We start from the raw sequence: 121,896 nt of genomic DNA on the forward strand, positions 1-121,896 counted from the left end.
GAAACCTTTCTCAGACCACAGCCAAATCACCATCTATATAAAGAAATCTGAAACATTACCTAAACCAATTAGGACACCACATCAAATAAACAAAATTATGTCTTTCAAATGGACAGAAAACAGTACCACTAATTACATAAATGCTATTGAGTTTTCAGAAATACAGTCCCTCTTACATTCTTTCCAAATACAGGAATACCCTAAAAATAAATTCGGCATCAATCAAGCAGTGAAAGATAAATGACATATTCTACAAGACAGCACAAAGAAGTGATATAACAATTCTAAAACCAAAGAAAAATAAATTGGTCACTGACAGATGGTTTGATTCAGACTGTAAGGCTCTGAGAAAAAACCTCCGAAATCTATCAAACCAAAAACACCGTCAACCAGAAAACCAGGACCTCCGTCTTCATTACTGCAAGGCACTAAGGCAATGCAAAGCCACACCCCGGAGGAAAAAAGCCCAATTTCTGCAGGACCAGTTTGAAGAAATCGAAAAATCAATAAATTCAAACAAATTTTGGGATAAATGCAAAGTGCTATACAAATCAAATCAAGAAGATCTGGCTATACAAGATGGAGAGTTATGGAAAAATAATTTCCAAAAATGATATAGCTCAACTGAAATTCAAAACTCTGATCAAAACAAAATAATTAAAAAACTAGACATCTTGGAAAAATCAATCAAAACTGACCAAAACCCTTTAGATTTCCCCATAACAATGAAATAATTGGAAGTCAAATTACAGGTCCTTGAGCCCAAGAAAGCCTTCGGTGTTGACGGCATCCTGAACGAAATGCTGAAACACACGGAGCAAAGCTTCAAACTGGCCGTCCTGAAACTCTTCAATGATGTTCTGTGTGTAGGTTCTTCCCTGAGATCTGGAACCAGGGCCTCATCAGCCCCATTTACAAGAACAGAAACAAACTAGACTCCAACAACTAGCGAGGCATCTGTGTGAACAGTAACCTGGGGAAGGTTTTCTGTAGCATCTTAAACACAAGACTTCCTTATGAAACACAATGCCTTGAGTAAATGTCAAATTGGATTCCTTCCAAAACGTCGAACTTCTGATCACATTTTTACACTACAAACACTAATTGATAAATATGTACATAAAAACAAAAGAAAACTTTTTGCTTGTTTCATATATTTCAAGAAACCATTTGGCATGATGGATTATATCTGAAACTAATTGACAGTGGAATAGGGGGGAAGATTTGATCAAAACAATGTACACAACCAGCCAATGTGCGGTCAAAATTGGAAACAAAAGAACAGAATATTTTCTTCAGAGACGTGGAGTGAGAGATGCAGTTTAAGCCCCACCCTCTTCAACATTTACATTAATCAATTGGCTAATACACTAGAACAGTCTCCTACTCAAGGTCTCACTCTATATGACACAGAAATCAAGTGTCTTCTTTACGCAGACGACCTGGTTCTCCTGTCGCCCACTAAAGAGGGGCTTCAGGACAGCCTGAATCTGCTGGAGGATTACTGTCAGACCTGGACCCTGACAGTCAACCCTCAAAAAACTAAAGTCATGATCTTCCAGAATCGCTCCAGACCTCAGGGACTAACACACACGTTCACACTATCCCCACAGAACCGTTGAAACCACAAAAACATACACTTACCTCAGCCTAAAAATCAGCTCAACAGATAACTTTATTTTGGCTGTGAAGGAACTCAAAGAGAAAGCTCAAAGGGTTTTCTAAGCGATAAAAAGATAAATTAAAATTGACATCCCAATCCAAATCTGAAACAGAAATGGCTCTCCCGTGAGGAGAGAATCTGCTCCCACTGCAGTCTGGGAGAGATCGAAACAGAGCTGCACTTCCTCACAGAGTGCCCAAAGTACCTAAACATCAGAAACCACTACTATCCCAAAATAAACAAAGTATTTCCCCAATTTAATAATTGCACCCCAACTGAAAAACTCACCTTCATTCTTGGTGAAAAATCTGAATGTGCAAATATAGCAGCAAGGTTTATAGCAGCCTGCCAACTCCTGAGGGACAGCCACAGCCAAGAAACCAATATCCAGTAAATATATATAACTCACTCCAAACCAACCACATGACTGTAGATAATGTTGATTTCAGTTATTCGGTTTATTAGTTAAATACATAATCTTGTTGCACAACCTTTACTATATCATATACGTATCCATATGTTTTAATGTCATTCTTTTAATATTACTTGTTCAAATGTTATTTAAATTGCTATATTGTTCCAAATTATACTGTTATATGTTCTCTTCTCCTATGCATGCTTTGGCAATGCAAAATGTGCTTTTGTCATGCCAATAAAGCTAATTGAATTGAATTGAGAGAGAGAGAGAGAGAGAGAGAGAGACTCATTCATTTAGCCAGATCAATTTCTAAAGGTTTTCCTTTATTTGTGTTTCATCTCTATTTTAATCATCAACTGTCTTGGATTATTTCCAATACACAGGTGTTTTTTTAAAAATCACCAATTGTGATCTATAAAATATTAAGACGAAACATTTACTTCATTCTAGCATACTGTTTTGCATATATTTGGTGAACAGGAAAGAAAGTACAATAGGCATAAAAAACCCAAAACATAAAATTATACACAGCACATAAAAAATAGCTTTGCATAACATTTGGGTGAAGATACAATGTTCCAAAACCTTTGCTTTGATCTTTATTTGGTGGACTAACACCCATTAAATTCCTCGGATTTCAGTACACTTAATATCATACTGTTGAAGGGCCCTTAAGTGCTACTGGACATCAACGGTTTCCAAAAAGAACATGCCATATAGAGCCTACATAAAGGTTTCTATTTGCATAAGAAGACTCTCTTAGTATTGACCTTGAGCACACACAATATCACCGATCCACCCACCTGCACAAATACAGCAAACCGGAAGTTCCTAAGACCTTTGACAGTATTTCATCACCACCCTGGCTAATGTATGCATTCATCTCTAAATACTATTATGAGTGTTTATTTGGTGTTTCAGAGACCCAGGGGCTTTATTGTGCAAAACACACAAAAAAATGTGATTGTACTAATCAGTTTTATAAAGCTGTGCTCAAAATCACAAAACAGAAAAAGTGAAACAGCACATTAAGTTTGTATAAAGTATTATTTCTAAATTACCAAGTGATTCATACGGTTGCACAGACAGGCTGCTTGTATTTAGGATGAAGGAAATACATGATGTATTTAAAACTTATGTAATTAAAAGATACAACTTCAGAACGAGTTAAACAGCTCAGAATATTAATATACAGGAACACAAAAAAGGCAGAACAAAACAAATAAAATAGTAACAATGGTTACAAAGATGTTGTAAAAAGCACTGATAATATTATGTATAAACGTTTTAGTTTTCCGAAAGGCTCACGCGGCTTGAGAATTCCTCTTCAAACCTCTGTCATGTTTGTGCGGCCACTGAATACTGCATACCATTTCAAAAGAAACAAAGTGGAACCCATTCATATTTACACACCTCCTACATGTCTTAATCATTGGCAAGGCAGAGGATAAACCGTAACAGACAACAAGGAATACCATAAAAATGCAACTATTTACACCACAGTTTAGCTCTGAACCACACATGAATGAATGAGATGTATGTGTAGCACATTCATGTTACAAATGGCAAAAAAGTACCACTGATTCATTTAAGAAACATTTCATTACTACAAACAAAATAATATGCAGGTTGACCTAAAAAAAAATGAGAACACATGCAAGCTGACCCATTATATAAAAAGATTAATTTATCAGTTAAAAGCATAGCTCACCAATAAACTCTGATTTACGTTCAAACCTGTACGACTTTCTTCTGTGGAGCACAAAATAAGACATTTTAAAGAATGTTTTTCTTCATACAATGAAAGTCAGTGGGGTCCAAAACAACCTTACACCATTTGACTTTATTGTATGGACAAAAAAAAACAAAAAACACTGAGACATTTCTAAATGTGTGTTCAACAGAAGAAAGTAAGTCGTACAGGTTTGGAACAACAGAAGAGCGAGTAAATGATGACATAATTTACTTTTTCGTGTGAACTATCCCTTTAAGGTTGGTACCAACTACACATATCTGACTTTTAACATCAACAAAAATTAACAAACAGATGTCAGATTAAATGAGAAAATTTCCTTCAAATTGTAAAATGTTTGACTAAATCTTGAAATAAATTTCCCCAAATTGGGGACAGTAACCACAATCGAGACTGTGAGACACTGTGATTGTCCATTGGTAACAGTGCCCTAGATCGTAGATGGCCGTTAACAGGATTCCCGAGTTGTTAAAGCTGTTTCTCTCTTTTCTGTTTAGTCCAGGGAATTTACAATACGCAAACTTCAAAGTCAACATGCGGAGCGTAATAAAGACTGGAGAAGAATGGAGACAGGATAAATGGCCACTCCTCTGGCAGCTGAAGAGAGAGACAATCAAAACAGCCGTGCAATTAAACTCTCGAAGGTCCAAGTTCCTACGCATACACACTGCTGCGCTGTGACTGCTGCGACTGCGTCGGCTGCGCAGCCTGTGACTGGGGCTGCAGCTGGGCTTGTTCGGGAATGTGTGTGTGGCGGGAAGAAGGTAGTGTGTGGGGGTTTCCTAGAGGGGTGGGACTTGTTGTGACATCGGACCAGTCTGAATTGGAGTGGGGCGACGAAGAAGACCAGGGGTCGGGTGATTCAGGAGAAGGAGTGAGGTAGGGGTGTTCGCTGGGATTGTGCGCTGGATGACCGGGGGTGGTTCCCTCGGAGGCGGCGGTGGGGTAGCTGTGCTGGGAAGGTGGTGTTGGATATTTATCCACGGGGCTCTGCCGTGGCTGATAGGAAGCTATTTGTCGTGCTTGGCTCTCAGGCAGCCCGTGAGGGAGTGCGTGGTTGTGACCGTGGAGGTGCGGAAGGGTTTGTGACAGGCCATGCTGCATCCCCCCATCAGGCATGGGGTACATCATACTTTGGTTACAGTGCAGATGCTGACTTTGTGCCTGATTTTGCCCCTGTGCCTGCATCTGCCCTTGTTGCGCCTGCTTGAGGAGGCTGTGCCCGTTGCCTGCTGCCATCATTTGAAAGGTGACAATGGGCGGCAGCTGTTCACGGCTCATGGTGACGTTCATCGGGGTGAGCATGCCCGGGCTGTGGTGCTGCTGCATGCTGGTGTGGCCTGCGTTCATCTGGTGGGTCGGCATGAGGCCAAACATGTGGCTATTGTAGCTGTGTTTGGCCAAACCCACCCAGCTTTGCTGCTGGCTCAACATGTGACTCACAGGAGGCAGCATGGGCCTCACGGATGGGGTGCTGAGCAGATGGGGAGAATTCGCCGTGCTGGTGGTGGCCACTGCCTCTCCGGCGTATGAGTGTGGAGACTCCAGGGAATCTACAGGTGACATGGTGACTGAGCTCTCTGAGAGGCCGCCAGCTGCTTTGGTGACATTTCCGCTGGCTCCTGCCACCGCCACAACATTCGGCCCCTCTCCTCCGGCCGGCTTCTTTCGCCTCTTCGACTTAATTTCTTTTAGATCTTTGGCTGTCCCAGCTGAAACAGTGTTTGCTTTTCCTCCTGCTCGGCGACTCTTTTTGCCCTGTGGTCCAGGACGCATGCCGATCATGAATCCTGTGCCGTTTGTCCCACAGACCATGGAGGAGTGTCCACCGCCGTTGCCCACGTGGTTAGGCCCAGAATGTGGGCTGTGCACCAGGTTGTACTGGTCCAGCAGACGCACAATGTCATGATGCATTCGTTCTTGCGCAGTATCACGAGGCAGGCGGTCTAGGTGGTCGGTGATATCACGATTTGAGTAATGATCTAGGAGAACTTGGGCTGCTTCAAAGCTGCCCTCCCTGGCAGCCAGGAACAAGGGGGTCTCCTCCTACATCACAGAACAAACAAAACTGAAGTGTTTGGCTGACACACAAAACATCTGTGTACTTGAAAAGTGATTAAACATGCACATAAACAAATAGACATGAACGAGTACCTTATTGTCCTGCATGTCTCGATTGGCTCCATTCTTGATTAGCACTAGAGTGGCATCTACATTATTAACAGCAGCGGCCCAATGCAAAGCTGACTTGCCTGAGGGTAAAATGAGAGCGATGAGATTAACAAATTTTATGTCTAGAATTTATTTCTTTCCATTTATCAAAAAAGTTCTTTACTATGATGTATGTTCATACGGGTTTTCATCTTACCATGGTCATCCACAGCATTGACATCTGCATGGCAGTGCACCAGTTCCTCCACCATGCCCTCCACTGCCAGTCTGGCTGCCAGGATGAGTGGTGTGGTGCCATCATTCATACGGGCATCAAGATCCGTGGCACGGTTACGGATGAGAATCTGGAGTTCAAAAACACAATAATGATTGGTATGTGCACACAAAAACTCAGAAAACATTTTTCACAAACCAAATCAAAAGAAATGAAAAATATTCTTTCTATTCTATCAAACTACAGTTGTCTGTGTGTGTGTGTGTATACATACACACACATATACATACATGAATATATATATACATGAATATATATACATGAATATATATATATATATATATATATATATATATATATATATATATATATATATATATATATATATATATATATATTCAGGAAATACCCAGAAGCTCCAATCAAAAACAAACAAAACAGGACCCAGATCAGCTAAAAACTATTTATGAAACAAAAACAATTACATGAAAAATATAATTGAAAGTAGACTGATCACAAAATAATTTTTTCCAAATATATAAATGAATACATATATAATTACTGATATAAATAATGTTAAAATAAATACTGTCTTATTAATTGTTTTTTCTATTACATCTAAAAATTTACTATTAAACTATTAACTATATTTACTATTAAAGAGCATAAAGATTACTATTAAAGAGCACTTTCTAGGTAATTATTATTTATATATATTTTTTTATTTTAGAGATGTTGTATAGCCGAATTATATGTTAGTCACTATAGATATTTGCATGACTTATTTAATAATTTCCTCAAGTTTTCAAGGCATGGATGTCACAAGATTAAAATTCATTTATAATTTCGATGATTCTGGGAAACCTGTAATTCATGATGAAGTTTAGCAGTCTTAGCAGACATATGAGTAGAAGCACATGCCCTCACCTGAAAGACTCCTTGGGCATCTGCTGCCACGGCCGCATGTAGAGGGGTGCGGCCCATGTTATCATGAGCATTGGCATCAGCACCAGCATCCAGCAGTCTCTTGGCAGCATCAGCTCGGGCGTATCGTGCAGCGAGGTGAAGGGCAGTCTCTCCGGTGCGATCTGTCTGGGCATTGAGTGAAGCACCCTGGCCAATTAAGTCAGTTATGACGTTTGTGCCAGGCTCGTCAGCACCACTTTCCTCCTCCTCATCTCCCAGCATGCTGCCACAATCGGGGCTGCTGCCACTCCGTAGAGATGCCAGCATGAGAGGAGTGAAACCATCTATGAGCATGAAAGAGAATACGCAGTAAGTCAAACTTTTTAAAAGGAAAACAAAAGAGTGAAAACCTTCTTTCCTCATCTACTCAGATTGTGAATAAGAAAGAATCTCAGTCTGTTAACCTGGTCCTTTAACATTGACATCCAGGCTGTCCATGTCAATGTCTGCCTGAGGAGGAGTGAGTGTGATGTCTGCGGCTTTGTGATGTTGCAGGGTCCACTCTCTCCTGTCCACTCCTCCATCCACTCCGACAGGAAGCAATGGCTTATCCTCCATCTGTGAGGTGGGACCGGTCCATTCAGATTGATCATAAACAAAGGGATCTGTTACTGTCATCTTCAGGGCTGTGGAGGTACTGTCTCTTACCCTAGGTTTTTTAGACAGATGATCCTCCTCTGACCAATGATGGGTAGAACTGCCATCCATCAACCCTCCATCCTGTGGTTTCTGCATGCTCCTGAAAGAAAGTGGAGGATAGAGAAAGAAGGGTTGACTTAAGATGTCACCTGAAATCAACAGGTTAACAGAAGCATGTAAAAAGATTCAGGTTGTTGTTGCTTTTAAAGCATCATTATATTCATTTTAACACATAAGTGCTAAAAACAAGACAGATGAAATTGCCCACTCGCACATTTTAAATAATAACAGATGTGTATAATGTGTTAAACGTATAATATATATAATTTATACAATATCAGATGAAAGCACACTGTCACATTATTCCTACTTATTAATCGGAAATTTCCCATGGCAACATGAAGGCAGCAAATATCTTGAGATCATTGTGGAGTTCAGGTGCACACTTACTCCAAGCCAAAATCATCCTGTCCCACTGGCTCTCTCCGTTTACTGTCTTTCTTTGCCAGAAAACCATCAGGAAGCCATAAAGTCCCATGCTTGCGTTTACGCTTGGCAGCCAACACACCCAGAATCAAAATCAGCATGATGATAGCTGCAGCCACAGCAACCAGGTACAGGAGAGGAGGCATGGGGGGTACTGAATCTTTATCGCCTGAGGTGGAAGAGGATGGTTAACAAAGTTTATAAAAAGAGAACAACACAGTGAAAACCACAATTCCTTTTTGCTATCACCCTGTTTTACTAGTTCACTTACTGCCCACAGAGTAGACAGGGTACGGCAGCTCTGATTTCAGGTACTCGGCAGCTATGAAGGCTGCAGCCTGGTCTGCACTGGAGATGCATTCTTCTGAGTGCTGAGAACACTGTCGATTGTCAATCTCTAGGTAAACCTTTGATCTAAACCAAGGAGACATCCAAAACCATGTTAATTTATACAAACACAACAACATGAAGGTAAACTACAAAACGTTCATTTCTGGGTGAGGAACATACCCAATAACCTCCCTCTCCAGCTCTCGTTTTCCACGTTGCTTCATAGAGGCAATATTGTTTTGTATTTCATCTTCCTCATTTCCATAGTATGGGTACACCATAGGCTTCTTATGCTCATCCAGCTTAAGTTTCAGGTTGGTGTGCAGCAGTGTCCCCAAAGAGCGCAGGAAACCCTTAAGGTCACCCAAAAGCTCCTCGGGCTGCAGCAGCACCACGATCACCAGTGTACCATCAGCCAGCTTGGGAGGAGTATCTGTGGCACAGTCCAGACCATCCCAGCCACATGCTTCTGTGTTGCAGCCCTGGTTACAATGACCATTGGCGAAATGATCTGCACAGTATCGGTCATATCTATGTAGAAATTAGAGTAATTAATATATTATTATTATATATAATATTTAAATATAATGTAAATATATATTTGAGGCCTGTAAGATTTTATGTTTTTGACAAAAGTCTATGTTCACCAAGACCGAAATTATTTGATCAAAAATACAGTAAAAACTGTAATATCTACATCTAAATGTTTTCAAGCAATATCTTTGCAAGTTTTTCAAAGAAGAGCAGTAATCCGGAACACATACTTGCAAGTGCTCGGGCCAGTCGATGAACCTTTCTGGCATTCGAAACTGTCAAAGAGGCAGCCAGCATTGTCGCATTCTGGGTCACAGCGGCCATTATGGAATAACTCCCAGCAGGGGACGGAGGCTGTGCAGTTTTTCCAAGGCTTGTCCCAGTGCAGCGTACAGTCGCCTCCATCCCACTCACATTCTGGGGTCCTACATTGTGGGTCACACACTTTGTCTCCTGCCCGCTGTTTGCACTCCAAATATGGGCAGGAAGGTTTATACGTTTGACAGGTTGGCCCACTTAAGCCGGGTGGACACTGGCAGCTGAACTTGTTAGAATCATCTGGCATACATTTGCCACCATTCTGACACATGCAGCGGTTTGTGATGCTCTCGCAGTGGGGTCCAGTAAAACCCATTGGGCAGCGGCACTGTGGGCGGCCCTTTATCTCCACGCACTCTCCGCCATTTTGACAGCGCAAACTGGCACAGGAGAAGATCTCAAAATCACCACAGTTGAAGCCAGTGTAACCCTGAAAGAGCAACACAGAGGCTGTTAGACCCCAAAAATAAAGCAAATCATTGTGCTACCTTACAACGAAATGACTGGGGGCTAGTAAGACAGCAGCAGTGAGTGAAAGAAGAGTAAAAGACGAGTTAAGAGGGAATCAGACTTTCACTTCATACCTGATTTATGCAGCTTCAGTCTTTAGTGCAAGCATGAGAATGAGAGAGAAACAAGCAGCCTTGAGAAAAGGAAACATTTTCACTCAAAGCAAAACAGAATAAAGAAATGCTAACGCAGCCATTAAAGGCTGTAAGAGAAATGTCGGAAAGCACAGCAAGAGACATATTAGTTATTAAAATACCCTCCTCCTCTCAAAGAGCAGTTAGTGAATATTTGATAAAGGCTTTATGTATTTACCAAAATAGGGAATGCTTCACAGTACAGCAAAAATTTAATTGTTTAATTGCTTGCGCATGCACACATACACACTAGCATTCAAAAGTTTGGGGACAGTAAGATTTCTATTTCAAAGATGCAGTTTTTTTGTTTTCTATTCATCAAAGAATCCTTAAACTTAAGCAGCATAACTGTTTTCAACAGTGATAATAAGAAATGTTTCTTGAACATCAAATCAACATATTAGAATGATTTCTGAAGGTTATTGCGACACTGAAAATTTATGAAAATTCTGCTTTGCATTCACAAGAATAAATTACATTTAAAAAATGTTAAATACCAACATGATAATTTTACTGGTTTTACTGTATGTTTGACCGAATAAGAGACTTAAAAACCTTAAAAAAAAACAACAACTTTTGAACGGTTGTATGCACACATAAATACTAACTCTGCACTTACAGGCTGGCAGGTACAGGTGTATCCATGTATTGAACTCGTGTTCATGGCACATCTGCCATTGTTGTGGCATGGCTTGGACTGGCACAGGTCCACCATTAACTCACAATGCTGCCCTACAGGGGGGATGAAGAGCACAAATGTGTGTAAGAAAGAAAAACGTTAATTTGAACCACTTTAAAATAGCTAGTATGATAATCCATGATTCTAAAATAAGACCTCACCAGTATAACCCAGACGACAGCGGCACTGATAGTTATTGGTGAGCGGCACACAGTCAATAGTGCCGGATGGATGGCAAGGTCCAGAAAGACATTCGTTCACATCGCCCTCACAATGTTCTCCAGTGAAACCAGGAGGGCAGGAGCAAGTGTACCGTCCCACACCATCCACACACTGGCCGCCATTCTTACATCGAGCGCCGAACTCTGGGGCACATTCATTCACATCCACCTCACACTGCAAACCTGCAAAACAGAAGACGTGGTAAGGGGACATTTACATATCAGTGTAACATCTGAGCATTAGACATACTGCATTAAGAATCAGTCATACCTTTGGTGCCGGGAGGACATGCACAGGAGAAGCGGTTGATCAAATCAATACAGGTACCTCCATTGCGACAGGGATTCGACTGGCACTCGTCAACATCATATTCACAGTTTACACCCTGATAACCTGCTTTACACTAATAGAGGAAGTGGGAGGTTTAGATAATAGAAGATAAATAAATTTCTCTATTGTATATTATTTCTATATACACTACTGCTTAAAAGTTTAATGTAATTTATTCATGTGATGGCAAAGCTCAATTTTCATCATTTTCATTACACTAGTCTTCAGTGTCACACGATCCTTCAGAAATCATTCTAATATGGTGACTTGGTGCTCAAGAAATATTTCTTATTAATAAACTTAAGGTTGAAAACAGTTGTGCTGCTTAATATTTTTGTGGAAACTGTGACCCCCCCACCCCCCCAAGATTCTTTGAATAGACATTTAAAAGAACTTGTAACATAAAAGATAAATGTCTTTATAATGTCACTGCCTTAACCCCAAACTTTTAAACAGTAGTGTATATCAATATTAGTAAGTGAGACTAGTTGTACCTTGCAGTCATATCCACCCTGGTAGTCCACACAGGTCCCTCCATTTCTACAGGGGTTGGAAAGACATTCATTCACCTTGAGTTCACAGTAACTGCCCTCATAACCTCTCTGACACATACACTGATGTGTGTTGTCTTTGTCGATACACCGCCCTGCGTTATCACACACCAAGTCCACTGCCACACCTGGAGCATATCAGAAGTTGCATTAAGAATTCAACCAAACCTACAGATTAATCTCCATTACATTTTGCTGCATTTCAAAACAGTTGCAGTGAAATTAGTCACTCTGTCTAAACTCTCACCCTTGTTTTTGGCAACAGTCTGGCAGGACATATTAGGGATGTCACAGTATAGGCCTGTCCAGCCATGCTGACAGCTGCATCTCCAATCCATCTCCTTCTGGATGCATGTGCCTCCATTGAGACACTTAAGCTGACTGCACAGGTTTACCATTGACTGCAGAATGAAACAGTCAGAGAAATTAACTAAACTTTAATCTCTGAACATTCACCTACTGACAACTAAATTTCAACACAGGTCAAGAATCATTTTATTATTCCAGTGTCTAGTATGTATTTGCTAAGTTGAAAGAATATTTCATGTTTTAATGGTAGTTAATTAGCAGACAGTCCAAAATGTAGGCTTAAATCAACATCTAGTCATTGAGCAACATCAGACCTTGTGGGTTTGCAATCTAAAGCTGAATGGACAGTTTTTACCTCGCAGGTTTTTCCATTATACATCAGTGGGCAGGTGCAGTGGAAAGTCCCGAGGCCATCTATGCAGGTGCCACCATTTTTACAGGGATGAGAGTCACACTCATTCAGTTCATACTGGCAGAATTGACCCGAAAAGCCATGCCGACAGCGGCAGGTGAAATGGTTAATTCCATCCACACACGTTCCATTGTTGAGACAAGATCTATGGAGAAAAGAGAGGGAAAATGAATAAGCATATATATTATACAATAAAATAAAAGAATACCTTTATAATTTGAAAAATGGAAAACTAACGTCTCAGTGCAATCTGGGATATCACGTTCACAGTTGATTCCATCATAGCCAGGCAGGCACTGGCATGTGTAGCTGTTCACGTAGTCAGTGCAGCGACCTCCATTCCAGCAGGGATTGCTAGTGCACTCGTCTACTTCCTCCTGACAGCGCTCACCATAGAAACCAGCTCTGCACTCGCACAAGAACCGGCCCACTTTATCAACACATGTACCACCATTACGACATGGATCTGGAGAAGAGAGCAAATATTCAAATGATTGGGTTTTTCAAGCTGGGTTCCAATGAACCCTAGTGGGCCATGAAAATGAGTTGACATGAAAATGATTTGACAAAATGAATTTTAGGGCTGTCAAAGGTAAATATGTTGAGAATGTTTTCTGTAAATTTGTTTTATATGTTTGATATAAATTTATATATAAAATAAATATATTCCTTGCAACATAAAACTTTATTTGATCTCTGACCACTAGGCTACACTACTCTCCTTCAAACAGAAGATGTTAACACAAGGATGCGTTTACTGTCTGTCACTCATCCACAACTTGAGAATGAATCTGTGTAGTAATGACACATACTGGAGCTGCAGTCATCGATGTTGGTTTGACAGTTGACCCCACTGTATCCAGGCTGACACTCGCATCGGTAGCTGCCCACTGTGTTCCAACAATGACCTCCATTCTGACACGGGTTTTTCTTGCACTCATCTACATCCTCTGTGCACTGGGCTCCTACACACACACATATCAGACAGAGACTCTTGAAATGTTTTAGACAGATTTTCATGAATTAAATCTACATCTGGGAATGTCATGTGATCAGTGATCAAGGAAAAGGCGTTATATGTGGTTGTCTCAACATCAAATATACTCTTGAGGAATGAAAACACACCCACACACAAACTCAAAGCACTTACCTTCCCATCCGCTGTGGCACAGGCAGGTGTAGCTGGTGTAATCCAGGGATGGCTGACAAACCCCTCGTCTCTGACAGGGCTGAGAATCACAGGGGACTAACTTATCCTCACAGTGTCTCCCTGAGAACCGAGCAGTACAGTCAGTTGTGGATAAAGTGTGGAGTGTTTTAATATTTATATTTATTAAAAACGTACTAATAATATAATATAATTAATATCGATTCACATTTTAATAATTGTTATTAAAATTAATTATTAAAATGTATTAAGAATAAGTAGCAGCACAACTGTTTTCAACACTGGTAATAAATAATGTTTCTTGAGCAGCAAATCATCATATTGGAATGATTTCTGAAGGATCATATGACACTGAAGACTGGAGTAACGGCTGCTGAATATTCAGCTTTGACATCATAGGAATAAATTACATTTTAAAATGCATTAAAACTGAAATATTTTGTAATTTCACAATATTGTTTTTACTGTCTTTCAGAAACATTCAAATATCTTATGACTCCAAACTTTTTAACAGTAGTGTAAATAATTATAATCTTATTATTACATGTTGGGACTGAAATATTTTAAGTGAACTTATAAAATTTGACAATAAAAGTGCTGATTCTGTCATTAAAATCATTGTAAAAAAAAAACTGTGCACTGTAAATGTGTGTCACCTGTGTAAGGCAGAGTGCAGTGGCAGATGTAGCTGTTGACTCTATCCACACAGGTTCCCTGATTCATACAAGGGTTTGACTCACATTCATTAATATTTATCTCACAGTTCAAACCTGAAAGAGGAAAAAGGGCAAATCAGGGAGTTGAGAACTGAACTGAACATCATTATTACTTTGTTTAGAAAGGTTAATGGATTACACGCCTTTACCTGCAAATCCACGGGCACAGACACAGGTGTAGCCATTGAGACGGTCATTACAGGTTCCCCCGTTCTGGCACGGGTTTGACTGACACTCGTTCTTCTCTCTCTCACAGTTCTTACCCTCCCAGCCAGGCTTACATGCGCAAAGATACCTTCACAGACAGAAGATGAGAGTAGTTGACATGAAAGAGATAACTGGCCATAGATGGTTTATACAAAGGCAAGTAAACATTTACTTACAGCAATGCTACAAATGCAACATGCATTTGCAATGTTAATCAATTTTACAGTTCTTACATAGAATTAAATCATACTTATTGATCTCTTTACAGAATATAACAGGAAACGGATGTAGGTTGTGCCACTAATAATCAGTATCAGCCACTTTCACAGAAAGATAAAAGCTGTTCCTACCCATCCTGCTGCTCAATACACTCTCCATGCAGGCAGGGCATGGGGCTGCAGTGGTCTGCACCTGAGTGACACAGAGGACCGTGAGTCCCAACTGGACACAAACACTGAAACCCGTTCACTTTGTCCACACACGTCCCTCCACTCATACACGGGTTCGAACTGCACTCATTTATCTCCTCGTTGCATCGCTCCCCTAAGAAGAAAACGTGTGGATAATGAATAAGACTGATTGAATGCTTTATAAAAGCAGTGCAATTATATAATAGAAGTGATGCATTTTGTTGTTTTAATATTAAAGAAAAAAGCAGAAAAGAACACACACACAATATATATATATTTACAAAGTACTTAGTTCTGATCATGATTCATGAATGAAGCACATCTGCATGTGTATTTATGTATGTGCATGTACAAACCTGTGTATCCAGGTTTGCAAAGACATTTGTACTCATTAATTCCATCCTCACAGGTCCCGTGCTGGCAGGGATTAGTGGCACAATCATCAAGGTTAATCTCACAGTTCTTACCTATAACAAAGACAAATGACAAAATAGTCAATGGAGGCACAGGCAGGTGAAATAAAACTGTTCTAATTTATACAGGAGCCTTTGAAAGGTCTGAGTAATGATAGATCATTTCTGTGTGTGTGTGTGTGTGTAGTAAGACGACGTGTCCAGCAGGGGCGTGTAGCGAGCTTTGTTTTATTTGTTGTACATTGTAACTGAGAAAAACAGGATTAGTCTTACTCTTTTCGAATAACAGTCTGATGTACTTTGTAGACATACTCTAAAACTCACCACCAAAGTTCACATATCACATACTTTACATAAAGATTAGCAAACAAAAATAGAGATCATGCACACATCTCAAATGTACAGTTACAAAAATCAGTCTAATTCTAAATGGTGGATAATAGTCACAATATACTAAATTAAGACCATTTTGCTGCAAGAACATTTGCTGTTATCATAATTAGACTTCATTAAATGCTTCAAAGGTGTAGTATATGGCCTCTTAAAGAGCCTTTGAGATGTAAAGATCAAGTGTGAGACTCACCTGAAGTGCCTGGCTGGCAATTGCATTGGTACATGTTGACCAGATCAACACAGCGTCCTCTGTTTTGGCAGGGGTCACTCTGGCACTCGCGTATCTGCTCGCTGCAGATGGGGCCCATGTAACCTGGGTGACAGTCGCATGTGAAGGTAGCAATTCCGTCTATACAATCGCCATGGTGACAGGGTTTGGGTTCACAGTCGTTAATGTTGTCCGTACACAATGTCCCTGTGAAACCTACAGAGGCCAGCATATAAGACAAGGGATTAGTACAATAAGGTCAGTTCTCTGAAATCTTAGCCAATTAGTTTACAATGAAAACCACTTATACATTTAAATTATGCAGAAATTGGTTTTGTTAGTGATTTTATCTATCCCTCTGTTTTTGGTAGAGGGACATAGATTTTTATAATGTTACCTTCAGCACATTCACACTCATAGCCGTTAGGGCGGTCAAGACACTTGGCCCCGTTATGGCACGGTGTGCTGGCACACTCGTCAATGTCAACTTGACACATTTCCCCAGTGAAACCTGTGGTCAAAACACAGATTCAGTATCATGACAATGAACAGTATCTAACATAGCACATATTAAGGCTGTTCACCCATACAACTATTTGCAGCAATGAAATGAAAGCACGTTGTTAATTTTGACTGAGATTTGGTGATATTTGACAATATGAGCAACTGGTGGCCTTAACAAATTTGAGAAAAAATGCAATTCAATGCAATGCACTATTGATACAATTAAGATTACCATGTAACAGGTTCATGGTACTGTTAGTACTGATTTTATGACTTGCAGTACTGAACTGGTAATTGTTCATGATATGATCCATTATATACTGCTGTAATTTATACAAAACATTCCTCTAGAATGTTCATTTTTAGCAAAAACTAATTCCTTCAGTTCCCCAAATTAGGTGAACATCTTGTTTATACTGGTAATACACACTATTTGCAGTCAGATTTTTAAAAGCTATAGCCAGGTGTTCTCAACAACCCATTTGAGGGCCTTTTATTTTATTATATATATAAATGATATTAATATTTATAATAATACATACTATCGATCATATGGTTGGTGATGGTAATATTTGTAATGCTTTTAAAAGAATGTGCACACTTATGTTCACCAAGCCTGCATTTATTTGATCAAAAATACAGTAAAAATAGTAATATTGTGAAATAACGGCTTTCTATTTTAATATATTTTAAAATGCAATTTATTGCTGTGATGGCAAAGTTGAATTTTCAACGGTCAAATAGTTGTGCTCCTTAATATTTAGGAATATAAATAACATTAAAAATATATTAAAATAATCCAAATGATTATCACATTATCTGATTAGCTAAAACAAACATGCAATCATGATATAAACTGAAATCATTATTTCTTTTATTATTTTCACCCTCAATAACTATTATTTTTATTGAAGAGCATGCAGTTCTTGAAACTTCTGGAATCATAAAATTAATCATGGTTAATTAACTATATCAACACTTCTAGTTTCTGTTAAAGGGGTCCTATTATGCTTTTTCACTTTTTGAATTTTAGTCAGCGTGTAGTGTGTATGTTTGGGCATAAAAAGATCTACAAAGTTACAAATCTCAAAGTCCACTCCAAAGGGAGATATTTCGTTTTTAAAAATCCCTTTTCAAGAACTACAATGAATGGCTCATTTGGACTACAGCATTGGTAGTCCACTGCACTGCATTGGTTGAGCACTGCACGTTTCAAAATCAAATTTTTTTTATCACTGTATTTCTGAAGGAAACCGACTGTCTTCAGAAAATGATGGATGTCATTTTCATTTCATCTTGCATGTAATGTCTGATAAAGCAGTGTTAGTGAGAGGAGCGCTGCATTGTGTACAGCGTTACCGGGGAAACCTCGCTCTCTACCACTCCAACAGTGGCTCCTGCCGGATTTGCATATTTATGCTGCCACAAATAGTGTAAATCTGTGGGACTATGGTATAAATAAATTCAACTGTATAACAGTTTCACTGCAATTCATGTTATAATGTTAGAATTAAAGAACAATAAACATAATGCATATTACCGTTGCACTTAGTACATAGTAAATGCAGATATTTTTTAAGCTGTTGTTGACATCTTATCTAAAACATGATTTAGCCAAAAAACAATAACGTTACCACTTTAATATGTCTTTTAAGAAATTATTAACGGTAATATCTGTGCGTGCAAAGGTTCTGCACAATCTTCTTGTTCAACATTCTCGGGGTCTGAATTGATATAGCAATACTGATGAACTTGCTGCTTTGGCAAGGGGCGTGGTAGCACTGAAACACCATCTAAGCTGTTCGGCAATCACAACGCACTGGGACAGCTAACCAATCACAACACATTTCATTTTTCGGAAGGCGGGCCTTCATCAAACCCTGAACTAATCGAGTCGTTTGTGCCAGGCTGGGGAGAAAGGTATTGTAATAATGTGAAAATAATGCGATTTTTGAACCACCAAGCATGAGAGTTCTAGTACACCCCCAAAACAAAATCAAGACTTTGTAAAAGAGCATAATAGGACCCCTTTAATAAAAAAAACAGGCAGCTTTGTCATAGTTACAGAAGAAATACCAGAGGATCCCATAAATCTTTTATATAGGGGCCTTCAAATATTTTGTTGGAAAAAATGGGCTATTCGAGTGAAAAAAAAGAAAAAAAAAAAAACTTTATTGCACCAGTGATTGTACTCACCTTGAGGACACTCGCAGACAAACCGGCTGACCTGGTCTAGACATCTACCATTATTGAGACAAGGTGAGCTGGCACACTCGTTAATGTCAATCTCACAATGCAATCCCTCAAAGCCTATGGTTGAAAACACACATGTACACAGTCACTAGATGAATATGAGGACATGGAGCCAAAACAGTGTCATCATGCACCTCATTACAGTGTGTGCGAGTGTGTGTGTAAGTACCTGGCATACAGATGCAGGTGTAATCTCCTATCTGATCCAAGCAGGTGGCGTCATTTTGGCAGGGGTTGGAGCCACATTCATTGATGTCCTGCTCACAGCGTGGACCGGTGTAACCTGGTGCGCAGTTACAGGTAAACGAGCCCTCTGTGTTCTTACAAGAACCACCGTGCTCACATGGGTTTGGCCCTGAGGCGTCAAAAAAGTGGGTTAGAAAGTTTCAGGGACAATACAGAGACACACAGATAAACACAGACAGACAAAAGTTCTGTTAACTGTCTCACCGATGACACACTCGTCGATATCCTCGGCACATGTGCTGCCCTTGTACCCTGAGGGGCAGTTACAGTTGAACTTGCCATTGACGGGGTTCGTGTCACATTGAGCTCCCATCTTACATGGGTTACTGGTGCAGGCATCATCAATGTGACACAGCAAACCTTGAAAATATAAAGAATTAATACTGTTACTACAACTGATCTGAGATGGTTTTATATTGTAGTATGAAAAATCATTATTTTAGAGCATTATTTTACTGTAAAAACTTGTTGTGTATGTTGTTGAGATTTGGTGTTAGAGTAATTTTTCCTCATGACTGAAGTGATCAAGTGTCCAAGAGTCATTTTTTAGGCCATGTGGTTGTTTTTACTGACCAGTCTTGCCAGGAGGGCAGCTGCAAACGAAGGATGCCACGCGGTCGATGCAAGTGGAGCCAGCAGTGCAGGGCTCAGCTGCGCAGTCATCAATGTTTTCAGAGCAGTCAGGGCCGCTCCAGCCGTTCACACATACACAGTTGTAGCCGTTACGCGTGTTACTACACGTGCCTCCGTTCTGACAGGCGTTGGGCTGCAGTCTGCATTCATCCACGTCATCGGTGCAAAACTGACCTGCAAACAAAAGGGTCACGATTTCAAAAGAACAATTTAAAGGAAGTTTGACAGAAGGTTGAGACACTGCACTTATTTGCAATCACAAAAGTACATTATTTGTGTGTGCTTTAGTTTAAAGCCTTGCCGGTTACACATTTCATTCGTGTGCTGTTCTGACATCTACTTATTCAGAGCTCCTTACACCTGAAGCGTGCGTAAGTTACACTAAAGGCCGGTCAAACTGCACATGATTACTCAGCTATCTTAGTTATCGTCTGGTTGCGCTAATACTGTCAATAACACACAAGGTTTACACATTAAAACAGTTATGTCTAAAGTGAATGTAAACAGTTGTGAGAGAAATGGATGCGTGCAGCTCTTAAAGGGACAGAACTAAACATGCTGCCGATTTTCATTAAAAGGATAGTTCACCCAAAAATTAAAATTCTGTCATTATTTACTCACTGTCATTTTGTACCAAACCTGTATTAATTTTTATTCTTGTGCTGAACACAAAAGAAGATATTTTGAAGAATGTGGGTAACCAAACAGTTGCTGGTCCCCAGTGATTTTGACAGTAGGAAAAAACTATTCCTTTAATGTTAAAATAAAAATAAATAAATAAATAATATAAATAAAACAAATAATAAATAAAATAAAACACATAGAGAAAAATAACTCCCTGCTGCTGACTGAAGAACTTTAATACAGTTGCTAAAGTTCAGCAGTAATAAAATAACTTGAAATTTTCAACAACTTTTCACATCATATATTTTTGCACCAAATAGTATCGATAACATTATCGATAAGTAAGTAAAATGTAAAAGATACCCACCCCTAAACAAAAAATAAATATACTACTAATGCAAAAATACAATTGTACTGTAAAATAAAATAATCCAACATTTAATAATAATAGTTTACATGCAATACTAATATTTTGAGATGTCTTAATTTCTTTGCTTTCAAACATTAACAGAGCTTTGAAATAATTTATATTAATCATTAAAATAACAAGTTCCAAAAACGATTTGTTCTTGAATTAGTATCTGTGAGTCACCTCCACTAGCGGAAAAGGGAACAAGAGAGAGCAAACACACACACACACACAGTATATAAAGCCGTTTTCATACCAGTCCATTCAGGTGGACACTGGCAGTTGTAAGTGTTCACTCCATCCATGCATGTGGCTCCATTCTGACAGCGGTGATTCGGGCAATCATCAATGTTCACCTCACAGTTTGTTCCATTAAAACCTGATTACAGGAAAATCAGAGAGAAAATTTCCTGAACAACTCACTCTCAATTCCAGGTATCGGTAACACAAAGGTGCTCTGTCTCTCTTTGGCATTATTAAACGTAATTACTCAACTTTAAAGCACGAACAGACATTTCTCACGGCTCGTATTCGCTGCCTGAGGTGAGAGAGGAGTTTTGGCCTGTTGCTGCATTTAGCCAGTACGGCACTCTTTAAATGCTAAACTGATAAAGTTAAAGTCTCTCTGTGTGTTTTAGCCCCAAACAAATCCAGATACAACCAGCAAATTATTAAATGAAGAAACATGACCATTTGTTCTGACTGAGATTAATGAAGCTATCTATTATATTTGGTGTCACATTTATATCACAATATCCCCAAATCATGGTTGATAAAAATATGTGTAAAATGTGTAAAACACAAAAAAAAACTTTACTGTAACTACACTTAACCGTTACTAGCCAAAAGTGTCTAGTCAAGTTCTACTACATTTTTTCTTTACATGTGAAGTGATTGGAACATCCATTTCCTATGCAGTGACATTCAGCATTTCTGCAACAGAAACGTCTGAAAATCAGTTACCGGTTGTTTTAACCGGTTTATCACCCACTCCTGTGCTGTGGTAAAATCTCATCAGACATTGGTCTGTCTGGCTCAGGTCCAAGTGGGTGCTGTCATTATCATTGGGTGAGCTGTGGCATGTCTGACTAATATGTTTCAGTTGCATCTGAACAAATATAGCTTTTTTTTTGCAACGATAAAAATAGATTTCTATTTCCTCTCCTAGGGAACTAACCTGGCAGGCAGTGGCATATATAAGTTGTGTCTGTCATCTGCCGGCAGGTTCCACCATTGAGGCAGGGGGATGGAAAGCAGGGTATGTAATCCATCTCGCAGTGGAGGCCGGTAAAACCGGGTTGGCAGTTACATCGATATGAGCCTGGGGTATTCAGGCACAAGCCTTCATTCTTGCACAGAGACGGGGAGAAGGCACACTCATCTGTGTCATTCAGACAACGGGGGCCACGGAAACCAGGAGGACAGGTACAAGAGAATTCACGATTGGGCAGAGCATGGCAGATACCACCGTTGGCACACGGGCTGAAAAGACATGTGTCCTCTTGCTCACAATGCTGACCTGAGGAGAAAATGTCAACAGCAGAACAAAAACAATAACAAAACTGTCAAAATGTGAGTTTAATACCTTACTAAAATAGTGTTTTTTGTTTTTATTCTTTCGAAAAGTGACAGAGGGACAAACAGAGACGGGAAGTGAGAGAGAGATCTGACCTGTCCATCCACGGGCACACTGGCATTTGTACTGGTCGTTGGGGAGGAGTGAGCACTTCCCGCCATTGGTGCAAGGGTTGTTGGGGAAGCATGTGGAATTTTTCTGGATCTCGCAGTGCTGGCCTGTGAAACCCAGATGACACCTACAGCTGGGGCTCCCAGGTACACCAGCCACACTTACATTGCATTGTCCTCCGTTCAGACAATATCCCACGTAACACGGGTCCTTGTGCTGACAGTACTCGCCTAAGAAACCAAAAGCACACCTAAAACACAGAAATGGCACAATGTTATTCAGGGTCTGAGAAGAGAATAATTTAAGGTCAGATTCATTTGTTTTGAAATGAGTCATGCAACACAACAGGAAAAAGCATTTTATCACATATGTAAGGTGTAAAAATCTTGCTCAAGAATCTTGCCTTATCAAAATGGCCTCCATTGCAACTTGCTACTACAAAAATTTCAATATGGAACTGAATTATAATAGAAACATTTCAACCACATAGAAATAAACAAAACACTGCCATTTGCTCATTTACATAACTGTTGATGTAAAATTAATACAGACTGTTGAAAGAGCCCTGTAGCAAAAAAAGAGAAACAATAGCTGCAAATTTGCATTGAGTTCAGTGTTTGCATTTTCCATTTATTTTAATGCAGTTTTATATAAAATGTTACTATGAGCGCAATCCAAACAAATGGCCAAACACTGCAGTATTTATGTGTGTGTGTGTGTGTGTGTGTGTGTGTGTATGTATATATATATATATATATATGTATATGTATATATATATATATGTATATATATATATATATATATATATATATATATATATATATATATATATATATATATATATATATATATATATATATATATATATATATATATATATATATATATATATATATATACACACACATACATACATAGCATATATATATATATATATATATATACACATACATACATAGCATACAGGGCCTAAAATTAACACTCGCCAAGTGCCAAATGTAAGTAAAAATCTGCGTTGGCGAGTACATGTAACAGTGTCAGGCCGTGTTCACACTTGGCGTCTTTTTCGAAGCTGCCGGCGTCTGTTTTACATTATAATCCTATGGAGTAAACCGTGTTTTCAAAAAAGTCCTGAGCGCTTTTTAAAACGCCACCGCCGGCGTCTTTTTCTGCAGCTCAGAGCGTTTTTTCGAGTTGAAAAAATTTCAACTTTTCTGAAAAAAACGCCCTACGTCAAGCGCCTTTTTGACAGCTGACCAATGACAAGCGAGTAGCGAGATCTGTCGTTTCCATAACAACAAGAAGAAAAATGGAGAAGGCGCCGGTAGATAGACTGCTCGTACTAGTTTCGGAGCACAAGGAGCTGTATGATATGAGCACAAAACTCTATCATAATATACATCATAAAGAGGCTGTGTGGGCACAGATTGGACGAGTTCAGGTAAGTGTCATCTACTACTTGTTAAAATTATCACGTTAGCTACTGTAGCATTAATAACGGTCGCTCAGCAACATGTTATCGAATGGAATGCCTTTATTGATATTTTATTTTTCTGCATACAACTGTTACAGCTGTTGCTATGACAACAAAAGACGATCTCAGCTGCTATTTGTAACAGACGCTGCCAGCTTTGTTTTTCATTAAGAAAACGCTCTTGTCAACTTTTTCTAGTCAAAAAAGACGCCAAGTGTGAACACGGCCTCAGTCGCCTATTGGTGGGTACAACTTTTATGAAATACTACAATGCAATGTAGTGAAAACAACAGCCAGTTTTAAAGAGATTTGCTCTTTCTGACATGAGCGAATAAAATAATCTTTTCCAAAGATAAGGTCATTGTGATTAGCGGTTCTGTCATAAGCGACAAGAGCGAATCAAATAATAGGATACAAATGGACTGATAAGGCCAGATAAATGTGATGGCTAGTTTGTCCCTAGGCACGGTTCTAATAACTTTTACCTGAGAAGATTTTGCTGCTTCATTTAGGAAGATTAACTTTTCTTTATTCTTCACAACCTGACACATAGGAAACGGTGCAGCGCAGTACATAGTTTGAAAGGCTGCGTGTTCGGCTGTACGCATACTCAGAGCCGCTTCAGACAGCACACCAGTAGCGCTTCAACAGACGAAAACACACACAATTATGCCAAAATACCCGGTTTTGGCGAGTTGTCTTAAATGAGTTATAAAGTCTTAAAGTACTGTAAAGAGTTGGGAGAAAATCGAATATGTGTCAGATCCGCGTCATGTGCATCACATTTTAAAGAGACAGCGCTGATTTAAAGTGAAATCTGCTGAAGTCTGTCATTGATGTAAATCAAAGAACAAAAGTAAAAGAGAAATCATTGGACTGTTCTAGTCATTGATTTACTTTTGTAGCTTGAATAAAGATTCATCTGTATAGTTCATGCTAGGGCTGTGCGATTTGGGGAAAATATCTAATTGCAATTTGTTTGACAGATATTGCGATTTGATTTGCGATTTTAAATTTGCAGGACAGTATGAGTATCGTTACCCTGCTGAAAAAAAACAAAAAAAAAACAATAGAAACCATCACAGAAATTCTTATAATTTCCATAAAAACCAATACAAAATTCCTTTTTGTTTTGGGCATTATTCCAATAGGAATTACTGTTGTTCTATTGGTTGCCATCTGCTAGATTACATCAAAGACTATATAAATTGACTTTGATTACATCCCACCAATAGAATGCATCAAATACCAGTAGACACCATTATAGTTTACATTAAAACCAATATAATTCCCATTATAACCCTTAAATCCATTATTTTCTATAGTGTTTTGGGAGGGGTTCTACTGGGGTTTTTTTGTTTTGTTTTTTTCTGCAGGGAAGATTATAAGGGTATTACTACTACAGAATTACTGAATTTCACAGGAAAGATTTGTTTATTTTTTATAAATAAAGAACTGTATTTCTTTAGTTAATTATTAAAGTATTACACCTTACGCGGGCGGATTCATTCATTTTTAATATTTGGGATTTTAAGAACAAGTGGGAAATGTGCTGAATGTTTATTTTCATCCAAGTGAAATTGGCAAGTAGTTATTTACATTCGTTTTAAACGCGGAGCCAGGCGCGAGTGGACACAGGTTGCGCGCATGCTTCAGGCCTCGTCCATATTGCCAGATGTGCTCGTGAGAGACTTGCGGAGCAGAACCGGACGCGAGACCGTGAGTATATAAGAGCATTACGAGACAGGCTGCGTGTAAACGGCTCATCCGTGAGACATCAGAGACACGGGCGGGGGTGAATCAGCGAACCTGCATTATAAACTTATGTCAAATTAATCTATTTTTAGAGATAAAATGTGTAAAATAAGGTTCATGTAGCCTACTAATAAAAACATCTAAAAATTTATATTTTATTCTCCAGTACTGAAAGCAGAACCGATAAGGGAGCTCTTGATATGCTCTTGCAAATTGCCTTTTTTGTTCGTTGTCTGTCATTTTGAAGCTGAAGTTACATACGTTTTTCTTAGTTTCTTAGTTTTAATTTGCCTAACTGTCAATCTGACCCTTTTTAAATGGTAGGCGTTTACGCAGTTGGCTAGAGCAGTGCTGATCGGGGAGAACGGAGGTGCGCTCACTCTATTGGTTGGCAGTCATGCAAATGCTCTGGATCAGAGTAATATCGCGTCCACATCGCAGGCTTTGCGATTAGCAAATCGCAACGTCTCAAATCGCGATTTCGGTTAATCGCACAGCCCTAGTTTATGCATATACAATTTATAGTTTGTGAAGATTGTTTTAAAATCACCTAAATTAAAAGTTGTTATATATTTCAGAGCCAATTAAACGTTAAAAATAATGGCTTTAAATTATACTGTAATGTTGGATGGCTATAATTAATTAACAGGTAAAATTGAGGGACAATGCATTTAATGGAGACACCAGTAGCAGGACAAATTAAAAACATTGTAAATATGTTTAGTCATTGTAGTAGTAATAACTGCCTGTTTTTGCAAAGAGTTTCATAGCCGTTAAAAACTCATTTGGAGCTGGTAGATTTTAAATCACATCACCGGCCATTGGCAGGTGTGGCAAAAAGTTAGTTTTAGGCCCTAAATATGTATGTATATATATATATATATATAAAATAATAATATATAATATATAATACATAATTTAGCTATAAATATATATAAAATATATTATTTTGGCAAAATGTATCTATAATACAATATTAACTTGTTTTTTACTAAACTGTTACTATAAAAATTACATTTGCACTCATGGTATTCGAACATAAACAGCACTCTTGTGATATTGCTCTTGCTGCTTATGTGATATTGCTTATCATGTGATATAAATATGAGACAAAAACTCATACGGAGGCATTTTTGCCCCAATATCTTGACTTTTCCCTGCATCTTATTTGTCAGCAGTCAACTGTATGAAATGTAAGATGACATACAGGTCCGGGGCCAGTGCGTTAACTGTTAAGACATTAAATCACATTATTTTTTTCATAACCAATTAAGTTAACGCTTTAAACTGACAGCCCTATAGCATTTACAAGAATAAAAAAAAGTTGATATTTGTCTCTCTCTAAAAAAAAAAAAAAAAAAAAAAAAAAAAAAAAAAATTATATATATATATATATATATATATATATATATATATATATATATATATATAATTTTTCTTTTTTTTTTAGAGAGAGACAAATATCAAAAAAAAATTATTCTTGTAAATGCTGCTTCATGTTGTCAAAGCTCTTGAGAAGGCACATGGGATGTGATGCCACAACGAGGACAAAATCAGGGCAAAGGTAGATGTTAAACCATACATATCAGTGTGACAGTGTACAGTGATTTGTCATGAGACAGTGGGGAGCATTTCTCCTCACTGCAGATCTCCAGAGATTTCAGCACATGACTAGTGCTCACAAAGAGGAAATTACATGATTGCAAAATAAGATTGAGGAGGAAAAAACCCTGTCTGTCCTTCTGTCTTGTGCTCTCTATCGATGCAACCCCCACCCTCTCTCTCTCTCTCTGACCTTTTTAGTTTTTGCTAATGTTTAACTGTCATGGTCCAGTGAAGTCATAGATATAGACTTCCCAAAATGTGTTTGAGCGAGAAAGAAAAAAAGAGTGATAAATGTCCTTATTAACATTAAATCAACTTAGTTTTAGTGCCATGTAAAGTGTTCTTGTGTGCGACACACTACGGCCTGTTGCCATGCAGGTGCCGGCCTCCCAGAGGAACGGTCAGGTAACACAGATGAGGGATAAAAAAGCCCCTTTGACAATTTGTGTGTGTGTGTGTGTGTGTGTATAGTCGCGCCCATATGACTGCATACATACCTACTTGAGATTCCAAACAACCCGTTTCCCAAAGTGTGTCTCTTAAGATTATACACAGAACACACACATGCAAACTGTTGCAGCAGAAATCTTGGCTCAAGTTCAGTCATTTCGACCACACACGGTCCAAAATTAAATAATGGTGGGTGATATGAGAAAATGTGCAGGTTATAACTGTTTTTTCATTCATTCTTTATGAAAATGATTTTGATTACATGAAAATGGTTTATTTTACTTCTAACACTCATCTACAGAAGAGTCTATTTGTTATCCTTCATGCATTTTGTTCCACCCTCCTCGTTTTGTGTATTTGTAACCCTGCATTCTCCACCATAAAATAGGGTGCAATAATAGCATAAGCTTGCATCCTGCATCTGGTCACACTGCACAACCGTGATTTGGCTCTCTTTTCCAGCTGTGTGTGTGTGTGATTTTGTGCTTTGGGTAAGAATACACCCACAGCGACCCTCTGGTCACGAGATCACAGCAGTGCTGACACTCAAACAACAACAAACACACTTAAACCCGGTGCAAGCAAACAGCCTGGACTCAGGGGAACAGGGCTCTTTCAGACAGTTGTGTCACTTTATACTGTTCAAAGACAAGGAGGGATTTTTGCTCATCTCTCCTATGATTTCATCAGAGAAAAGCTCATTCAGACCACCATCACCATCCAAGGGTTGCAGGTATTACAGCCCAGGTTTTTGCGCATTTGTGACTTTATTTATGGCTGTCTTTGTGATTTATATGCACATAAATATTTACAGTCTGCAAATCTAAAAACCAAACCTTGACAAAATAATGACTCCAACAGCTAAACTCATCTATAGGTTTCTTTGTTATCCTTCATGCATTTTTCTCTCTCCCTTCCTCCGTCTCCCCCTCGTTTTCGCTCTTTCTCCTGAGGTGTCAGATTTCTACAGATGGTTCATATTAGCGCCCCTCTCTCTCTGGCTCACTGACCTCTTCATGTCCCATCCACGGAGCCTGGGGTGATTGGGTGGGGGAAAAACTGTTCTTTTAGTTTTTCTAGTTCATATTTTTGAGGCACCTCATCAAAATTTACATTTCAACCCACTCACTTCCTCGTGCAAGAAACGTCACTTTAGAGTTTGTCCCCCACCCCCAAGGTACTGAGATTATCTAATCTGAACCAGCCGAGGGTCGAGTGGGCTTCACCAAGAGTGGGCGAAATTGAGCATTTTTGCATCATACACAAAAGGTAACTAAAAATGCTCCTTTCCATCCTTGCTTTTCTTGAGGAAAAGAGCCAGCCGCATTTATAGAAGCAGGCGGCCCTCCTCTACATCCTTGGCTTTCTCTAATTTTCGCTAAAAAGCCGAACGACCGCAGGAAAAACAGAGGGAAAAGAGTGGAGGCAGGGGGAGGGGTGCAAAATGAAAAGAGTAACACAGACAGGGAGGGCTGAACCACAGAGAGGGACGAGAAAGAAAGAAAGAAAGAAAGAAAGAAAGAAGTAACAAGTAAAAGTATAAAGCAAGTTAAAGCACGTTTTGTTTCCCTTTCTCCCTTTTTTGACAAGAAAAGAGGAGGACAGAAGGAGGGCAGGGTGGAGTAGACAGAAGTGCTGTGGTGAGACTGAGCGTGACTACGAGTGCATATGTCCTATAAATCTGATCTGAAAACAGCATGTCTCACTGAAGGGAGGGTTCTATGCTCTTTATATACTCCTCCTTAATATACTCTTCCTCCCTCGCTCTTTCTTTTCCTGCTCTCTTCTATGGTCCCTTTCTTTTCACTTTGCTCGGTTACTGTACCATTTTCGTCTGTGCTTTGATGAAAAGCTTCATTGTGCTAGTGTAAAGTCTGAGCTCCAAAACACACACTGAACAATTCTGGACTTAACGAAACTTGGCTGAACAAATCCGTTGCTGCAATGGGCAAAGAGCACAAATTAAGTTGGCCAATTTAAACTGAATATATAAATAATTTAATTCAAATGTAAATAACTAAATTATTGTAATATTTAAAAATACTAACCTTTAAAGAAAATTTAAATACAGTAAAAAAAAAAAATTATAGAATAAAAGTTAGTGAAATTAGCATGATCAAACATTACTGATGTAACAGAAAAATGTTGTTTCACACCACCAGTTTAAAAACGATTATCATGCCAGTTTTAGTTTGTGACCTCCAAACATTTACAAAAGCAATCTTAATCTTATTTATTGGTTTGCTCGTTGAGAGAGAATGCCAACGTTTATTTCGTTTTTTGATATCAGCAAACACAAGGCATTCAAAAAAGGAAAACTCTTAAGCGATACTTTTCAGGAATCTTCATGCAATGGAATGCTAACTCTTAGAGTAGTTACTTAGTTAATTACGTGCCATTGACCAGAGGGCTCTCATTCCAAGAGCCTTGTGGTGCTGTAATTGTAGGGCCGATTTCCCTGGAGCAACATAGGGTTAAGTACCGTTCTCAAGGACACAATTCTGATAAGGTCTCTGCCATGGATTGAAATTACAACCTTTGTGTCAGGAACCCAAATTCTTAATCATTACAGAACTCCCTCCACCCAGTGAGGACCGAGAAATCACAGCCAAACCTATATGCTGGGTAACCTAAAACCTCAGCAATGCTAACACCCCAAGTTATGTGTGTGTATGTGCGTTTGTGTGTGTCATTGTTCTCATAATCATGTCATCTTTCTGTCACTCAACTCTACTTGTAAGCACGGTGTGTCGTGTTTAGGCCCTGGTTGCCACATTTCCCACTATTGTGTTAGGCCTCCAGTGATAGGAAACATTTGTGAAAATTTGTGAGAATGCTTTCAATAGACTCATGTTCGGCTTGATGTGGGACGGCCCCTTCTGGCCTGAAGCAGTTGTCCACTTAGATTAGTTGGCAAGGATGAGAAACTTTCCCTCGTGATAAAGTGTTTCATACCAAAGTGTGGTTCAAACACGTACCCACGTTCACACTTACGCAGATAGTGAGGACTACAAGAAATCAAACTAGATTTAATAAGCAGTATCTTTGTAGGAATCGGTGCAAAAAAAATTAAAACGAGAAAACGAAACAGACAGCATGTTGACTGTGTGATAAACTTATTTTCTTTTATACAAGTGAATTCCTGTGGATATTTGGGATTAGGGAGAGAGTATAAACGACCTACAAACTGTTTGCTTCTCAAGTGGTAAACAAGCAATGCTGCAAAGTTGCCTTGGATCAAAATGCCTGCCAAATGAATAAATATAATTGTAAACTACAAGTTCATGTGTATAAGTTTACTCAGCTATACTTAGGGGACAAAATTGTTCCCAGATGTCACATAAATCTGGCAAAACCTCCCTAAAGCTGGGGACACTACACAACTAGCGGAAACATTCCAAGACTGACCTCAACACACTTAAAGACCGTTACCATCGACCGGAGCAGATTCTAGTCTTTGACAGTCAGAGAGGAGCACAAACCTAATGACTGAGTCAGTCTGCTACACAACACACTTAACGTCTGCAGGTCACGATTGGACAAATTCTGCCGAACCAAAAAAAAGCACTCACAAAAACGCTCTTCCTGAGGCCATCACACTTTGAATGTGACTTTGAAACAAATCAGCCCAGCCTGTAGGCACACAGAGAGAGAGAGAGAGAGAGAGAGAGAGAGAGAGAGAGAGAGAGAGAGAGAGAGAGAGAGAGAGAGGGAGGTGAAAGAAGGACAGGGATGAAAGGAGGGTAAAAAAAAAATTATAATAATAAAAAACACAGAACAATACAGCATGTTAAGAAAAGGGATGATATAGCTCAAAGATTTTAAAAGAGAGAGAGATGAAGTAACACTGAAAAAGAAGCCAAAAAAAAGGTCATAAAGGAACACAGGGCTCTGAGAGAGAGAGAGATGATTGACAGAGAGAGGTATTGACAGGGTAATCTCTTTCTCTACCTCCTCTCTCTCTCACCAGCAGGCAGACACATCTCCGATTTCACCCTCTTGAACGCTAAAAGACGTCTCCATACTGCTCTCCTCTCCCCGCAGGCACATTCTAACTGTCAGATCAAACAAACGCCAAGCTGACTCCACTCTCCCTTCCGATCGAAGGGGGAAGAATGGCTGAAGGGAGGGGGGAAGGAAGTGAGGGGTAAAAAATTAATAAGTTTGCACCCCTCACGCAGGCCAAGACAAAGAGATCTTGTTTGATGTGAAAGAGGGAAAATAAGATTCTGGGCAGAGAGAGGTAGTGAGCTCAGGTATTCAAGGCAGTCTCACTTCTGCTCTCAAAACACACACACACGCACACACACTGCCAGCTATTCTCTTACTGCTAACTCACTCACTTTGGCTCAGATAAGCACAGATCCATTTGCAAGTTGCAAAATCCTTGATTTGTGTCAGGCCTAGAATTGTGCTGCTTTGTTTTAGGTAGGGATGTGCAAAAATGCACTACCGTTCAAAAAAATTGGGGTTAATAAAAAAGTATATTATGCTCACCAAGGCTATATTTATTTAATATAAAAAAAAACCAGTAATACTGTTAAATTTTGAAAAATGTTTTATTGTAATATAGTTTAAAATGCAATTCATTCCTGTGACGGCAAAGCTGAATTTCCAGCATTCTTGAAACTGACTTACTCCAGTCTTCAGTGTCACGTGATCCTTCAGAAATCATTATAATATGCTGATTTGATTTTCAAGAAACAGCTCTCATTATTATTGTTGTAAACAATAATATTTTTGTAGATACCACATTTTTTTATTAACTTAAATAATCAATGCTTTTTTTGGTATGATCAATACATTTTTGCAGAATAAAAGTATTATAAACATATTAATTTCTTTTAAAAAATTACTGACCAAATGTTTAATCAATTAGTTGGGAAATTCTTAACCAGCAACTTGCCAAAAAAATAAAAATTCACTGTAAGGGACCCCTTATTAAAAAAGTAAATTCACCATAAATAAGTGAAAAACTGAAAGAAGACTCAAATAAAACTTCAGTCTGCCATTGGTCAGACAAACACATGTGAATGGAAAAAAAGAAAAACAGACAAATGTGATGCAATGACCAAAGATCTGTGTCTTGCCAACGGTTAAAGACCTACACAAATATTTGGAGTCTGCTTAAAAATGTAGTGCTCGTAAAGCAAGACGCTACAAAACACAGCCTTTCTTGCCAGTCCAACAATTAAACATTTAATTTACTTTCATTGACAAAAATTGTTGAAGGCAACTCTTTGTTAAAGTTGACAAATTTTGATTTTAGAGTCCTGTGCTCTTGCATGTGAACAGTAACACGACGTGTCAGACTGTCAGTTGTCAAAAAATTTACAGTAGCTGAAGAACTCTAAATAAACTCACTGATCTGCATCACTACTTCACCATGAAGTCAGGTTTTGGTGAACCACTTGATTGTTTTCTTTGTTCTACAGGTACTGTGCTCTGAAACTGGCACTGCAGTGGAAATCCTGCAGGCTTCCTCACGTGTCTCTCTCCAACACCACACACGCACGCCTTCAAGTACAATGACACACACAGGCACATATGAAACCAGACACACGCGCACATGCGCACACAAAACATACAAAAAAATTACAGACACACAGGTGGCACACAGCTTGGTTCTCACACCCTGGCTGGAGGCTTGCAGACGCACCGGTCTGACCACTCACACACACACACACACACACACACACACACACATACCCCCTGCTCTGCCAACCTCTGTCACACTGCTCTTCCTGTACCGAGCTCTCAGTGGCAGAGGGAAAAAAAAAAAAAAAAACTGAAAAACACCTTGTTGACTTTGGTTCTCGGGTGTCACCTCACCTACACAGAATGTATTAGTAACTCCTGAGAGTACCTTGTGTCAGCCTGTTCCATTTTGAGATTGCACACACACCCAGTCAGCCATTTCAGGTCGCTGAAAGCCTGCATTCTCGAGCAAAGTCAAGCCGAGATGAACTTTCATAGCATTCAAGAATTTGAGCTGTAGAAAGTCTAACGCTGTCGGAAACCGGCTGCAACCGGTGTGCCTGATTTCTGTCAGCTTGGGAAGGTCAGATTCTGGTTTTCATGCAAGTTCCCTGGCAGAACCTAACAAAAACTTTGTGGAATTGTACAGTATGTAAAATTTCTAATTTTGAGATTTTTGATAGCACTTCACAATAAGATTAATATTAGTATTTATGTTTAAATGTTTTATGTATTTATGTTTTTATGTTTATGAAAAAAATCCCCCTGAAAAACAAAGTGCTTAACTTAAAAAAACTGGAAAAGTTTTTTTAAAGCTGGAAAGAAATATAAAACAGGCCTAATAAAAATAACAAAAGCACATAAAAAATATATATATATATTAAAACTTAAACCATTAACAAAATGAAAACTGAAAATATATATTTTTTAAATTATATACATAATGCTATACATAATACTAAAATAAAAACGGATTCTAATATCAAATTAATATAAACAAAATATCCAAATGACGATGAATTACAAAAACAAAACAAAAAATCTGGTAGTGACATTGTGATAGAGATCAAACTCAAAAACTGCTCTCAGATTTCCCAAGATATAATCAAAACTCTACAATCAAAAGTCAAATAACCTTTCTAAATGATCTGGGCTGTGATATCACAATTAATTTCACAAATCAATACAAAGTTGAATAATAAAATAACTGAATAAAATACAAAGTAACCATATAAAAGTTAATAAAACTTGAATAAAACTCCATAAATACACAACTGAAACCCCCATTAAGATTTGAGAGCAATAAAAGGGCTTTTCTCCAAACATACTAAGCATTGTTAACTCTTCAAAAACACTAAAGCAGACACACTAAAGTCTGTCTCAAGTAGATGTGGAGGATTATTTATATGAACAATAAGTGTGATATGTCTGTGGTTTTGTTATGTCTGTCTTACCCAATCTGAACCTGTGCTAAAGGCCTGTCTCGTCCACTTTCCTGCCAATATTTGTTGTGAAAATTCACAAGGTCGCAACTTTTGGTTGCAAATTACTGACACTGGGAAACATGACTTCATTCCATGTTTTGAATTCCTAGTACGAATTGAACTTAAGTCTCAAATCAATTTTTTTGAAAGTTGTGTCTTCAGTGTGGTGCTGAGGTAAGCTTTCTTTGCATTCCTGTCCTGATTTACCGCAAGACCGAGCTTTACCATCAGATGTGGTTTCAATTTCTTTATTTACACGTTGTTAAGGCTGGATATACGGCAGTAGGAACGTATTTACTGTAAAACAAACTCAAAGTGCAAAAAATTGTCAAGGTAAGACATGCGGAATTTGTGAAATATGTTTCCATGGCTGTGGACTGTACGAAGAGGATTCATTCAATTATGGGAAAACAGTCCCTCTCTGTTTCACAGCCCATAGAAATGTAACATGATAGGTTTGTTAGCAAGTGTTTATTTTGGGCAAAGCAATAAATGTAACCCTCAATCATACAGCATAAAAAGCACAATTACAAGCTGCCACAAGCAACGTTCAACGAACAACAGAAGTAAAGGAACCGGCATTTAACATTGAAGGAAACTTGTGTGTGTGTGTATTTTAAACTCTGCAACCACAAGAATTTGATGCATTTTACCATTTTTCCACTCCAACTGTTACTCGTCTTTTTTGAATCCACTTTGCATAGATTTTCCTACACTCACAGACAGTTTTAAATGCACCGCAAAAATACGCACATGCATACATAAAAATGCAATCATTAAGACACACACTTCTCAGTGTACCGTGGGAGGACTCCAACTCTGTCAGGAGAGTGGATTTGGCAATATTAAATACTTAGGGTGACCCAATTTTATTATTTCTGTGGAAAAATGAAGTTAGGCAACGCAGCTTTGTGCAAAACAGTCTCGCCCCTGGATTCTGATTCTTAATGAGCCACAGACAGTGGAGTTTAAATGTGAGAGTCGTCCTGTCTTACCTGCAAGAGTCTGTTCCATTGTGGAAAGTCACACAGGTAGCATTGTTGACACAGGGCTTCACGCGGTCCACACACTGCAGAGCTGTGAAGAAACATGAACACATCAGATCAGGACTGGCTCAGTGCTGTGCAAAGAACCAATAACAGTACAAAATCAAAACGAATACAATATACAATAATTGATGGTTAAATAGCTGTGTCAGTGTTTTGTATCATAACACAGTCTTTCTTCTCACCTATTAAACTTACTTCAACAAACTAATTTTGGGTTCATTTACGTATGTACAAGTTAATTCGGGTTAATTTATTATATACACAGTTTGGGGTAACTAAGATTTTTTAAAAGAAATTAATGCTTTGAGACTGAGCAATAAATTGATCTATGTCAAGAAATTTAGGACACTGAATTCCATTTTATTTTTTCCCAAATTCCATTTTTTTTTTTTTTTTTTTTAGACCCCCCCCCCCCCCCCCCCCATTTAATTTTTCTGGACTTCATTTTAATCGTTAAGTTAAAGTTTTAATTTATTTAAAGTACTATACAAAAGTAATATATTTCTGTCACAATTTCTTCAAGCTTAACCTGACTTTTACTTTGACGGGCTGCCCTGAAAAGATTTGTTTGTGTGTATATGAAATGACGATAGTTTTTCTAAAATGAAACTGTCAAATGCTCATGAAGTGACTCTCAGAACAGCTCTGGAGATGTTGTTCATGTATTTATGTCCTTATTTAGTGACAGGGCAGACGCTGAAAACACTGTGAGTCACACTCACTTCAGTATGTGTAGGAAACAAATCTGGGGATCTGGGCAATTCATTTACACTTAGAATAAGCAGGATTTATAATTAAAAGCCTTTTTTTGTGGCTTAATATTCACAGACAGTAGCCCATATCACAATCTGATTCAAGTAAACTGACCTACTCTTGATTTATTCATTCAAAATTTTGAAACTTCTGTGACATATCACGTTATAGAGTAAATTCCATTTTTATGACTGGATTCCGCAATTCTGTCTGCATTTTCCGCATTGTGGAAATCATAGGGCCCTAGAAATTTTATGTCAAATAAATGCTCTTCAAAGAATCCAGTGGAAAATGTATCACAGTTTTCTCAAAAATAAGTTTGCAACAGTATAAGACAATACAAGGTATGTTTCTTGAGCACCAAATCAGCATATTAGAAAGATTCCTGAAGGATCATGTGACACTGATGACTGGAGTAATGGTTGCTGAAAATTTGAATAGTTTATCTTAAATATATTAAATATATATACATAGAACACATTTTTTTTTTTAAATTGGAAAATAATTTTACAATATTACTATTTTTACTGAATTTGTCAAAAAAAAGCAGCCTCCGTGAGAAAAGAGACTTTTTTTTAAAAAACATAAAAAAATCTTCTGACCCCAAACTTTTGAACAGTAATGTGCATTTTTATTTAGAAGTTCACATTTCCATTCTAATAATTGAAAGTGGTAAAGGTAAACAGACTAGTAGGTGTAAACATAAGTAAAGCTGGAGTTGAGGAGATGTAACGAGAGTAATGTATTTGTATCATGATTGACAAGGCTACATTAAGTAGCTCCTCCCAAACTTTTGTTCAGAACTCCATTTTAATGTATAGCAGAAAAAGTGGCCTGTTTAGTGCTTTTGAAATGTTGCATAAAAAGAGTTAAATCTTTTATTGGGCCCAAAAAATTAAACACTAAAAAAGCTAAATATGGCCAATACACAAAATTATCACAAATTTAACACTGCATTTCTAACTCACACAGTCAGGCTAACTAGTTTAGTACTTTAGTAGAAAAGTGAAACCTGCTTGACATTGTCAGGATGTTACACATAATGCAAAATTTTTCTGACGACACAAAGCAAAGGAAAAAAGCTGCTGTAGATTGTAACCACACCACTCCCTCTGATACAAACACTACAGAGAGCGGAGTTATTGGGGAAAAGAGGTGAGAGACAAGTGGTAGAGCAACAAAGGTAAAGAAAAAAAAAAAAAAAACCCTTTATGGTGACAATGTGCCAAGTGCATTCAAGATGGAATTTCCTAACTGATCAGATACTTTCACTCATTTCCTCTCAAAATACAGGAAGCATCCGGACACACGTCATAGGCCTGGACGTCACAACGAAGCATATGAACATCTGGCTGTAATATAACCAAGCAAATTCTATCCAACAAACTCATTTCAAATGTGTAAATGTGTCTGGTTTATATTAAAGATTATGTTCTGGCTAAATCTTAAAACTTTTAATTTATACATATTAGGCTGGTTTACCGAAAAGTCAAGTGCATTTCTGCAAATAGAAGTGAGCCCCAGCCCACACTTCCCTATAAGACACTGGGTGGCAGGTCATATGATTTCAAAGCAGCTCTGAAACTAAGTAACATAGTAGTACAGCTCAAGACAGGAAGTGCATTGAGCGCTAATACCGACTTCCTGTACTTTGACCAGGCCTCAAAATATCCTCGTGTGCAAAAGTGCAGAGAAAGCGAGCGCAGCCTGGGCACGAAGCCAGCAGCTAAAGACGGGGCTTTACATAAATACCCCAAAGCTTTTTAACTTTGAGCCCGGCTACATATCATTAATAACACTTGGAAGACTATAACACTCAAATGTTCAAGAACATTTTGTGATGAAATCAAGGCTTAAACCTTATTTTATTGATCATAAAACTGAGAGAAAAGACATGCTCATCACACCATATACCAAACATACCAGTGGCTCGACACACAGCATTACATCATGGAAAAATAAACCTTTTAATATCGGCAAAAGGAGGTTGAAAAAGTGGTGGATGTGGTCTTCTTGTCAATTCACATATTTATAGGCTAAACAACCAACATAGTGCAGATAGAAACAACACCTTAAACCGCCAAAAAAAGTGTGTTGAGATCCACTAGTGTTAACCAATATACTATATTAAGCACATTGTTTAGGTATACTGTGTAATCATGCACACACCTCCTCAAAAACATGATGATGTTCACTCTGCAAGTGTTCAATATTACCTTCTATTTGAACTCATTCTCATTGTAAAATAAAACTTCACCACCAGCTTTTCCCTGTAGGTTTTTCCTTTTGTTCAACAGGGCTCTACACCATGAATTTTCACCTGTTAAATTTTGTTAAAAGTCATGGTGCCAATACCAGTTTGCCTAACTGATAACCCGCTGCCATTTCTGTAGCATACGAGAAACATTATTTTGTTTCAACCAGATCAATGTCTAATTTTAATAAAAGTAGAGTCCCAACTCAGTCAGTCAGAACGTTTAAATGTTATGCTATAAAAATTAGGTTCTTCCACTTTACTGTTTGACAGACTTTACTGTTTTTGTTAATGAAAATAAATTTCATTCACACTCATTTCAAGCTACTGCTACTGTCAAGTCACGCTACTGTGAAATGTGCATCACAAACAAAACATGTAATATTCAGTGGTACCACATAAGGTGTTGGTGCCACCAGTGCCACTACTGTCAAACGTTCAGAACCTTCTGTGGAAAAGCATCTCTATGGAATGAGGCTGCCACCGCTACACTGGACATGGTGTTTTTCTGATCACGCACAGTGTTTGGCTCAGCTTTGGTCTCATCAGACTCTCCCACATGATTTCTGCAGCTGAGATGTCATATGACATCTGAACAGTGGCCTTCTCTTAGCTACTCTCTAATAAAGTTGTGACTACTGATTCTCCTGTGTCCATCCCCTGCTTGCTGTTTTTCAATTACTGTTTCACAGAGTTGCTTAGTGTCTTTTTATCTTTATGGAGAATGGTCTGCTTTAATGCTGATGTTTCAGAAGCTGGACCATCCATGTACAGTATGTATACTGTACTACAATCAACTATAACCCTGTGACTACACACAGACAGTCTCCATTTAATTAATCATGTGACATCAAAACCAACACCACCTGACTGCACCTGTGATGATTTAAACACATATTAAAGGTGGTGAATACTTATGAAATCACTTACACTGGATTACTTTGTCTAAGACTGCTTTTTGCTTGACGTTAAATAGTCTTTTCTTTTCATCAGAAAGATCACTGTGCCAAATTAAGTTCACTGTGATTCAATGCTGTAAAACAAGAAAACATGAAAAAGTCCAAGCAGGATGAATACTTTCTATACGCACTGTGTCGTGCCCGGCATTTAATGCCCTGTGAGGTCAAAGCCTGCAACTGGAGAAGGCGTTTGGTTGCACCCCTTTTTGGCAGCAACTATGGTGGGAAATATTTGGGAGAAGTGGCTAAGCTGAGTGTGAAATTGTGCTTTCACAGAGATTTAAGAACCAAGGGGAGGGGAACTGGAGTGCTGGAGATATGAGAGGGAAGAATAGAAGACAAGAGCAGGAGTCAAGTGTGCTCAAGATGGCAAGAGGCAATAATGGAGAAAAGAATGTGAGAGAGACTGGGAAACCAAGCACTGGTGTATAAAATGTCCGTTGCAGCACCTTTCAATAATAAAACTTATTTTTGTCTGTATACTAGGATTCCTGAGTTGCCTATATGGTTCTTTAAAAATGCTAGATGTAGCTGTCAGATCTTATTAAATTCAAATACACTCTTATTATGTGCTTAATATATCTTAATATGACTTAATATATAAGGCCAAGCCAGCCACTTAAAGACACCTTTTGATATGAACAAGCATATAAGATACTCTAAAATAAGTCAATAAGCTGTAAACATGATGTTATCATTTTCAACAAAAACCCAGCAATAAAAGTCTTAGAGGAATTAAAGTCTTAGGCTTTAATGTTGACTGATGACAGCCATTCTTGAAATATAATACAGCAGTTTAAAAGGATATTTCTCCCAAAAAAATTCAATTCAGACTTAATATTCTTTTTATCCTTTAGTTGTTTCAAACCTGTATGACTTACTTTCTTCTGTGGAACATAAAAGAAGTTATTCTGAATAATATGAATTGTGTTGTCCATCCAATGAAAGTCAATGGGGTCTAAATTATGATTAGAACCAATGATTTTTATTGCGTCGACAAAAAAAAAAACTTAAAAAAAAAAAAAAAAAAAAAAACGAATATTTTTCAAAATATCTTCTTGCATGTTACACAGAAAAAAGAAAGACATTTTTGGGTGAACTATCTTGTTAAGTAGGTTTAGCCTATTTTGATTTGACTACTGACCATTTTGTTCAATTCATGAATGCTTGCGTGAACTGTAACTTGAAACTTGTAACTTGAAAAAAAACTGTAACGTGTGTTCAATAGCATACATGTTTTTCTGTGGTATTGAAATTGGTATCAAGAGTTGTGTAACTGAACCGGTATTGCTGACTTCTGAAATGATGGTATTGTGACAACCTTTATTTTTTAAGAGTGTGGTCACAAAGTCTCATGGGCAAACATGATGAAGACAAAGCGAGAGAATGTAGATCAGTGAGAGACACAAGCGAAGGGTGAGGCTTGCACAGAGAGCAAGAGGCTCAGCCCTGACTAGTCTGACAAGCTCCCCAAATGCTTCATCAAACCGCCAGAGGGGAAGTTCTCAAAGGATTTTGGGACAGGCTTTCGTAAATGAACACTTTTTTCCTCTTCACTTCTAGTCCTACAGAAGAGGCATTTTTAAGCCTCGTGCACTTATAAATCCAGGATCTGCCAACCATAAACCAGGCACTTAATTGAAAGCCTGCACACCTGCTGCAATCAACATTCTGGCTTGGAGTTAACCTGATTCACCACATCACTGATCTGTGATCAGGCTCTACTCTGAACCACCTAATGAGCAATGATCACATAGACAGGAGGGAACCGTTCCTAGGTGAAGACACTGCATGTGGGCTTAAAAGTCTCTGTATGGGCATGTGCTCTACACAAGCTAAATTCACTCTGTTTATCAGGAGTTTTCTCAAAAGCAAACAACAGCCAAAACTTTCACACAAACTCTGTTTAGAGTAACCCTGCTGTGATTAACCAACTGCTAAACATTTTGTCTTCATTTTTCCACATTCATGAGGCCAGAGCTCTGTCCCTGAGGTGTGAAGGAATGGAACCAGGGGCAAATGTGAGGACAACGTGAGAAAAAGAGGAAAAGTACCCAATGAAAGAAGTGGGAGGGTGATAAGTGGAATAGTTAAGAGAAGCAATTCACACTCATTTGTTAAAAACAAATGTCTTCTTTTCCCCTTCTGTTACACTCAGCTAAACCTAGATCTTTCCAAAATGAATGATTAGATCATTCCAGATTTCCAGGAATAATCCGATGTACAGATAGACCACAAAAAAGTGCTAAACTAGGCTATATATTTTCAAGCAAATGTAATTTTACGTTCACTTTGGTTTTGGGTGAACCTGATCCCAAAAGGATGTGTTTCTTAGGCGGTGTTTACATAACATGCATTCTTGCATTCAAAAACAGCTAGACGGAGCACAACAAAATGGAACAGAATGCAGGGGTCTTGAGACATGTTTTAAAAGTCAGACTATTTTTAACTTGACAATCTTACAAACACATTACTCTTGGAAGGGAGCTAAAAAAAAAACCCGCAAGTTGTTACGCAATGGGAAAAGTAGTCTATTTTGCATGGCTATATCAAAGGTAAGAAGAGGTGGTTGAATCTAAAAACTCAAATTTCCCAAAAAGGTTTTACCAAGCAAACTTTTAAACAACTAAAGCACAACACACTGTTTAAATCAGAACTGCGGGAAAAAAAGTATTAAAACTTTTAAAAAGTATAATTTATTGCAATATTTAAAAAATAATATTATTTGTCGGCACCAATGGGCTCGTGGGCCGATGTGGCCCCGCTGGGCTTTGGGTGTCCCGAGTTCGAGTCCCGGCTTGCGGACCTTCCCCAATTCTGTACCCCCCCCTCTCTCTCCCACTTTGCTTCCTGTCTAAAATATGGTCCTGTCCTAAAAAGGCAAAAACTGCCAAGAAATAAATCTTTATAAAATAATAATATTATTTATTTCTGTAATACAAATCATACATAATACAAATATTTATATAATCACATAGCTGGATGCCAACCATTGTGTCCCCTTTGAGATGGGTGGATGGATGGGTGACCACATAAAGGTTAGTAGATCCAACACAGAACAGACATTCCAGGAAACCGTAACACAATCCACACTCAGTTCTGCCAGGATTCTCGCCACACAATTTTCAACTTTCTCTTAGTCTTTCTACATCTTGAACTCACATACTTTTTCTTGTCTGTAGTCTGTGTTTCTCATTCTCTGTCTCTCGTTCAGATGGGGCTCCAACAGTAACGTGGCCAGATGTGAAAACGTGAATCTCTCAGCCGGTTATAAATCAGTTGCAAAACATCTACACACAACCAATGCATGTACACATGCAAAACTGAGCACCACTATTAGATGTGTGTGTATGTTTGTGTGTGTGTGTTTACTGGCACTGAACACTTGGGTGTACATTCTGAAGCCAACTCAAACCTGCCTTCAATAAAAAGCAGTCCCATGACTTTTTATCCCCACAAACGCAGGAATGGGATCAGGGACTTTCTAAACTACATTCAGTGACTTATAAAAACAGCTTTCAACACAAAATCTGTCTTGAATTAGATCTTAGGCTTTGCTGAACTGAGGGAAATTAGTCTCGAACACATAAAACAGCTGTGATATAATGAGCCGCCCACCACTACGCCCACAAAAACACATGAAATACATGGTTCATGCAACTCAGTATCAGTCACACATAAGTGCTAGTCATATTTGATCTGCCTTTGACCATCAGTAACACAAAAGCAACACAAAAAAATTCTAAATCAGTTTATCGTCCACTAAGTGAAAATTGTACACTCAAAAAGTAATAACACGCCTCTTCTAAAACAAGCCACACGATCTGAGGTATCATTCATTCATGTCCATAAGTTACGTGCCAAAGTTTAATATTTACTTTTAGGTGCTCATTCAAAACCCTAATCCTATCTATGAGCAATAGAAATAGTCACGCAGATCAGGCGGCATTAATGTGTCGGAGCTTTTGCACAGAACAGCTGGTTCACAGCTGTAAGCTTTGGTTGTTTGAGAGCACTGCCTCATCCCCGCGACCAAACCCAGAGCCCAAGGGACATCTCTGCTCGCGTGGGTCTCTCTCTCCTGCTCTCTGTTAGTGCTAATAGCTGCTGAGAGAGATGGGGAAGTAATTATGGGAGTCTGACAGGGCTTGGTTGAGAGGAAAGTACTCAATAGAGCAAGCGAGCAAGAGAGAGAGAGTCAGAAGAGATTTGCCGGCATTGGCCCACATCCATGCTGGACAGCAGAAGGAAGTTGTTCACGCTCAGTGAGGAAGTAACCCCATTTCCTGGCATTTCTGTATATACACCAAGCGCTCTCTATTCTGTTAAACGTTGACATGGTAACAAACAATAAACCCTTCCCAAAGCCATCTGTAATGAGACAGGGGGCGTAATTGCATACAGATTTGATAACATAAGAATGAAGGGAGGTTTTCAGTGGCGCTCATTAAATCTGTACATCATGTGGGGCTAAAAGGCACCCTGATTGTTTAATGATAGGCTGCGTCTAGTTTGGGAGGAAACCTGATAATTCTCAAAGCAACAACATTCCAATGAAAGTGTCCTGAGAGCTGGCTGTATGCTAACGATCAGAAAGAACACTTTCACATCAGCACAAGCACAAAAAAAATGCATAATGTTTATCCCAAGTAGGAATTAGGGATTGGTTATTGCCTGATAATACAGATTTTATTTTATTTACTGTATTGTTTGATACTGTATTACATACACTATCGTTGAAAAAGTTAGATTTTTAAATGAAATTAATACTTTTATTCAGCAAGGACGCATACAATTGGTCAAAAGATTCCTATTTCAAATAAAAATTGTTCTGTTGAACTTTCTACATCAGGATCTGATGAAAAAATTTGTCAAAGTTTCATCATATTAAGCAGCACAACTGTTTTCAACACTGATAATAATATGATAATGATTTCTGAATCATTATGTGACACTGAAAACTGGAGTAATGGCTGCTGAAAATTCAACTTTACCATCACAGCCAGGAATAAAGTATATTATAAAATGCACTAAATTAGAAAACAAGTATTTAAAATTATAATAATACTTCAGAATATTACTGTATTTTCATAAAATAGCAGCATTTAAAAATGACAGATTTTAGCATTTAGTGTTTTACATTTAATTTCGACAATATCGTCTGCAACTTTATATCAGCTTATCAACATTGCCATATTAATACTGGTACATCCTTAAATCACAAGCCCATTGTAGATGAGGCTGATATTACATTACTAACATCAAAAATGTCTGACACACAAGCTGTGTCTCATTTAGAAGGATGCGTCCTCCGGAGGTCAAATCCTCTGTAGGTCGCATCCTCTGTAGGATGCATAACGAAGTGTCCTCAACCTAGAATTAAAAACGAGACGGCCTTCGTAAGATGGGAGGAAAAGGAAACAGAAAGTATCACGTTGATTTGCCAACACATTTAGCGCATCGTTGCGCTCTCACACTACTTAAATGAAGGAAAATAATTTCTAAATTTGCAAAGTAATTTGAAAAAAAAAATGCTTTTACTTGTTTTATTTTGCTCAATGTTTGAGGAGTTGCAGCGTACATACAACAGACATCTGTTAGAGAAAAAAGGAGGAGGATATTAAGAACAAAATTTATCCGTTTTTACTGGAGGTACTTTAAGTTAAGTTGAAAACACCACCGAACTTATGTGTACATCTTTTCAAATTAACGACGGTTGTTTACGGTGATGCAAAGATTTGTGGGTTATCTGTAGCAGCGAAGGATACACCTGATGCATCCTCCGAATTCCTGTGAAAGAAGGTCGCATTTGAAGGTCGCATTCAGAGTGTCCTGCTTGCTTTTCTGAAATGAGACAGCCTCGATGACCTATGCACCCTTCGAATGAGACCTCTGGAGGACACATCCTTCTAAATGAGACACAGCTACAGTCTGCAATACTAAGGAGGAAATGATACTGCATGACATGGAATATAGTTCTCAGGTCAGGCCTGTTAAGCTTGTACACAGACAAGCTGGCACTGTGTCTGTGTGGCTGGTGCCAGGCTGAGCGTATTGCAGTGTGGCAGGAATGCAGAACGTCTTAATTCCCACTTCATTTGTTAACCTGCACAGTGGTTTTAATCCGCGGATTTAACAAGCTTGAGCGTCTCACTCACTCCTTTCTGGCCTCCCGCAGCATTCTCCTTCAGTATTAGGGGAAAAAAGGGGCGACATCTCAGTTGTGGAGATTTGGTTATTAGGAACTCAATGCGTTGTAGTATACAGATGGGAAGAAAAAGGATTCTCTGATCATTCCCTGGTTTCCTTTGCTCAAAATTGTCACCTTATGTTTTTAAGCAACACAACACCCAATAAATCAGCAAAAGAGTGAATGAGCAACATTCTTCAGTCTAGTAGTGTGCGCTTCATTGGGTACCAAGTGAAAACTACAAAAAAGTAATAAAGCCTCGTGCATATGTACACTCACTTAACCTAACTGGAGAATAATTTCAAAATGTCATCATAACACAACGAAGCACCTTCCAGTGACCCGGTCAAGACCTCCACCGCACCAGCTGGTTGGATGTGGGCATCCCTGAGATATGCATGACCGTGGGCCATTTCATAACCATCCCGTTGTGTTCTGAGAAGTGGGAGTACGCTGAAGATAAATCACATTTCACACCAGAGAGCAGCAGTGGGTCAGAACCGTGGCTGGGCACCATGCATGCCGCTCGCAGGCGGGAACAATGGGACAACTTCTTATTGCACACGCTGTAACAGCATATGTGAGCAAATACATGCGACTTGAAACAACCTACACAACTGAGGCGACGTGCCAGGCAGGGAAATAAAGAAAAGTGAAATCAATCCCACCCCAAGGAATGATACTCAATACAGAGAAACATCATCTGTGGGACACAATGGGCGAGCTGCATCCAGTGCATCCACAGGGAAATATGTATGTGTGTGTGTGTGTGTATGAGGGAGTGAGAGAGGAAGAAAATTAAAAAGGCAAGAGAGGGAGAGAGAGAGAGGAATGTGAAACACCAACAGCAGCATTCCTCCCTCTTCTTGCCAGCCTGCAGTCATTATTTTGTCTTGTTTTCTTTTGTGAGGCTCCTCTATTCTGGAGGGATTGTGTCTGACTTGCATGTGGAATGGAAGTCACATGTGACCTTATTCCTCCAAACAAGTCTTTAATGCAACAACTGGCACCCTTTGTTTCTGAAACCCGCTGAGACGAGCTGCTAAGCATAAATAAACATCCGTCAGATGGAAAACTCTTCAGCACTGCTGAACTGAGAAATACAACAAATACACAAACCATCATTCAACTTCATTTATCTGGAAACAGAAAATTCACACTCCACAACACACATACCTCAAAATAACGAGTAAAAAGATTTCCTCCATACTCTTAAAGACGAAAACCAAAAAACCGCTTTGAAAGCCAAAACAAAAGTCCATATTTTCGCCTCATACGTGTCCATTTTGAATTCTTCTCTCACATAATGTTACTGAAAGCTGCTGCAGATTTAATCCGCCCAGACTCTTTCACATCTGGGCAGAGGTGTGAAACACGAGTGTGGCCCTCAGAAAAATAAAATAAAATCGTAGGGCTTTTTAAATGTTTACGCAAAATATATAAATAAAATATCTTATACATGTTTGTGAATTCGTGCGTTTTCGATAACGTGAAGCTGCCACACGCCATTCGAGGCCGTGAACCGAGACATGAGCGCTGATGCTCCACACCGCCGTACAGATGCGTACTGACGGCTAATTACTCTTTTAAAAACGTGTTCTGAAATATAAGCCGTTAAAGTACTTACCATATGATACTTTAAGGCAGCAAATAACGATAAGGATCACTTTGCCCGAAGAGACACCGGGTAATTGGCCCATATTTTGAGTAAAATCCACATAGAGCCGCCAGCGCGAGGCTGTGCTCCGTCAGGTTAAAGCGTAACGAATCTCAAAATGATCTTCAAGAGCAGGTAAACTAATTATATTTGATAGAGAAGCGGTCTTTTGCCTGTCAGAATGTCTCGTTTGGCCACATAAATCCGTTTACTGCCTTCATTTGAAAGTTTTTTCTTCTTGTAGTTGCGCTGTGATCAAACTTTCTGAACTTCTCTCTTCTTGTCGTCCTAGCAGCCACTGAAGTCGCAGACGGAGATGTTCTTCCGCGAGCCTCCTGATGGATCTATAGTCTGTGATGCGTCTATAAATAACGAGCTCCTCGAAAGTTTACTTCCTTTAAGTCATTTAAAATATTCGTAGAGATAAACTATGAATTTATTTAGCTTTGAGCGGGTTTTGAAAGAAGGCTCGATTTTGTGCCAATATTTTTTTTCTTGCCGTGGCGGAGGAATTTTCACTTATTCTGCAAAGACGAGTATGACTCAAATTAACCCGTTCATACTTTTTCTTCTCCACCCGTTGACGTTAGTAAGTAAATTACCCACGCCTATGTCTGGGGTTTTGATTGAGAGTGATTTATCCGTTTATTCCTTGTCTTTCGCATCTGGCAGGCTCACGTGTAGGCCTAGTAATAGAAAACATATTTATAACAAAAAGGGGTTGTTGTGTTATGACTTATCACAACCCAGCAACACCATTTTGGTACTAATCTGTTTTCGAGACGTTGATATCTGCATTTATGTATTTTAGTATTTGTCCCAATTAATTTGATGACTTCTTGGATGTTTAATTTAGAGATTAGCACAAATTTAAAGCAGATTTTTTCACTAGTTCAAATTTTAGGTAGGCCTATGTGTGTGAGTGTGTGTGTGTGTTCCTTCATCATTATCCTTAATCATACTTCTTTATTATTTATCATACTTATCTAAGAGAAGTATAATAGTATATGAGAATATATGAAAGTATTTAACTTTATGACTGAAGCATGTCACATTTCCACAGATAATCACATGCTTGATGTGCACCAAATTAAACCAGTTATTGTCATGTTTAAGCATTGCTATGGGAGCAAATGGCCACATGCATTCTCAAAAAGTGACAGACCCTAAAAAATGGTGTGATGGAATTCACCAAAAATTGTTCCTTGTCAACAAGACTATAACTTATAGTCCTAGTTAAGTCTAACTTGAGTGTAAGTCCATTTTTTGGCAAATAAGTTAAGAGCAACTTGAGTCCAAGTCTGTGTTTCCATTTTTGCTTAACAGGAAACACAATATCATCATATAGAAAATGTGTATCATTCAAAATTTTGAGAGACCTTTGTAACAAATGATTAAACAGCCAATGTCACCTGAAGAGGTGGAAAAAAAATATATCAATCGGTGAAACAATCTGCTCCTGTCCTGCCCTAGTTCTTTCCACCTACACACATCAAACATTACAACTCAAATATGTCATGAATCAAGTACCATCTACCCAGAGATCATCAAAGATGTGCCTGTGGGACACCATTGTTTAAGATGTTGCATTGAAGGGCTCCTCTTGTAAAGGCAAAATAAACAAATGAATCCCTTTTTTGTTCATGTCCTCCAGTGATTTCTGATGAAAGACTTTGCATTGAATAGAGCAAATGAACCCTTCCAGTTTGCCTGTAGGGGGTCCAGCTTTAGTTACTCTAGCTGACTACAGTCGTCGCTGTGCCATATGCCTTTCTCCAGGGTGTCGTAGGCTTTCTGTTCTTTCCCTGTTTTTGCAGACCCAGACGGCTCGCAGGTCTCAGCTCATTCCTCAAGGATGACCTTTTCAGATGCACATCATGTGATTTTCAATTGCCGCTAGTTATACTGCAAATACAGAGGAATTTGATGATTACGATCTGGGTTTTGTATGGCCTTGACTGACATCTAATTAATTTCCCATAAATTTAAGAGATCTTTAGCAAAAATTTTGAATGATTTCAACATTGTTTGTTTTATCACATTTATTTTTTGGCTTCACATTGAACAGTTCTAACCAATTAATAATTTTCACTTGGAATTTCATCTGGAAACTCCCTTAAAGTCCCTACAAAAACAACGGCTTTAACCTTTGGGTGTGCCATCTGTGCCTCTGTGCTCATTCGGCAAAAAAAAAAAAAAAAATCTGTTCAACATATCAACTGAAGACATCTGTAAAACTTAGTTTCATTTATTGTTATTTTAAACTTCTAGAAAACGAAAATGCCTGATCTGGATCTAAAGTATATTTTCTGTAGTAAAGGGAAGAGAGTAAATCTGTCACATCTTGCACGTCAACTCAAAAAAAAAAAAAATCATATTTTGTAAATGATGAGTACCACAACCAACAACATATCTGGTGGTACATCAGTAGCACAGCATCTGTTCTGTACTAATGAAAACACCTTCATAAGTCTCACATTTCTAAAGTCAAAGTTGAAACAAACATTATTTCAGATTGACGGACACTTGATGCCAGGGCTGCAAATGTAAATATCAATATGAGCGAATGTACCCATGACAAGGCAGGGTCAGAAACTGCTGGGACAATTTTTAATGGCCTGCCATCCAGAGGGTGATTTACTGCAGTAGGCATGCGTCAAAGGGGCTAGATAAAACGCTGATATATTGCGGCTATGTGGCATTAGAAGACTGATTGCCTCACGATTGGTTACCTACACCACCCACCTCTTCTGCCCACCCTCCATTTGCGTGGGAAACTACACTAGGTACACACCAAAATTTTGGCCTTGACATTTGAGAAGGAAGTTATCAGTTTGAGAAAACTTGGACAGACAGATAGATAGATAGATACAGACAGATAAATGCATGGATGAACACACTGACAAAACCAGGCAGAAGCATTACCTATCTCTTGCTCTATTAAATTGAAATAAGAGAGGGGTCACAGGAAGTAAGGGGTCTATTTAGTGGTAGATTATCTCACTCTCGCCTGCAGCATATGAGCTGGATGGTACTGCAAAAACCATAGCAGTGGCTGTAAGATGAGACAGTGTTGATCACATATAGGCTTAAGATCTGCTCTAGAAATTCCAAATACATAATATATAAAACGATTAAGGTATTTTAAATGTGCAACTCATCCCTACTTTTAATATGGTTCATTCCTAGTGTCATAGAAAGAGAGCCAGTTAGATGACAACAGGTGAGGTTTGGGAAAAGACAGCATGGATTAGTTTGACCTGTTTACTCATTTCTGCAAATTGTTACACATACATTTAATTATTTATGCATCATCACATTAGGTCATCACATCACGTTAAAGACACAAAAGCCGTCCACAAATTTTTTTTAATATAAATGCTAACATTCACTTGCAATGATGGCATAGTTTTTTCCATACAACAGTCCCTTCTTTTCTACAGAATGTGAAATGAATTGAAAGTGTTATCATGTGATGAGTCACGTGACATGCAGATGGCATAATTTGCATCAGCATTATGATGACACACTTGAAGCTGGAATATTTGGTTCTTTTGAATGTAAGGTGTGTTCGATTCTGCACACAATGGAGTGTCTGTACAGTTAGGCACATTCATGCTAACAGATAAAAGACTCAAAATCAGGAGGAGAACAGGAAAATGACCTGGACAGAAAAGCTGTCATTAACAGACAGAACAACACAATGCAAAAATATGTGGCATGTTTATATTCAGAATTGAAAGACTGACTTTTTCAAAATAAGTTAGAAATTGAATTGGCCACACAAACAGGAAGGTTAAGTGAATTGGAAAAGGAATGACAAAAAAAGAGCAATTCAAAGAAATACTAATGGAATGTATTTATAAACATCAAGCCTTAAACATTTTCAGAAATTTCAAAGCTCTCCCAAGCCAACATTCAAAATTTGTCTTAATAAACACAGCTTTTCCAATTAAAAATAACACCTATATGAATTTCTTTGCATCTCAATTCAACTTCCAGAATTCAACTTCCGCAATTCTGTATCCTGTACTGTATTTGAATTTGAAAGGCATTCTCAATTCAGTTTGGTGGTGTAAAACCCATTTCACTGTCATAGCGCACACAGACATGCGTTTCACTATATAAAGTAAAAAAAACCCTGCTGTTTAATTTACTTTAAAGATCTGTTTATACCTGATCCATTAAAATGAGTCAACTTGATCCAGTCATTTTATAATATTTTGGCTTTAATAACACCAGTTAATCTAGATGTAACAATAGTGTGCAGGTGTAACCTGTGTATTCACAAATTAGATGGCTGTTTGATGATAATGTGCTCCCTTTATGTGGTAAGCACCTAATGAATCTTTCAAATTTACAAGAAATGTAATACAGCAATAATTAAAGGGAAAGCGCCTGTGATATTTTGCACTGTGTCTTCAAACTAAAACAGTCATGGTCTTAGCATGGACAAAAGCCAAGTTCTCAAGAATCGGGTTCACTTTGCGCAAGTGTTGGGATCACCGCAGCACCATACCACTTCTCAACATTCCACAGTGGTCAGTTCTCTGGGTTGGCTTGCGGCCCCCTCAGGATGTGTCATCCTGGCACGAAAAACACTCTTGTCCTCAGAGGGGCCAAGACAGTAGAGAGGTTACTGGAAGGTGGGGTAAGGAGAGAGCTGGCAGTTAAAGCCGTGAGGTTCTTTAGGGGGAGAAATTTGTGCGTGTCCTGTAAGCAGACCTTGGGTCTTGGCTGGGGCAGGTGGACGGAATTTGCTGTTGCAAATGTGATGTCTTCTCAGCCATCACATACACGGTGAGAGGGCTATTTATACAGCACTGTGGGAAAAGGAGAACACTCGTGTTTATGAGCGTTGACCTACAGACATGGAGAACGAAGGCTATTTAATTTCAGCCTGAGGACACCATTAGTGACATTGAGGTCAAAGTCTGCGTGTGGAAACATACAGTTTATATGTTTACATACTCCTTGCAGATTCTGTGAGATTTGTATAATTTTAATTATAAAGAGTTACATATATATGTGAAATTACATTGCTTTGAAGTTGATATATTTACTTATAGGCCACAAGACAAAATAAATAAAAATGTAATAAAATACGAAATAAATAAAATAAAAAATAATACAATAGATTAAAATTAAATACTACTAATAAATAATACCATGTGATGCTCGAGGGCGAAACACACTTAAGAACCAATATGTAAATTTATGAACAGGATAGTTTGTGTAAATAAAGATATTGTTTTGCCTTGTGGAACGTAATGGCTTTATCAGGAAAGTCATAGTGTATGGTAAATCGTTTTAGAGTTCATGCTGAATAAAAATTTTCTGAGGCTGGTCCCACCGGCTTAAAAGTGCACTGAGGTCAAAGTAATTCTCTGTGGTCGGTAGCCTCTCAGCCAGTCCGAAGGGAATAAGTGAGAATGACAGAGACAAAGACTAAACAAAAGATCATTGATGAAAGTGCTGAAAACATTGAAATATATGCAGATTTACTGTCTACTACAGGCAGTATACATACAAACATGCACATACACATACATCAAAGAGCATGACATTGGGGAAAGTGTAAAGTGTAAAGTGAGTGAGCCTAGTGTTTTTCCTGCCAAGGGTTAATTGTGTCATAAATCCAGCCCGAGGCCAGGCATGACTGGTATTCACACCTCCGACTGCAACACAGACTCCCACAGCAGCATAGGAAATCTACATAGGACACTATTAATACTGCCATCTGCAGTCACCAGCTTGACACATAGTAAGTGCTTCTGCAGGTAAACCAGCTAGCGGTTAGAACAAAACAGAGCAGCTATAATTAGAAATATATAATTCATAAGTTATCCCCAGCATCTGTGGTATAGTTTTCATATACCTGTTGCAGTTACAATAAGGAACTGACAAAGGGCATAAACCGTGTAAAACAAAAATGAATTAAAATGCACAATTTTGAAAGAATCCCTCTCGAGGATCCAAACAGAATGGCACAAAATTACTGTTTTCAGACAAGTTTCCTGAACTGTCCGCTATTCCCTGCTAACTTATCTGCTTTCACTGGCTTAAGAGGAGTTTTAAGCACTTTTTAAACAATTTTTAATTAAGCGCCAGCTTGGTCAGCCTGGAAGACCAGCTTTAAGATGAGTTCAAGTTATTTTTAGTAGGACAGTTTCAGACAAAAAGATAGTTTAGCCCAAAAAATACAGATGGCTTAGTGTGTCTACATATCAAGCTACTAATAAATTAACCTAAATAAAATACACAGCATAGATTTAAACATTGTGTTAACATGAGAGTTAAGTTATTAGTATGTGACCCTGGACCATAAAGCCAGTCATAATTAGCACAGGTATATTTGTCGCAATAGCCAACAATACATTTTATGGGTCAAAATTATAATTTGTTCCAAAAATTATGCCAAAAATCATTAGGATATTAGGTAAAGATCATGTTCCATGAAGATATTTTGTAAATTTCCTATCGTACATATATCAAAACTCTATTTTTGATTAGTAATATGCATTGCTAAGAATTTAATTTGGACAACTTTAAAGGCGATTTACTCAATATTTTTTTACTCAGCCGAATATTGTCCTCTCCTAACAAACCATACATCAATGGAAAGCATTCAGATGAAGTATAAATCTCAATTACAAAAAATGTAAACTTACGACTGATTTTGTGGTCCAGGGTCATATTATGTTTGCAAACTCATATCAAACTACCTAATAAAGCAACTCTTTGTAATGTTTGAATGATATGGTTCGAATGTTAGAAAATTTCTTGTGATATTTTTTTCTAGGGTAAATCAACACCACGCCTCAAATGCTGATGACTGAACCTGAAACCATTTTTAAAACCTAGTAAAGCAGTTAAATCAAGTATCTCAATTACAGCGACGCATTACTATACGCTCCCATATGGCTAATGAGCTGTACATATGAAGTTTAGTGTGACCTCGGTACGAGGGTCACTCCCTTTAGTGAATGTAATGGAGATTGTGTACACACAGGGTGAAGGGGCATCAAGCTTCAGCCGTCAGTCTTGTTTCAGGCCGGGTGAGGGAGGAGGGCAGTTCCCAGGCCCCATGTGTACGTTGGGGGGCAATAACTCACGAGCTCCCTCGGAGCTTCCTCTTTCGTCCCTGGTTTTTACGACCCCTGTAGACTGGAGTACAGCTGCTCAGGCTCTGCGGTGCGAATCGAGGGAGCGTGAGAGAGGAGAAACAGGAGGAGAGACAGGACAGCAGGAGAGCTGATGGAGAAAAGGTGAAATCACACTGTCAATTTGAACAACGAGCAGGAGAAAGAGGAAGCCTGATATAAAGATTCATGGCATATTATGATAAATACTCCAACCAGAACTACAATATTGCTACAAAACTAGCCACTGTGTGTGAGAACGACACTATATTGACTCTGTATGATTTATGCTGGTTAAAGTGTCACTATAACAAATGAGAATGACTTGACAAACAGTTCTCATGCAAATAAAGAAATATTAGATGCAATCTATCAACCATAATCAATTCAGTAAAATAAATTGGGCCACACAAAACTTTTCCACCAAACAGTAACATAATTTTTAACTGAATTTGAAAAGAAATCCAACAAAACAGCTCAATGATCAATGAATGCTGTATAAATATTGTTCATTGTTAGTTCATGTTAACTAATGTAGCTAAACGTTAACAAATTAAACCTTTATTGTAAGTGTTACCAAAACCCCCCTCAAACCTTCAATGGTAGTGAGTCTGTGTACACGTCTACTATCCTTATGCATTAGAAATACATATTATTTTACAGTAAAAATTAGTAGTACCTATGTTATTTTGCCAGAAAGCGCTGTTACCGTTGTACATTTTTACCATTACATGTTTTTTCCTTGTACCAAGGACAGTATTAAATGCATTCTTTTCACACAATTGGACATATTCCTTATAATAATACTGTTGATACAGCATGACTGAATATATTTTTCTTCTCTCTGTGTTCTTTCTTTTTTATCTCTTCCAGCTGCCAGTTTTCTCCAAAACAATTCCAATACTTGTTCACACACATCATTAACTTTCCCTGCAAACAGCTCAGAGACAATGTGTGCGCATAATCAGTTTATGGTGTGTTAGTATGTGTGCAGTATCCCTGACCCCTGATCACACCAAGTATTTTAATCGGCTTCGTTTTCACATGACTGTCATGCACCCCTGCCACCATGGCAACAGAAAAGAGAGAGACGGGAAGAAGGTAGAAAAGAGAGCAAGAGATAGAGGGAGTGGTAAAATGTTCCCTCACCATCCTCCGGCCTTATAACTAATGATTAGTTCTGAATCTGCCCTTTCTGAACACCATCTTGTAAATGTGCTAGCACTTGGCTCTTATTCTACCCTGTCTGTATCACTAGAGCAAGTGTGTAGATGATCAACAGTGTGCAAACACTTCCTCTCTCACACAGCTTCAGATAAGGGTTTTCTGCGAAGGTGAACATGAGATAGAAAAACAGATACACCTTTTTCTCAGGTTGTAGTGGCACAGAGGATTTTATCTCAAAGGGAGAATGATTCAACTAGGTTTCTTACTTTTTTAAAATCAATCAATTACTCTCTAACTTGAGTATGTCTGTCTCTAGGTGTAAATGATTTTGACTATTAAAACAGAGCCTAATAACGTGATCTTTTCTGTTTACCAAAAGTGTGTGAGAACATAGATAACACTGATGGTGACAGCAGGGTCACGAACTACAAATCAGCTCCATCATCTGGTGCCTGTGATACATATCGAGTTTTTATGAAGAACATTGCTAAACATGCATAATTGAATGCTCTGCGAACTCCATAGACAGCTGCTGCTAAAAACGCATCCACAAATCTAATGCGCACGTATTATTTTAATCTATTCATTCGTTTCCACAAAGAAAGCAAATCCAGCATAGTTCAATGCCTGGCAGTGTTTATCAGCAGGTCAGCCTCAGCAAACTCCCACTTCCCCCTCTGCAAAGAGAAACCGAGGGGTGAAGAGTTGAGTCTGAGCATTGTGGTTGGTGATGCACGCTACTGTGGCAACTTCTCTTTTCGGCTGTGCCCACTTCCTGCACACACGTAGACATAACGGGGTACAAACGTCAGCGTTTCGTTGTCTCTGCAGAAAAATTGGTTAGCACCTTTTCTTGCATCTAGTCGCAAAAATAAGCTCTATTTGTCGGTTTCCGTCTTGTTGAAAACGGCACAATAACGGACAACTATTAGCTCGGGGTTATTAAACTGCAGTTGGGCGCACTCTGGTGGTTGTGCACGGAAAAAAGCAGCACTTACAAACTTGTTCTTCAGAAACGTTTTGAACATAAAAAAAGATAACCGTATTCATCCAGTCGGTACATGGGCATCTGGTTGTTTACTGTGGGTTTAATTCTTCAATGCATGTAAAACACAGGTAAAAGTAAACACTGAAAGAGAAAGCTGTTGGATCCCAGATCAGATATTATATCTGCAACCATGCAAAAGGCAGGACCACAGATACAGATGTAGTTCTAGACTGCACTGGATTGCATTTGACCCAAATCTCTGCTTCTCGAAAAACGTGGCAGGCTACCACTACTGACACTAGTTTCAATGATCTGGTCTGGATTGAGTAACTGGACATGACCGCAAATCTACTCGCAGTGCGAGTGCTGGTTGTTGGGCAACTTTTGCACCAATAATACAGACACAATTCAAAATAATTTTGAGTCTCCTTCTGTTTTCCTGATCAGCATGATGAGGAAGACTCCATCTGCAGCTAGCTTAGCGTATGTGGAGCGAGTGTTCAGGTGCTTAGCATCACTTCTGTATTTCTTGGACAGGCTGGACAAGTTGCTGGCCTTCAGGTCCAACACTGAGGAAAAAATCATGAAGAAATGGAGAGAAGAAACCTCAGATATACAGAACATTACTCAATTTTGCAAGTGTAGTGGAGCTTCAATCTTTTCAGGCCAAGGACCGTTACACATTGGCAAAAGCTAATAAATGGGAGGAGTAGCGCCCCCTTTTACTAACAGTCACCAAACTGAAAACTCATATTTTCATCATCAAGCCAGACCAACAGGATGCTACATTGCAAACTACTTCTGGATATTTGAAACTCTGTTGCCATGGCTAGAGACTAAATAATGAGAAAAAGGGGAATTGAGAAAAGGCAAGGCAAGGCAAGTTTATTTATATAGCACATTTCATACACAGTGGTAATTCAAAGTGCTTTACATAAAAGAAAGTGAAATAGACATTAAAAATCAATAAAAACATGGGAATAAAGATAATAAAAACAAGGAATTTTAAAATGATATAGAAATTGATTTAAAATAAATTTAAAGAAAATGATTATACATAAAATTCATTGCAGTCAGTTCGGACATATAGCACAGTGCTCATTCAACAAATGCACAGTTAAACAGATGAGTTTTGAGTCTTGATTTAAATGTGGCTAATGTTTTAGCACATCTGATCTCTTCTGGAAGCTGGTTCCAACTGTGGGCCGCATAATAGCTAAAAACTGACTCCCCTTGTTTTGTGTGAACCCTTGGTATTTCAAACTGACTCGATCCTAATGATCTGAGTGGTCTGTTCGGTTTATATTCAGTGAGCATATCAGCAATATATTTAGGTCCTGGGCCATTGAGTGACTTATAAACAAGTTAAAGTACTTTAAAATCAATCCTAAATGTAACTGGAAGCCAGTGTAAGGACCTGAGGACTGGTGTGATATGCTCAGATTTTCTGGTTCTAGTCAGAATCCTGGCAGCAGCATTCTCATATCTCAAAAGTCTCATATCTTCTTAATGCATTTAGATGTAGATTCAATTTAGACTGTATGCCATTGTGGCTGAGTAAATGTGAAATTGATGTAGTAGCAAATTCTTTAGTTCAATAACATTTTTTTCTTTAATATTTAGTATTAATATTTAGAGGAGAATTCGTGGCTTTTAATATTCACATCTAAATTTTACACCATTTATTTCTACAAAAAATTTAAAAGAAATCTATAACAAATATATATTGTTAATGCAGTATGTACAAGTCAAGAATAGGTGAATTAGTGATATCTGGTTGAAATAAAATGTTATACCATAGTATAGCCACTAGATGACCGTAAAACCCTACATTTAAACAAGTAAAATTAAATCAAATTATGATTATAAAGCATGAAAAATAACTATTATTAGTATTTTAATAAAAATCTATTTTTTTTACATTTTAAAACACTTTGGTAGTTTGATATACCACATAAGATTACACTGTATACATTATGCCTACAAAACAATTGAACATTGAAAATTGAACAATGTTGATTTAATGGCGTAGTGATGACTTTCCAGGTGGAGAACATCATGATATCATGGCAACCACGTTGACTGACCCGAAAGTTTCTAAAGCACTGGTCTCAAACTCAATTCCTGGAGGGCCACAGCTCTGCACAGTTTAGCTCCAACCCTAATCAAGCTCTTCAGGATCACTAGAAACTTCCAAGCAGGTGTGATTTGGAGCTGGTTGGAGCTAAACTCCTCAGATCCTTCAAGTATTTCTCTGCAGAGTGGCAGCAGCATTATCTTTACACCAAGACTGCAAAACTGTGAATATAAGATTCAAAGTTAAAAACACAGTAATGGATAGAAATTGTGAGAACTTCTGCAACTCAGCACATATTAATATACTTTTATTTAAAGACTAATTATTGTAAATCTCTCTCAAATTTAATGTGTGGGTGTTCTTACACTTTTAGTACACAAGTAATTTAAAGGAGATTTTAAGGACATGTGAGAATTTAAATCTGGAAACTATTGGAGCATACTAAATGCTATTATAAAGTCAAACAAATGAGGACATCATGTCCTAAATTGTCATTGTGGTCCCCAGTTTACTGGTGTGCATTCACACACACAGTCACTAACTGAATATTAGGACGTGGAACCAAAACATCATGTATGTGCAAATGACCTTTGTGCCAAATTCAACTGCATGAACCCTATTTCCATGCACACACACGAAAATAAACAAAAATATACAAAAAATTATATTCACAAAAAGCTATTCTTGTTTGCAAAATAAACTGCCATTTATAAAATGTACAATTGCACAATTTTGTTTTGAATGTTTACAAATTCTGAGTTTATTCTTAAATCTGAAATTGTAAATCATTTTGTGAATTGTTTTGAGCATGTGAATTAGATTTCATGCATGTGAACTTGGCTACGCATGTGTGTATCATATCTTTTGCATGAATTCAGTTTGACACCAATTTGCTTCCATATTATGCACCTGATGTGCGAGTGTGTAAGTACCTGGCATACAGGAGCAGGTGAAATGGATGTCTCACAGCGTGAACAGGTGTAACCCGGAGCACCGTTACAAGTAAACGAGCCCTCTGTGTTCTTACACAAGCCACCGTGCTCACATGGGTTTGGCCCTGATGTGCCAAAAAAAGTGACTTAGAAAGTTTCAGGCAAGATATGAAATGCCTAAACACTAATGTGTGTGGAGGGAAAGATGAATAGAAATACAGAGACAGAGAGAAACTCAGTTACAGTTGAACTTGCCATTGACGGTGTTCATGTCACATTGAGCTCCCATCCTGCATGGGATACTAGTGCAGGCATCATCAATGTGACACAGCAAACCTTGAACAGAAACAATTGCTATGATTACTCCAACTGATCCGAGAAGGTTTTCTAGTGTACTACTGGAGAGAACAATCAAATTACAATGAAAAACAATTAACCTAACCTCTGAATAAAAACAATGATACATCTTCAGTTTTAGGATTAATATTTCAAACTCAGTATGAATTACTTCATATAGATGCATTATTTCACTGTATAACTGTGTTGTGTATGTTGTTAAGATTTAGTGTTAGAGTCATTTTTCCTCATGACCGAAGTGATCAAGTGTCCAAGAGTCATTTTTTAGGCCATGTGGTTGTTTTTACTGACCAGTCTTGCCAGGAGGGCAGCTGCAAACGAAGGATGCCACGCGGTCGATGCAAGTGGAGCCAGCAGTGCAGGGCTCAGCTGCGCAGTCATCAATGTTTTCAGAGCAGTCAGGGCCGCTCCAGCCGTTCACACATACACAGTTGTAGCCGTTACGCGTGTTACTACACGTGCCTCCGTTCTGACAGGCGTTGGGCTGCAGTCTGCATTTATTCACGTCATCGATGCAAAACTGACCTGCAAACAAAAGGGTCATGATTTAAGTAGGACATTTTGAAGGAGGAGTATGTCTGTCCTCCTGCCATACTGTCTGCAATGCAATTATATTTTTTAAAAGACTTAAGACTTTGTATGGATACATATTTAGGCCTATAAACATTTTCACCTGCAATTTCTGTCTAAAAGTGTGTGTGTGTGTGTGTGTGTGTGTGTATGCAGCCCATTTTAGCTGAAAATTGTGGCCCATTTTATCTTAACCAGCCATTTTAATAAACGTTTTTATTTGAAAGAGCATGCCAAAACATTGTTCATAAACCTTTGCTTTGTTGGTAAGCTTACTTATAATTGCTTTAGTACCCTTATTAGTGATTAATGACATTTACTATGTCAGGCTCAATTACCTTACAATTTCTTTGACAAGCTTCATGCAACACTCAGCCCTGCCTGCCTTAAACTCAGACCAGTACAAATTGTTACATGTCAACAAGTGTTGAAGCAACAATGCAAGATCAGTTATTGTGATTTTCTGTAAAAATTTAAAGAGATATGATGCTACAACCTTATGTGGCCCATTTTACCTGACTTCAGCCTAGTGCAATAAATTAGACTAAAATAGCATTTTGATTTAAATATTTGTTGTTGGACATTAACTTTACACAGGAAATTGTTGTTTTTAAGTTCTGTAATTTTGTTTTATTAGATTAAATTGAAACCTGATGGCTATTTTTTTTAACAATCAAACACCTTATGCCAAACGTATTATATAGCTTGTTGTAACATTTTATATTGACCATTTATGAGCGTATATCATACGAAAATAGTATTAAAATACATAGATCAAACGATTCTTTTAAAATGTGTTCTGAAATACTTACCATATTTTAAGGCAGCAAATAACGAGAAGGATGACTTTTCCAGAAGAGACACCGGGTAATTGGCCCGTATTCTGAGTGAAATCCAAAGTCACCAGCGAGATGCTGTGCTCCGTAGGTTAAAAGTCTTAAAATACTGACCACTAATCAAGCAAAAACGCTACCGCTATCATTTGCGCTCTGCGCGAGTTTTAAAGTCATCAAAGTCAGCGAGTCGATGTTGCGCGCGCACGGGCACTCTCATTCTCAAAAGAGAACTGGACAGTCTTTCTTGTTTTGTGCTCCGGAGAAATGTCTTGATCACTTTCAATTTCGCAGGGCAAGGCACAAAAAAACATAGTTTGAATTATCAAGGTGTAGCTTTACTAAATGTGGTCTTTATTGCATTAAGCCACGTTAAGCGTAATGATAATCTAAAAATGTGGTAATTATGTGGTAATTCATTATTTTTAAAGAATGTTAAAAATATTATTTAACATTATAAATCTAGGTTACACAAACAAAACTAAATTAAAGGGTAAGAACAGGTAGAAATAGCTCTTCAACATAATTACATGTTCCCTGTCACTTTTTTACAGTGAACGTAAAACTGCGCGTAAAGCGTTCATATTCTGGGGTTTTCTGCAGAGTTTGATCTTTTGATATTCATTCATTCATTTTTTATTTATAAAGCACGTTTAAAAACAACCCAGGGTTGACCAAAGTGCTGTACAGAACATAGTCATCATCAATAACCGTATCACCGTCTTAACGCATAAGGCACGCTAAGCGTAAAAAATCCACTCCGATTATGGTTCCGTTGTCTTTGTAGTAAAGTAGGCTATTTATGACAAGCGAAATGTTCAGATTTTGAATGCTTCCAAAAGCCAGCCGATTAATATTTTCTATATTTGATGCAATAACACCGTGATTAAATCGTTCAGCGCGTCATATCATCAAATCTGCGTTTGCTGGCTGGCAACGATAGATGCGTTTTTTACAGCACTGCGCATTATAACCAATCACACACGATTCTGTTGAGCTTATGAATTTAATGACCAATCAGAGACGTTCAGATGAGTAATCGCTAAATTGACTGAATACCTCTTTCTGGCGAATTCTCGTGTTAGAAACAAAGTGCAGATGTGTGTACGAAACTGTAAGATATTAATTTCACAGTGTAAACGGCTTCAGTTATATTAATGAGAGTTTCTGAGAGTGCTTGAACGCTAGACTGTCAGTAAAAATGTTATTTGCTCTCTTTCTGTAGGCTACAATGAAAGTGTTAAGATAAGTAGCCTAACTTACAATGTTTTTATTCGCATTACCTTTCAGTGTTAAATTCACATTAAATATAAAGTCAGTCGTATTAAAACTATGTTATGGCATGATACCCATATCTGTTACTTAAGTAAACAGACAGGATTTTATGCATAGTTAATAAATTATTAGGCTACTTTGAACATTGGTATTTCATGATATAGTTAATGCGTTTGGGAATGTTTCCAATAAAAAGGAAAAAAATAAATAAAACGTGCGTTCAATTGAATGTTGTTCAATATAGTTCATCTGACAAAACATCTTTATAAAAAGGGGGAAAAACAGTGTACAAGAACTCCTTAAAAAGTTTTGGCTTGTAAAAATTACATTATCTTGTTAGTAGTTAACATGTTATGTCATAAGGCACCTGTTTACAATCCAGCCATTGTTTTTAATGTTATTTTTTCAATGATTACACAAACAAAAAGCTGCTAATTTCATTTGTTGTTTGCTGGTGAAATGATTTCATACCATTTCAGCTCTAGTTATAATGCACTATAAAATGACTAGGCCTACGTATAGACAACTACAGTATAATATGCAAAGTACTAGTTTTTTCATAAAGAACTGTGTTCTCTGATTTTCTTTTCTCTGACATTAAAGAATGTTGTGTTTACAAGAACTCTTTCAGGTGTAAATCAGTTTGTTGTTGAGAGTTATGATATGTTATTTAAGAGATTACTGTATAACATGAGTAGCTCTCAGCCATTTTCAGTTTTAGTAGCTCTCAAATGAAATGAGGTTGGAGATCCCTGCTCTAATATAACTGGTTCTTCTTATGTGCAATTCAGCAAACCTCCCCTATTTTACTGGCAAAACAAATTTGGTTTTTGATTACTTCAGCTTTTTACTCAAGTCATGGGTTGTTATGGTTATTTTTTATATTCAGACAGATGTCTAGCTGTCTTGTCCATATGCATCTGTTATTGCAACACACCAAATAAAGTGCTGGTACATTCTGTTCTCAAAAGCATATACATTTTAAGCCTGCAAGGGAAAAGGAATATTAGCTATAATGAATTTAAAATGATTAATTTCCTTCACATTACATAATGGCCTGCTTTGGCAATGAAAAACCCCAAAAGCCACAAGCCAGAGAAATCATTTCTGTAGATTGACGGTATTCTTTTAGTGAGACATCTATCAGTCTAAAGATTAAAAAACACACGTCAGTGTGAACTGTAAAAACAGAAAGAAAAGCAAATAAAAGAATCAGTTTGAATCAGTTTATTTATACTGTAGGTTGGGTGAGACAAACTTCTGATGAGCATTTTAGCCTCATCCAGTTCGTACATGGGTGTCTGGTTGGTTACTGTGGGTTTAATTCTTCAATGCATGTAAAATACAGATTATTGTAAACACTGAAAGAGAAAGCTATAGGAACCCAGGTCATATATCATATCTGCAATCATGCAAGAGGCAGGACAACAGATACAGATGCATGTAGTTCTAGACTGCACCGGATTGCATTTGACCCAAATCTCTGCTTCTTGAAAAAAGTATCAGGCCACAACTCTCCCCTGACACTAGTTTCAATGATCTGGTCTGGATTGAGTAACTGGTCATGACCGCAAATCTCCTCGCTGCAGTGCAAGTGCTATTTGTTGGACAACTTTTGCACCAAGGAAACAATCCAAAATATCTGTTGGGTCTAAATGGGACAAATGCACATCTGAGACAAATTCAAACTAAGACTTAATAAACCACTCCATTTTATAAGGGTTTAAGAGATACAAGTTGAATTCTCGAATACCTGGTTTATAGATAAGAGCCTAAACGGGTGGTCAGTACAATTATTAATTTTGTGCAAATCATTGGGGGGACCAAACTTTACTAATACAGCTGACCCACAAGCTCGTTTTACGTTTACTCCCCTGGCCGGAAGATAACCTTACCTAACAGCCATAGCATGAGGAGCATTAAGTGTCCAGTGGAAGTGATCCAACCCACAAATCTGAAATAACATACTTCTGTTAATTATTAATTCACCTTTTTTGGGATGCACTGCTGCTCTATGGTATACTGTTATAAAGTATATAAGATTCATTTCCATGAATGGAGGGATTTCACAAAGTCATACAGTATACAGGAAAACACGCTTTCTCTCTTTCATTCACACTCCAAACAAGTGCAGACAAACTCAAACTTCTGTGTAGTTCATAAAACAGATACCAGTGAGGATCAGGTTAGGGACTCGACAGCCTGTTAGGAGGGAAACTGCCAGATCCAACAGTCTTTAAGAACAAGCTGTAGCTTTAAAACACAACGTGAACTTGTCGTCATGTGAGAGTCCGTCTGCTTTTCACCTGTAACTTTCTCAAGAGCCCCTCTTCCCTCTGCACATCCCACACCTCACAGCCACCAGAAGCGTATGTATACGATCAGCATGATGAAGAAGACTCCACCTGCAGCTAGCTTAGCGTATATGGAGCGAGTGTTCAGATACTTAGCGTCACTTCTGTATTTCTTGGACAGGCTGGACAAGTTGCTGGCCTTCGAGTCCAACGCTGAGGAAAAAACATGAACAAATGAAGAGAAGAAACCGCAAATATATAGTTCAGTACTCTATATTGCAGGGTTTAGCTAAGGGATCTTCATTTTCAGGCAAAGGACTCTTTAGTTTAGTGGATAGAGAGACAGGGACCTGCTGCTATACACAAGTGTTAAAAATATTTAGGGTTGGTATGATTTTTCAATGTCTCTTACACTCACCAAGGCTGCATTTATTGGATCAGAAATATAGGAAAAACATTAATATTGTGAAATATTATCACAATTGAACTGTTTTCTATTTTTATACCTTATTTTCTATTTTTAAGTAATGATTTTAAAATATAATCTCTTCCTGCGATGGCAAAGATGAATTTTTAGCAGTCACGACTAGTCTCTAATGTCTCATGATCCTTCAGAAATCATGTCTTTAGAAATCTAATATGATGATTTGGTGTTCAAGAAACATTTCTTATTATAATCAATTTTGAAAACAGTTGTTTTGTTAATTTAATGAGCCCTTGATGAAACAAAAATACATTTATTAAATTAAAAAACCCCACAGAATAGTAACACTTGAACCTATATTAGCACCATATTCACACATTTACATTCTTTATGTAACATTTTCTTGATGTTTATCATTAAAGCCATTAAAAGCATATTCTTTTTTTACAGAGTCATATACTTGCATTTTAATTTATACTTTTAAAATAAGGACAGTAAAACATTCAGCTGAACTTTAGCTTCTTTACTTAACATTTAGCTTTGATTAAATGTATTTGTGTGTTAAATGCTTCTAAAATAGATGTTACAAGTGAAAGAGAAAAAAAATTGTTCACAAGAAGTATTTACCAGATAAGGCCTCCCCTCTTTGCAGAACTTCTTCTATGTTGGCCACCATGATTCTCTGTACATCCTGTAGCTCTGTGTTGATGTTGCTTAGGTTCCTGCGTGCTCTGCTGTCGATGTATGACTTTTTGGTCTTCTGAATATATGTATCTTTGGACAGATAATAAAACAGAATTACAAGCTTATCTCTTGACGGGGAGTAAATGAAACTCTGGTTATTGAGAGAGTGAGGGCTCTTACCAAACTCTATGAAGGAGTAGGGCCTGGAGACCGTGGGCACCTTCTTCCCATGTTGTTCATGAAACTCTGCCTGCAGATCTTCGAGATAAGCGAAGGCTAGCTTTTTAGGAAACACTGCTTCACAGAGCACCAGATAGCAAACGCCTTTCTCTATGACGTAGCTTTGAAAAGAGGTGAGAAGAAATCTTTTATAAGCCATGCGTTTCATCTATCACATATTTTTTAATGTAAAACTAGAACTAAAATGTTCTTATGATCAATTATTTTAGCTGTAGTGTACTGTAAACTTACTGAAAGGCCATTGATCCAGCCTCTAAGGTGCATCGGTTTGGACTCTGTTCATTTAATTTGCGGAAGAGCTGTTTGGCTTGGCTCTGATATTGCTGGAGATCTCGACCCATCTGAGAACAAAAGTGCAAATTTATTAGATAAAAACACAGTCACTCTTACTCTGATACATTTGACTCAATCCTCTACAGAGGGATTTTACAAAGCTAAAGGTGAACAAACCTTTTCACTTCCCTTCATGGCAGCATGAAAGGAGGAAACGTACAGATGTTAGACCTAAATCAAGTGACTGTTGTAAAGGTAATAAAACTGCTGGGCACCTATTAGTCACATTAACACTATTTGGAGTAACTCGAAGGAATCTTTTTCCTTTACTTCTTTCAAAGCCCAAAACTTTGTCTTGATCCTCTAAACATCAACAACAAAGTTTTAGAATTGGAAAATATTTATCAAGATGTTTAACAAAAGTGTTATAGGTCAGTGAAAATAAATAAAAATAAAATTCTAATATTTTTTAAATGTTGTAACTGATTTGTTTGCGTTTTTAATCATATATATATATAAAAATCGGATTATATTTAGTATAGTGGGAAGACAAATGGTGTGAGTTCAAATCATGACAGAAGAGGGCGCTGTACCTGATCAAAACTATGCCAATCCATTTAATGAAGCCTCTCTCTGTATGACCAATTACATCTTTCACACCGAGAATAAACGATATGGAGAAAAATATAATAGCTCAAGATTTACTACGCCGTTAGACTCAAAATAAAGCATTTCAAATTGATGTAAATACTCCAACAGACGTCTAATTACTGCAATTTGAGCGAATAAAGGCCAGATTAAAGCAGTTTTTGCTTTTGTGGATTACAAATCCAGATAACTAGACACTTTTAGAAGTAAACGTAATGTTTTCAAAATATTGCTCTTTGATTTCTTACATTTACAGCACGCATAGGCCTAAAGTAAATGATAAAGCATCCAGATATGACTGAGCTCTTACCTGCTCGTCCTCCTGCATTGAAGCCGCCAGCGGCAGTCCGTCCGCCAGCCGCGCGATCATTGTCAGCAGCACCATTTTGCTGTAATGTAAAATTTACCCACAGCAGGTGTATATGAAGCGGTTAACAGCTGTAAAATATGTGTGTCGGGATTACAGCTTCACACACTCCCCCGTACGCTGAGCTGGCCGGAAATACGTCAATATTTGGCGTCGCTGTATTATTGTCCCGCAGGGTTTTATTTTTTTAAACCAATATCATTGGTTCCGCATGTGAATGGGGATTAGATATTGTTATATACCGACTTTGAAGGACAGAAATTGATGTTAATTATTTAGTTTTGAGTCATTTATTCGATATTTTACCAGAGATAGTTGTTTTTACCAGTCCACCAGGTTTTTAACGTCTTATCTAACAAGAGACATATCTTGTTGCCTGCTAACCCATTATCTGTCCACAATATACCTATAACCTGTAACGTAACATAAATATATTTACATGTTTATGGACAAAAAATAGCTCAAATAACAATAATGAAAAGTGATATCTGTGTGCCTATTTTGTGTCAGCCTCACAAAATCACAGAGAGCCTAAGGTTACATTTTCATTAAAGCCTATTTAAAAACTGTGGTCCTTATGATTTCTGACCTCCCTCGAAGATCAAATCAGTTGCCCTTTAACATTACATTGGGTCAGGACAGTTACTGGAGACAGATACTCAGCAGACACTAGATAGCAGCATTTCTCATATGAAATGACAAGTCTTTTGGACAGAGACCAGGGAATAATTAACTAATGACATTTCTGTACCAGACATTCTCCAAGGATCAAAAACACTTTATTGATAACAACATGAGATGTTACAAAAGTAATTTAAATGATATCTACACTATGTGTCCAGTTAAAGAAAAACAGTCTCTAATTTGTAGTCAGGCAGCTTTTTCTACAGGAAACGTGGTCATGACCTGAATTTTAAAGAGCTGAGGTGTCTGTTTCAGACACAGTTTAGTTCTCTTTACTTGTATTCTCACTGGAAGGAAATTGCTAGTATTGTTCCTGCTGTTGCCGCTGATAAATGACCATGCACTTTGAAATACTGTGCTTGTTTCAGTCAGACTGTGGAGTCAGCAGTAAAACAACTGATTAGGTGATGATAGTGCAGTCTCAGATGTGTCCTGCTGAGACAGTAGTGAAACATGAACCATACCCCTCCGACAGTTTTCACACAAATTTAAGACAAAAAAAAATCAATCCATAAAAATAAATCAGACTTAATTTCATTCAGTTTTTTTGAATGATCAAAAAAAAAAAAAAAAAAAGGAATGTTATATAGGAGATACTGTTTATGGGAGATTATGAAATTAAACTAAAAGACAAAGGAGGCAGGAACATTTCATTTACTTAAAAGGTTTGATTTGTTCCACGTCATTCGGCCAGATTCAGACACAGGCTTGAACAGGGAGGAAGTTAGATAATAGTGGGCAATGCCAATGACATAACAGCATTATGACAGCTGGATTAATCAGACCAAAAGAGAGATACATTCTATGCCTTCTCAATTTCACAGTTTCTAGGTTGGTAGTGTCCAAACTTGGTCCACCATCCTTCAGAATTTAGCTCCAACTTGCCTCAGCACACCTGCCTGGAAGTTTCTAGTATGTTTAGTGAGACCTCGATTAACTGTTTCAAGTGTGTTTAATTGCGGTTGAAGTTTTCTTCAAGACAGTGGCCCTCCAGGAGCAGGACTGGACACCCCTTTTGTAGGGCTCTCTAACAACCCAAATAAAAATTGGAAATGCCGAAGAAAATAAGGTAATGCCAAACAATCAGAAAGAAAACAATAAATAATCACTGTCAGACAGACATAGAAATAAATTAAAATAGAAATTTTAAATTAAAGTGTTACATTCCAGGCTATTATGAGGCTGAAACTCATTCAATAATGATTAATACTTTTTATTCATTCCATTTCAACATACAAAATTGTCCCTTTTTGAACAGTTTTCTGCAAACATGAGGAACTCAAAGAGATTAAAACAGTGTGGTGCATGTGATTTTCCACAAAACATTTAGTGTCAGAATCTGAAAAGAACTTATTCTGTTTGAGAGTATATCTAAAATATCACTTCCAAAAAATGGATTTTGTGATACATGTCATAGAGATGATGATTTTCATCCAAAATTACTTACAGATGCACTTGCTGTGAGTAACATAGAATTGTCACATAGAAATACTTCTGTAAGATTCTTGCTCAAGGGCACAGTGGTGACATGACTGGTCCAGCAACCATTGCCTCAGCAGCCTGGATAGTTAACAATTACATCAACATCAGCTAAAAGAGGGTAATCAATACAGTATTAAAGAATAAAAACAGAAAAAATGACATTATACGTGTATGTTTTTAAACACATAAGACAAGAACAAACAAAACGTGCAAAACTGATAAAACATTTAGGTATACAAGATCCAGTATATCATGGTGTGAATAAATCAGTAACACTGAGGATTATTTGTAACTCTTGAGTAATTCAAGTAAGTTCAAATTTCTAGTTTCATTTTAATGTTATTAATTAGAGAAAACAACTTTAAATGTGTTGATAATATAAAACTAAACATTAATAAGGCAAATCAAGTATAAAGTATGAAAAAATGTACAGTACATCAATATACTGTAGTGTAAAAAATGTGGTACAGGTTACAGCTCGCTGACAACACAAATGATTGGTTTGGAGTTTCAGGGAGGTTCGATGAAATGTCTTTCACTTTAATGTCCCTGAGAGAAATCCTTGATTTTCTGTGCTATAGCCTGGGCCTTTGAGATAGGACATGGCAGCAGCGGGAGTCGAGGGGGACCCATTGCTAACCCTGACACTTCACTCATCACCTGCTTATTCACGGACACATCAAAACCTGCAGAGCGTAAATAATAATAATAAAAATGAAAACATCTATACACAACAAAATCAAGTCTTACTGACATTTTTCAAATGTTTGAGAATAGTTTTTTATTTAATTGTTATTATATTTAGCAAGGATGCATTGAACAGGTCACAAATTACAGTAAAGACATTTATTATCTTACAAAATATTCCTATTTGAAAAAAAATGTTCTTTTGAACTTTGTTCATCCAAAAATCCTAAAAAAATTAACACTGTTTCCAAATAAATATTAAGTGGCAACATTTCAACACTGATAATAAAAAGAAATGTTTAAGCAATTCAGCATATTACAATGATATGTATCATGTGACAGGGAAGACTGGTATAATTGTTGCAGAAAATTCAGCTTTACCATCACAGGAATTAAATATATTTCAAAATTATAATAATATTTCACAGTATTACTGTTTTATTTTATTTGAATCAAATAAATAAATAAAAAAAAATTCAAGAAATCATTTGAAATGGTAAAGTATGTGGAAATCAATCAACTCACCAAGGTTCTTAGCAAATGTGATAACCTCCATAATTTCAAACTGTAAACAGAAAAGCAAATCATTAACTTCTGGAGTTAAAATAATATAAATTCATTAAACCTAAAAACATGCTGATAAAATAAAGTCCAAAAGCATCACTAAATGAGAATTACACATGCAAAATGGGATGAAGGATGTACCTGCAGGGCTCTGGTCTGCGTGTGGTTGCCATTATCAAAAGCAGCAAGCATCTGGTTCACTATGCGTCCGATGTAGTTATATGTGCTGCAGAGGATAGAGAGCGTTGCATGGTCTTCAGCAAAGCATTAAGGAAAGGAAAGCATGTGACGTGTGGCCAAGCATGGCGCCCCTTACATGGAATTTGTGCTCTGCATTTCACCCATCCAAGTGAACACACACAGCAGTGAGTAGCGAACACACACACACCATGAACACACACCCGGAGCAGTGGGCAGCCATTTTTGCTGCGGCACCCAGGAAGCAGTTGGGGGTTTGGTGCCTTGCTCAATGATCAGATGTGGTATTGAGGAAGAACGCGCTGGTCATTCACTCCCCCCACCCACAATTCTGAGACTCGAGCCAGAAGCTTCAAATGTGTCTAGAAGTTACTGGTTTTGCTGTAATCTATTGTCAAGCCATAACCTTTATGTGTATCAGTTATTTTTGAACTGATAGATATCCATACAGATGTTTTGAAGTTTTAAAGTTCACCCAAAAATGAAAATTTGTTGAAATTGCCATCTACATCTTAGATTTTTGCATGAACTATTCCTTTAAATAATAATGTAATACAAAACTGAGGTTACACTACTCCCAACAAGCAAATCAGACACTAAATAACAGAATGCAAGAACCAAATCGACACCACAGCAGGAAAAATGGTGAAAGGCTATGAATTCATAACAACTGAGGTCAGATAAAGAGTTACATGTTGGCACTCACCTTCCTACTGCTCCATGAACACCTAGTACCAAAGCTCCCAAGAGTTGCTGCGAAACAAGCAAAATATATCAAATTAAAACCACATTATTTCAATGCTAGACTAGCAGGAAGTGAGGGGATTTCATACCTCATCTATTCCGAACATGACAGACCAGTTATGGGACTGACTGTAACAGACACACTGTCCCAGATCCCTTAGGTCAGTCCCAGTGTATTTCACTCCCTGAAATGAGGGGATCATCTGCTCTATCCCATTTAGCACATCAGCTGCATCCACTGAAAAAAATAAAGGAAAAACAGATACTGAACTACTGGATACTAGTCAGTCTCTCACATGTGAATCTGACTCATTCTGTATGATGCAATTCTAAAGAATTTACAAAGTAGTCAGTATTTTGACTGCCAGTAATGATGACGTGTGGGAGCTGCACTTACATGCAACACCAGTCATGCTTGGAATATGATAATAATACATCGGAAGAGCTGGGGCAAAGGCGCTCACTTCTTTTATAAACAACCTCAATGCATCTGTGAAAAGAGGAAGAGCAATTAAAGCATGGTTGGAAACATAAAAAAAAAGAATTATGCAGTGTTTAGAAAAATGGGGTTAAAACCTGCATTAATGGGTTTGAAATAGGAAGGAGAGATTACTGCTATGCCATCAGCCCCTATACTGGCAGCATGCCGAGCCTGAGGAAAAGTAAAAAACATCTACTCAGCATTTTCAAATAGTCAAGAGGAGGGAACTAGTTGTTTATCTGCTCCTGCTGAAACAAGAATGAATAAGCAATAAATGAGACGAAAGTTTGTGGGGCTTCTGTTATGAAAACGGAGATGTGCATAAGAAAAGTGGTATATGCATTAAAAATACAGTTAATGCATGGGAATAAAAGGGACGTGCTTACCAGTTCTTGAGAGTCTTTTATACTCATGCAGCCAACATGAACAATCACTTGCTCAAGCCTTAACACACACATAAAAGAAATTAAACCTCTGGCAATGAGGAACAAAGTAATACAGATATGAATTAGGGTTGTTTTGTCCATAAGTCAACATTGCACACTCACACACAGAGATTTACTACATATTACTGCTACAAGTGGACAAGTTAATGTTAATATTGCACTATATTGTTGTTCGCACAAGTCATTATTGCCACTCGCACATACAGATGTTTCTTCAACTTTGGATACTTTTAGAAAATTACAAAACGTTTTGCCATTTTTCCTGAAACATCATTAACATTTCCACTGCATATGTTGCTCGACTGCTAGCAACACCACAGTCATGAAATTGATTCACAGGAAATACATGGATAAATAGCATTCTGTGTTGGCAATGTTATTTTAATTATTTTTAGACAATGAATGGCTGACTCTTTTGTCAATTAAAGTTTAGCTAGATTTATATCTAACCCCTGTCCCCTTAGACATAACCATGGTCAATAGCTGAATAAACACTGTAAATATGCAATAACTCACTTGCCCTTTCCATTTTGGCACCAAGCTGCAGCAAGCTGCTTCCTTTCGTCCACAGTTAGAGAACAACCCTCGCCTGTTGTGCCGTTAACTACCAAAAACAAGGTGGTTTAGGTTACAAATAATATAAATGAGAAAAACAGGCTGCCTTATCACCCAAAACCTTTGATTAAATGAATAGGTTTGACTTACTAAACACACTCTTGACATTCTGCTTCTCTATTAAGTAATCAATGTATGGTCCAATGACAGAGAGATTGATCTCCCTGGAAAACAGCAAAGAAGAAAACAGATCAATTACCAGACCACCGCACCTCAGGCAAATGATACTGTAATACTTTCATTGAGACATGAAATATTTCACCCTTCTGCAGTGAGTGGCGTGAATGTAGCTGCCACGAGCCCAGTGAGCTTTTTTACGCTTTTAGACATCTCTGCATACACAACAACATTGAGAAAACTTCAATTACATAAGCCTGCTAAGCAATTCCTACCAACTACATTTGAATTAATTCCAGATATAAAAGACAGTCGCTTACCTTCTCTCTCGTTCGCTATAAGCGTTTGATGAGCTCGGGCAGTTTTCACGTGACCGTCTGCCTGTTTTCTTGTTTGTTTTACTGTCTGACTGTCTGTGGCACCGTGAGTGAGTAAGTGACGTAACTGCACGAGACAATCATGTGATGCGTGCCTAACAGGAAGCGTGCGCAGACTTGTTGCTACATCTTGAAAAGTAAAATATGTGATAAAACAGACAGTTACTTTATTTAGAGGACCCTTAATGCATTGCATTAAGAAATATGTTGTGATGAATACATACAATGTGGTGGGATTTCATTCTTTACATTTTTAATAAAAAACGTCCCTTTCACCTAGTTAGGTGTTATAAAACAAATCTAAATCTAGTTATAAAATCATTCGAGTCATGTGAGAGAGACATCATGGCTGGACTGGAGCATATTGCTTACTGGAGTAATAAATTATGTAAATTGGGAAAAAATAAATAAATCCGTTTCTAACCGCCGCATATCTAGTAAATAAAATTAATTCACAATTGTATTACACAGTAATTACCGAATGAAATTAAAAGCGAACATATATACAAAGTGTGATCTTTGTAAGGTGCATAACAAAGAATATTAGTATCTTATTCATATTTTAATTCCCAGATTCTTTTAAGATTTTTATTATTCATGTTTTTAATTATATTTATATGTTTATTTTATATTTTATGTTTTTTATATAGTATTTTCTTTTATTAAATGTTTTGCCTTTGTTCTGAAATAAATCATTTGAATACATTTAATCATTTTTGGAACAAAATCACTTCCTTTGTCTCGTTGAGGCAAATTTCATAGATAGAGTTTATGTATAAACACACTAAAACTGTAACTAATAAAAACTAAATATTTTTTTCAAATTTTGAATATAATTTGACATTACATTAATCTCACAAGAAGAAATATAACACATACATACTGTATTTTTAATTTTATTCACTTATTTATTTTAATTTTATTTATTTATTTTACAAATGCATTCAACATAATATATATATATATATATATATATATATATATATATATATATATATATATATATATATATATATATATATATATATGTAAACAATATATACCGAAAGGAATTTAGAGCAGACAAGTGCAGTAAGATGCATTACTACTACTACTACTATTACTTCTAATACCAACAACAACAACAATAATAATAATAATTTATTGTTTTATTACTTTTTTATTCTATTATATTTATATATGTTTGTTTTATATTTAATGTTTCTTTATAATGTAAAAGTAAAAAGCTGCTATTTCTTATCAAGTAGCGTCATCTTGATTTGCACATTATGTTAAAGCTGCTATTATTATTATTATCATGTAGTTGCACTCAATTTGTTACAGGCACTGTACTACTGTTTTGTCCATAAGTCAACATTGCACACTCACACACAGAGATGTACTACATATTACTGCTACAAGTGGACAAGTTAATGTTAATATTGCACTATATTGTTGTTCGCACAAGTCATTATTGCCACTCGCACATTCAGATGTACATAGTCTATATTTCTATATTCATAGTCTATTTCTACTCCTGCAACATAGCTGTACTTTATTATTTTTACTTGTGTGTTTGTTTTGTGTATGTCTGTTTTATTATTGTTATTTATGTGTACGTCTGTTTTTATTTAGATTTCTTTTAACATAATTTGGACTTGTCTTGGCATTCAATGTGGACAGCAAAGTACAGGGAAACTTTCCTTTCCTCACTGTGCACATGACTCTTGACTCTTGAAAGGCATGCTGGGAACTGTAGTATTTGCGCTTACACCGTTTACGGGGCGTATACCCGGATGCGGATGTTGACGTCCTCCTATGAGCTGGCGTAAGACTGGTGATCATCATTCACTCGGCGATTGTGAGATAGAGACCCCTGGCCCTTTGTATTACACCTGCCGTAAAATCACTATTTAACGGAATATTTTTTATTTGTCTGAATCGGAGAGCTGAATGGACCTTCTAATCACTCATGGATGATCGAAGAACAGATTAAGATGGTCTTTCCGCTAGTTTCAGCAGCGTTTCTGCCTCAATAACATATGTCCAGTACTGCCGAACTGTCATCGACGGGTTAGCCGGCGAGCTAAACAACAGAACGTGACTGGTTTATAAATCTTTTTTTTCATCGTATCTTCTTGACAACAACATTTCATTGGATATTTTATCCCTGAATAACGCCGCAGCATTTTCTACATGGTTTAAACTTGTTTTTAGTATCACGATGATGGCACTGGGACACGCATACTATTTATCTAATTGTTATCAGTTTTAATAGGATCAATACAATGCTCTATCTCCTTCCTTCTGGGGATTTAAACTGCTGATCGTGTCACCCATGGTGATGGTTGCTATTAGAGACGAAGCATCTTTTTCCATGGCCCCATCTGGAGCTTCTCTTGAGCCTGTCTCTGCTGGGGATCTACAGTGATGTAGTTGTGTTGTTTTGTCGGTGATGAGTATAGCATGCAGACGTGTCACATGGGTGCCAACGTGATATCAAGGTGACAGACAGGTGAGACAACAGCAATTGGCTGAGACAGGACTTTTGTGTGAGGAAAATTTGACTTGATCGTTCTTTCTTCATTAGTCAATTTGTAATAGACACTAGAAGCATCTCAGAAATGTACCAGAGCTGCATTCATCCAAGTGAAACGTTCAGATAAGAACAGGAACTGTAAAGTTATTGAGCTGGAACAGTGAATGTATTCAAATGCTGTGGGTGTTACTAAATCTTTCCTGCATTATGTTTTTTGACATTAAATTTGAAAATGATGGACCGGAGGTGGATGAACAATAACTTGGTGCTAAATACACTCATCTAAGATAGGAAAAGTTGACTCATCTATGTGAAGTCCATTGTGAAACCAGTGGATGCTTCATTCTGCAACAATGTTGCCTGCTTTTTTGCTGCTGTTTTTTATGGGAACCTCCATCAGTTTGTCGGAGGCCATGAGTAGAGATGAGAAGAATAAACTGAGGTATGGGTCTGTGTGAGGAAACACAAAATTATGACTTGCTTGCTGTATGATTCAGAAAGTTTTCTTTATTTGAGAAATGTCTTTGCTTCTCAGGAACCAAGTGCTGGAAATGTTTGACCACGCTTATCAAAACTACATGGTATGTACACAGTGACTGGACTGATAACTTTCTTTGTTAACAGTTGGGTACAAGGAAATTTTAATGCTACTGTTCCAGTCTCTAATGCTTACCAAGGCTGCATTAATTTGTGCATAAATACAGTAAAAACAGTAATAATGTGAAGTATTTTTATAAACTTAAAATACATGGTTTCTATTTGAATGTATTTTTAAATAAATATTCCTGTGATGGAAAAGCTGAATTTTCAGCAACCATTGCTCCAGTCTTCAGCGTCATGAATCATTCTAATATGCTGATTTGAAATTGGTGCTCTAGAAACATTTCTTCTGTTATCAATATTGAAATCAGTTGTGCTGCTTAATAGTTTTTGTGGAAACTGTGATGCGTTATTTCTAAAGATACAAACAGTAGAACAGGATTTATTTTAAATAGAAATATTTTGTATCTTTAAATATGTTTTTACTGTCATTTTTGGTCAATTGAATGCATCCTTGCTGAATAAAAGTATTAATATTTTTAAAGAATTCTTACAAGCAATCTTTAAACAAAACATCTTTACACAAATAAGTTCTGAGTAACAACATTTACGTATCATAGGTTTAGGGATTGGTTTATTTTTAGTTGTAATTATGTATTTATGTAATTATGCATGATTTATTGCTACTAGTAAGAATATAGTAATAATTACTGTAAATACACGTGACAAATGTAACTACAGCACATTAAAATAGGTGTTACTGCATTTCTTTCTTCTATGAAACACAAGCATTTTGAATTTGAAAGTCAGTCAAGTGTTGTTTTGGACTCCACTGACTGTCATTGTATTGACAAAAACAGTTGAAATGTTCTTTAAAATATCTTCAAGTTCCACAGAAGAAGTAAAGTCATATAAATTTGGACATGAATGTGAGTAAATGAAGCCAGAATTTTAATTTAGATTATCCCGATAACATCGCTGGTTTGCCAATAAATGTTCCTAAACAGTGTAAAATACATCCCAGAAAAGTTGTGACGTAAAGTTGTGAAGCCTCTGTTATGCCCAGAAGTGTCTCTAAGCATTTTGGAAACATAAGATGTGTGAAACTGAAATGCGATAACCTCCTGTTTAAAAAAATAAATAAAAAACATGCACAGGAGGATGGCGAGGATAGGGGAGATAGATTAATGTTTGAGAGAACAGCATTATAATTAACATCTGCCTGATTTCATCACATTTCATCTCTGTTTTGACAGGACCATGCATACCCCGCAGATGAGCTGATGCCTTTGACTTGCCGTGGGAGAGTACGTGGACTAGAGCCCAGTCGAGGGGATGTAGATGATGCCCTGGGGAAGTAAGTCTTTTGGAGAGAAAATAAAGATGGAGAGGTGTAGAAATTTCTTTTTATTTAGTTCTTTTTTAAGAAAGACAGAGGTGAAAACATGTTTTCCTGTTCCTTCAGGTTCTCCCTCACCCTCATCGACACTCTTGACACTCTTGCAGTGAGTAACATCTCAAACAGAACTTGAAACCTCATACAAACACTCATATGTACAGTCAAACCCAGGGTTGTTTGCTCATGACCTGCTCTGACATCTCACAGCTGTTAAATAAGACGGTGGAGTTTGAGCAGGCAGTGAGGAGAGTGGTGGCGGATGTACGGTTGGATAATGACATCGTGGTGTCTGTATTTGAGACCAACATCCGGGTGCTGGGGTGAGTAAGGCATCTGTCAGAGTTTCAAAATGGGCTGACAGAGTAAAAGATTACAGTTTTGAACACAGAGTAAATTGTGGCCATTTTGGTTGTTTAAAACTTCACTGTTCTCCATAGTGGACTACTGGGAGGCCATACCATGGCTGTCATGTTGAAAGGAAGTGGCCGAATGGTCTGGTATCAGGATGAGCTGCTGCATATGGCCAAAGATCTTGGACTCAGACTGCTGCCTGCATTTAACACCAGCAGTGGCCTGCCTTACCCTAGAGTGAGTAAGTGCATTGCATATACAATATGACTGATCAAAAATCATCCCTGGAATGGAAATATGTCACTCTTCCAGTCTTTTTGGCCATGCAATTGTGTTGTTTAGAGCATTAATCTCTGTTTTTTAGAGGATTAATTCTCTTGTTTTGAATCTCTGTTGAATCGGCTGTTCTGATCGTAGCAGTGCTTTGTTGAAGTCTGTGACTTCCCACAATGGCTGCACAATCTCATCATCAGCATGACCACCCCTTTCCCAGTTGCTGTTAGTTTATTATACAGTTTTGCTGTATACTCACAGAGAATACCTAAATACCTGATTCTGATTGGTTCATCACAACATTCTGTGATATTTTTTTTTATAATGGCCACTAAACTGTATAATTAGATAATGTCTAACACAACAAATTTCCTGCTTAGAGTTATGCTTATTTCATGGCTTGTGACAGGGGTCACCTCTTTATTCTCAAATAATTTTGATTTAATAACTGAACCTTCTTTAATGTAATGATATCAGTTCTAATGTCCACTTTGAGGTTAATCCCCATTTAATTATTATTTACTTGAAAGAAATTAATGCTTTTATTTAGCAAGGACAGATAAAAATGATCAAAAGTGACAATAAAGGCATTTATACTGTAACGTTACAAAAGATTTATATTTGAAATAAATGATGTTTTTGTTTTCATTTTCTATTTATTAAAAATCCTTAAAAAAAAAGTATTGCAGTTTCCATGAAAACAGGCATCTAAATATTTTCAACATAAAAAGAAATGTTACTTAAGCACCAAAATGATTATGTGACATTGAAGACTGAAGTGATGGCCATCACAGGAATAAATGACATTTTAAAACCTATTAAATGCAAAACATTATTTTTAAAATCATAATAATATTTGACAGTATTGCTGTTTTTACTGTGTTTTTGATATCAAAAATTTTTGATCTTGCATTTACAGGTGAACCTGCGTTATGGAGTCCGTGGGCCCGAGACCCGTACAGGCACCGAAACGGACACCTGCACTGCCTGTGCCGGGACAATCATTCTAGAATTTGCAGCCTTGAGCCGCTTTACTGGGGACCCCACATTTGAGGTAAAATAGCTTAATGTTGGAAGTGAGTTTTTGATATGTCCTTATATAATCTCCAGATAAATATTTATTTTTAGGGTACAGAGAAGTGTTTGAAAATCTTGCGTTTTGTATAATTCATGTTGACTAGAGCACTTAAGGCCACCAAGAAAAACTGTTGTGATTGTTTTGTAACAAGCTAACAATGAAGCACTGATGTAATTTCAGCCTGAAATGTTGATTCCTGGAATATTTGTACACCTTCTGTCTACAGAATTATAGCATAGATTTCTTATGACATAACTGTACCGTCTGTAAGACAAAGACAACATTAGCGTGACTCATTGTGAACTATGAAAAGTATTATGAGGTCAGGAATGTTCTCACTGTGTGTGGTGAAAGAGACTTATGATGACTAAATCTATTGAAGTAGGCCAGTATTTAGGTGGTGGTGTACTGTTGTATTGTTTACAGGCTCATGCGAGAAGAGCTCTTGACTTCCTTTGGGAAAAGAGACAGAGGAACAGTAATCTAGTGGGAACAACCATCAATATCCACTCCGGAGAGTGGGTCCGCAGGGGTGAGACTGATTCATACCCAACAACCCACCAAGACATGAAACAAATGTGCTTATATACAGACAAATTAGGGAAACGTCAAGTCTGAATCATGATGTTTTTTGTAATTGTTCCCTTAACAGACAGCGGCGTTGGGGCAGGCATAGATTCCTATTATGAGTACTTAATGAAGGCTTATATATTACTTGGAGATGATCGATTTCTGCAGCGCTTTAACACTGTGAGTATCCTTTTGTTAAAGTCATTATAATCCTGTAATGGCTTGCAGCACCACTGAAATGAATCTCCTTTTCAGTTTGCACTACCAAGCAGTCTTATTTTTCAACCCCTTTTCTCCACATATCTGTCATATTTAGACAACTTTGCTAATCCAATCGATCCCAGATGGACACCTTTTTTACTCTTAAATGGGTTTCAAACACAATTTCATATTGACTTTGAAGAGACTCCATTCACTTTCATAATTTCATATGCATGTGTATGTAGTTGTAGACTTTTTGTCTTATGTTATGTACAATTTTTTCTGTTTATTTAAGTAGGCCGGAGTAGGTTGTATATTTGGGCATTTTTAATTATTATTTGTATATATTTTTTAGACGTTATATTAATATTAATATTGTATTTATTTTATAATTGATCATTATTCAGAACAGAAGCCGTGGAGTGTGACATTATATCTTGTTGCCCACAGCTGTAGGATCTAAAATAACTTTTATACCTAATCTAGTGTGACTCATTTTAGTTTTGTCTGCCCTGAAATAGCAGGTTTCTTTACCTTCTCTGTATTCATGAATTGTGTTTGCTTGGCATGTATTTCAGCACTATGCATCCATTATGAAGTACATCAGCCAACCTCCTCTGCTACTGGACGTCCACATCCACAAACCCCTGCTGCCAGCGCGCACCTGGATGGACTCCTTGCTTGCCTTTTTCCCTGGATTGCAGGTGTGTAATCAATAATCAGTCTTGTTTTCATTCAGTCATGAAAATCCAAACGTTAGAGCTCTGTTCCTTTCTGCTCATTGTAGGTGTTAAAGGGGGATATCCGGCCAGCCATAGAGACCCATGAAATGCTTTATCAGGTTACCAAGAAACACAACTTCCTCCCAGAGGTAGATCCTCTTTTCTTCTGTCTGTCTTTTCAATTTCTTCACCGTCTGTGGTTTACAAACTCTTCTTGACTTTGGCCCACCCCCTCACGTACTGTCTCGCCAGGCCTTCACCACTGATTTCCGGGTTCACTGGGCTCAGCACCCCCTCCGACCAGAATTTGCAGAAAGCACCTACTTCCTCTATAAGGTACAGAGGTGTCACGGAGTTCTCAGCTAAATCTCAATACAACAGCTCTTTCACTCACATAATTTTTCTTCTAGTCAATCTGTAAATGTGACCTCCTTCACGCTGCACTGCTCCTGCTGTAGTGCATTCGACCATGTACTTTAATGTTGTAAACCATTGAGACAATACAAATTATTAATTTCCTCCAAAGGCAACCAGAGATCCATATTACCTGGAGGTGGGCCGCACCATACTGGAGAACCTGAACCGGTTCGCTCGGGTTCCCTGTGGCTTCGCTGCTATGAAGGATGTGAGGACAGGGAGTCACGAGGACCGGTAAGAGCAGGAGTTTGTGGGTAGTTAAAGATGATGTTGATTTATATGTAATATTTTTGTACAAATAGTTTGAGAAGATTTTGTGAAGGGAGTGTGATGAGTAAAGAGTGGGTGATAGGCTGTCTCATGGCATATTCATTTCTCTTTATCACCACCCACCTGTTTCAGTATGGACTCGTTTTTCCTGGCGGAGATGTTTAAGTACCTGTTCCTGTTGTTTGCTGAGGAGGAGGATTTGCCTTTTAATGTGGAGGACTACATCTTTACCACTGAAGCTCATCTGTTGCCTCTTTCCCTCTCCACTGCTTCAAACTCACAGGCGTCCCCTTTGGTTAACAATATGGTACTGCACATCAGCGCCATATCAGTTTTTACTGTTTGTGTACTTTAAATCTATCAAATGTTGATATACTATCTTTCTGTTACCCCAGGCTGGAGAGGAGCTTGATGACTCAAATTTTGAGTGGACTTGCCCTAACACCCGCCTACTCTTTCCTGATCCCGCCTACCCACGCAATCTCCGAGAACCGATCAGGAGTGCGGTGTATAAGAGTTGTCCGCACCCGACCACTCATCGGTGAGAAAGTGATAAAACCAGCTGGTCTATGTTTAAATAGCATTTTACGTAATTTTATACTATATAAATTAGATATACATATTATTTAGAATTAATACATTACAGTTATAATATACACAGATGCTCTGTTAATAATTGCATTAAAAAAAAACTTGTGCTCAGGTTAAAATTATAGGGCATTTTCAAAAAGATATTTAATGATTTCTTTTCATCTGTCTTCTGCAGAGAGCCTGGCATGGGACGTCCTCCTCTTAGGGCTCAAGACTTCATGGCCAATAACCCTGAACATCTGGAGCTGCTGAGGCGGATGGGTGTCAGTCTCATCCATTTGAAGGATGGCAGAGTACAACTCGTTCAACATGCCACACAGGTACCATGCAGACCCAGCAAGCCTGTGTTTATCTTTTTAAGACTCTAATCCTGCTATTATATTATATTATTTTATATTAGTAAAGGAATTATACTATGTAAGCAGGGGTGTATATAAGTGGACTGCTCAGACTGCTCATTTGCGTACATGGTTGATAGTTGTTAATGCACAATTGACATTTTAGATCAACAAACTGTAATACTGTATAAGATTTCTATTCAAGCTGAAATCATAAATCCAGGCTATCTGCCACCGTTTTCGAAGCACAATGCAAAACTGTGACATTCCATTCACTGATGCTCTTCAGTCGGCAGCGCTAAACTCAGGGCAACCCGCCAAATGCTGATTTTAAGTTTGAAAATTATAAAAATTCCTATTAAAAAAAGTAAATATTAGCATTTTATTTTTAAGTTTACTATAACATAACTGTATTTTTATTTAATGCTCCCTTTTTATTTTAAAATGTAATACTATTATCACACTTTATTATTTTGTTTAATAAATAAAGTACTATCACTATTATTAATTTATTTTTTAAAGTTATATTTAATGGGTCACACTATGTGCAATGTGAGGACCAAACCAAATCTCCAGGTGCTAGGGCTGCACGATTAATCGCATGTGACTCCTGCTTACATGCAGCCCTACCAGGTGCTCTTATGAGAACCAGGCTGAAAAACTTATGTGCACACCTGTATATAATTTGTATTTTGAATCTGTAGATTCAAGCAAAATGTCCCTTTCTTCCTCACTATAGGCGGTGAGCGCAGTCGCTGCAGAAGACGGCATGCGTTTCATGCAGGAAATGATGGAGCTGTCCAGCCAGCAGCAGAAAGAGCAGCTTCCTCCGCGAGCTGTTCAGATTGTTTCACACCCCTTTTTGGGTAGAGTGGTTCTGACCGCAGGCCCTGCGCAGTTTGGAATGGATCTTTCCAAAAGCAGTTCTGGAGTGAGTATGATTAAATGTGACCTTTTATTATCAACTTGCTCATTTTTTGGCTATTTCTGTGTTGTTCTTGGTTTGTTCTTGATACAGGGTATACATTTTTTTTAGTCATGCTATACTGTGTATTTTGTTCTTTTTCCCTTCTCCCTCAGATGCGTGGGTTCGTAACTGTAGCGGAGCCCTATAACGGCTGTTCTGAGTTGAGTAACAGTGAAATTGTGGCAGGCCGCATCGCTCTGCTGCAAAGAGGCCAGTGCATGTTTGCAGAAAAGGCCAGGCACATTCAGAAAGCTGGGGCCATCGGAGGCATCGTCATAGGTGAGACATGTTTCATGAAGTCAAGTCACCTAGTTCAGGAGTTTTCAATATTTTTCATGCCATTGTCCCCTAAATGTAATGATTTCCGCACAAAGAACTCTCCCACTAAACAAACTTAAATAGGTGGCCTTTATATTGTTACTGAAACCCAAGCAAAATATTATTTGGAAAATATTTAGTTTTAATTAGGTTTACTGTGTATTTTTCCCCCATTAATGTTACATGTAAACCCTTTTGTGGGCTCCTGGGGCTTCTGGGGCCTGTTTAAAAACCCCCGATCTAGTTAATGGACTGTATTTGACCATGGCTGCTTAAAATTATTCATTATAATATTTTTATTGCCTTTGTACCAGTGCTATTTTAGTGTGATTTTATATTCTATTAAAATATTTATTCATCTTTTGAATAGGACTGTCAAATGATTGATCGCATCCAAAATAAAAGTTTTTGTTTACATAATACAGGTCCTTCTCAAAAAATTAGCATATTGTGATAAAGTTCATTATTTTCTGTAATGTACTGATAAACATTAGACTTTCATATATTTTAGATTCATTACAACACAACTGAAGTAGTTCAAGCCTTTTATTGTTTTAATATTGATGATTTTGGCATACAGCTCATGAAAACCCAAAATTCCTATCTCAAAAAATTAGCATATCATGAAAAGGTTCTCTAAACGAGCTATTAACCTAATCATCTGAATCAACTAATTAACTCTAAACACCTGCAAAAGATTCCTGAGGCTTTTAAAAACTCCCAGCCTGGTTCATTACTCAAAACCGCAATCATGGGTAAGACTGCCGACCTGACTGCTGTCCAGAAGGCCATCATTGACACCCTCAAGCAAGAGGGTAAGACACAGAAAGAAATTTCTGAACGAATAGGCTGTTCCCAGAGTGCTGTATCAAGGCACCTCAGTGGGAAGTCTGTGGGAAGGAAAAAGTGTGGCAGAAAACGCAGCACAACGAGAAGAGGTCACCGGACCCTGAGGAAGATTGTGGAGAAGGACCGATTCCAGACCTTGGGGGACCTGCGGAAGCAGTGGACTGAGTCTGGAGTAGAAACATCCAGAGCCACCGTGTACAGGCGTGTGCAGGAAATGGGCTACAGGTGCCGCATTCCCCAGGTCAAGCCACTTTTGAACCAGAAACAGCGGCAGAAGCGCCTGACCTGGGCTACAGAGAAGCAGCACTGGACTGTTGCTCAGTGGTCCAAAGTACTTTTTTCGGATGAAAGCTAATTTTGCATGTCATTCGGAAATCAAGGTGCCAGAGTCTGGAGGAAGACTGGGGAGAGGGAAATGCCAAAATGCCTGAAGTCCAGTGTCAAGTACCCACAGTCAGTGATGCTGGTGTTGGTCCACTGTGTTTTATCAAGGGCATGGTCAATGCAGCTAGCTATCAGGAGATTTTGGAGCACTTCATGCTTCCATCTGCTGAAAAGCTTTATGGAGATGAAGATTTCATTTTTCAGCACGACCTGGCACCTGCTCACAGTGCCAAAACCACTGGTAAATGGTTTACTGACCATGGTATTACTGTGCTCAATTGGCCTGCCAACTCTCCTGACCTGAACCCCATAGAGAATCTGTGGGATATTGTGAAGAGAAAGTTGAGAGACGCAAGACCCAACACTCTGGATGAGCTTAAGGCCGCTATCGAAGCATCCTGGGCCTCCATAACACCTCAGCAGTGCCACAGGCTGATTGCCTCCATGCCACGCCGCATTGAAGCAGTCATTTCTGCAAAAGGATTCCCGACCAAGTATTGAGTGCATAAATTAACATAATGGCCATTCTTTTATTGGTCGGATGAAATATGCAAATTTTTTGAGATAGGAATTTTGGGTTTTCATGAGCTGTATGCCAAAATCATCAATATTAAAACAATAAAAGGCTTGAACTACTTCAGTTGTGTTGTAATGAATCTAAAATATATGAAAGTCTAATGTTTATCAGTACATTACAGAAAATAATGAACTTTATCACAATATGCTAATTTTTTTAAAAGGACCTGTATATATTTAAATTTACATAATTTATATTATATATAAATCTATGTAATATATAAACATAAAATATTTTTCTGAAATATATACATGCATGTGTGTGTATTTATATATGCATAATAAATATACACAGCACACACACACATATATGTGACCCTGAACCACAAAACCAGTCTTAAGTCGCTGGGATATATTTGTAGCAATAGCCAAAAATACATTGTATGGGTCAAAATGATCGATTTTTCTTTTATGCCAAAAATCATTAGGATATTAAGTAAAGATCATGTTTCATGAAGATATTTTGTAAATTTCTTGCCGTAAATATATCAAAACTTAATTTTTGATAAGTAATATGCATTGCTAATAACTTCATTGAACAACTTTAAAAGTGATTTTCTCAATATTTCGATTTTTTTGCACCCTCAGATTCTAGATTTTCAAATAGTTGTATTTCGGCCAAATATTGTCCTATCCGAACAAACCATACGTCAATGGGAAGCTTATTTGTTCAGCTTTCAGATAATGTATAAACCTCAATTTTGAATAATTGACACTTAAGACTGGTTTTACATTTATTCATTTAGCTGACGCTTTTATCCAAAGCGACTTACAATTGCTATATATGTCAGAGGTCGCACGCCTCTGGAGCAACTAGGGGTTAAGTGTCTTGCTCAGGGACACATTGGTGTCTCTCAGTGGATTCGAACCCGGGTCTCTCACACCAAAGGCATGTGTCTTATCCACTGCGCCATCACCACCCCCGTTTTGTGGTCCAGGGTCACATATTATGTAAACAAAAACTTTTATTTTGGATGCGATTAATCGCGATTAATCATTTGACAGCACTAGTTTTGAATGATCTTTATTTTTAGTATTTTCAGTTTTCAATGTAGTTTTAGTAATTTTATGTAATTTGTATTAGTTTTTTTTTCCCCGAATAGCTTTAATGTATTTTTAATTTAGTACTTGAACATATTTTATTGTAGTTAATTGCCAAAACAACATTTATAATTTTCTTATGTTTTTTAAGTTTGTCTCTTTTTAATTTATCCAAATTTTTAATTACCAAAAATCAGTTTTTAAATAGTTTTAGTTAACTGTTTTCTACAGAATAAATCAGTCTTAGTATTATTTTCTCTCTCTTTACTGTCGTTTCTGTTTAGATGACAATGAGGGCAGCAGCAGTGATACGGCTCCATTGTTCCAAATGGCGGGAGATGGGCGGAAGACCGATGATGTCACTTTACCACTTCTTTTCCTGTTCCACAAAGAGGGTAACATCCTGTTGGAGGCTCTAAAGGAGTACAGGGAGGTGGAAGTGCTGCTCAGTGATAAAGCTAGAGACAGAGGTGAGACACTTTCTAAGACATGAATATGGAAAAATGTTAATATGTGAGGAAGGTGGTCATCATCTACTTTCATTCCTTTCTAATTATTCTTCCTTTATTACTCTTCCCCTCTGTGTTTGTAACTCTTTTCCCTTTCTACTACTTTTTTCCCTACCTTCTTGGATGAGCAGAATCCATATTTAAGGGGAAAGCCCTCCCGGGCTCCCTGTTGGATGGCAGTAAGTACCCCTCCTCAATGGGTTTCCCTTCACGCATCAAACCCACTTGTTTTTAATGAGTCAGGTTGCAAAGATCTTATTTACTAATAAATGCCATCACCAAGTAGGAAATTCTGAACATTCTTTAGGCCCTGAGCTTCATGTCAGTAAGAAAATATGGCAAGAAAATGCATGCTGTGTCTGTACTGATGATAAATTTATTGAAATGATCTAAATTATTATTTTTCATTTACAATTAAACTAGTTAAGGATCTGTTTACACCTGATATTAAGATGTGTTCTTGCGTAAAACATTAAATACAGGTGTAGATGGAGTCACATTTTGAACTTGTTCACTTCTGACCACTTTCCAGTGGTAGTCGAAAAAACTCATTCGACCAGATTTCTTTCATAGCGTAGACACTTATGTGGTAGAATGTGTTCAAACAGCCACAAAGGACCACCTACTTTCTGCCCACTGATCTAACACGTGAGCACTATAGGATGTGTTTTGAGAAAGTGCACCAAAATAATTTACTCCAACTTGATTTCAATTGGAATCCACATTACCATTTGCTTCCTTTCTCGCACGCTTATAAGCAGCGTAATACCTCCTTTATTCAGTCGTATTTGTGCACCACACTCAGCACTTCCACAAAACAACCGTGTGATGAAATGAGGGGGAGGATCTGGACAAAATCCAAACACAAGTGCTCACAGAAGAGGTATTTAAACACATAACAACCAGGTGTAAATGTGCTGATCACTTGTGATAGTATCACTGAAAGCGTATCTTAATACCAGGTGTAAATAGTGTTTAAAAACAATAGTCGTGTATAACACAATATATAACAAATATAGAATTCAATTTACAGCACTCTCATACACTGAGCACACCAGATGCACATTCTTTAGTCATCATTTTCATCAGTCTTCATTTTTGTACAAGAAGTATTATATATATATATACATGTACAAAAAAAGGTACAACAGCACCTTGCTTAGAAGAAAATGGGTTGAAAGCACCTGATGTTGTAATTTTGACTTCCTAACTCTAATAGAGTGCTTAAAGATAAATAAACTCATTTGAAATGGGTTTTTATAATGGGAATTTTCAGTTTAGGAATAAAACAAGTTCTGTGGCAAATATAATTTGTCAAAACATGGACGTTTTGTTCTACGACGTGAATTACACACACCTATACTGAAAACGCACATTTTGAAGCAGTTATGCTTGTTTTGATAAAAACATACGTTTGTATCAAGCAACTACATAAGAACATTTGGGGTATGAATGTGTGCAATTTATATTGTAGGGCAAAATGTCACGTTCACGTAATTTTTTAAAATGAAAAAACCCATTATAAAAACCCTTAGGAAAGTCTTGTGGGAACCCATGACAAATTAGTTTTCTGTGTTTGGACGTCAAGGCTGCAGCACTCTATACGAACCCAGGAGGATTTGAACACACCGAAAGTTTATGGACTTGTATTAGTGCAATTTCACTTAAAATCTGCATGTTTCTGGGTGACAAAATCATCATGTCATCATTCTCCATGCCTCATGTGGTCTACTAGGTTTTGTCAGTGATGTATGATTGATATTAAATAGATTCCTTGTGGTTCATTTAACTGACCTCTTTTTCAAGTTACGGCTGGAGCAGAAGAAGAGGACTGCTCCACAGAGGAGAAAGACCACACTTCTCCCGCCTCTTCGGAACCTGTTGACCAATCACAAGTAACTACTCAGGAACAGAGAACAGACGACTCAGTCGTAGAGTCGGTTCAGCCAGCGGAGGAACTTGGCAGTTACGTCTCCGTGGATGTAGGGGAGGAGCCTGCGGTGAACGAAGACTCTAGCAACCAATCGGTGGACTCTCTGATGGCTGATTGGCAGGAGGACTTGGAGGCGTTCAAGCAGATGGAGGAGGATGAGCTTTGACATTCCCCTCCATCTCGGACTCCCCTAGGTTGTCCCAGCCATAGCACAGACTGAGAAGTCAGTTCTGTCGAAAAGAGTCAATATATCAGACAGGCGTGATTAAGAACTCTGACTCGAAGATCTCATTTTCTACCGACAGTTCTCAGGGGCTTTTCTTTCCGATTCACATCTTTCCTGTTTTCTTCAACTGAATGCTGAATCACTGTTATTCCAGATCTCACCCACACATTACCACTGTCTCTTTCTCTACATGCCTAGGGTGCACAATCAGTCCTGTTTTTGTCTTCCTTCTAACAAATGGATTCCCTGATAATTGAAGCGCAGGCTTAAATCATCAGTGCTGATTAATACAGTTTGCAGGGTCTGAAAAAAAGAAAATATGAAGAACTTTATGGAATGATATATGTGTATGTTTGAGTGTTTGTATGTATGTTTATTGTTTTTGATTAATAAGTGAATCAACCTGGGAGCCAAACAAACAAACCTCCTGCAGATCAAAAATTCTTCTTCCAGCCTTCTGCGTCAAGTATTTAATGGGCTTACACATTCAGTCCAGCTAACATGACTTTATAATGAGGTAAATGTTTTCAAAGAAGAATATTAAAGGATCACGGATGATAACTTTGCATGTCAGTTACAGACATTTTTCCAAGGATGAAGGAGACGTGCGAAGCATCCTGAAGGATCCGCCAGAGGGCGGTACTGCTCCATTGCGCCCAGTAGCTAATTAATTGACTGAGAGACCATGCCAGAGGGCGTGAAACGTGATAAGCTCAATAAAATTGATTGAAAATTTTAATATATGCTTCCTTTTTATTGGATAGGCTTTCTACCACGTGTAATATTTATGGGGGGAAGGGGCAACCTGATTAAATTTTAGCATTATGAACTTGTGCATGTGGTAAATTCATTTTCCTCCTTTATAGCAGCAGTTAGTCTGTTGCATTCAGGGGCATAGCACTAAATGTTGGGCCCCAGTCACACAACCAAGGGCCCCTGTTACTCATTTCCACCATAACATCTAAGTGTAAGTGATACAGTAAAACCACACAACCTAAATATATTATCCCTTTTATTCCCACCGGAAATTTTTTATTTATATATATATATATATATATACAGAGTTTACCATAGAGCAATATATATGTATACATATAAATTATATATACATACCACCATTCAAAAGTTTGGGGACAGTAAGATTTTTTTTTACAGAAATTTTATTCAAAAAGGACGCATTAAATTTATCAAAAGTGACAGTAAAGACTTTAACATTGTGACAATTTATTACCTTATATCATAAATAATAAGAAACATGCATAAGTTGTTGCTTAAAATCTATTGATCTAAAAATTCATATAATTTCATGGCATAAGCAATTGACAATATTGGAAAACTCTTTTTCAAGACATAAGTGGAAATGTTTAGGATGATTTGACTAGTTCCTCCCCTCCTACGTCTAGGCATGTGGTTGGTTTGCCACACGGGCTTCAGCAAGATGGCTGCAGTTCTTCGAGCAAATCAGGGGAGCAGGCTGTGAGCCAGCGGTCCACATCGCTACAGCAGGGCTTATTCCGTCTGCGCGCGCGCTCGCGCGTGTTGTGTGTGTGTGTGTGTGAGAGAGAGAGAGTGTGTGAGAGTGTGTGTGAGAGAGCCGCCGCCAGTGGACCGAGCGGGTCACTTCTGACAAGTGAGTGTTTCCCTGTCACGTTTATGCATTTTTGCTTTGATGCTTGTGTTAATTGATAGACGCAATCCGATTACTTTTCTTTGTTGCTTGTCTCTGGTGAGTCGATTCCTGTTTTGGCTCCTGACTGGTTCTTCTTTTTTGGATGATCAGTTTGATCTGATCTGTGAACAGTGATTCCGGGCTGCATGGTGGTGTATGGGCTGTGTCTCAAAACCTAGTGTTCCGCCAGGCTACATAGCATTTTTGGGCATCTTTAGCGTCCAAAACGAATGCGATATTTTTGGGCGACTATGATGCCCAAAATGCTGTCTTGGTAAGCAGTATACTAGGTTTTTAAGCCATGGTAGACAGGAATAGGTGAGATCAATAACTGTTTAATATGAGGTTTCTGTCGCATTGCAAGGACGTTAATTGATATTCCCCCATGTTTTTATGTGGTACTACCGAACTGGAAGTAAAGAAAACAAAAGACACCTGGGTTGGCATGCATGTACACGTACACGTGTGTGTGTGTGTGTGTGTCCACTGTCCTGCGGGCAGACAATGCGCCCTCTGTCTCTACCGTGGCGCAGCTGTGTGTGTCCTTCTGTCACTGTGCTTTCATATGCAGTGTTTTCACTAGCCCGCATTCAATGTATGGCGGTGTGTTTGAATGGCAGACATGTTTACGTCTAGAGGGAGCTGTGCGTGATTTAGCGACGTCTGAATCATAAGTGAATCATTCCTTTGAGTCGGATCTTTTCAGTTAATCGGTTGAACTGGATCACAGAACAGCACCGATCGATTCGTTCAAGAATCGGTCAGAGCGGCTTTTCGAATCAATTAACTGACTCCGTGAACCGAGAATGGCGAAATTGTACTTCTCTACTAATAGTAGGCGAGTAGGCTAGCATGTCTGAATCAGTGTTGCCAACTGCTTTCAAGTGAAAGTAGCTAAATGTTACTAGATGAAATCATAATGGCAAATTCACTGATCTACATAAAGATGAATATAGATCAGTGGACAAGATGAAGAACTTTGATAAGGTTTGTCCAAGAAGTTTCTATATTTGTCCCTAAATTAAAAAAAAAAAAATCTCAAAAGGGGTGGGGGAAGTCGCTAAATATAGCTACAAAATTGCTAAATTGGCAACACTTGTCTGAATTCACAGTATTCATAAAACTTCTGGCGAGAGCCTAAAGTGCATACTTTACTATCCCATGGAGCCAATCGAATGCAGCTAGTAATTTAGCAATGTCTGATACAGGATTTAATGATGTCTGATTCATAAACAAATTTTTTTTTTTTTTTTCAACTACTCTGTTCATTTATGAATCTGACTGAATTGTCCGAGCGGTTCCTGAATAATTGAACTTATGTAAACTCAAATTTGGCCTGCGGTGATCTGTCTTTACAACTCTCTAACTCACTGAACCTTGAACAATCTCTGTCAGACTTGTCTGACTGGCAAGTGATTCATTTAATTTTAGAGTTCCCTTACTCTTTACAGACAGCTGATTCTTTCAGATTTGTCCAACTTTGACTGATCTGGTTTGACAGCTCACTGACTCTGTTGAACAATTGTCGTGTTCCAACAGAATGCAGAATCCTGTTGGAGCCCAGAATGATTCTATTGACTGAAAGAAATTGTGCAACAGTCAGGTTCCACAAGATACCATTCATTTTCTCCTGAAGCAATTGGATTTTTAAATATAACATTTAAACTTTTAAAAGCAGACCTATTGTGAGTTACAAGCCGCCACATGTAGTCGTACAAGGGGATCGAATCTCACATGATACAGCCTCTTTTGCACACATATGATTCGTATTGAACCAAGTACCGAGCTGCGTGGTGATGCTAAGAACATTTGGAGTGTATGACTGACTGGGTGAAAAGTAAATTAGTCAATAGCAGAAGTGTAATTAAACTTACTAGAAATATGTTAACAACCTGATTGTAAGACTATTTTATCAATGCTTATACAGAGTAGTTGTTGGTTTTAATAGCATTTTAAAAGACTTTAACCAGGAAATGAATTGTAGTCTTTGTTTAATGTAAATGCAAATTAGATTAAAGCGCTAAACAGCTTTTTTATGAGCTGATTCATGCTCCAACAAATTGGCACAAAATTAGAATAAACTGCCTTTATGTAATTAACAAAATATGCGTCATAGGACTTTATAGGAATGTTGTGGAGATGCTGGGATGTCAATAACCGTGTGATGTAAACGAATTGCTCAGTCATTTATTTATTTATTTTTTCTGAAGCAAACCGTTCGAAAGAACCAATTTACAGAAATGAGTTGGACTTCGCTCTGGGGAGACACGGTCGGCTCTGTACCTCTCTCTCGCTCTTCTCAATCTCTCATCAGTCTGACGCCTCCATCTGTCTCTCTCTCATCCATAAGCAGTGTGTGTGTTGCTTTGTGCACATATGGCTTTTGTTCTGGTGACTGAAGAGGCTGAATGGCTATTAATAGCGTCTGTGGGTCGTCTTCTCGGTCAGTCAATTTCAATCTTCTCCACCATCACAGCTCCCTTCTCCCACTCTGCCTGTTTTATTCAGCTTCTCCTCTTCATGGGACCTGAGAAAAGCGACCCAATTAGCTCATGGGGTTATGATGCAATGTCAGTGTGACGTCACTCAGAGGAGGTTACCATAGATACTGGAGGTCTATGTGGGAGGTTCCTGTGGTGGTGTGGCTCTGATGACCAAGGAAGCATGTTTGTGTACTGTGAGTTGCAACTTTTGAATTTAGTATGTTGACAGCACAACCTTATCTGACTTTTATGCAGTGTGGGGTATTTTGGTCAAGTAGTTAAAGGAAAATTGTCATTATTTACTCACCCTCAGGTCCTTCCAAACCTGTATGACTTTCTTTCTTCCATGGAACACAAATAGAGATATTTAGTAAAATGTTTTTGTTGCTTTCTTCCACACAATGAACATATGATATAAATGGTCCATATGACTCTTGCTGCATGTTGCATGTTTTTTAAAGCTACAGTTTTAATTCAGTTCAGTTACTTCAAATTGATTCCCCTTTTCCACAGCTCTCAAGAATCCTTTTCATTTGCATTTACTTTGTTTGCATTTGAAGTGAAGCAATACAATTAATATAATAATATAATTACATACTTATAAAATTAATAAAATACTAAGACTTAATAAAATGTTAACTGTAATCTCAATTAAATGTCATTTTGAAAAATAAAACTGACATTTTTCATGCTGTACATTTTATACTGAAAGTTTGATTTTTTAATCTTTAAAATTGTTTACTTTTTTAGTGTTGTATTATTTTATTAAGACAAATTAATACAGATTAAAGGGGTCATGAACTGATAAATCAAAATCCCTTTGATATTTGTGCTATAAAAACATCCTGTATGTTTCAGAACTCAAAACTTTCTCGTTAGTCTAAAAACAGCTTATATTGAAGGCAATCTGCAAAAACAACAGCTTGTGGAGTGTTCTAATCTATTCTATAGCCCTATTCGGACGGTAATCGTTTCTCAGGGGAACGTAAGTGATTTTCACCATTTACAGGGGGTAGTTGGGGATTTTAATGCCGTCCGAATCCGTAATGTCTGTTTTTCTCTCACCACCCCTATAAGAATCCCCGGCTGAATTACTTACTGTTTTTTGACAGACACCAAGGTCGTGTGGTAATTTAATTGCTGTCCGAATCCACAAAAAATCCACAAAAGAAATTCAGTATTTAAACCCTTTTTGAGCACTCCCGAACACTGTAAGGTAACGTTGTACTTTGGTGTAATTTGCATATTTTTTTCTGAAAGGTTGGAAAGTATTTAAAAAAACAATACTTCATAACTGGGAGCAGAAAGAGAAGAAAAGCACGTAAACATTCGAAATGGGTCTTTATTATGGAAGAAGCAGGCATGCAATACAGTTTTAAAATGTGTATTATAAACAGATAATATATAAGCGTATAATTATATAAAACTATAGGCTAGTGCTTCTATTTTCCTATTTTTAAACAGGAGATTTAAATAATCAAATAATAAATAGGATTATATATAATAAAATATGCTTGTAATAAGAATACATTTTACACAATAATAAGAATAAATTTGTAAATAAAATTCATTTCAATTACAGCAGACAATCATGTGACTGACAATCATGTTCCCGGGTTCGTAGGATCACAGAACTCCCTCCTCCACTGTGAATAAATCGCCATCCAAATCCATGAGTTTTATCACTGAGGTGATATGTAAATGTATTTTTACAGACATCCATATGAGAAACAATTGCCATCTGAATCGGGCTTATGATGTAATAGTAGGCTAAACACCGCCGCCTCAGAAGATCAACGCGTGTCTGTTTAGCCCCACCTACCGATTCTACATCGCTGCCTGTTTAGCCCCGTCCACCAATTCGCACATGTAGTGTAAAAAACGAGAGAGGCAAATGCAGGTCTATGCAGAAATCAAACAATAAAGATGGCTCAGACGGAAACAAGACCATGCAGTGCTAAGTTGTGGAAAAACAGTCTTTGCATTGCCTTCCTTCTGATCCCAGCATTTGGAAAGAGTAGATGAAGTTTATTTTTAATGACGTTCCAGACCACATCAGTAAGAACTTGGTCGTTTGTTCACATCATTTCACCATGGATTCATTTACAAACAAGGCACAATTCAACAGGATTTTCAGAAAGATTGAAACTAAAAGATAATGGTGTGCCAAATATGTTATACAAGTGATCTATATATACAGCCTCCATCTGTCCTACCGTGAGCCCTCAGAAAGCACAGGGCCTCGTGCGACCGCACCAGTTGCACTGCTCAAAGGACGGCCCTGTCTGCGACTAATAAAATTTTGGTCAACCAAGCCTCTTCTGGTCGACTAACAATTAGTCGAGTATTAGGGGGCAGCCCTAGATTTTACTAACAGACCTATCAATCTCTGTGTAAAAGTAACATTATGATGCTGCCATCTTTAAGTCAATTTTACCTCCCTGTAATTTGACTCAGAATCTCAGGTCCCCCCTCTACAAAATAGTGTATTACTCAGTCAGTAAATATTCATCCATGACACTTAATATTTTGGCTTTCATCACTATGCATGTTTATCTTTCTTCAGAATAAATATAAGCAAAATCAAAAATTTTAGCCGGGGACCTCTGGTTGAGTTGACACGGAATGACCCTATATCAAATGACATAGTGTCATTTTTTTCTTTCACTTGGATATATCAAAATAAGAAAAGATGAATGCAACTTATGTTTCAAGTCAACTTTAAAAAATGAAGGAAAAAAATTATTTGCACATGTAGATAGCTTTGCATCGTGGCATTTTAGGCCTTGCCTTACAGTACAGTCTAAGATAGTACACCAACTGTCCTTGATCCTTCCTGCCTTGGAAAGCATTGACGGGATCAATTACAAATCCAATCATCCAGAGAAAGGCCCGTGTGGTTCAGAGGTGGCTTTTGAGGTTGATTTTTGTGTCACAAGGTAGAGGTCAGGCTAAAGGCTGCGTGTGACTAACTAGCGCTCGCTGTTCTGATATGACACAGATCAAACATCCTCCTCTGCTGTTGTGAAATATAGACGTCCTCTCCGTCCCCGCATCAAGCCGCCACTGTCCCATGCGTACGTGCTGAGACAGATGGACGCACTAATTTGAATGTTTAAATAACAGTGCCGTCTACTACCGGTGCCATTTAGATGGAAGCATGACATTTTTAAACCTTATTCAAATTTAGCTGAATTAGTAAACATTTTGTAAAAGGATGTAAATGAGTTTCGCACAGTGGGAGGGATTTTCATTTGGCGACTTTCAAGAGCTCATTAGAGAGCTGTGTGTACGCTTACAGGAAACGGGCAGACCAATTATGCGGCAGCAGGCAACAGAATTGGTATAATAGATGGTTTTCTAATTTCAAATGAATATTTATAGGCAGAATTAGGAGGCGCTTGTCAGCTTTATAGAGATGGATACGGAAAAATTACAGACCTGACCCTAGAGTTGATTTCCACGAAGCTGTTGCCTTGTGCGTGCATGCGTGCGTTCACTGGAGGAGAGATGGCACTTATTAGTAATCGCAGAAAGGAAAGATGCAAAGGTGTGTTGTTTTGAAAATGCTGATCTATTAGAAGAAAAATGAGGTACTCAAGGTTTCGTTTGATTAGTCTTATGAGAGGTGGGTGTTGTTTATGAGTTATTTTGGTTCTTTTCTGACTGTAGTGGCACAGACACCAAGCCACAGACCCACGTCAGTAGAAGTGACAGGCACAAATCAGTTGCTGAGGGGTGAAGTCAGTGAGTCAGTCAGACGCAGGCGGTGTTGGGACAGTCCTGAGTGGTACGGTGTGACAGTCGATGGAGGGATCGATTTGAGCTTTTGTAAGTAAGATTTCCACACCGTCTTGGCTGCGTACACTGGCCCTTATTCATGAGTAGAATGGGTTTCTGTGCGAATAGTATGTGACACCATTCTTTAGTGAATTGTCTCATTTCAACTCAGTGGGACGTTTTATGTAAGAATGGATGGCAAGTGAGTTTATATTTTAGCCTGTTCTCATGCTAGCTTGAAATTTAGACAAGTCAGTCATCGGATGATTTCCCTCAGAAGTTGAGAGGAGAAAACTTATATGGAAACATTTGTTAATGCTGCTTGTTAAGGCAAATTGGTATTAACATTTTTGTTAATTGAAATAAGATAAGTATTGGATTTAAAAAAAAAAAACTTTGAAATGTTGTCTTTGCAAAGAACAGAAAAAAAATTTAAGCACTAAAATAAACTAGTTAAATAAAAACATATTTAACTTAAAGGGTTAATTCACCCCAAAATGAAAATTCTGTCATTAATTACTCACCCTTATGTCGTTCCAAACCTTCGTTCATCTTCGGAACATTTGATGAAATCGGAGAGCTATCTGACACTCCATAGACAGCAACACAACTGAAATATTCCCAGGTCCAGAAATGTAGTAAATACATCGGTAAAACCGTCCATGTGACATCAGTGGCTCAACCTCAGTTTTGCGACGCTGCGAGAATAATTGTATTTATTTTTTGGCGCAAAGAAAACAAAAATAACATAATTTACTCAACCATTCTTCTCCCCAGAGTTACGTCTTCTGCCATTTTGGAGAGTACATAAGAACGTATTTGATGTAATCAGCATTGTTTACGTTCGAGGGGGGGAAGTGCACGCATGAACGTAATCTGCGTATTAAGCGTTGTTTACGCTTGGGGGGGAAAGCGTGCGTATGCGTTTTGATATTCTCTAAAATGGCGGACAACGTAACTCAGGGGAGAAGAATGGTTGAGTAAATTATTTTTGTTTTCTCTGCACAAAAAAAAGTATTCTCGCAGCATCGCAAAACTGAAGTTGAGCCACTGATGTCACATGGACGGTTTTATCGATGTATTTACATTTCAGTTGTGTTGCAGTCTATGGAGTGTCAGATAGCTCTCCGATTTCATCAAAAACATCTGAATTTGTGTTCCGAAGATGAACGAAGGTCTTATGGGTTTGGAACGACATGAGGATGAGTAATTACATAATTTTCATTTTGGGGTGAACTAACCCTTTTATTTATATATATATATATATATATATATATATATATATATATATATATATATATATATATATATATATATATATATATATATATATATATATATATATATATAAATTGAAAACTGATATATTTATATTTCAAATATTTATATAAAATGTATGACATTTTTACAGTAAAGACGTTTGTTAAAAAGACAGCTTAACTGTTTTCAACATAATAAAAATAAATGTTTCTTGAGCACCAAATCAGCATATTAGAATGATTTCTGAAGGATCGTGTGACACTGAAAACTGGAGTAATAATTGCTGAGAACTATTTTAAAATGGAAAAATAGAAATCCATTTTAAATCACAAAATTTAAGTTTTTGGTGGGTGACTTCAAAAATCTTACCTACCTGAAATTTTACCAACTGATTAATCAATTCATAACAATAAATGATATGGTATTGGTAATTGTTTTGAGGTGTGAAGTAGTCTACAATCGTTTTTCTTTTAAAGTGGTCTGCTGGGAGGTTTGCGAACCATTGCTTTTAGCGTAAGTTCTAGCCATAAATGGTTACAAACTGTCACCTTGACCATCTTTGACATTTTTATATTCCCATCTGTTTCTCAGTCTCATTGCTTCCTCTGACTTGAACTCTCTGTCTCTCCCTCAGTCCTTTCGTTGCCCCCTCTCTTCTCGTGGTTAGAGAGTTCCCTTCTTAAACACTAGCGCTATTATTTTAGCATCTCTCCACCCCCAAACCACCTCTCACACTGCTTAAGACATAAAGAAGGAACGAAAGAGAAAGAGGCTTTAGTCTTAAGATAATCATGACAGCACTGAGAGGTTTTCACTGTGTGTCTCAGCAGGCTTGATGATCTGTTTAAACTGGGACGGGGAGTTGATGCTACAGCCGTTGCGGGTGAGTAAATATTATGGTCGGGGATTGCTGTCCTGCTCGCTCGGTCACAGGCGAAGATGAATGAATGGGGTCTCCTGGTTCTTCAGAGCAGGGTTTGTGTTCTGTCTCAGCTGATATTCAAAGGACTTGTGCTCTGCTTCCCATGATTCTTGTTCTCTTCTGATCAGCCTGTTTTTCAGGGTGAGCGGTGGCTCAGACAGCTCTCAGCCCTGCAGCCTGTTTGAGGGTGTGTACTTGCTGTGTTTGTGTGTGTGTGTGTGTGTGTGTGTGTTAGTAGGGGTGTGATGCTATTTTGCTTGACTTCATCTTCTAGTTGCCTAGAAAGTAGGTTATTCATTTGTCCTCGCACATTAGTCAATTTTTTTCTATTGTCAGAGCTGATTGCGTGTTTGTTTGAATGCCTTCAGATATAAGGATTGACGGTTGTTGGTTGAGTAGGTGCACATTGAAAGTTTGTCTAACAATTTCATCCACATTTTCCCATGAAAACAAGAGATTTTTCTAAAACATAAACTACAATCAAATCATTTACTAAATAATTTGGAGAGATGCATGATGCATAGGCCTATATATACATATACATACGGCTGGGCGATAATTCGATAACGATAATTATCGCGATATAATTTTCCTCGATAAAACGATATGAAGAGTTCGATATAATGTTTATGCGCCAAAAGCGGAACGAAACAGTGCGACTCATTTGAACCGCGACACACGGACCGTTTATCCGATCGGATCAAAGTCAAACTGCGGCGGGAGTCCACTAGAGCGGAATCAGATGTGTTTACTCGGTCACGCGAGCACTAAACAGCACTGCGAGATCCAGTGTGAAGCGCTTGAATTCAGCGGAGAACACACAGGACTCTGTGGTCGTTTAAAGTTTACAGCCAAACAGGAGAAACATTGTGTGCAACGAGACAGTCAGAAGGCTTTTCAATCTACACGTTGCCATAATTTACCATGGATTTACTGCAGTAACACTCACTGCACCATGGTATTGTGGCAGAAATGTGGGATATTCACACTGAATTTTATTACAGGAGTAATGGTATATAATTCTGTATTTGTGATTAAGCTATAGCATGTGTGCCTTTTATACTGAATGTTTTTAGACCACTGTTTTGCATACAAATAGGCTATCTAAAAACCATATAGGCCTAGTTATATTTTTTACCATGGTATTGAGGTGCTATATGTTGGTTTAATTGTTTATTATGATTTAAATGTATGCAAAAATATACTAGGAGCCTATCTTTAGTGATGCAGCGCAGAGAGCCGCTTCAGAAACTTGCCACGGCGCGGTTGATCAGCTCCGGCTAATGCGCCGCAGACGCGTGCGGTGTAAATAAGGGGTAAGAGATTTATTCATCATACAGTGTAGATCGCATATAATACTCGCGCTAGACTGAAGTCAGTTATGATGGTCTTTGCTCGTTTTGAATAACTGAGGAAATGTAACCGTTTGATTAACTGTTCGTAGCCAAACATTTCAAGAACACTCTTCCTCTCCAGAAAGATTCGCGCACGTCTGTCTCCTCAGTGCCATCACAAGCCCCTGCTGGCGACTCCTAACCACTTGAGAGACCCCTCGAGCTGTCTTAAATAACTGGGAGAGTAAGACTGATTCTTAGCTTTAAGAAATTTGATAACTTGCTTTCAAACTTATGTTTGAAAGTAGGAGTAAATTTCATGAATTCTCAGCACTTAAGACTAAAATGCCACTTTGAGAAGCTTGATAAATACGGGCCCTGGATATGCATCAAAAATGTGACTTGATAATTCTTCCTTGTTTTCTTGAACAAATTATCTATTTGACCATGCCATGACACGCACGTGACCTGTATAGAAACACACATCCAGTCACTGATCTTGGTACATGTATACGCAGAGCTTTTACAGAACACAGACGTCAATGTTCTGTCTGCACAAGAGAAAGTGAACCTGAGACAAGTGCCCAGATGGCTTCTTGTTTATGTCTCAGTCGCAATAGGTATGAATAGACTTCTCAACCTCTGTTAGGTAACACAAGGATGAATAAATAAATTATCTTTGCTCTTTTTCAGCACTATAATAAAAGACATGAGGTTAACAATTGGTTGAAGACATTTTTGTATGGCAAATTATGCTTTCTTCAAGCGTTTACTTGAAGGGAAAAATGGATTTAAACATGGGAATGTGTTAAGCTGAGCTGAAATAAATTTTTATCAGCAAAACGAGTGGCAGAGCAAATGAAGACCCTTCCAATTCTGATAAACAACTTGAATGGATAACACTCTTTTCAGACTTGAGATGTTGTAAATCTAAACACTTCCTCATCGAAAACCCCCTACTGTGGGTGATTATACTTTAACAGGCTTTTATGGGATGGCGCATCAAACCTCCGTAGCCTTGAGAAGCAGATCTTGTTTACTCAAGACTAGCAGCAGAGAGCGGTCATGCTCATCTGTGCGCACATACACACTTTTCTCTCTGTCTGTACACCTGGTGCTTTGTCCTGCGCCCTGTGCTGCTAAAGGCAGAGCTAAACACTGCCCCTCCTGACGACTTCAAACGAGGAAAGAGAGGGGAGGAGGAGTAGCCGGCTCTTTTGATCTTGCTCTCCTCTGTTTTGTCCCCTCTCAATTTGTCCCCCTCTTTTCCGAGTCTGTTCCTGCGTGAGGCTCTGGGGTCCCTGCTGGATGAGATGTTCTCATATCTCTGAAGGTGTTTTTATATGCAGTGGCTGTAAAGCAGTGATTTATGTGTTTTTGTAGGCCAACCTGAAAATCATCCTGCTTCCCTTGACAAAAACCCTATAGGATTGTTCAATTGGATTATTGCAGAAAATAAGCTCAGTCACAAAAGTTTATGATTCTTACATGTTTTGTTAATAATTATAATCTTAACATTTACATAACTTTTACATTTTGATACCTAAATACAATTTCAAGAAGTAAAAACTAAGCCTCTGACAACTCTTTCAGTCTTTATTTAAAAATGTTTTCCCTGAAAGTTTGAGTTTGCAAGAGCTGAAATGTAAACACAATGAGAGTTTAAAAGCAGACTAGTGACTGTTTGGGGTGATGAAGTTTAATGTCCAAGAAAACCTCTGTTGTCCCATTTTGCTACTTGTTAGCATCTCCCTTTTTCAAGACAAATCATTACTGATGTGTCAGAATAATATTTTAAAATATCCTGAGCTTGTATTAACCACATACATTTCACCAAAAAATCCTGTTATATTTGGAATATCACTGCATTCGATGGAAAATATCCAACTAAGTGGCATTGTAAACAAATGATATTCATTTTTCTTAGAACTAACTTCACTTTTATGAGCAATTTTGTCCATTTGTTTTAACCAGCTGGGTGCAAGGTTATTTTAGTTGATCTATGAAATCATTTGTTTTTTTTGTTGTCCTGTAGCAAAGTAACTATAGGTATAGTTCATCACATTAACTGTGGGCATTAGGCATCAGATTTTGAGCACATATTTGAAAAAGACAGCAGCTAAATCATATTTTGACAATTGTTCTGTCAGTCACAATAGGCTAAAACATTTATATTGCACTGTGAGTAGATGAGTTTACTTGTTCGGCATGCTGTTTAATGTCCCTGACAACCTCTGTAGTCCCATTTAGCCACTTATTAGCAACCGCCTTTGTCAGTGAAAGCTTAGAGGGGGTATAACTGATATATTTTGTGTCACAGAATAAAACATGAATATATCTTGAGCATTTAACCAATAACCCATTCAAAAAACCTTTCGACTGCAAGCCGATGTAACTGTAAATGCTAACTCGTTTCTGGGTTTTGGTCTACAAAAATGCGTCATCCCTGCAGCACTCTTTTTGGATACGTAAGTCACACCACATACATGCTTTATTGCACTGATTAATTGCTTAAAAATCTTTGTTTTTCTTTAAAATGATGCCCTAATGAACATTTACCATTGACATTTGACAATCAGAAACCGTCAAAATACTATGTCTCTGTTTTGAACAAAGTATCTGTTGTTTTATCCTTAAGTCTTAACAGACTTCCCTACACGTTTTGCTATATTTCTTTCTGTGTAAATGCCATTGGGTTGATATTTTGTTCTATAATGCAGTGACATTCATACTTTGTAAGTGTGTCCAAATACTTTTTGGCACTGCTGTGTGTATCTTGTGGTGTTCTTGGGTTCAGTTTGAAGATACACATGTTCATAAGTAACGGGGTGAAAAAAAGAAAAGAAGCAGCTCTATGTCTGGCTTCGTGCTGTGATAGAAAGCATGTCTGGATCTGTTCAGGCTCAACTCAGATGTGTTTTCTTTTCCTGATGATCGGTAGTACGTAACCCAGCAGAGACCCTAATGGAGCTAATCGTCTGTCCGTTCTGCCTTTAAACGTGCGCTGTCAGCCTCCTTGTTGAATGTGTTTTCTGTCTCTCTCAGGTGAGATGGTGAGAGGGGGGAGGGAGTGAGGCCATGGGCTGCACCTCGGCTAAGCAGGTGTCGGCTGTGCCCAACGACGAAGAGGGCCGGGGCAAAGCCTACAGCAACGGAGACCTCTTCACTGGTCAGTTACAAACACACACACACAACTTCGTAAGGAAAGTACACATTAATGTAGAACAAATAACCATTTTTCAGCAGCATCAGAATGATTGAACCCACATTATTCACTATAGGCTACAAATAATAACGATAATTGCCTAAGGATAGTGTATCTAATTTTTAAAAATCTGGACTGGTATAATAGGCAAGGCATGATCTATTACCATTATGGCCTTAAACAGGATGTTTAAAAGAGTAGTTCACCCAAAAATGAAAATTGTCACATCATTTACTCATCCTCATGTCATTCCAAACTTGTTTGACTTTCTTCTTTGAAACACAAAAGATGGGATTTTGAAGAATATATTTTCAAATGTTTTTTGTCCACCTAATGAAAGTCAATAGGGTCCAGTGTTGTTCAGAGACCAATGTCCTTCAAAATATTGTGTGCTGCAGCAGAAAGGAAATCCTATAGGATTGATGACAGAATTTTAATTTTTGGGGTTTAAAGACATGGTAGGTGATTTCGTTCAAAAACATTTTTTGTTATGCTGGTTGAAAGTCTCTTCACATCCCAATAACAATCACTAAGTTAAAGGGTTAGTACACCCAAAAATGAAAATTAGCCCATGATTTACTCACCCTCAAGCCCATCCTAGGAGTACATGACAATCCAATCGGAGTTCTATTAAAAAATGTCCTGGCTCTTTCAAGCTTTATAATGGTAGGAAACTTTGCTCCTGTAAACAAACATTGGTTCTCGTGAGACTAGCATATTCTCACAGGTGCATGTGCTATTGCGATACTACCATTAAAAAAGCTTGGAAGTGCCAGGACATTTTTTTTAATATAACTCCAATTGAATTAATCTGAAAGAAGAAAGTCATATACACCTAGGATGCCTTGAGGGTGAGTAAATGATGGGCTAATTTTCATTTTTGGGTGAACTAACCCTTTAAGTGGTCTAAATGCATTTATGCTGACATTATACGTCATCAGCGCATTCCATTACGCTATTGCAGGCATTATTACTTTACAGTACTAAGTGCATAATATTAATGTTTTCTCACTGCATTGCATTATCATCTCTCATTGTGACACTGGTTTGCCTCTGGTCTTCTAGTGCGCGGCCATGTGTTTTGTAGGAGGCGTGGCTTACCAATAATTGGTAGTTTTCCATACAACTGGCTTTTATATGTGTCCAAAATGAAAGGTTTTTATTGAACGTCACTGTCCACATTCTCTTAAATATCCAGAGATATTAATTTCCATGGGAAGCGGTCACATTTTGAGAATGTAATTTCTCCACTTGATTATTGTTAATGGATAAGAGCCTGCTTTTCAGTCTGTTTTTTGGCTTTGTCCCAGGTAATATACTTGGACTATGCTTTACATTTATGTACCTTGCTAATAATTGGAACGTGCACAATCTGGAATGTAGTATCGGGACACCATATCATAAAATTGGCTTGAATACCACAGACCAACCTCTGTTGTGTACTGTTTGCGTGCAAGTATTAGCTAGATTTGTTATCTTAAAACTGCTTTCAAGTGCAGTGTAGACAGGACTCTTCTCTTCCATAGGGTGATTGTGGGTAATAGCCTATTAGTTAAAAAAATGTGCTCTCAACTGGGCATCTTTGGCTTAATGTACTATGATTTTGGATGTGATTGTAGGATAGAAAGTAGTCAAAATGGGATGAAGTGATTTGATTGTTTCTTCTCTACTGGTCATTTTCTAGTGCTTTTTGTTTGTCACAATTTAAATGTTTGTCTGTTCCACATAATAAACTTAATTTGATGGATTTTGGTATGGTTCAATAAGTTAGGTGTTGATTCAGTAACTAATCTGAAAGAGTCAGTGAAGGATTTGTCGTACTGAATTAAACTGGTAATCTGTGAGTCGAGTAGTATTTTTGAACGATTTCTTGAATGAACCAGCTCAAGTCACGAGTCATTTGTTTGTGAATTGGACTACACTTACTTAGACTGTATGTTTTTGATTCAGTAAAACGAACACTTAAGAGTCATTTGGCAGAATTTTTTTTTATTGCTGGCCAACCCTATGCTTGAAGCTAAATGCAAAATGCTTTGAATAGTCAGTTGGACCAGGCTCCAGCAGTGATGGCTCCATCCATGTTATTCAAGCAGACATGATATGTGGGAAGTAATTCAAATGTAAGGGACAGAAAGACATCTTTGAACATCACTGGGATTGACATAGGCTGTTTTTACCAATCATTCAAGACTCATTCGAGATTAAATGTTAAGCAGAACAAACAGCCAGTTAAGTAATTTATGTCCGGGCACTGAATAATGTTTTACAATGTTTTGGGAAGCGGATTACGTTCTGGGAATTCTTGGTTGCATCCTTCTGCGCAGTCATACTGATGTGTGCGTCTGTGTAAAGACTGTCAGCTACATCTGTGCCAACAGGCGTGTGTTTTGAGGATAACATTATCGGCTGGAGTGAGTGACTCATTCCTGTGAGTGTGTTCGCTGAGTTTTGTGTGTGTGAGAGGGTGTAAATATGTTTTAAAGGGTTTAGATAACAGCAGCGCTTAGTGTGAGAGACCTGTGAGAGAGTGACGGAGATTAAAGGAGATTAAGAATTGGGGGTAAAACAGCAGAAAATCCACACAGGAAACTCTTGATGAGCAGCCATAGGAGGCTGCCGCCTACCCGCTCTCCCTCTCTCCCTCTTCCTGCCATGTTCTTTTCTCTGTCTCTAAGGATTCAGAGTGTGTGAGATGGTGGGGAACGGTCTGAGAACGAGGGAGAGAGTGAGTGACGTGGGTTCACAAACTCCCATTTTTTTACTCCCCTGACATTTATCCCTCCCTCTGCATAGCTGTCGTTTTTCTCAAGGCCACACTTTCCTTGTTTCCGTCCTTTCTTTGCGATGGGCTGTCTCCTTTTCATTATTCTGCCTACTTTTCTGCCCGCCTTCCCATTACCTAAGCTATTTTACTTCATTCTCTCATTTATTTCACCCATGGTATCCCTTTCTGTTTCTCATTCAGGGTTCTCTTTATCCATGTTAGAGAGAGAGTACTTCCAAACAACTAATATTTCTGTTGTGTGTGTTAGCATGTCCATTGCTGTTCAAAAGTTGGGAATCAGCAACAGTGTTGTTTTTTGTTTTTTGTGAAAGAAATTGATGCTTTTATTCAGCAAGGATGCATTAAGCAGGTGTGACGGTAAAGACACTTATCATTTTATAAAATATTTCTATTTTTATATATTATGCTCTTCTTATGAACTTTCTATTCATCATAGTATCCTTAAAGTATCATGGTGTCTACAAAAATATTAATCAAGACAACTGTTTTCAACATTGATAATAACAAGAAATTAGATTTCTGAAGGATCATGTGACACTGGAATAATGGCTGCTAAAATTCAGCTTTGACATTGTAGGAATAAATTACATCCTAAAATATATAAAAATACAAAACAGTTGTTTTAAATTGTTATAATATTGTGCAGTATTACTGTTTTTCCTTTATTTCTGAGGAAATAAATGTAGCCATGGTGAGCATATAAAGCAACATTTAATCTATTATTTATTTATTTCAGCTACATTTCAATTGGCAAAAACAATTTTAATAGTTTAACAATAACAACACTAGCTAGTATACCATTTTAATCGTATATATTTGCTGCTTTTGATGAAAAACCTATTGACCAATAATGATGTACATTTATATACGAATTAACGTGTGTAGTATCAATACAATTTGAAAATGCTACATCCACAACACTGTCATGTGACATCTATGACATCAGCCTTATTGTTTTTCTCCACTATTTAAGAACATGAACTCCTGTCCCATGGGGCCGTGGGATAGTGTCGTTATTTAGCTAATCATTTGACAATGTTTTGATCATAGGGAAGTATCGGTAGTCAGATGTAGGTGCTTCTTCTCTGAGTTCTGCACTTCCTCTTGTTATATTTTGAGGATGTGAGTGTTTATACTGTATCTTCTGGTCCTCATCTCTTTCTTTCTGTGTGTGAGATCTGTAGGCTCATGTGGCGTTCTGATAATCTGAGTGAACTGTAAGGCACAACGACAGATTGATGAGTATTATATTCACTAGCGCGAACAGAGCAGTGACCTGGTTACTGTGGATTATTGTGAACCCCCCCCCCCCCCTTCCCCTTCTTCTCGCTCTATCTGTCTATCTTTATGTCTCTCACTCGCTCTTTTTCTCTCTTTCTGCTGCCAACCCCATGTCCTTCTTTCCACTGCCCTTCCCGGCTGTCAGTCAAACAGCTCTATCAATAGAACAGAGGGAGACAGCTTTCGCCCCTCTCTCTCACTTGATTAGTGCCAACAGACTGTTTACTAGTCAAACTGTGTCAGTGTTCAGGCAATGATTGTGTGTGCGTGTGTCCTCATCTGTGATTCAGCGCTTAGTCGATCCCAACAACACACAAGATCTCCGGCACGCACAATGACAGGAAAGGCAGAGCTGCCCTAATACAAACAAGGGAGGTAGCAGGCGGAGAATATGTTGTCTGGTTACATGTGATCTGCACTGAACTGTTGAGATTGTTGTGTGAGTGTGTTTGCTGCCAATCTGTACCGGGGCGTTCACATTGACGCCTATTTGCACCGACAAAGTGACCAGAAGACATTTAAAAAAAAAAAAAAAAAAAAATTGTGACGTATTGTCAAGTATGGTGACCCATACTCGAAATTGGTGCTCTGCGTTTAACCCATCCAAGTGCACACACACAGCAGTGAGTAGTGAACAAATACACACACACACACACACACCCGGAGCAGTGGGCAGCCATGCTGCAGCGCCCGGGGAGCAGTTGGGGGTTCGGTGCCTTGCTCAAGGGCACCTCAGTCGTGGTATTGAGGGTGGAGAGAGCGCTGTACATTCACTCCCCCCACCTACAATCCCTGCCGGCCGGGGACTCGAACCCACAACCTTTCGATTACGAGTCCGACTCTCTAACCATTAGGCCACGACTTCCCCATTTGATTTTTAATAAGAGCCAGCCATATCTGACATAACCGACAGCGACCGTTTGCAGTGCGATGAGAAATGTTTACTAGTTCTACTATTAAAACTGGGTGGCACTGTATATAAGTAGTTGGTACTGTATATAAGTTCTAATTTCCATTTTGCTTTTGTTGGAAATAAATTATCTTCAGATGATGCTGTAAATTGTTTCAGATGTATTTAATCCCGTAACTTGTCTTTTTGAACTATTTATTAAAAGAACCAGCTTGAAAGAGACATTTGTTTCTTGAATCTGGCTACACTGTGCATTTTGTATCTTTGATTTATTAAAAAGCAGCAGCGCACAAGTCATTTTTATTGATTCACACTGCATTGTTGCACGCCGTCTTAATGATGTACTCTGTGTTATAGTATTTATTTTTAAATATGTGACCCTGGACCACAAAACGTCTTGAGTCGCTGGGGCATATTTGTAGCAGTAGCCAAAAATACATTGTGTAGGTCAAAATTATTATTTTTCTTTTATGCCAAAAATCATTATGATATTAAGTAAAGATCGTGTTCCATGAAGATATTTTGTAAATTTCTTACCGTAAATATATCTCAACTTCATTTTTGATTAGTAATATGCATTGCTAAGAACTTCATTTGGACAACTTTAAAGGCGATTTTCTCAATATTTAGATTTTTTTTTTTGCACCGATCATCAGATTTCAGGTAGGATATTCAAATTTGTGAATCTCTGAACAAACCACACATCAATGGAAAGCTTATTTATTCAGCTTTCAGATGATGTATAAATCTCAATTTCGAAAAATTGACACTTAAGACAGGGTCACACACTTTTTTTTATTTTATTTACATTTTATACATTTTTTGCCTCTTTCCATTTTTATTAGTTGTTTTTTAATATTTCTTTGTAGCTATAATTTGGTTTTTATTTCAGTTTTGGTACTACTTTAACTTAAAATGAAAAATTTTGCCTTTAACTGAAATAAAATAAGTTTTTAGTCTAATATTTATGTTTCAATTAATGAAAATTATTTTTAATAGATTAAGTTAGTGACAACAATACTCTAGCACACTGTATGTTTGTTTTTGTGAGTTTTTCCTTGCCATTACTTTCTGGCACTTTAAAAAAAAAAAAAAAACTCATATTTCTGCAAACTCATATTCATAGCTCAAGTAGAGTAAAAGATTGATTTTGGGGTTTTAGGAATAGATGGTAGAATCCATGTTAACATTTATTACAAGCAATTTCATTGCTTTATATTTATTCTGCATGATTTGATATCTTCCGGTCATTGCATATAGATTTGGCAGATGCTTTTATCCAATGCAACTTACAAGGTTTATGTTAACATGCTTGTTTTTCCTATAGATCAAACCCATGACTTTGGGGTTGCTAGTGCCTTGTATTACCAACTTAGCTTTATGAAGTTTGCAGGGTGATTTGTTTCTGCCCACATGCAGCAATATTTAAAAATAAAAAATAAAATAAAAATAAATGACACATCGAAAACTCAGATATTGCCAGCATTGATTCATGCATCAATATGATGCATAATGCATTTCAGAAATATTACTACAGTAGAAAAGCTTTCCTCTCCATTTGATTCTAGAGACAAGAAAACTAATTTATTGCCATTTAATTTTAATCAGATTATTGCTAGTTATGCATGTTAACAATAATAGGCCACCCAGCAGCAGGAACGCCCTGTATGGCCCAATAATACAGCCAGTCATCGACCTTAAGCGATAAAATCACTATATGTTTTAACAAAGCAAAAGAGGGTGTGTGTGTACACGTGGCTTACTGTCAGGCTGTGGTTAATACATTTCATACAGCCATTTTTCAAAGTCACCAAGTGACTGTGTTCACAAAGCGACTGTTTAGCTAATGTTTTTAACAGCAACGGTGTACAGTAGCGCAACAGATCATCTCAATGACACTCTGCCTTCTGAGGTTTAGACGCATGACTTCAGATGTTTAACGACTGATCTTTAACCAGAGGCGTGGTATCGGTCATGTGTCTAAAGGTAGCGCAAAACGTGCCTCTTGTTTTTTCCGATTTCGGGAACTCTTCCCTGTTCCGCCATAACGTTAGAGAGTAATCTTCCACCTACTATCAAAGACAGTGCGAGACTGACAAACTCTCCTCCTTTGCTGTGGACTCGCTGTGTTAACAGGCGCCCACTTACAGGATAGCTTCAGGGCAAAGCTTCTCCACACTGATTCTAAAAGTAAAGCAGCCCACTCATGTTCCTCAGACACGCCACTCACAGCACTGAACACATCTGAAATTAGGCCAGAAGGTAAAAGTGAGAGGAAGACAGGGTTGTGGAACTGTCTTGTCGTTCGATTTAGCCGAACGAGCAGCCAGACAGCTAAATTACCTGGTCGTCAGAAGGCATCTTGTCACGAACGCAGAAAAAGATAACAATAAAGGCCTAGTGATTAACATGCATGTTGTGATGTTGGTCTGAAAAGGGAAATACATTTTTTCAGCTTAATTTTAAACAATGGGGTGTGTGTGTGTGTGTGTGTGTGTGTGTGTACATACACTACCATGTGTGTTTATAATAGTTTTTTGTTATTGGAAGGTTTTATTGGTTTAATGCTCACCAGAGCTTCATTTGTTTGCTCAAAAATAAAGTAAAAACTGCAATATTGTGAAATATTTAATATTACAATAGTTTTTTTCTATTTTAATATATTTTCTGTTATTTGTCATAAGTCGCACAGGTATATTCGTAGCAATAGCCAACAATACATTGTGTGTGTCAAAATGATTGATTTTTCTTTTATGCCAAAAATCATTAGGATATTGAGTAAAGATCATGTTTCATGAAGATATTTTGTAAATTTACTACTATAAATATATCAACTTCATTTTTGATTTGTATTATGCATTGCCAAGAACTTCATTTGGACAACTTGAATGGCAATTTTTCTCATTCTCTTTTCTTTTCTTTTTTTGCACCCTCAGATTCTTGGCCAAATATTGTCCTATCTTATGCTTTTTTTATGTATAGCAGAGTGGTAAGTATTTATTCTAAAATTTGCTAACATTATATTGACCATATTTGCTAAGTAGATATAAAATGTTTCATGAGGAATCAAATTTTCCATTATCATGTTCCTTGACATTATTCGTTTATTTATTCATCAGAAGGACTAACAATAAGTGTAAATGTAGAAAAATGTCTGAAACCCTGAACTGTGTGTAGCACCTGTCGTTCTGCATATCCATCTGAAACATTAAGAGAGTGATTGAAGTTTATTTTTAACAGCATGCTTGATCATATCTGACCTTAAGCATGTTTTTTTTATTGAATTATTTGTTTTAATTTTTGCAAAGATGATGTTCTTCAAAGACAGGACAAAAAAATGTTTTGAACCCAGCAACAAACTCACAGATGATGTCTGAACATAATCTTCTTTGTGCCCATTTAGTGAAATATGAGAAAAAAGATAAGTTATTTAAAATGCAAAATAACACTGGGATTTTTAGGTGATGCCACAAATGAATGACTGAATTTGAGTGTTTTTGTTTTTTGAAATTGGCAGTTGATTCGCATAATTAGAACTTCCCAGCTCTTTCTTCAGGGTTTAAACACTGAAATGGAAAAATCGGAGATGGTGTAAAAATATCTTTGCCTTGGTACGGTCATACTCATGAGTCATGAAACAAGAAGCAGGCACAAAACTACCATCACAGCCCTTAGGAAATTGAATGGCCTAATAAAAGGCACATAAAAATCATCTCTATATTCAAAGTGTTGTTTAATTTTATGAATAAAATATTTATATATAAATATTAACTACTATTCACTTAGTTCTTTAACACATCCCATGATGCTCATAAATCCAGCTTGCAACATTTCTCATTCTCCCTATCATTTTCTGTCCTCACTCTACTACAATATTATATCATACTTCAATATAATAGCATAAAATAATAAGTCGCACAGAGGCCAACCTTATTTCTGTCTATTGAGAAAGCAAGCATCCTTCTCTCCATCAGGTCCTAAAGGTCAGCATCCTGCTGTTATCATTAATTAGCCAATCGAAATATCCCTACATAAGAGAACCTCTCATCTTATCACCAAAATAGCCCATCTGGAACATACTAAGCTGACAAAATGACACTCTCTCTCATCGTAAGCAACAAAGTCCTCCATTTCTCTGAGATGCGCGCTTCACGGATTATTCTCATCCTGGATAGATGGATTAGGAATGATATGTTCCTCAGATCTCCTTTTTTAGTAATGCTATCACCCTACTTGTGTACATGTGAGAAGAGAGATGTATTCGTATGTATGCGCATATATGCTCTATGAGAACCAGGAGGCCTGTTTTGTGTAACACAGCACAGCCAAATTAATTAAATTTTGATTTGAATTTGTGTGTGGTGTTTCTCCTTGGTTTGGCTGAGTTTGTGTGTGTTTGTCAGCATGTTGAAGCGTGGTCTTTTGTGCAGAGACATGTTTACATTCCTCAAGCTGTGAAAGACTGTCGGCGTTGCTCTCACTTTTTTTTCCTCTCCTTTTATATTCCTCTTTTTTGTTTTCTCCTTTTTCTCGCTTTTTGTGCTTGTGCTGATGGGCTGCACTGAGTCACATTCACAGGCTGCCCACTCCAGCTGTCATGATGGTAACTGACAGGGAGTTCACAGCGAGAAAAGGAGAGAAAGACGCATAGAGGCAAAGATAAACAGAGATAGAGTAGGCTGTGATTGCCTCACGCTGATTTGTAGACAGAGTAAAAGATGTATTTATGTGTATGTGTGGGTGTTTGTATGTTATGAGGAAGTAGATGCATGGACATGCAAATGCGTACGTGGCCGCTGGTAGTTACCGATGGCTGGGAAAGGGCAAAATCCAAAACGTTCATCTGTTAAGAGCTGTTGTTTCAAATGTGAATTCTCTCACTCACGTTGTTCCAAACCAAAAAAAAAAAAGGTGTTGAAGAATATGACCACTCTTTTCAGTATAATGAAAGCGAAGGTGGAATAAACCTGTCAAGCTTCAAAATAATAAAACCACCATAAATGTTTGTAAAAGTTGTCCATATGACTTATGCTGTATATTTTCTGAAGCCATACAACAGATTTGTGCGGGGTACAAACTGAAATGTAAATAATTTAATAAAAACTGAATGTATAGGTTGTATGCAATATACAGTGTATTAGTAAACAGTGGCTGTTTGGGCAAGATCATGAGCCCTGTCATGCCTGATTCATTATTTTGAATCAGATCTTTTCTATGAATCTGATGTTTATGAATCAGACTGATTTGATTCTCAAGTTCAGCTTGCTGACGCAGTACAACAGTTAGTTGAAGGGCAAGATTATCAGACAGTAATTACGTACATTTTACCTTCTCACGCAAATCTGTCATCTATAGAATACTTTCAGTATGACACATAAGTCATGTGGGCTATTTTATGAAACTTTTATGGTGATTTTTGTGTCTTTCAAAGCTTGAAAGCTTTAGTCCCTATTACTGAATGGAAAAAATGAAAGTACATTCTTTTGAAATGTTTTCTTTTGAGTTCCACTCATATAGGTATGGAATGACTTCATAATAGAAGTTTCATTTCTCTGTGAATCATTTCTTGAACAATACTAGAATGAACCTCTAACTTGTGTTTTTCTCTGTCTATCATTGTAGATGAATATAAGATGAAGGGAGTGGAGGAGGTGAAGTACATGCGTGGAGAAGACGACAGAGTAAATGCACGCAACCAGGAGAACCTGGTGAGATACAAAACACCTGGGAAATTCTTCCTGTGTAGTGGTGTCCATCGTATTTTGCTTAGTATTCACACACACACATATGCACACACCGCTTGAGGCTCATATGCCTTTTGTTGGCTTATACATTGAAAGGTAAATCTAAGCGTATGCAGTTCACACGTGTGCCGACATGTTTGGAATGTGGGAGAGGGAAATTCTAAAAAAAGTTCCTTTTTTGTCACAGACTCTCACTCTCATACTTAGACACTCCCATTACCAGACAAAATGTAATATTCTGGAGTTTCTACTGGCATCTTTTCTTACAAAAAAATCTCAGATGTCTTTCTCTAATGAGGAAGCTATGTATTCTTTTTATTATTATTGTAATGATACTAATGATTTTAGAGATTTTATTGTTTTTTGAACCGTAAAACAATACACACTTACATATTCATATTGTTTTTTTTTGTCGCTTGACTAATAATGTTAAGGTTTCTTGTATAATGACCTTTAGAATTAAGCTGTCTGTTTGGCTACCTTACTTTTAAGATTTTATGTAAATTACCCTGTTATGATTGGCTAAAAGAGTAATAATGTCACTGCCAAGTTGTTAAATATTGGCATTGATATGCAAATGTGGGTCATTATATGTTAATGTGCTCAGTGGGGGTGTCAAATGCTTCATTATTTTTTAAATTTCTTATCCAAAATACAGTTCTCAACATATTTCAAATGTAAAAATCCAAATTTCAGATTCCCAATGTATTTTTTGCCCGGACAACCTTGAAAAGAATGATATTATATAATGATATATTATATATCAAAACAATCAAAGAAAACTTGACCAAATTTCACGTACATCATATAATTTAGTGATCGTAATAAAATTCTCCTGTTTCTACCCCTTTTTGCATCTTGGTTTCCGTTATAAATTGTCTGCTTGCATTGTGAATGAGTGTGTTCACGTATACATTTCAAAGAGCGAGTAAAATCCTTTTCCATGATATTCCCCCTTTAAACTGCCTGGCTTAATGAAGTTGTACAGGCAGAGCAGGTGTTCGGATGCCCATGTTCTGATAAGGGGGGGGTGAGAGGAGAGTAGAGACGCAGTGACAGCGAGGGCAGCCCTCTCTCTCGCTGTCTCTCAGCAGGGCAGCATTCTCATTAGCAGTGGCCAGAGGAAGGTCACTCCCAGGGCCTCTGTATCACGCTGTGTTCCAGGCAGAGAAGCTGGTTCTGGCCCACGTCCAAAAGCCGACAGGGTCTCTGCACCAGAGGGCCACCAGGGACGGTCGGCGGAGGCTGAATTTGGCTTTGTTTTGAACAGTAGTAAGTGAAAACGTGCTCATTCCAGGTGTGTTTGCAGGAGAAGAGCTCGACGCAGCACAGGACCAAACAGCACAAAGAGGTGCCTGGGCCCAGCGCCAGCAAGACTAAGTGAGTGGGTTCATACTTGTCTTTCAGTTTACGGTATGCGTGTGTTTCTGTTTGTTTTGTGTGTGCGGGTGAGGGCATTAAAGTTCTTGCTCTATTGAAAACGTGCCAGAAGTCTGTAAAGTGTGTGTGGTTTGTTTTGCTTTGTGGCCTGTCTTATCCCCTCTGGATCTCATTTGCATGTTCTTTTTGAGCATAATGTGCCATATGTTTCGTAACTTATTGTATGTAAACATGATGTGTTTATTGGCTTCGGATGTAATTGTCAGTTTCAAAGTGTTTTATTGGTATAACTATTTCTAGTGAAATTGCATTTCTAAAGCATCAACACAATTGTAAATAAAAAGGCTAACACTTTATATTTATTTTCTTTTGTTAAAAGTCATTTAAAGGAATAGTTCCACCATAGATGAACATGTCATTTATTCGCCCTCATGTAGTTTTAAACTATTGATGACAAAAAAAAAAAAAACTGTGATAATATCTGCAATAATATTATTTTCGTGAGTTAATTTGGCCACTATAATTGTGTAGTGAAAATCATGACAGCCCCATTTCAAACCCATATTTTCTTTATTTCCATGAAAATGCAACAAAATAAATGGTCATTTTTGGAGCTAAACTGCCTCAGTCCCCATTCTGATTTGTGTTTGTATGGAAAAGAGCAGCATGAACTTTCTGCAAAATATCGTATTGCTCAATAGAAGAAAGAAAAGATACAGGTCTTAGAAGACAATCAGGGTAAATGAAGTAAGAACTAAATAATTTTGCGGTGATATTTAGCTATTTATTAGACATTTAGTATGAGATGAGAAAATGTTTCAAAACATCTACAACTATTACCGTGTAAACTAATTTATCTGTTAACCATTAATATTTTATTTGTTTATGACTTAATGGACTTTAATTTTCACTGAGCTTTGAACGCTACGAACACATTAAACAGAAAGCTAATACATATGGTGTTCAAAATGTCTGGAGGTAAAGAAATTGTGTTTGAGGGAATGTTCATTAAGAATGAAGAGTTCATTATTGTTTTATGTGCGTGTCGATGGAGTAATGCTCAGTTAATGTGCTGTGTGTGTGTGTGTGTGTGTGTGTGGAGGCAAGGGTTTATAGTCCCTGCAGTAATGCGTCTATAAAAATGATTCCTGCCCAGCCACTCTGGATACTACAGGAGCTGGTAGCTTTGTGTGTGTGTGTGTGTGTGTGTGTGTGTGTGTGTGTGAAAGAGTGTGTGTTTGTGTTCTTTATGCTTGTTGTAATGGAAAATTCTAGTGTATTTGTTGCTTCCCTTCTCCTACCCCCACTAACTTCCTCTCTTTCTTTCTCTCTCTCTCCATCTCTCTCTCAGCATACATACGTCAGAGAGTCAGCAGGAGTTCTTCAGAATGCTGGATGAGAAGATTGAGAAGGTGAGGGAGGGAGGAAAAGAACGAGGCACAGAAGTAAAGCAGGGAGCAGATGGGTTAGAGATTTTAAAGGGCCAGTGTACATTAACAACCCTTCAGAGGACTGTTCGTTTATCTAGATTGTGACATTTAAAAGATTGTCTTGTCCTTCCGTCGTGTGAATCGCCTGACTGGTACTTCCTGTAGACCTCTGGAGATAAAATGATATATTTATGGCTCTGCTTTTTTCCCAGTACCTCCTCCTTTCCCTCTTATCTTATCTGTCTTTGTCTCTCTCTTGAGGTCTGAGATCAGTTGGAATAAAATTTATTAAATCTAAACATTTTAGATTTTGTTTTAAATAAGACCGGGTTATGTAAGGGTTGTAGGGCTTTTAGACTGCAAAAAAAGTCTCATTTAGAATTAGCTATCTGCATTTTCATCTCATAAACGATAAAATCCTGAACTTTTTGTTCAGACAGTGTTGTCAATATATCTACATTGGTGCCATAGAATCACCTGACCATCTAAATGTTCAAAGTTTAATTGGATGTTAAATCAGGCTTGTAAAAATCAGATTGCGGTGGGTTTTTATATTTTTCACAACTGCAAGAGAAAAGTCAGCGTTGTGAGAGAAAATTCGCAATTACCTTTTTATTTATTTATTTTTTTATTTTTTTATTTTTTTATTCTGTGGCTTAAACAAGAAAAACATAATTGTGAGATGAGATCTCACAATTCTGAGATAAAAAAAAATGCAATTACCTTTTTATTTCTTATTCAGTGCCAGAAACTTGCTTCCATAAGCAATCTGTTCTCATCCATCGTTGTTTAATATTCATGAGGAACAGGATTTTGGTCCAATGAGTTTTATTTGTGATTGGAGCAACCTGGCAACCAACACTATTATCACTCTTGCTGCTAGTTAGGACAGAAACTCAAATTCACTTATAGCATTTTTGTTTAATCTTCCTCTCTCTCCATATTTTTTAGGGGCAGGACTACTGCTCAGAGGAGGAGGATGATGTGACATAGCAGAGAGGCGCCAGATCTTGCCAGAGATGGAAAGAGAGAGAGAGTGTGAACTCAAAAAATCAGTGTTTCCTATGTCTGTAACACTCTGTCGGTCTGAGAGCGAGTGTGCGTGTGAGTGCGTGAGAGCGTGTGTGAGTGAGAGAATGCAGGACTTTTCCTCATAGGCTGTTGCACCCTTGACCCCTTCTACTCTCTTGGGGTTGCCTTGCTTGGAGATCTAGATGGTTTTGGGTGAAGAAAGAACAGCTTGATTGATGTATTATCAACACAGACTCACTCTGACGTGAAATGAGGACCCCCGTCCCCCTTTGCTCCTCTCCTCCTACGGCCAGCATTGAAACGCCCCCCTTCCTCCGCTGTGGCTGTGACGAAGCCATCTGAGAGAGAGAGAGAAAGAGAGATTATGTCGAGGAAAGCAAGATGAAAGGATATGGAGAGAAAAAAGATGACATGCCCCTCCCAGTCCTTGTTTTAAGTGGCAGGCCAGAGAAAAACCTGACAAATGGAGGAACAAGAAGAGAGCTTACGAACATCCTTTGGAGATAACGGGGAGTGTTGTGGGTTTATGGGGGGAGAAATTATTGCGCAAGAGAGATATTTTATTAAGAGCGACTATATGAGTGAACTAGCTGATTATTTTGATAAGAGCGTCGTGGCAAGTTTTTGAACACTTGAGTCTGGACTCCTGCCTTTGAAGGACCTTTTTTAATTTGACGAGATTGATTTGTTTGTTCCATAAATGTTTTTTGGTTTCTTTTTTGCTTATTGCATAGATCATACCTCTACAAGCTTGTGCTGTAAAGGTCAGGGCTGTACGGTGACCCCATAACACACTCGCTCACTCACACACACACACACACACACACACACACACACACACACACACAGAGAAAGACTTAAAGCTAAAATTATCACCACACCCTCTTTCCACACACACACACAGGTTCACACTTTCATTTTGTATATCCTGCTATTATTTGTAAAGGTTTTTTAAAATAGACGGAAATACTGTCACACACACCCAAATATATCCCTTACAGCCACCCGCAAACTGGCAGCATTATTTAACTTAAAGATCCGTATTGACTGTTTATGCTGCCCTTTAATACAGGTAATGGACTGTGAAGAGACTATGGCAGAGAACTGGGGTTGTCTGTGTTGTTTTGTGTGTTTCGAGGGCTGTATTTGTGTTAATCGTTGTCAGAGAACCAGGTCTTGCTGTGTTAATGTTGTCAAAGGGATGGGGTGTTTGTCTTAGGCCTGTATGTGCTCAGCTAGTGTTTACCTGTGTTTCTCACCCTGCATCTCTTACTCAAAAGTATTCAGTCGTGTTGGCTCAAATGAATTCTTGTTGTCTCTTACAATTCATAGACATATTCTAGATTTAACCCGTATGAGGTGAGGTGGGGTGGGGTCACTTTGGGGGACACAGCGCTGGCCAAGCATCTGTCACTATGATTACTGGATTGAATCCTTTTTAATTTTATTTTAAGTGTTTTCTTTTTCTATTAAAATATAAGACACAGGAGCTGTGGTTTCTGTGAGCTGTCTCGCCGATTAATTTTGTGTGTGTGTGTGTGTAGGTACGTACTCTTTAATCCTTTACAGCGTCATATTTCCTGTTGGTGGTCTGACTCATTACGTTTAAAATACCTAATGGTTTCTGGGGTTGAATTTCAAATGCAGATTACATTTCCACCATGGGTTAATATTATCAAACCGTACAAATGTTTAACTATATTGTTAAAATAGCTGTCCAACAGCACGTCTTTTCGGAGAATCCACACAGCGACGAGACATTAGGAGATGTTGACAGACCAACGCGAAGCATATGTGCTTTTTAATTTCACTTACTACTTGTGGTTTGTCTCCACCTGCAGGTTGAAGAGTGGCGCTGAACTATGCTAGAAATGTATAAAATGGTATATTAGATTAAAATGCATATAATTGTATAAAATGAACGTGTTTTAGATTTTATGACTGTTCACTATTTAAGCTTTTCAGTCCTTTGCATCTCACCTTTCATTTGACTTGATTTTGCACCAGTGGATATTTCAGGCTATTTAGGATATCCTGACACATTACTTTCCAGTGGTTAAACTCTAATATGCTCCTTCCCCAGCTTTAGTTTACTTGATGCTTGTTGAGTCTGTGTTAATTAATGCTAAAATCTCTTGTGCAGCACAACTGAAAACATGGACATGCAGAAAGTGTCACAAACAATACATTATAGTTAAGAGGTCAAATTAATCAACTCCTGTAGCTCTAAAACTATTTTATTTACTTCCTGATGGACTTATGATTAGCAATATTTTTAAGAATCCTAAAGAGATTGAGGTTTAAAAAAAAAGGATTTTGTGAAGC

The 121,896-nt window shown here is 37.9% G+C and overlaps 5 protein-coding genes and 1 long non-coding RNA gene across 12 annotated transcripts; 2 read left to right on the forward strand and 4 right to left on the reverse strand.

Annotated features, from left to right (window-relative positions):
- Positions 1 to 2,111: 2,111 nt before the first annotated feature.
- LOC306847782 (uncharacterized protein) lies at positions 2,112 to 47,901 on the reverse strand. 2 transcript variants are annotated; one of them, XM_079381932.1, is made up of 34 exons: positions 47,590 to 47,901; positions 35,753 to 35,834; positions 22,496 to 22,761; positions 22,002 to 22,343; positions 21,081 to 21,203; positions 19,732 to 19,965; positions 19,363 to 19,518; positions 19,082 to 19,267; positions 18,856 to 18,969; positions 16,553 to 16,666; positions 16,138 to 16,371; positions 15,498 to 15,608; positions 15,082 to 15,274; positions 14,674 to 14,819; positions 14,465 to 14,578; positions 13,791 to 13,910; positions 13,453 to 13,605; positions 12,878 to 13,106; positions 12,584 to 12,785; positions 12,167 to 12,320; positions 11,863 to 12,047; positions 11,309 to 11,441; positions 10,978 to 11,220; positions 10,757 to 10,869; positions 9,406 to 9,923; positions 8,822 to 9,172; positions 8,583 to 8,725; positions 8,276 to 8,480; positions 7,835 to 7,925; positions 7,591 to 7,744; positions 7,148 to 7,470; positions 6,203 to 6,350; positions 5,989 to 6,086; positions 2,112 to 5,880 (listed from the first exon to the last, which is right to left on the reverse strand). In XM_079381932.1, exons 1-34 carry the CDS (start codon positions 47,660 to 47,662, stop codon positions 4,489 to 4,491), a joined length of 7,443 nt encoding a protein of 2,480 aa, XP_079238058.1. In that variant the 5' UTR covers positions 47,663 to 47,901; the 3' UTR covers positions 2,112 to 4,488. The 2 variants fall into 2 exon arrangements, with proteins under 2 accessions (XP_079238058.1, XP_079238057.1); XM_079381931.1 differs by having other exon boundaries at positions 2,378 to 5,880; positions 7,591 to 7,925.
- Positions 47,902 to 57,777: 9,876 nt separating this feature from the next.
- LOC306848761 lies at positions 57,778 to 61,917 on the reverse strand. Its single transcript, XR_013782276.1, has 5 exons — positions 61,665 to 61,917; positions 60,574 to 60,807; positions 60,181 to 60,261; positions 59,926 to 60,050; positions 57,778 to 59,214 (listed from the first exon to the last, which is right to left on the reverse strand). It is a non-coding gene; the product is annotated as an uncharacterized lncRNA (long non-coding RNA).
- Positions 61,918 to 64,173: 2,256 nt separating this feature from the next.
- LOC306848027 (vesicle-trafficking protein SEC22b-B-like) lies at positions 64,174 to 68,045 on the reverse strand. Its single transcript, XM_079382338.1, has 5 exons — positions 67,834 to 68,045; positions 66,834 to 66,943; positions 66,543 to 66,703; positions 66,306 to 66,452; positions 64,174 to 65,467 (listed from the first exon to the last, which is right to left on the reverse strand). The coding sequence occupies exons 1-5, from the start codon at positions 67,906 to 67,908 to the stop codon at positions 65,313 to 65,315; spliced, it is 648 nt and encodes a 215-aa protein (XP_079238464.1). The 5' UTR covers positions 67,909 to 68,045; the 3' UTR covers positions 64,174 to 65,312.
- A 1,658-nt stretch (positions 68,046 to 69,703) lies between these two features.
- LOC306848266 (N-acetylneuraminate lyase) lies at positions 69,704 to 74,339 on the reverse strand. 2 transcript variants are annotated; one of them, XM_079382722.1, is made up of 12 exons: positions 74,229 to 74,339; positions 74,054 to 74,123; positions 73,882 to 73,955; positions 73,693 to 73,780; positions 73,117 to 73,174; positions 72,826 to 72,901; positions 72,647 to 72,739; positions 72,339 to 72,487; positions 72,212 to 72,258; positions 71,449 to 71,533; positions 71,269 to 71,308; positions 69,704 to 70,742 (listed from the first exon to the last, which is right to left on the reverse strand). In XM_079382722.1, exons 2-12 carry the CDS (start codon positions 74,119 to 74,121, stop codon positions 70,597 to 70,599), a joined length of 924 nt encoding a protein of 307 aa, XP_079238848.1. In that variant the 5' UTR covers positions 74,122 to 74,123; positions 74,229 to 74,339; the 3' UTR covers positions 69,704 to 70,596. The 2 variants fall into 2 exon arrangements, with proteins under 2 accessions (XP_079238848.1, XP_079238849.1); XM_079382723.1 differs by having other exon boundaries at positions 69,769 to 70,742; positions 74,054 to 74,149; positions 74,229 to 74,317.
- A 1,755-nt stretch (positions 74,340 to 76,094) lies between these two features.
- Positions 76,095 to 91,183, forward strand: LOC306848667 (ER degradation-enhancing alpha-mannosidase-like protein 3). Of its 3 annotated transcripts, XM_079383351.1 has the most exons (22): positions 76,653 to 76,779; positions 77,050 to 77,245; positions 77,339 to 77,384; positions 78,600 to 78,700; positions 78,809 to 78,848; positions 78,950 to 79,062; positions 79,180 to 79,330; positions 80,286 to 80,420; positions 80,871 to 80,976; positions 81,097 to 81,194; positions 81,794 to 81,919; positions 82,003 to 82,086; positions 82,190 to 82,273; positions 82,464 to 82,588; positions 82,757 to 82,931; positions 83,020 to 83,165; positions 83,391 to 83,535; positions 84,293 to 84,484; positions 84,634 to 84,799; positions 87,973 to 88,158; positions 88,329 to 88,376; positions 90,004 to 91,088. In XM_079383351.1, exons 2-22 carry the CDS (start codon positions 77,139 to 77,141, stop codon positions 90,294 to 90,296), a joined length of 2,667 nt encoding a protein of 888 aa, XP_079239477.1. In that variant the 5' UTR covers positions 76,653 to 76,779; positions 77,050 to 77,138; the 3' UTR covers positions 90,297 to 91,088. The 3 variants fall into 3 exon arrangements, with proteins under 3 accessions (XP_079239479.1, XP_079239478.1, XP_079239477.1); XM_079383353.1 differs by lacking the exon at positions 88,329 to 88,376 and having other exon boundaries at positions 76,095 to 76,779; positions 90,004 to 91,183; XM_079383352.1 differs by having other exon boundaries at positions 76,096 to 77,245.
- Positions 91,184 to 91,800: 617 nt separating this feature from the next.
- On the forward strand, positions 91,801 to 121,508 carry LOC306848372 (uncharacterized protein C1orf21 homolog). Of its 3 annotated transcripts, none has more exons than XM_079382881.1 (6): positions 91,801 to 91,986; positions 104,850 to 104,973; positions 115,608 to 115,693; positions 117,039 to 117,109; positions 118,461 to 118,521; positions 119,491 to 121,508. In XM_079382881.1, the coding sequence occupies exons 2-6, from the start codon at positions 104,883 to 104,885 to the stop codon at positions 119,530 to 119,532; spliced, it is 351 nt and encodes a 116-aa protein (XP_079239007.1). In that variant the 5' UTR covers positions 91,801 to 91,986; positions 104,850 to 104,882; the 3' UTR covers positions 119,533 to 121,508. The 3 variants fall into 3 exon arrangements, with proteins under 3 accessions (XP_079239007.1, XP_079239008.1, XP_079239009.1); XM_079382882.1 differs by lacking the exon at positions 91,801 to 91,986 and adding an exon at positions 100,325 to 100,431 and having other exon boundaries at positions 119,491 to 121,485; XM_079382883.1 differs by lacking the exon at positions 91,801 to 91,986 and adding an exon at positions 101,144 to 101,786 and having other exon boundaries at positions 119,491 to 121,485.
- Positions 121,509 to 121,896: the final 388 nt, after the last annotated feature.

This window comes from Barbus barbus (assembly GCF_936440315.1).
Source record: "Barbus barbus genome assembly, chromosome: 28".
NCBI classification, from domain to species: Eukaryota; Metazoa; Chordata; class Actinopteri; order Cypriniformes; family Cyprinidae; genus Barbus; species Barbus barbus.

Bases quoted from the DNA above. Each gene is read 5' to 3' on its own strand.
- LOC306848027 (XM_079382338.1), bottom strand. From the start codon at position 67,908: ATGGTGCTGCTGACAATGATCGCGCGGCTGGCGGACGGACTGCCGCTG. The intron at 66,944-67,833 runs GTAAGAGCTCAG...TTTTGTTCTCAG, and splicing joins CAATGCAGGAGGACGAGCAG to ATGGGTCGAGATCTCCAGCA. The intron at 65,468-66,305 runs GTAAATACTTCT...TTTTTTCCTCAG, and splicing joins AAGAGGGGAGGCCTTATCTG to CGTTGGACTCGAAGGCCAGC.
- LOC306848667 (XM_079383352.1), top strand. From the start codon at position 77,139: ATGCTTCATTCTGCAACAATGTTGCCTGCTTTTTTGCTGCTGTTTTTT. The intron at 78,849-78,949 runs GTGAGTAACATC...GACATCTCACAG, and splicing joins ACACTCTTGACACTCTTGCA to CTGTTAAATAAGACGGTGGA. The intron at 82,087-82,189 runs GTAGATCCTCTT...CTGTCTCGCCAG, and splicing joins AACACAACTTCCTCCCAGAG to GCCTTCACCACTGATTTCCG.
- LOC306848266 (XM_079382722.1), bottom strand. From the start codon at position 74,121: ATGTCTAAAAGCGTAAAAAAGCTCACTGGGCTCGTGGCAGCTACATTC. The intron at 72,488-72,646 runs GTAAGTGCAGCT...TATTTTTTTCAG, and splicing joins AAGCATGACTGGTGTTGCAT to TGGATGCAGCTGATGTGCTA. The intron at 71,534-72,211 runs GTGAGTGCCAAC...TATCCTCTGCAG, and splicing joins GTTCATGGAGCAGTAGGAAG to CACATATAACTACATCGGAC.
- LOC306847782 (XM_079381931.1), bottom strand. From the start codon at position 47,662: ATGGGCCAATTACCCGGTGTCTCTTCGGGCAAAGTGATCCTTATCGTT. The intron at 19,966-21,080 runs GTATGAAAACGG...TTTTGTTTGCAG, and splicing joins GTGTCCACCTGAATGGACTG to GTCAGTTTTGCACCGATGAC. The intron at 12,048-12,166 runs GTGAGAGTTTAG...GATATGCTCCAG, and splicing joins GACTGTTGCCAAAAACAAGG to GTGTGGCAGTGGACTTGGTG.
- LOC306848372 (XM_079382881.1), top strand. From the start codon at position 104,883: ATGGGCTGCACCTCGGCTAAGCAGGTGTCGGCTGTGCCCAACGACGAA. The intron at 104,974-115,607 runs GTCAGTTACAAA...CTATCATTGTAG, and splicing joins CAACGGAGACCTCTTCACTG to ATGAATATAAGATGAAGGGA. The intron at 115,694-117,038 runs GTGAGATACAAA...GTGTGTTTGCAG, and splicing joins CACGCAACCAGGAGAACCTG to GAGAAGAGCTCGACGCAGCA.